We start from the raw sequence: 113,341 nt of genomic DNA on the forward strand, positions 1-113,341 counted from the left end.
GTGTCAGTCCAGTTGGCAGCACACTGAGACATGTGTGTTATCTTAAAGCAGACACCAGGTAGCGCTTAGTGTGGACCAAGTGACACCCTGGGCTGTACCTAAGAATCAAAGCGAATAAGTTTTATAGTGTAAACTTGACCAAGGCATTCAGTAGTCAGCCCTCCCGGGCACAGCTGGGGGTGTGGTGGTTTCAGGTCAAGGAGGCAAGAGATTGGGTCTCACAGGACATAAAGCGAATGATAAGACAGACACTTCCTATATCACTGAACCCACTTTTGAAGAGGACTAGCTTGTGAGGTCATCTCGACATTTTCAGCTGAACAAATTTATGTGTCATCTATTGGATTCCAGTATCTGTTGTAAGGTCGGTTCTGCCCCAAGAGTCAGGATCCACTGGGGAGCGCCGGGAGGAAAGCACTGGTTAGCACAGGCTGAAAGCAAGGTTTCACAGAAGTTACTCCTCTGTGGACTCCTTCTATCTCCCATGCCAGTCCAGGCGAGCCTGGGAGTGGGCTACAGCAGGAAGGGGTACTCACAAGCCTTTCTTCTATGTGGTATCTGATATCTTTTGGGGGTCACTCAGTTTGGCAGACAGGATTGTGTGTGTGTGTGTGTGTGTGTGTGTGTGTGTGTGTGTGTGTGTGTGTGTGTGTGTGTAGCAGTCCACAGAGGAAAGGGTAGAAATGCTGAGATTGGAGTTGGGCTCCAAAGCAATCCTCATGAGGTGAGTACGCCAAAGCAGGGCTACTGTGAGGAACAAGGCAGATGCCATCACAGGGATCCAGGACACTCACTTTTACCTTCCTGACTCTTGGCAGTGACACACTAGATCCTGTCCCAGAGGCCTGCCATTACCCCTAAGTTATTTTTCCTCCTTTCTGAGATTAACATGTTTTTATCACTATTCGCTTTTGACTTGGAGTCATACTTCTGGGCTGGGGTGAGCTATAGGGACTTATCAGGAATCAGCTTCGATGAGAGCGTCCCCTTGCATTCTGAGCTTGTGGATCTGTCGCCACTGGCCTGACCTGAGAAATCAAGGTTCTTGGAGTATCATCATCATCATCACCACCACCACTACCACCACCACCATCATCATCATCATCATCACCACCACCACCACTACCACCACCACCACCACCACCACCATCATCAACATCATCACCACCACCACTATCATCGATCACCATCACCATCATCATCAATCATCAATTATCCTCATCAATCATCCTCATCCTCCTCCCCATCCTCCCCATCCTCCTCCTCCCCCTCCTCATCATCCTCATCCTCATCCTCCTCATCATCACCATCAGCAGCTGCTGCCACTGCCACTGCCCAGCAGAGGCTTCGAAAACCTAAGCTGAAGGCCAGCTGGAATCCTTCCACAGCAGTCTTGAGGGCTCTCCAGCTGGCACTTGAGCCAATACTGGCCACCGCCTGCTCTTAGAGAAGAATCTGATTGCAGCTCAGCCATTCCCGTTCACACAGGTTTTATTTTTCATGCTGCAATAGAAGTGATAGCAACACAGTTGGGTAAAGTTTAAACCATGGTTTGACAAACTTTAAAATATTCAGTATTTAGCCCTTTTCAGAAGTTGGCTTAATCCCGATCCAGAATTAGACGAGATCATGTTTTATTGATTTCCACTGGAGCAGAACTCAGAGTCCTGGGAAGTCCAAAGTGTTTGAGGCAGGTCAGAGCCCCGGGTTTTCCTTGTGAGGATGGTGAACCCGAGGCTGATGGACGGTGATGGGGAAGCGAGCCAGAAGGCCCTGCTGGAAAGGTTGTGAAGTTGCATCTGAGCTGCTGTGGGCCCTTCCAGCGGGGAGGCAGGAAGCACCATACTGGGCAGGGAACAGTACACACCCATGCTTTTCTGTCCCAAGGATAAACAGAATCTGGGGATAATTTGGCATTGCTCCTGATGCCAGAAGTTGGCATTTGGTGAGGTTGGGGTTGTAAACATAGCCTTACTGGATGGTCTAGTCACCATTCACATGGTGGCAGCAACGGACAACAGATGGGGAACGCTGGTGTGGCTGCAGTGCCCGCTCTCCCTAAGGCTTCAGTGCGCTCACTGGAGGCTGGCCCTGTGGGGCGGCACCGCACACTTTCCTACTTTGGGGCACGGGGCACTGGCTCACAGGTACAATCAAAAGGACAGCCAAAAACGTTCCAAACATTTTAACTGTTTAGACAGTGCTACAAAATACAAAAGATGGCTCTGGTCATTTATGGAGAGAAGTATGTAGCCCTTTTAAAGTGTGTGCTTTTTAAAGTCAGAGAATCTCACACCTGTTTCCCCAGTGCACGTCATAACCTGCTCTTTGTAACTGCAGGCATCGAGTCCTCTTACACACATCGGTCCAGGGGGGACAGTCTGCAGGCTTGCTGACCACCATGAGCTGCCTGAGGAAGAGTGTGCAAAACTAGTTTTCCTGACTCAGGTTATTTTATAAGTGTGCAAGGCATTGATGACCATGCTAAGTCTTTATAAGGCTTGTTAGCCAGTTGTGTGTAGGCCCAGACTTTCAAGTGCTCAGTGGCTTCAAAGCAAGGCGTTCTGCTGTCTGCTGTGGGCTGGTGGCTGTGCTATGAACCATCCACTGGAAGCAGTACTTGTGGGTTTTCAGGTCCTGGGTCCCTGTGTGCCTGGGCACCAGGAAGGTATTCTGTGCTGCACACTGACCCTGGACCAGTCACTGTGTCCTTTCCCGGTCAACATTTTGGCCTTAGTTATTTTACTTTTGGAGTATGAAAAATCGTCAGTCATCTCTGGCTATGCTTTCTTTTTCATTTCAAATAATTATAGGAAGCATTAAATTGTATTTTTGAACATTCAAAAATAGATTTTATGATTTAAGTGTGTCGAAAATTTATTTCCATACAAATGTGTTTCTTCTTCTTCCTTTTTTTTTTCTGAACTTCTAGAAATATGGCACCTGCCAGCTAAGGATAGGTGGCATGGTCAGCATGCTAACAGTCTCCCTAGACAGAGAATTAAGTTCTCTCAGAGCTGGCGAATGGGACCGAGAGCACCCTGTGAACAAAGAGCCAGCCGGGCACAGTGGTTCCTGTGACTAAGTCTGTCTGAAAGCCAAGGCGCTCTCAGATGTAGAACTCCTCCATGTCATCAGCCTCGGGACCAACTGTTGTTGGAGGCAGTACTATGTCTTGGACACCCTGTGTGGCTTTGGGGTCATGACACGGTGGGGGTGTGGATGACTCTGTGAGCAAGGAGGCACCAGAAGCTGAGAGGCCAGGAGTAGTTATCTCTGCAGGGCTAGGAGACCCTTTGGTGAAGAGAGGGTGAGAAACACAGGCCGTATCTGGGCTCACCTCACTGGCAGCAGCCAGTGGTCCTTTCTCAGGACTCTTGTGTGCTGGCCAGCGGCTGCTACATCCCTCAGAGGAGAGGGATGCCTCTACTGTGTTGCAAAACCTACTGGGGGCGGAATATGCAGAGACCACAGACAGGTCTGAGGAGGACAGCCGCAGGCCCGTGTCCACATCTGTCTCTTGGGCCCCCTCTAAGTCATCAATGGACACGAGGCGGCTGGGCTTCCACTCTGATGCGCTGTGTCTCTGGGAACCAGTTAGTAGTGGCTGTGGTTCAGTCGTGGAGGTGCCTCCACTGGGCAAACAAAACAAAGACTTGCTTCTCTGGAAAGACCAGGCAGGACTTGAGGTGTTCAACTGTGGGCTATACTCCTGTTTGTTCCCAGGGAGTGGGGCCATCTGTTTGGATGGGCTGTCACGTAGGGCTGTCTGGCTGCTGCCCTGTCCTGTGTTTGGTGTGTCGATGGCTGCAGGAGGAGCGGAATGAGGCTTCTTCTCAGAGGAGTGATGCGCTCTTCTGCACTTGGGTCCCTTTTTGTGTGCCTTCTGAGCCTGTGGAGAGAGGGCTCCATTAGTCAGAGGCTACATTGAGGCTCACTGTTAAACGCAGCATGAAACATACTGCCAATCATTGGGAACTCCAACGCTGCCTAGGAAGCTACCTCCAAGACTGAGTACAGCTTTCTCCTCGTTCCGACAGGGTATTGTATTGTGTAGCGCCCACAGGGGAATGTACCAAGGAGCAAGACCCTGGATAAGCAGACACGGGGAGATGAGAAGCCCTAAAAGTCTCCCTGCACTGCTCAACGCTCTGCTACCTCTGTCTTTGCTCTCCAGTTTGGAGCATGCAGCAGGGCTTTAGTTGAGGGGAGAATAAATGCCACCTACACTTCCACATCTCTAGGAGAGCCTCATTCTTCGTACTAGTCTGGTGGGTACACTCCATGTTGACTTTAAGCAATATGATTTCTTGTCACAATGAGGGCCAGTTGTACTTCCCCTGTCCTCCCACCCCAGACTGAGATACACTCCAACAATTTGACATAACCTTAGCGGAAGACCCAGCGAGGGAGGTTTCCCAGGTGTCTTGCGACTCTTCCTGGAGAGACATGAACAAACATCTATTTAACCCAGATGTGGCACCGATGAGAGATTGAGGAAATGGGGTCACGCAGATCCAGTGAGTCAGTGAGTTTACTGGGGTTACATATAGAACCCTGAGTCACTCCATGGTAGCCGTATCACCAAAGAGCCCAACCCAGTATGGGTGGCAAGTCAGGAGGGCAGCATCTTGCAACCGCCACTCAAGGTGCAGGCAGCTCCATTGAAGAAACTCACCTCCTGCCATGTTCCCCCCACCCCCACCCCAGAAGCTGTTTAACGCCTTGAAAAGGGCTTTGCCAGTCTTTTAATGTTCTCCGAGCGTCCTGAGCCTTTTCACTTTGGTCAACTGGCTAAGCCTCCTTCCAGGAGGGACTATTTCTATTCAGAGAAAAGAGTTTATACCAAGACACAGTCTGAGGGGGGAACCCAGTAAGGGCAGAATGTCTTCCACAAAAGAGGGGCTGTTGGGGAGGGGGTCAGCATTCATTCACATTTGGCCTTTCGGGGATTAGGTACAAGAAGGGGACTGTTGCCTCCTGATGAGTCGTGAGGATGGGTGGTAGGGAAGACGGCGTCACCCTCGACACCCAGCTCTGCTCCTTTTGCACACAGCAGCCCTGCTGACTTCATTGACCAGGATCTTTTGCATGGGACAGGGCCTCTGCTCAGGCTCATTTCACCTCTGCTTCTCCCCAGTGATCCCAAGCTGATAATGAAAATTTACATTAAACAACAGACTAGAGGACAACAGGTCTGGATTTATTTAGGATTGGCGCCTCTGATTGACAAAACCTAAAATAAAAAGGTGTTTCCAGGGTTTTACTAGAAGGGGCATTTCCTTCTAGCAGGCTGAGATGTGTGGTGTCTTCACAACAGACACCCCCTCTTCCCCCATTAATGAGGAACTTGGTTTCCACAAGCCACCCAGGAGCTACTGCTCAGTGTAGAATGCATCCATTGAGATTTTATCACGGGCAAAGGAGGGGGAGCTACAGCCGAAAAGATTCTGGTTTGACCACATGATTAAAAAAAAAAAGTTATTGAAAGGATCTAAGGCAAAACGAAGAGAGAGTAGAGACTGTGGTGGCCTTTGAGGGTGCTGGGGGAGAAGGCATCTTCCCAGTGGGGCAGAGTGGATATGAGTGGAGGTGGGTCCTGAATCACACACAATCCAGGACATGGGCGTGCCAAAACTAGGTGTCTTTCTGGCAGGATGGTGGTGTGAAGTGGAGAGATGGCTGGATGGAGGTGTGAAGTGGAGAGATGGCTGGGTGGTGGTGTGAAGTGGGGAGATGGCTGGATGGTGGTGTGAAGTGGGGAGATGGCTGGATGGAGGTGTGAAGTGGGGGGAGATGGCTGGATGGTGGTGTGAAGTGGGGAGATGGCTGGATGGTGGTGTGAAGTGGGGAGATGGCTGGATGGAGGTGTGAAGTAGAGAGATGGCTGGATGTTGGTGTGAAGTGGAGAGATGGCTGGGTGGTGGTGTGAAGTGGGGGAGATGGCTGGGTGGTGGTGTGAAGTGGGGGAGATGGCTGGATGGAGGTGTGAAGTGAGGGAGATGGCTGGATGGTGGTGTGAAGTGGGGAGATGGCTGGATGGTGGTGTGAAGTGGGGAGATGGCTGGATGGAGGTGTGAAGTGGGGGAGATGGATGGAGGTGTGAAGTGGGGGAGATGACTGGATGGAGGTGTGAAGTGGGGGAGATGGCTGGGTGGTGGTGTGAAGTGGGGAGATGGCTGGATGGAGGTGTGAAGTGGGGAGATGGCTGGATGGAGGTGGGGAGCCCATTGAGGAGCCAGTGCAAGGATGTTCCAGTTCTTCGGTGCTGGCACACATAAACTACAGCTGCACGATGCTGTGCGTTCAGAGGCACAGACTCTCCTGAGGTTCTCTGCCTGGCCTTTCTCCTGTGTTTCTCAGTCTGCATCCTGTCTGGCTTCTGTCCCCATACCTTGCCAATCCTACTGCACTGCCTAGGCCCTGCATATCACATTGGCATCCTGAAGCTGTTTTTTCGGTAAGCACGACTTAAAGTCAGTCTCCCAGTAAGCCTTCTGGGAGGCTGCAGAGATGGTTCAATTGGTGAAGTGCTCACTGAACAATGATGATGGGGACCTGAGTTTGGATCCCTAGCAGCCCTGTAAAGAAAGACAAGCACAGGAACATGTGTCTGTCACTTCAGTGCTGGGGAGGAAGATGGCCAGATCCCTGGAGCTGACTGGCTAGTCAACCTAGCTGAACTGGTGGGCTCAAGGTTCAGAGACCCTATCTCAAAAAATAAGGTGGAGAGAGCTTCAGAAAGACACCCAATGTTGACCTCTGACCCCCACATGCATGTGCTCATGTGCGCAGGCACCCAGATGCACGTGTGAATACACACAAAGATACGTATACATGCACACGCGCGCGCGCGCACACACACACACACACACACACACACAGACCTTTTTCTTAGAGCTGAAATTAAGTGCGCGGAGCAAGGCCACAGCTGCTGGTGGTTTTGAAACAGATGCTTTTCACCATCCTTAAGAGAAGACAGAACAGGCTTGTTGTGGTTCCCAGTCAAGTGACTGCTGTTCAAACCTGTCTCTCTCACGTAGCCCAGTGGAGTTAAATTTGGCTTAAAGTCCAACATGGCAGGCTGGAGACCATGGACTTGAACAGGGCTGTTCATGCTTCCAACAAGCCCACAGGTGGTCTCTCTAGTTTCTACTGCACAATGAAGGCAGGAAGCCAGAGAAACCCCATACCGTGCTGCTCTGAAGAAGGCTGGCAGTGGCTCTGTTTGGCTGGGGAGTGCAACCTGCACAGTGGAGGTGCCTGCTGGGTGTGTGTGTCTCAAGGCTGGCACAGTACTGTGGATAGCGGCAGGCATCCTGGGATGAGAGCTTGGGAAGGAGGCTGCAGAGCTTTTCCTACCCTTCTCACATCTTCTAGACTCCAGGGCCAGGGCTGACGACCGTGGGACATCTACCTGGACCCAGGCTGGAGGCTGTTCTTTAGCTTTCCCCAGTGGGATCTCATCTGACCTAAAGGCAGCCCACCCGTGCCAAGGATGGAGCCTCTGACCTGTTTCCCTGGGGCTGGCTTTGTTTCCAGCCTCTCTGCTTGATTGGGAACAATGGGGCTAAGAGCAAACCCAGAAACTCTGCCCTAGTGGGATTTCCCAGAGTACAGCAGGAGCTGTGTCCTCACTGTTGGCTGCCAGCTCTCAGGGGCAGCCTTCCTGAGCCCCAGCAGTGAGAGCAGAGATGGTGTGAAGTCAGTACCACCTCCCTTCTCTGTGGAGCAGCGTGGGCTGGATGCCCCACTGGAATTCACAAGCTCCTCTCCTCACTATTTAAGGAACTTTCTCAAAGAGCAGAACAGCATGCATAAATTAATCTGCCACAGGAAGGCAGCCAGCCGGGGAGAGCTGCTTCTGCTTCTCATGTCACTGGCGACTGGAATCCAGCTAGGAGCTCGTCCTGAGGCTGCAGCACAGGCAGACTTGGTGAAGTGAAGGGTTCTCCTGAGCTGAAGCACCTTCGTCAGGTGTCTTAAGAGGCTCATCCGTACGTGGGTAGAGCCATTCAGTAAGTGCTAGTAGAGGTCACCAGGTCTCCCTTCCAGGGGCTCAGAGTGTCTCCCTGTTTGTTTGAGATCAGGAAACCCTGCCTCTGCCTCCTCTCTCTGAATAAGGGCATCCTCTCCTGCTCTGTCCTTGGGGTAAACATGCTCAGCATACCACTGTCTGCTGTCTAATAGATCAAAGATAGACCTTTAAAATCAGGGATTAATAACAATGAGGGGCATCTCAAGGAAAATGGAGAATCTGAGGCTCCACTGCAAAATGGTTCCACATAAGAAAGTGGGGCTTGGTTTGAGAGAGAGATGTTGCATCTTGCCTCTCTTTTCTTTAGGAGATTTTCATATGCTTTCTGAGGATGCCAGCCATGGTCAAAGCCTATGCTCCTTTGTGAATGGTCAGGAACAGGAGGAGGAGGGGGAGGAGGAGGATGAGAAGGAGGAGGAGGAGGGAGAGGAGGAGGAGGAGGAAGGGGAAGTGGGGGAGGAGGAGGAGGAGAGGGAAGAGGCAGGGGGAAAGGACAGGTAAACTTAGGTGGAGAAAGCCAGCTACAATTTGTAACCCATGGCATTTTGAGGTAGAAGGTTGGAAGGGGATTATTGGCTGTATAAATATCTGGTCCTTTAAGGGGGCTAGAGAGATGACTCCGCTGTTAAGAGCAAAGGCTGCTCTTGCAGAGGACCCACATTTGATTCTCAGCCCTCTTGGCAGCTCACGATTGTCTGTTAAGTCCCCATCCAGAGGCTCTGACTCACCAAGCGCCATGTTGGTGCACAGACACCTCATACAGGCAAAACACCCTCTCACATAAAGTAAGGTTAAAAGACAAAAAAGCCATGTTGGGGATTTAGCTCAGTGGTAGAGCGCTTGCCTAGCAAGCACAAAGCCCTGAATTCGGTACTCAGCTCTGAAAAAAAAAAAAGAAAAGAAAAGAAAAGAAAAAAGAAACAAAAAAAGCCAGTAGTTTAAGCCAATTATCAGGAGTGTCATTTCTCTGACAGAGAATCCAGCTATGAGCCCATCCTGAGATGGCAGCACAGGCAGACTTCTGGTGAAGTGAAGTGTTCTCCTGAGCTGACGCACCTTTCTCAGGTGTCTTAAGAGGCTCATCCATTCACATCTTCATGGACTCTCCTATCCATGCCTGCTTGGATGCCTGCCCAGCCTCTGAGGCAAAGGGCAAGGGGATGTTGTGAAGATTGATCTGGCCGCCTCTCTTCTCCTGGACAGCACTCATTCTCTTGGGCACATGAATAAGGAGCAGAGTTGCTAGACCCTGGGTGAGCATATTTTTAGTTTTAATAGACACTTTCAAATATTCCAGAATTGATGGTATGAATGTACAATTCTGCCACAGATTTAAACGTATTTTAATTACTTCACACTCTCACCAAGATCTGGTATTATCATTGTATTTAATTTTAGTTCTTCTGGTGGGCAATAGTATTTCATCATTGTGTTAATTTGTATTTCTTTGATGACCACCCCACCCCCGTCTCCAGGGACACCCTATGTAACCCAGGCTAGCTTCAAACTCAAGATCCTCTTGCTGCTGCCCTGAGGGCTGGAATTATAGGCCTGTACCACACCATGCATGACTGTTGGGTACCTTTCAATGCTCATTGGCCGAGACTCTGTATGTAAAGTGCCTGCCTTTTTGTACACATTCTGGAGTTAATACTTCTACAAAGATTTAAGCATCACAGGTATTACAAACCCACCTGGAACTTGTGGTTTTATTCTGATTGTGTTTTATTATTAAGCGCTTTTAATGAAGACATTTACATGTTTTTTTCCCCTCAAAACTGTTGCTGGTTGTGCTATCTTAAGGATGTGCAGGTGAGGTGACTCTGGGTAAGTGTTCGCTATGCGTGGGGCCTACTATAGTGAAGAGAGACAACCAAGTCCTGAGGGTTGTCCTCAGACCCTCAGGACTGCTCTGTGGTACCTGTACACACACACACACACACACACACACACACACACACACACACACACACACACACACTCACACACACACATGCACACAGACACACACACACACACACATGCTCTACACACATATGCACACAGACACACACATAGATACAGACACATGCATACAGATCCATATGCACACAGATACACAGATATACATACACACACACATACACATAGATAATGCATACAGATACACACAGACACATGCACCAAATATATACACAGAAATGTCACAAGTGTCCAGTATGTGTATATAGAAAGCCACCCGTCTTTTAATTGTCCCTGAGTTATTTCTTCACTCTCCTGCCAGCACCAGTATAGGGAACCCTATAAGCTGTGTTTTTGAAGCCTGTTAGGGGAGATGGCAATTGTGGCGTCACAATGGTTCCAGAAGTGGCATGTAAAACAGCACCCTGCCCTTCTAGGTGCAGGGCGGCATTCCCACCCTGTGCTGGGTTGTCTGGTCTAGTGTGGCTGGTCCACATTTCCAGAGACTGATTCTCTGCTCATCCTCTGTGTGTGTGTGTGTGTGTGTGTGTGTGTGTGTGTGTGTGTGTGTGTGTGTGTTTGAATAAAATAAAAATAGGCAGGAATTTGGTTAGTCCAACTACCTTGTATGTATACATAACAATAAAAATTTATTATTAAAGAAACGACAATATGTTGTGTGTGTATTCTAATGAAAGTTTTACTTACAAAGCTAGGGAGTGAGTCATATTTGGTCTATGACCTTTAACTTGTTGGCTTTGGCTCAATTGCTTTTTCTATAAACTTTAAAATCAATGGTCTAATTGTATTAAACCCTCACCAATGCATGAATTAGGGCTGTCTGCCTGCCTTGTCTCCCTTTTAACTTAGCCATCTTCCCTGACCAACCCCTACCCCTCTCCCGCCCCCAAGGCCACCAGCCTGGAGCATTGACTTTTTTTTTTTTTTTTTTCTTTTTTCTTTTTTTTTTTTTTCAGTGGGGACAACCCAGGGCAGTGAGGAAGGGCAGGGAGGGCATGCTTACCTGACGAAATCCCAACCTGGAGCCATGGACTCTTGACCTTGTCATCGCTCCTCATATGGAGCTGGGGAAGGGCAGGAGGGCTTCTGCGATATCCTAGCCATGGACCACCGGCTCCTCATATGGAAGGGAGGGAGGGACTGCCTGGTGGGTAGACCACCGTCTGCCAGGAAGCATGGGTGGACTGGCCTGTTATTGGGTGGTCCCAGCTTCACTCAGGGCAAATTCATGGATACTTAATTATGTTGTATTGTGGTTAGAACAGGCCATTAGAATGCAAAGGCAGGGCAGTGTTAATGGAAGACTGAACCGTCTGACTATACCAGGAAAGGAATACCAATGAAGTAGGCCTGCCAAGCAGTTCAAAAGTTCCTCTGGCCTGGGCCAGGTTTATAGCATGGCTTAGATGACAGCTGCTAAACCCTCTCCTTTCCCTATCACCTTAAACTTGGGCAACCCACACCACCGTTTGGACAAATGGCTACCTTCATTTGCCAGAAATGATCCTGGAGAAAATGTCTCAAGATGGATGTTGTCACTTAGGTATGACAGGACCAGAAATGCTAAACCCTCATGGGTCAGCTTTCCCCTATCACCTTAAAGACTTGAATCCAACTCCAGGGAGCAGAGATTGCCTCTGAATGAGGCAGGATGTGCTAACGGTTTTTATGAAGCTGCGCCTCTTTGCCTTGCTGACAATGCTACACATTCACTCTGTTTTAGAACCTTGAATGATGATGCCAATTTTTCCATGACAACACATGATCTACCTGAATTTTGTAAACCTTTGCAACTTTGCAGCTCCAAAAGTTGGCCCCTGGAAGCCAGAGACCTGTAGGGATAGGAAACCACCACTTCCCTCTCTGTCTAATGCCCTTCTCTCCATTGTCTTTGGGCTAAGGTGCACTGAACTTGTCCTTAGTTCATCTGTGGAAAGCAAAACAGCAGGGGAATTTACCCGACATAGCCTTCTTTTGACCGTAACAAACCTGTTTTTACTCTGGCCTTGAACTCTCACCAACTTTCTATAGGGTTAGAGCAGTAATCCCATCTGTTCCCAAAACAGAGAGCTACCGAGATCATTTTGTGAAGGCTACTATCAGATGCCCTCAGAACGGAGGTTAGTGGTCTTCCTCAGAACATCCAGGCTAGATCTAATTGTCCTAGTAAACCTGACTTACCTGGGAGACAGTGCTACAGGGCTTGGTCTAGTAAAACTGGCTGCACAGAAAGCACCCCATCATTTTGTATGAGATGCCCCGGAGTGTGTCAGGAACTCCTCTCCTGGGGCTGTGAAACTGTGAATACAAACCTTAAATAATACTTGGAACCTCATCTCTGAAGTGCTCAGTATTTAAGATGTGGAGGCAGAAACAGAGGACCTCGGGGTGGAAGAACTTGATGTTCAAGAAGGATGGTGGTAATTCTCACCAGAGACAAGGGAGAAGGCAAGCGGTGCTGCAGGGCCCAAGGGATGAGCACATTTTCAGTTGTGGCAACGATGCCATGCGGTAAGATGGCATTTGTCTGCAGCGACATGAGCCATTTTTGACTCCTGGGGACACGCGGGCTGAAGGACAAATCTGGGCCTGGGGTCTCTGAGTGAAACTGAGCAAATGCTGGAGCTGCAGATGACCTTCCAGGGGTAGGGCAGCTCTTACTCTTGCTCGTTCAGGAACACCGTGAACTAGAACAGAATCCCAGAACTGTTCACTGCTCCTCGACTCTCCCTTCTTAGCAATTAGGTCCCTTAGACCTTCTGCCGGGCTGGGGACCAGCCTTGGCTCTACCTGGACCAGTCCTAACTGGAATTAAATTCATCTTTCATTTTCCAGAAGATTGATTTCAGGTCATTAGTGCAAGTATTCTCGATCTGCTTTCACATACAGAAAAGCAGCAAACAAAACAAAACAAAACAAAACAAAAAAAACCCCACACACTTCCCCCACCCCAGAAAAAAAAAACATCTAAAACTCCTTTTAGTTACATTTAGGGGGTGTGTGTGTGTGTGTGTGTGTGTGTGTGTGTGTGTGTGTGTGTGTTTGTGCCCGCGCGTGCATGTGCAAGCACAAAAATGTACATGTGCCACCATTCATGTGTGGAGAATTGTGGACAACTTGTCTCCCTCTACTATGTGGGTCCCAAGCTCATCATGCTTGGGACCTAGTGCCTTTGTCTGCTGAGCCATCTTGCTAGCCCCCAAGAGAGCTACTTTTGAAGCTAAATATTCAGGGCAAGGGGACATAGCTCAGTGGTAGGACATCTGCCTGGCAGGCACCAGGCCTGTGGCCACTCTTCACACCACCGAGTAATCGTGACAATGACACTGAGCCAATTAGAACCGTCAGCTTTCATTTTGTGCTTGTACACACACGTGGAGATCAGGGCAGGGCTTTTCCTGTCTTTCTTCATCTTCCTCTGTGCTACTGCCTGGGGGCCGGGCTTCTCAAGAACCAGAAGTTTGCACTCTGTGATAGGTTGTCTGGTAAGCACTTGGTCTCTCTTTGCCAATACTGGGGCTCCAGGCATATGCCACCACACTTGACTTTTTATGTGTGTGCTGGGGATTCAAACGTGGGTCCTCATGTTTGCACAGCAAGTGCTCTGCGCCCTGGACCACCTCCATGGCCCCTAACGCTTGTCAGTTTCTCTTCAGCTGATTTCAGTTCGATTTGTAAATTTTATTACACTAGTAAAAAAATAATCTGCAAATGTTAGTAATAGCTGCTTTAAAGGAGCCTTTTGTGGCTGAATTAATTTCCTTTAATATTTTATAGCTGCATTGGGTGTATTCATATTTAGGAGTTGACTTGTTTTGCTTGGAGATGTTGGGGATGGAGCCCAGGGCCTCATACATGGTAGGCAAGCAGTCTTACTAAGAAGATCTCAGTACCAAAGGCATATCTGCAAGGTAGCTAGGCAACTAAAGGGGGGAGCATCAGAAGTCAGCAACAGTGCTTATAAGTGGCTGTTGCATCAAGAAAGCTTTGTGGTAGTGTGAATAGGAATGGTCCCTTAGCTCACGTATTTGAATGCTTACTCACCAGGGAGTGGAACTCTGATCGAATTAGAAGGATTAGGAGGTGTGGCCTTGTTAGAGGAAGTGTGTCACTGGGAGTAGGTTTTGAGTTTTCAAAAGCCCATACCTGGCCCTGTATTTCTTCCTCTCTCTTCTCTAAGTGTCTGTCTGTCTGTCTGTCTGTCTGTGTGTCATCTTGTGGCTCAGAATGTAGCTCTCAGCTACTGCTCCAGCACCGTCCCTGCTGCCACGCTCCCCACCATGATGATGATGGACTAAACCTGAGACTGAAAGAAAATCGCCAATTAAATGTTTTCTTTTAATAAGAGTTGCCTCGGTCAAAGCAACTTCTGACAGAAATAGAACAGTGACTAAGACCTCAGAGCACCTTGCAAGGTTCTTTGCAGGTAGGTTCTTCTCTGGCTTCTATGGGCCTACACAGCATCATTCATGGGCCACAGACCACCAGTTTCTACACGCTCACGTCCTGGTTCTACATATTCATGCCGCACGACTTGGTTCCTTCTACCTACGTGCCTGTGCTGAGGGTGGAATCTGGTATAGGGAGAGTGGTTAGCAGGCTAGCTGCCTGGATTCTCCCACCCCACCAGACACAGAGGAGAACGGTCACACCAGTGGGAGTCTGAGGTTGTGTCTAAAGGAAAGATTGCTAATTCTGATCTGACCCCATTCTTTCTTGTGAAAGACTAGGGTTCTTCTTTTGATAACATTGGGAGGTTATAAAATCATCTTCGATAGTGACCGAGCTCTGGAAACGTCCTCTCCACTCTTATTATCAACATTTCTTCAATTGTTTGCATCCCTCTTTGTGTGTGTGGGGGGGTTTATTTTACCTTATAGCTTATAACAAATCATGAAGGAAGTCAGGGAGGGAACATGGAGGCAGAAACCGAAAGCAGAGGTCATAGAAGAATGCTGCTTACTGGTTTTCTCTGTTTGCTTTCTTATAAAAGGACCACCATTGTTCACAGTAGGCTGAGCTCTTCCAAGTCAATCATTAATAAGAAAATGCCCCATTGTTTTGCCTGCAGGCTACTTCTATGGGGACATCTTCTCAGTCTAAAAGGAGATGCGTTCCTTTTACAGAACTCTAGCTTCTGTCAAGTTGACAAAAAGCTAACCAGTGCCTCAGGGAATCAGGACAAGCCAGAGCACAGGCTATGTTTAAATCAAAGTCCATCAGAGTCTCTTGATGGGCTCCCGAGAGCACCTATCTACTTGGCTCCTCATCGTTCTTGGCCTCCAAGGGTGACTCAATAGTGACGAACCCAGAATCTGTCTTTAGTCACTTTGATAGCTGTTAGGATCGCTAGAGCCACACTGTGGTGTCCCTCCCTGATGGCTTCTGGAGAGGAAGAGAGAAGACATTTAATCACCATATGTTTCTTAGGTTAACAACAGTGGGTTTCTCTCTCTTGGCTGCAGGTAGGTACTGCAGTGTTGAACGGAGCTCAGCTCTGATGTATTACATCTACGCAGCTTTCTTATCAAGAAGAAAAGTCATTAGTAAGACATAGGTGTGTACGTGATATTTTATAGAGAGTGGTGGATAAATTTAGGGAGTGCAATCCATGGGACTGTTAAAAACCACACTAATCATTTTAGTCTTTGGTTATATTTTTATGCTGGATGTTGAAGACTATGTTGGTGGCCATTAACTGGCTTTGTTCTGTTGGTTTTGTGAGACAAATCCTATGTCCCCTGGCTGTCCTGGAACTCTCTATGTAGATCATACTGGCCTTGAACTTAATGAGATCCACCTGCCTCTGCCCCTGAGTGTTGGAAATAAAGGTGTGCAGCACTACTCCTGGATAGCCGGTTTTTTTCTGTTAAGGCCAATTGAAGATCTGATCCTCGGGGGTCACTTGGATTTGGGAGTGACCTTTGGCTCCTCCAGACTCTCTTTGGCTAGTTGTTCATTTCATTTGAAGTTAAGGTAGCAGCCTTGCTTGACCATGGTTTTGCTTGGAAGCTGTCTTAGGGTTTTACTGTGTGAGCAGGCACCATGACCAAGGCAACTCTTATAAAGGACAACATGTAATTGGGACTGGCTTACAGGTTCTGAGGTTCAGTCCATTATCATCATCTCCAGCATCCAGGAGAGTTCTACCTCTTGTACTGAAGGCAGCTAGAAGACTGGCTTTCAGGCAGCTAGGACAAGGGTCTTAAAGCCCATGCCCACAGTGACACACTTCCTCCAAGAAGGCCACACCTACTCCAACAGGGTCACACCTCCAAATAGTGCCACTCCCTGGGCCAAGCATATTCAAACCACCACAGAAGCATTAGGGAAAATTTTCCTGGGTTGGTCTGCTTCTTGTAGACCTGACACTGGTTAGAATCACCAGGTGAGGTCTCCATGGCCTTCCTGAACAAGAGAATAGATGCCTTGCCACAGACTTAGAACATTTGAGATGTCCTACAGTCCCCTGGGACCTCACTGACTCCCTCCTGTTTTGATTCCTTTGACACATCAGCATAGCCATGGGTATGGAACACACAGAAGATTATTTATTCCAATCTGGCACTGTGATTTCTGTGCAATATTTACATAAAACTTGGGAAAAACAAGACATTGTCAAGCATACATTTTTATTTAATAAGAACCTGTCAATAACTCCACTGGTTGGACTTCAGTGTATTGGACTTTGATCTTAGAATTTTCAATATCATATACATCATATCCAATTCTCATTCTTTACAAACTTGAAATAACTTACTCAGACCTCTGTGTTTGCCTGTGTTTGCTACATAGACAAACCCATCTTTACTAAAATCATTTACTCACTGTTTTTTCCTCAATAGCATGAGGCAACACTTTAGTATCTGATGGCTTTTTTTTTTTTTTCTCTGGGGAGGAGGAAACTAGATGTCATGACATCCCAGGGATAAGCAAGAGCTTTTTTACCCTGAATGGACTTACTTCCAGAACATGGACTGCAGAAGTTCACCTTCCAAGCAGCTGCACTAGGGTCAGCATGGATGATGGTTTTCTCATGGTCACTGAGGAGTTCTCACTCCCTAGTCCATATACTCTGCTGGTCCTCCAAACCACAAGGCCATGTGATATTAGGGCAGAATTACCTACACTGGCTAGGAGGAGCTGGCTATATGAGGTGGTGGTCTAAGGAGACTGCCCAACCTGTCCTTTTATGAAGGAATAGAGACACAGCTCCAAGAAGATAGTACATAAAAACTAAACACACAGTTATTAACAGATTAATATCATCTGTGTACATGCCAGTAGACCGTGAAAGTGCCAAGGTAAACCCTGTGGTCTTCACACCTTCATATAGTATGTAGAGCCATTTAGCATAACTGTGGTTTGAGTTTTGAAGTGAGTCTAAGTAGCAGATAGAGAGGTTATTAGACACACAACATAACAAAGATTATTGAAATGATGCTTGTAACGCCCAAGAGAACTCAATCAAGGAAGCCCCGTGGCAACTGTGGTGTGGGGTTCCTGTAGAGATTTGTTTTAGGAAGAGGGTCTGCTCTCCCTCCCCAGGAGTGAGCATCCCATTAGCTGTTTTTGGCTGAAGATATCTCCATACTATGAGGTAAGCAATGATAATCCCTGCTGGAAAAACTCTCCCCTCGGGTGTGCTTATGGCAGCACACTATGATGGCAGTTTGAGGACACTCTGAGGCATGCTGGGTCTGAGATGGGAGGGCAAAAAATCTCATCTCTGTGTCAGGGCAATATATATATATATATATATATATATATATACATATATATATTTATATACACACACACATATATACACATATATGTTTATATACACATGTATACTCATATAAACACAAGTGCACACACATATATAAATATAACACACACACAAACACACACACACACACACACACACACACACACACACACACACACACACACATTGTTTCTCTCTAAAACAACCCAGTGTCTCACATGGAACAGGAGAATTGCTGAGTTCAGTGATAACTGGCTGGACTCAGAGGACCTGTACTCCTTCTGACTAATATACATTTGTCCAGTAGTTGAGTCTTTCCTTTTAGAGCGCATGCTTTCAGACTCCTGTGATAGGTAGAACACTGGGGCTGGAGAGATGGCTCAGTGGTTAAGAGCACTGACTGCTCTTCCAGAGGTCCTGAGTTCAAATCACAGCACCCACATGGTGGCTCACAACCATCTGTAATGGGGTCTGATGCCCTCTTCTGTCATGCAGGCATGCAAATAGAGCACTCACATACATAAAAATATTGTTTAAAGAGGCAGAACACTTCATAGGGCTAGAGATATAGGGCAGTAGTTTAGAGCACTGAATGCTTTTCCAGGACCCAGGTTCGAGCCCCAGCACCCACATGGCAGCTCACAGTTGGCTGTAACTCTACCCTCAGGAGAGCTGATGCCCTTCCCTGGTATCATCCTTGGGCACTCACATATGGGGTGCACAGACACACATGCAGGTAAATAAAATTTTAAATATTTTTAAAAACACACTTGATTTTGAAGGGTGAGTGGCAGTCAGCATACATGGCCACGGAGGGCCAGGCCAACAGAAGTGTTTGCGTTGCTGATGTCTAGGCTGAGAGCCTTCCTGGCTCCATTAGATGTCCAATTGGTTGGGAGCCTAAACCCATAATTATTTTTTAATGTGCCTGCAGTGAAGGCAAACACTTTGCAAAACTTTCCTCATGAAGAGACCACATCATAGGGTAATAAAATACATTGTTATCTTTTCCGTAGAGACTGCCTTTTAACCTGCAGTTAATGTCCAGGCCAAGCCCCTGCGTATTTTTAAATCCCAGTCATCCCTCCTTCCTTATAGCTAGTTCTCTCCAAAGATGGAGGTCAGTGCTGCATTTTGTGTACTCCTTTGTTGGTTATCATAAACAAAAAGCCACATGTACTGTGAAGAAGGGAGAATTCATTTACTTGAGGTTAAATTCCAGTTGTACAGAGCATTGGGGTTTGGTTGGGAAATGTCCCCATGGGTTCATGAGGGAGCCCCTGGGAGAGAGATTTCAGGTTTGATAGCTGCACCCCCACTTCCTGTTGGTTCTCTGCCTCCTGATCACAGAGGCAACATCACCTGCTGCTTTCTGCTTTTGTCACTCACCAGGATGGGCTGCAGCCCATTCAACTGTGAGAAGAAACTCTCTTTTCCCTGACAAGTTGCAGCCATGACAGAAGTAGCTAATGCACTGAGGAGATAGCTACTGCTGTGTGGCTGCAGACAAGCTCTTGGACCTGTGGGGACAGTAGGCTACATGAGGCCTTGTCCTACAGTTCTCTAGTCTCCTCTCCACAGGTGAGAGCCTGTTCTGTCCCACTCAAAGTGGGACACTTTCCCCTCCCTGGTGGAAAATACAGCTGTTGTCTCATTCCAAGTTTTGCATATGGGGGGTTTAGCCACCAGAAAGGGGAGTAGTTTTTCTTTCCAAACTCTAGTTCCTAATGTCTATGTCTGTGCCAGGGGCACAGACAACCTGAATGCACCAGTCACATCCAGGGAAGCCACACTGGGTCAGCCAAAGACAGTGCACCAGCTACAGTTAAGGAGGCTGGGCTGCGTCAGCTATAACTGTGCATGGGGTAGAGGGGCTTTCAGCCAAGGCCTTCTGGGGAGGGTATGTCTTGGCAAAATATAGACCTGAACAGCACTTGTCACAGAAGGGGAAGCTTCACCCTTATCCTCAGCCCCCACTTACATGCTTCAATGGAAGCAGTTTCTCATAGACGATTAAATGATTTTTCAGTACATGAATGCCACCCATTCGGAGAAGGGCAACACTGGAAACCATCTTATTTACATGGAATTTATAGAACAAGAAACCTGTGCAGCTAGTGCTTTAGAAAGTTGTAGTAAACAGGAGGCATCACACAGTGACTAAGGTGCAGCCTGGCCTAGCAGCCCCAGGTATTGGCTTTGCTTTTCTTTGTTATCTGCCATTGCAGCAGTTGAAGCAGCTACAGAGATCTGTAACAGTCGTAATTCTCACAATAAATACTTCAGCTAAGCAGTGCACCAGGATCAGACAAGAAGGGTCTGCATCTTGGAGTTTTCAAAACACTGTGTTTTGTATGATGTATACTATGCGAAGGCAGAAAAGTAAACTTGAAAAGTGAGTATGATCATCTCATCCCAGAGGAGTTTATCCACATTTCCAAAGTTTTTGGTGTGTGTCTTAGCACACAAGGGCCGTTCTGGCTTGGCTAGAGCCAACTGAAAACTCTCTATAATTTTTATTATACCTCGTTTTTGCTATCTGCCTCCCCTGCAGAAGTTAATCTCACTAAAGCAGTGACTTCTGCCTGGCTGCATCCAGAGGTCACAGTGCCTGGCCTGGAGAAGGCACCCTGCGGATTGGCTGAGTCTGGCTACAGTTAGGCCTGATCGACTTTCCTCATGACCTAAGGATTCCAGCAGTGTGTGATACGGGCAATGCCATGAAGGTTGGTGACAGCTGTCGGCGTTGTGGCTATGAGTACTCTGGGATTGAGTGTCTCGTCAGTGTCCAGGCTGCATGTACGTGACTGAGGCAGCTACTCTGTGTGGCACTGTGTCTCTCGGGGAAGACATTCTCAGGACTCTGCCTTGAAGCTCATTTTGACAGTAGCAACTCTTTGTGTAGGGCTGCTTTGCTTTTTACATCGTAGAAAGATGCATTTTTATTTATTCTTCTGTGTGTGCCTGTCGTGGGTCGGTGCACAAGGGTGAGGGTCCCTCAGAGATTAGGTGTTGGATTCACAGGAGCTGGACTTACAAGTGGTTGTGAGCCACCCAACGTGGAGGCTGCGAACCAAACTTGGGTCCTTCAGAAGAGCGGCAAAGGCCTGTGCCCACGTCAACATTACTCTACTTCAAATTCTTCTGTATCGAGTTGCTGTCCTCTCCTTGCTGAGTATGTGTAATGATCAGTCATCTTTTTAAAAAATGTGGTATGTACTTATGAGTATGCAAAAGAGAAGATACTATAGCCATTCTGGACCTTGTTTTAACTAATACCTTCTCTTCTTGAGCAATACAGAGCTCAGGGAGGGGCTGCGTTGTTTATAGAAAACAAACAAAAAACCAAAAAGCAAATAATCCCTCTCCTCTAGAAGAGCTACAGAGGAGGAAGAGGTTCCGATCCAGAGTCTGGACAAGGATGAGGAGGGAAGAAGCTAAATGTGATCTCAGTCTAAACAAGGCAGCTGGCGAACTATGCTGTTGAGGGTTTCTACGGTGTATAACTACATCCACTGATCAAGGTTTTCTACAGTGTATAACTACATCCACGGTTCAAAACTTTATCTTAAAAAGTATATCTGAAAAGAGTTTTAGGGAACTGTAATGGCTAGTTCTGACTGTCAACTTGATTGCACTAAGAAGTGCCTGCTCTGACCTGTGGAGGTGTCTGTGAGAATCTTAGAGGTTTGACCGAGAAGGGAAGACTCACTCTGAATGTAGTTGGCACCATTTGTCCCTGCTGGGGTCCCACGCTAAATAAAAAGAGAACCAGGAGTGTAGTCATTTCTTAGGCTCTTCCGGATCTGCTGAGATATGAGTGGGCAGCCTCAGCCTCCAGAGGGCACAGCTTCAAGCTTCCTGGGGCTAAGCCCTCCCTGACACAATGGCTGTGTGTACTCTCATTGTGAGCCCAAATAAATTCTTCCTCCCTTAACTTTCTGTCTCTCCCAGCATCTCATCAGCAGTGATGACTGTAGGAATACTTGGTTACAGGAAGAAAGAAAGAATGGAAGAAAGAAAGAAAGAGAACTGTGCGTAAAATAAAAACTTTCTTCAGTGCCCTTCCCCTTGTGACCTGAATATTATAATTTTGTTAAAGACTGAAATAAAAATTTTGTGTGTGGCTCGAGTTAGAGCCGGAGGCTGTTCTCTGTAGGTGAACAGTGACCATTCTCCAAAACTGGGAGGGGCAATTTGTTGCCCCTGCCTGTGGTATTTAACTTGCTGCTACTAAACTGGCTTAGAGAGAAACTCTACATTCCTTAGTCCCAAGAAGAGAATTTTTTTCTTTCTCTTTCAACCATTGGTCTTCAAAATCCCACACCTATGTAGACTTTATAGTCAACAAAATATGTGGATCACCTTTGATATCCTTTCAGAGTTTCCTGTGAGTCAGGGCCCAGGCCAAACCTTCTAGACTGTTCTTTCTTTTGCACTATTAGAAGGACCAAGACAATTCATGACAGTCATCACCTCTACCTGGGCCCCCCAGTACACATATGACTTCTGCACGCCCTTAACTTTTACCTGTGTGGCTGTTAAACTTTGCATACAAATTTGTCAGTGTTCAAATACAGAATTGTTTTTCTCACATTTCAAAGAAGATTAGAGAGCAAAGGCTAGTGTTTATTTAATAACAGAGCCACATTCTTCGAAAGGAAGTCTGAAAATCCTTCGAAAGGAGGTCCTATCAACAGCGGTCATCTCTAGGTGACCTGGGGTTACCTAATAGATCACCGATTGTAACAACCTCCTGTGGCAGCGCGTGTGGAAAACAGAAGGGGAGGGGGCGGTGAAGAGATTCATAATCTTGTCTATAGACTTGGCACAATTTTCAAACCTCTGGGCTTCTTTTGTAGAGAACATACTTGAGGAACCTCCCCGTGGTGTGGAAGATCAAATTAAGGGCTCTTTATCAGCAAGTTCCCCAGGTGACAAGCCTGGGTGCTTCCACCCCAACAGGGCCATGAGTGTTAGGAGTGCTCAGCCTAGGACGACACCTGGAAGAACTGCTCATGCGTCTACGGAGACCCACACCACTGCAGGGCAGAGAGATCTTTATACCTCTGCTCTAGATGGGAAGAGTGAGGGATACCCTACTACTCTAGGATGGACACGGCCATTGTGTTATTCTTTGCCCTAACTTGGCTGTGTAACTTCTACACGGCTTTCTGGCACAACGGACTCGCAGACAAACAGACAGACAGATGTCAGACGACCTCTGTACCTGCAGAAGGATCTTGTTGCCATCATGGTCCTCAGTCTGCCAGCGCCCCTCACTGATGGGGCTGCAGGGGTTGGGAAGGAGGGGTACCAGTTGCCCGATGTCCTTCACTCGGAACTCCAGCACCGAGGAGTCGGTGGGCACTGGCTTCTGGTCGCAGGGTAGTCTTTTCAGGGAGAACTGGATGTCCACATCCAGATTGGAGAAGATGGGGAAGATGCAGAAGTCTGCTTTCCGTTGGCTGGGGCTCCGCCGCAAGATCAGCTCATAGAAGCGGAGGCTGTCAGCGTAGCTGTTATGGCGACAGTAGATGGTGAAGCGCACGATTTCCTTACCGTAGTGCACTGGCCTGATTGCCCACAGCGGGGTCCCGGGAGCCAGAGTAAAGAAGTCCTGACTGCAAGGCAGGTAGGGTATGAAGCGGCCGTGCACTCGTTCTGTGTGATGGTGGCGCCAGGGCGGCCGCTGCAGCACCCTGTGCACCTGTAGGATCTGCTCCTCTCCGTACTCCTCCTGCAGGAACAGCACCACCGCCAGCGCTGGCTGTGCACCCTTGGGAGACTTCCGTCTTCGCCTGCTTGTGCGCCGCTCAGACACTCGGAACAGTGGGAGATCAGGGTGAACCCATGCCAAAACCTTGTCGATGGCCTCCTGCAGTGGCTGTGACTCCCCTGGGTCTGCGATGATGTGGATGCTCACCAGGAAAGGGTCCTGGGCCTCCTCCACAGAAAGCTCACCTGGGAGCACACAGGAATGAATGAATGGGTGGACAGATGGCTGCTTAGGTAGATGGATGGAGGGATGGATGGATGGATTGATGGATGGATGGATGGATGGATGGATGGATGGATGGATGGATGGATAGGTGGGCCAATGGTTGAGTGGATGGACGGATGAATATGTGGATAAATGAGTGCATGAGTGGACGGATGGGTGGGAAGTGGATGCATGGATGGGTGGGATGAGTGAGTGGATGGATGGGTGAGTGTATGAAGTGATAGTTATTCCACTAAGAGAAACAGTAACGATATATATTGCCATGGCAGGAAGAGAAGCCAAATTCTAACTGAATGGAATCCATGATCCTAGAGTTTGTGATTTCAAGTTTTAGAGAGGAAAAGGAGGCTATTAGTTTCTATGGTGGACAGTGTTAGGAAAACCTTGGTTGTCCATCAGCTTGCCTAGTTTCTTCTAAATAAGGAAAGTCGTATCTCTCCCTTTACACTATGCCAATTGAAGGAGGGCTTTGCTAATGTTAGGCCAAAATGTGCCTTAACTTCTCATCTCAACTCTGTTACCCAACTGGAGGACGGCTGGGGTCACTGTGACCCTTCCCACTCACTCACAATGTCTGAGCAGTTGATGTGTATAAAGTGCTAGGGGGTCTGTTTGGGAAGATTCCCGATGAACAGTGCTCTCTTAGTCATGAGGTGTACAGCCCGTGTCACCGCAGACTGCAGCTTTAAACATAACCATAGCCACAGGGGAGACTTTCATGATTTAGGTGGGGAACACAGATATAAAATTGTAAACCCAATGTAGTATGTGCCTAGAATGAAGAAACAGAATTGCATCTTGTGATGGGGGTTAACAAGAAGTTAGGGCTACCTGTAGAAGGTATAAACACTGGAACATGCTTTTAACGTTTATTTATTGGTGTGGGAGGTGAAGTCCAGAGGACTGGAGTCGGTTCCCTCCTTCCACCGTGTGGGTCCCAAGAATCAAACCTCGTGTGTCAGGCATGGCAGCTTCTACCAAATATGAGAGGGAGGGGGCGGGGTAGGCCGATTTGTGTGGACATTTAGATAATGCCTTGCACTTGTGTGGTTATCTGATGTGTGGCTTTCCATCCAGATTCGAATTATGAAAATCCATCATGATTGGCTTAGAGAACCATCACGGGGTTATTCTGGCCATTTGGGGAGCTCGCCCTTTCTGCCCGCTTGGCTTCCTTACATTTCCTTATATGTTGGCGTCACCCTAGCAACAGCACAGATGAAGCGGAAGCAGTCCCTTCCCTGTGCCACAGCTCTTCAAAAGAAGGCTCCACAGCTACCAAAATAGAGCTGCCCTCTCCCAGGATGCCTTGAACTCCTGACTTCGGAGACATACAACTTTGCTAAACACCAGTCAATTTTCAACTCAAATGCAAAAGGGCTTGGTTTTGGACAGGACAATGACGAAGCTTGGTCGAGGCATTACGGATGGCTTCTGTCAGGAAAACAGGAGTAGATGAAGCAGAAGGAATGCTGGGTAAAGAACTTGTCAGAGAAATGAGGTGGTCCCTTTAAGACCCAGACCCCTCACAGGGTGCACACATAGCCAGAGGCCAGGAGTGAGCGAACTAACAGGAGTTCTTTTGTAAAGATTTGAGTACACAAGCTCATTTAGTCCCAGTTCAGCCCTTGAAGTGGCTGAGATTGCAGCCTGCATTTTAAAAAGAAGAAAATCAAGACACCAGAGCCAGTTCCCCGCTAAGAGTGGCAGGGGCAGAGAGGCAGAGAGGCAGAGAGGCAGAGAGGCAGAGGGGCAGAGGGGCAGAGGGGCAGAGGAGGCAGAGGGGCAGAGACAGGCAGAGAGGCAGAGGCAGAGAGGCAGAGGGCAGAGAGGCAGAGATGCAGAAAAAAAGAGAGCAACAGAGAGAGTTAGATGGGTGCAGAGAGGCAGAGGAAGAGAGGCAGAGACAGAGAGACAGAGGCAGAGGCAGAGGCAGAGGGGCAGAGGGGCAGAGGGGCAGAGGGGCAGAGGGGCAGAGGGGCAGAGGGGCAGAGGGGCAGAGGCAGAGGCAGAGGCAGAGGAAGAGAGGCTCTAGCATAGGGACCTGAAGCCCTTCTCTCTGCTATGCCTACATCCTAGCCGTATGCTCAGCACATGTCTGGCCACACTGACCCCATCTTCCCCTCCTCTCCACGGCCCCTTCCTAGCCACCAGCTAGGAAGTTTCAGATACTTATTTGCATTTCTTACCTCTGGCCCCAGGTTCCTTTTGAGGACAAGCATGCCAGAAGCCACCTCCCTCTTGGCTCATGCCTAAGTCTTTATATCTCAAAATGGAGGGCACCACAGGCCAGAGGCACAGGTGGTGTACCCAGGAGATAAAAACAGGGCAGAAATTTCAAGAAAGCCCACAGGTAGACAGGAGAGCCTGGACGTGAAAAAGCCAGGAAGTGGGAGTTCCATTTCCCATCCTAGAGTTGTCGAGGCCCTGAGCCTTGTGCCATCTCCTGCAGCCACATAAAGGTTTCCCAGAGAGCAGGAACAAAGGCTGAAGCCTGTGTGGATGGTGGAGTGTTTACAGCCTGCAAAAGGCAGGCCGCCCAGCCTGGGAGAGCGAGCTGGGGCTGAGAAGCATACATTGCAGCCAAGATCAAGCAGGTGGAAGACAAGACCAGGGCCTGCATTGCCTTTATGTTGTATGAACCTGGAGCCAGGAGAGGCTGAGGTGCTGCCCCAGCCAGCCCTGGGGAGCATCTGAGTGCCTGCTGGTGCTCTCCTGAGCGACCCGAGCACAGCTCTCAAACAGTTGTTGGGCATGAGGGTTACATGCGCATCTCTGTAGCACTGAGCAGGAAATCAAGTATTTGAGGGGAAGAAGAGGAAATGTGAGTAATTAACAGACATCAACAGTTCCCGGACCTCCCTGGAGGAGAGAGGGGCTGCGCCCAGGTGTGCCCTGCCTTTATCACATCGATCTTCCGTCTTTTCCAAGGACTCCACAGAACACCTCTTCCATCACGGCACAACACAGCAAAAGCAACCCCACAATGACCGCCCCATGCCTCCAGAGAGGCTGGAAGCTGCCACGGTGACAGGACCTGCTTTCAATTAGCTCAGGTCGCTCCTCCTGTGGCTACAGGATTAGAGTTTCTCCTGATACCGTGGAGCAGCTCAGATGTTAAGGAAGGCAGAGGGGAGGCCAGGCCTTCCCCAAGAAAGGATGCGCAGCCAGCCCTGGCTTCCAATGCTCCCACAGATTTTCCCAGCCTTTAGACGTGCGGTGTTTTTTTTTGTTTGTTTTTTGTTTTTTTTTGTTTTTTTGTTTTGTTTTGTTTTGTTTTGTTTGATTTGGTTTTTTTGCATAAACTCAAGAAAAAAGAAACACAACCCAAACATTTATTAAGTCATTATTGCTTGCCAAGTACTATCCTAAAGCCTTTGTGTGATCTCATTTAATCTTTGAAACAAAATGCTCAGGGTGTATCTTACCCATTTTGTGGCTAAGCTGCTGAGTTGCTAAGGCCCTTGGGCTAGAGAAGAGCAAGGGCTATCTGAACCCCAAGTCTCCCCAGTGACTGTTATCGGGTTTCCCCGCTGACTTAGTAAGTCAATTCAGGCCAAGTTAAAAGTGTAAAAGCAGGTTTATTGTGGGCAACTCTAGGGCAGTGTCACCAGTCTCTGGGGACGAGGTCAGTAAAGTTGCTATCCAGACAGGGAGAGAGTGAGGGAGACACACACAGAGACAGAGAGAGAGAGAGAGAGAGAGAGAGAGAGAGAGAGAGAGAGAGAGAGAGAGAGAGAGAGAGAATGCAGAGAAGGGGCAGAGAGGAGGGCAGAGAGAAAGGTCAACCAAAATGTCTGGATTATATAGGAAAGAGACTGAGGGAAAAGCAGCCCAGCCCCTGGGCTAGAAAGCTGAGGTGTGCCAGCCATACCCTGTAACAGGTAGGGACTGAGGGATGCTGGGAGAACCTGGAGGCCAGGTGCAATTTGATTTGTTAAATAGACACCTTAGGGACCCTAGTCACTTAACAACCATGTTGTCGCCTCACAACTCTATCGTGGGCCCAAGCCTTAGTTTCCCTGGCGTGGCTTTAGACTTTCTCTCCAGCTGACTGGGTACAGGATCCTGCTACGATTCCGTTGACCAGATCAGATCGTGTGGTACTTTTGTGCTATGGAAGACAGGACAGGGGAACGGGACCATTCTGCTTGTTCGTAGACTTTGGGATGCTAGACAGCCACTTGGATGTCTCCATGCTACTTGCATAGGAACCCTCACACCTTTCTCTCCAAAGCAGGGCCACAAACCAGCCTTGCCCGAGCTAGCCCACACCATCTGGTTTCTGCTGCATTACCTACCTTTCAGAACTGATAAACGAAGTTTCCACAGTACCTAGCACCTGGTAATGGGGACGTCTAGCTAAACATTAAGGTCTATACTTCCAGAGTGACTGACTGAACCAGTCTTAGCATGACAAGCAGATATGCTTTCCTGAACTTTTGAACAACAGCCGATCCCATTGCTATTGCGTTTTGGGGCAATGTAGGTTGATGTCATTATGCAGGTGAAGGCAGGGGCAGGATAGAATGAGGCCTGTCGTTGGATGGGAAGGAAGGATGGGCGGGAGAAAAGTTTTAGAGAGGCAGATGAGGCTGGAGCGAGGAGGAGGGAGCCAAGAGAACATGGCGGCGGATGTTAAGATTCCTCTCTGTACATAATACAGGTTGTTATGACTATTCTTAAGGGATGGATGTGTATAGGATTTTGTGTTGTCTAGATGGGCAAATTATATCTTATCAATTGGATCAGAGGATATTGTGTGATGTGTTCTTTCATGTGACAACTTAATTGAGTTCAAGAGAGTGTATGGTGGCAGGACACAGAGGGCCCACCACAGAACTGAGATGTGTATGCCTGGCATGGTGGAAACTAGCCAGGAGAACTGTGAGTGAGGGCGGGGTGGCCTGACAGGGTGCTGTGTTGGCATGGCTTGAGGACAGCAGGTCAGGAAGTAGATGGGGGTGACGTGGAGCTGCAGAGATAAATTAGAACGAATTCCAATGACCTGCTGGAGCTAGAACTAGAGAGAGAGAGAGCGTGACCGCCAGGCTATGCTCGGGAACTGGTTCCTCCACTTTTTTATTTTTACTGCAACAGGGTAATCCATTTGAACCATTTATTTAATCGAGGGATGCTCATTGAACACCTACTATGTGCTGGTTACTACATAATGGAAAGTAGGCTAGACAGCCTTCAGAGAGTGGATACCCTTGTGGGAGGAGATGCGATGAATAGTGACATAGACAATGAAAACTACTTAGCAAACATGACTTCCATGTAACATGGGAAGGGGTGGCTAGCCCCAGCAACAGCCAGAACCAGGTTCTATCACTGAACAAACCACTCAGCACCCTTCCAGTGCCAAAATACCCACCAATGAATACCGGTACCCAGAGCACTCAGGAGGCTCGCACTGCCAGCTGAGGGCTATCATTTTAGGAGACTGAACCTCTGTGACCGCTCCAAGGCCCCACTGAGGCAATGAACTGCCCCAGGCATTGCTGTGACTGTCAATTGGATGCAAGCAACCAGCAGCAGAAAACACGCATTAGACATGAAGTAGACTCCCCGAGCACAGGCTGACACGGAACCATGAACAGGTTGGAAGGTGGGAGGGAAAGATCCCAGTAACAAGGAACACAGACTCCACAGAGGGCCATGCTCCCTACTCAGCAGCATCGGAAAGAGGTGCCGCTCCATCCTGGGAGCGCCGTTCCTCCAGAACATAATGAGTGAGCTGCCTTCTTTGCTTTTAGCATGTTTTAAGAAGACAATTGTTTGCATCTTTGACCTAAGGAGAAAATCATTAACAATTCCGGTAAGCTACCAATATTTAAGACAAATCTCAGATTTCCCCAATTACTGAAAATTTTATAATTTCAATAAAAAAATTGGCAGGGAAGCAACTGTGGGCAATTACAAGCCGCATCTGTAGTGTAAGTAGTATGGCTTCTCCTCTGTCAGGTCCTCCAACTCCCTGCACCTCAGAACCAATTCAGGCTGCATTGGTTAAGCTGACACCTCAACTTTGACTTGGCAGCGGGAGAACAATAAGGGATCTCTGAGCTCCCTGGGCCCTTCAAGCTTCTGTAAACAACAGGCCTCTGCTACAGCTTGAACCACTTAGGCTCTCTCTGTTTTCAGCATTGGTACAGAGACAATGTCAAGGGCCTGGATGTCTAATCTACACACTGAGCTCTTCTGCCCGGGCATTATTAAGAAAACAGAACTCGGCCAGTAAGGCAGACAGCACAAAGCAAGGCTGCCTGTGTGACAGTTTACCACTTGGAAGCAGGGCTTCCATTTTACCTTAAATGCGTTTCTGAGCTCTGTTCAGGCTGTGTTCTGAAACACCCGGGGGAAGGGGGAAGATCAAAGGCAGCTGCCAGACAGTGAGAAAGGAAACTTGAGCTGGGCATAGCCTGACACAGATTCTGAGAGGGCATTAATTAGTCTGAGGAGAGATGAACACAACTAGAAACAAGCTAGAGCAGTTACACTGCAGAATTTGAAAGCTTCTGAGAAGGACGCCCGACTCTGCCTACCAGGTTCTCTGACAGCTAAGACTCCGCTGTACAAAACTTCTGGTTTAAGACCCTGGTGAGGCTGTGGCATTGTACCCTCTCTTAGGGTTTCTATTGCGATGAAGAGACTCCATGACTACAGCAACTCTTTTAAAGGAATGCATTTAATTGGGGCTGGCTTACAGGTTCAGAGGTTCATGGTGGCAAACAGGTAGACATGGCGCAGGAGAGGTGGCTGAGAGTTCTATATTGACAGGCAGCAGGAACAGAGAGAGTGACAGTAGGTCTGGCTTGAGCATTTGAAATCCCAAAGCCCAACTCCAGTAACACACTTCCTTCAGCAAGGCCACACCTATTCCAACAAGGCCACATCTCCCAATAGTGCCACTCCCTATGAGCCAATGGAGCCATTTTCATTCAAGCCATCAGGTGCCCCCAAACCTTTCTTCTGCTCAGAGATTTCAATTCTTTCCAAAGTACACCAAAGACTTGTCACATTCCCCCAGGCAGCAGGCTTAGCAGGCTTGTTACATTCCCCTAGCAGGCTATTTCCCCAGCAAAGGCTTCTCCCATTCCCCAAGCCACTAGACTATACATGGACTTGTCCCTGACCCCATTCCCCTATCCCAGTAAGAGCACCACCAGGGAAGGGAAGCCCTGGGTCCCTAAGACTGAACCCCATGAACTTCTTGGGGGATAGGGGAACAAAAGGCATTCTAAGAAAGTTGTATATAAGAAATATTCAAGTTAATAAAAAAAAAAGAATATCTTACAGATTTGAGAATGTATGCCAGCAGTCATGGAGGACAACATTCAGATTAAAATCCATCTAGTTGCAGAAAATTAAATGAGTCTATTGCCACGAAACAGACAAATGAGAGATGTAGCCATCACCGAGCTCATGGACTTGCTCACTGGAGAACTCCAGGCCTCCCAGTGTTACAGGAAGCTGGGGACAGGAGTTTCACAATTCTAATGAAGATTTCTCTGAGAAGTGATTTGGTCTGGCGGGTGTTAAGATTAGGTGAAATTGCTATTCTAATTGTTCAAAGACAAGATCCCTTGTGCACGCTAGCCTAACTAACACCCTAACTGCCTGCCCAGGAAACCAGAGCTGTGACCCTGTGCTGGCCTTGCCCCTGCTTAACCTAGAAATGGGCGGAAAGGAGCTCCGAGACTTCTTTTGGCCTAAAAGTCAATGGAAGAGTCAAGCATTTGGCAGGTTTGGGATGGCACCAACATGCTCTCTGTTGTCCCTGTACACTTCAGGCTTGCTCGAAGAGAGAGCTGCTTGGACAGACATACAACCTAAAGACAACAGGGACATTTCATCTGGGTTTTTGTTAACAGACAAGTAAGCGCTATTCACAGGTAGACCAGTCTAGAAGCAGAGCGAGCATCTCCCAACCTGCACTTCTGGTCTCTAACCTTCACCTCGGTGTTCCCTGGCTCCAAAGTGCAGAAACCCGCCAAAGCCCTAAAGATTCAAAGGAAGAGACGGGTGCACACTCACCATGCCAGAGTGTGCCGGCATGACTGTCAGAGACCAGACTCATCTTGTTCATGGACCGTAAGGGTGGAGTTCCTCATGCTGAGGAAGGTGTGGTGGAGTTCTCAGAGGGGAGAGCGATATGTGGTGGTCAGAGCTTGAGAGGGGTTGCTCACATCTTGGTGAATCAGTAGACAGGGAACTCAGGCTGGAGCTGCGCTGAGGCATAGCCACTACCTCTACAGCTCCGTGCCTTAAAGGCCCACCACCTCAGACAACGTGGTCACTAGATGGGAACCAAGTGTTCAAACACAGCAAACAATAGGTCGCCCTTGCCCTGGGGACTCAGTACCGTGCAACTGAGCAAGAAAGACTGACATGCAGACATAGGAAAAAAAAACTCATGGGGGATGTTTAGTTCCAAATATGGAGCGGATGAAATGCAGGATATAGATTCCCCTTTCCCAGTTTTTCTACTATTTCAAGTTCCCACTTCTGCAAATTCCTGCCTTTATTGCTGTAGGACGAGAAAAACCCAAGAACCAATGTCCTGAAGTTTTTCGTTTGTTTGAACTTACAGCAGAGGAAATAAATGGTCTGAGGGGCAAGGGTTTCTACTCCAATAGAGGTGCTGTGGGGCTGACAACTGACAGTGGTTAGCAATTCTTCTAGACTCCGCCCAACAGTTACCTAGCAACAGCTTGCTAGCTGGAGGGTAGGAGCCTGGCTTGAAAATAAGAAGGGCTTTTTGCGCTCACTCTCTCTCGCTCTCCCTCTCCTCCTCTCCCTCTCCCTCCCTCTCCTCCCCTCTCCCTTTCTCCCTCTCCCTCTCTCTGTTCTTCTCTGTTCCCCTCCTTTCCCTGCCTCTACCCCTTTTCCAGGTCTCCTTCCCATCCCACCAATAAACCTTCATATTAGGTCTGTCATTTAGCTGATTCCTCAGGGGAACAGGCAGGGCCCTCTGCGGGGCTCCCTCCCGCCGCGCTATATACTCCAGTACATTTTATAAAACACAAGGGCGACTCTCTATGATGCCATCTCACAGAAAGACCTCCACCTTCTCCACTATGACATGTGACCCCCGTTCATGTTATCATCAAGCCTGAGGCAATGGTAGTGTGCAGAGAATGACCCATAGTTGAAAGACTCACAACCACAACCACCACCACCACCACCACCATATGAATGCTGTGCTTTCCTGTACAGGTTAAACAGTTCAGCCTCACTTCCTTCAGGAGTCAGTGGGTGATGCCAGAGGTGTTAGAGCGAGATAAAAATAAAAGAGGAAGTGAGGGAAGACCGGTCATTTCTTTCCACCCTTAGCCACCTTGTTGTACAAGACAAGTTTAACAAATGTGCAGAAAGGGGGTAAGGAGGCAGGGAGGAGACTTACAGGTCCCAGCCTCCTCAGTTCTGAGCTGGGGACTTTGTGACCATCCCCCCAAGTCATCCTGCTTGAGCCTCATGTGTTAAAGGCAGCCTGTAGGGATGTTGACCAGGAACTGCCCACAGGAGTGGGAACTGCTTCTCATGAAGCCTGTTCATTGCCCCATGGTCTTGTGGCTACTACTGCTGCCTGAGACCAAGAGGGAATTAGGTCACACTTTAAATGACAGGAGTCAAAAAGCCTTCAACTTGAGGAGCTCCGCCCCACAAGAGTCTCATTTCAGACTCCACAGAGCACTTTTGCTCATTGCCTATATACAGTGTGTCTATGTGCAGTGTCTTTGTAGGTGTGTCTCCCTTTTGTATATTAAGTCACAGTGTTCATGGGACATCTGGTTATTCTTCGGCGGTGTGGGAGAGTGAAATGGTTTACAGGGGAGAAGACGGTGTTGTGAGCTTTACAAAAGCACATCTTCACCTCAATGGTTCTACCTGTAGGAGTTGCCCCTCCGCATGGATGAATACAGACTGAGTAAGGATGACCCTGGAGGCCGTGTTGATAATGGTGAACGTGGAAACGGTCTGCTTTAGGCACTGGTGACTGTCCCAAGACACAAACGATGAAATAAATTCTGCTCAAACTGTGACAGGAAGATGCTCCTGGAAACACAGTTACAGTGAAGAAATGATAGACAATGCGATGTCCGTCACTCTATCTGCCTCTGCCATTCTAATAACAATACTACAGATGTCATTAAAATATGCAAAGGATGACACCAAACAACAAACAATGGATTTTCTGGGTGGGATTCTAGGTTTTAATTTGCATTTTCTGACTAAACAAAATAAATGACAACAAAAACCCCAATGGCTATGAACAATTTGTACCACAAAATTATTTTTAAAGTGAGAAATGTCGTAGTCACATCGAGGACAGCTGCAAATAGTGCCAGCTACTCTCCTTTGTCCCCCACGCAGGGGCCTGACAACGCTGGTAGAGACCATGTATCCCTGAGGGGCCACTTGTGTTTTCTCTGGGAAAACTTAAGCAAGAGAATCTGGTTCCATTGTCTGTTTTCTTCTTTGGTAGAAATTTCGTGTAGTTGCACTTAGTTCAAAATGAGAACTTTGAAGCCATATCTCCTATTTTTGAAGCCAGAAGGATTCTACTGTATTTTAAAAATTAGATCTGAGCAGTGCAGAGCATCGAGTGGAGGGCTGTCTGTGTGTCAGCGTCTTGACCCTTTGATTTCCTGACACACTTTGCCTTGTCAGTTGTCAAACATCCATACAATGTAGCTTTCCTCTCCCGTGCAGAGAAAACAGGAGATCTACACCATCGGCCACAGTGTGGGTACAAGTGCTTAGACTGTGCTTCAGTACCTCAGAGATTTCCTTAGCTACTTCTACCACTGTAAATGCTACTGCCACTTGTCACAAAACAGAAGGGACGTGGTCCGGGTTTTAAAGTAAACCATTCTTAGTGGGGGGGGGGTGAAATTATTTGTTTTAAAAGCTCAACAACACGATCCAAGTATTTATCAAGTGAGCACATTTCCTAAGCAGACATTCTGAAAATCGGAGAACCACAAAGCTAGAGTCCAAGTACAGGAAACACATGCACACGTCACTGTGTCACTGAGCATTGTGTCAGGGTTCCCCAAACTACCCCTAAGCAACTACCGGTGGGGACACTCTGCATCTGGGGCAGCAGTTCTCCAAGGCAGTAACTGCATATTGTCTTCCAGGCTTTGAACAGCATCTTTGGGAGGCTGATAAAATGTGGGGTCACATAGGCTATCCAACCTGCTAATTGTGGCTAAGCCTCCACTCGAACCATTGCGAGACCCAGATATATCAGGGTGCTGGCTATAAGCTATTAAATGACTCCATTTCTAAAAGGAAGGTCCAGGAACATGATAAATGTCTCCAAGGCTGAAGCCATGCTTGTTACACGAAGGCCTGATGTGCAGGATGTGGGAGGAGCTGCCCCCAGCAGGCTGTTCTTTCCCTCAGTGTGAGTGAGGCCCTTGCTTTTGGGAGGAAGGTAAAAGAATGACAGTGGGAGCTAGATATGTTCTGAGATTCACAATCCTGTGTTAGAAACAGAAGAGAAACATGATTATGATGTTTCCAAACGGATTGGAGTTCAATTTGATGCTGCCAGCTTCTCTAAAACACCGATCTTTCTTTTGAGAGAGTGAATTGATAAAAATGGCTCTAAAGGAAGATGGAGTTGTCAGGAAGTGATGGCCACTAATAAACAGGAAGAAGAGAACCTCGCTCTGCACATTCTGTGTGGAGCTCCTGCACAGCTTGAGCTGTCTCTGCCATCTACTCTTTCAAGGGCCAGTTAAGCTAGTGATTAAGCCACAGGGAGCTCACTTCTCTCCAAAAGGTTACAGGGATCACGAACATAACCAGTGCAAAATGCCAATCTCCGATGCTTCACCGAGTATCCTGCAATTGCAAGAGGAAGCAGGGCCCCTAAGATGTGAAAAGGCGATAACCCGCAGGTACAGATGTTCTCAGCACACCTTGTGGCTCCAGGCGAGCTTCAGTGCCCTGCAGCCAGCCGAGACACCCAGGCTTTCTAATGGGAAAATACCTCCAATTCTTGCTTCCACTTTCCTTGTGGTAAGAAGCAGGAGGAGAGCTAACGGGTGTCTTGAGTTTACAGCTGGGGCCACTGTAGGCTCAAACTAGGAGGGTCCTGAAGAATGACCTCAAATACAGCTAGTTAATTCTTTGTTTCCTACGCAGGATTAGAGATCTGTTTCTGGGATTAGCGATCCTAAGGAGATGTCATATGCTCCCCACCAAAAAAGTAAATTTTAAGCTCCTGGTACCTTCTGAGAGTAACTCTCCAGTGTGACTATAATCTATATCTGAATGGAAGTTCCCAATCACATGGGATCAGATCTCAGCAGCACTACGTGGTGAGCCTAATTCCCCTCCCCGTATAATGACTGTCTTCCTTTCATCCTTTATTCAAACCACTTAAGAATGCAAATCGGGCCTCATGGCTTGATGATCTCACCAGAGTTCTGGATACACCGATTCTGAGAGTGAATGGAATTCCTCTTCCTTTACCTCAGTGAAATTCTATGAGGGACACAGTGTGCCAAGCTTTGCAGAAAGCCTGAAAGGGGGCCTGGCTTTCTCCACCAACCTAGAAAGGGCAAATGAACCATTCATAGCTGGCAAAAACTCATGTCCCCAAATGAAGCCACACGGTAGAGAAGCCTCTCAGCTATGCACCCTCCATGGTTAGACGGCATTATGAGATGTGAGTGCAAGCAGGATTCCAGGATCATACAGAAGAGGCACATCGTTAGCTCCAACTTCCTTCTCTCAGACATGGACAACGAGGGGAATTTTATTTTTTTAATTTTTTATTAATTTTTATTTGTTTACATTTCATATTTGATCCTCCTTCCCAGTCTCCCCTCCACAAACTCCCCTCCCCATCCCCTTCCCCTTTGCCTCTAAGAGGGTGCTCCCACACCACCCACTCACTCCCGCCTCACCTCTCTAGCATTTCCCTTCTCTGGAGCATCAAGCCTCCACAGGACCAAGTACCTCCAATGAGGGGAAATTGTTAAAAAGCAGCCTTTGCCCCTGGTCCTGATCTCTTGCAATCCTTGATTTGCAGGCAGCCAACAGTAAGGAGAACCTGAGGTTTGTCTAGTTCCTACAACTTCCGTTTCCCAAAGTCCAGCATTTAGACAAAGGCCAGCATTCGCTTAGGGACTTGAGAAAATGTCCTACCTGCTAAAAGGAACCATTCTCCTCCTCTCTTGTAGAAGGGACCTATGGCTCTTCTGTTGACATATACCTGTGGTGTCCATTAGCCCATTAAGTACTATGCTAGCTTCTAGGCTTCTTCAACTCTAGGCTACCCACAAGTACCTGTTAGACACTTCAAAGCCCTCCACCCCAGCTCACAGGTTCACCTCCGGGGCACCTGTTTCCTTAACCCTGGAAATATTTTCACCCAATAGGCTCCAGAGAGATAGTCTTGGAGGTTTGGAATAAACTTTTCTTTTTTTTTTACCCACGAAGGGTCTAGTTTGGTTTCTTTACTGCGCTCATTTTGTGTATCCGGTGCAGAAACCCGGGATTAGTAACTTGGTCTCGGAACCAAGGCTCCTGCCTGTTAGCATTTTGTCTGGGCTCCGCCCCACAGTTACCTGGCAACAGCCAGGTGTGTCTGACTCACTATAAAAGGGGCTGCTCGCCCACTCTGTTCTCTCTTGCCCTTGCCTTCTAGTTCTGGCTCTGTCCTCTCACTCCCCCCCTTTCCCATTTCCTCCCCGCCCCCCGCCTCTCTCCATGTGCTCATGGCCGGCCTCTACTTCTCTACTCTGCTCTCTCTCTGCCTTTCTGTCTCTACTACCCTCTTAACTCCCCACTCCATGCCCTGAATAAACTCTATTCTATATTATACGGTCCTGTGATTGGTCCTTCATGGGGAAGGGATGCCTCATGCCTCAGCATGAGCCCACGGAGGTACCCCCTTACCCCACACCTTACCGCACATCCACCGAAACACACTTCTCCCCCTGTATCTTTTTATAAACACACACTGCCAGCCATCAAATTTGGTCCCAAATTCTAGACTCCATCACACCTCTCTCTAACCCTGTAGTTCCAGAATCCTGCTCTGCCCGTGTGCCCCACCCCACCCCCAGGATAAGCACCACCCTGGAGCTGCCTGCTTCGTCTACCCCCACCCCCTCTACTAGATAAACTTCACCATGGAGCTGCTGGCTTTGTCTACCATTAGAACAAACGCTCCTCTTGTCTCCACTGGGCCCCGTGAAATCACAGGGACAAAAATCTGTGATTTGGAACATTTTCCTCTCTGACAAGTTTCCCGTTCCTCTTGGGGACATCCTCCCCGCCATGAATATTCTTGTTACAAGTACACTTTATCCACCTCAGCCACTGTCGGGGACCGGACTGCGGGACTAGGCAGATTCCTGAGAAGGGCTTGACCTTTTCGAAGAAAGAACCTGTCCCCGGAAGACTGTTGCCTCCTTGTCTAAGGAGAATGTCTTGCGGTTTAGAGATTCACCTTATGACCTTGGGGACTTCCCAGTACTCCCCCCGCCCTAAGCTTCAGTTCCTGCTTCAATTCCTGCTTCAGAGCCTTAAATGCTGTACATTCCTCTCAATAAACAGACCTTGACAAGGACACTGCTTGGTCTCGCTCCTCTTTCTCGCCCGTTCTCCCGCAGGTATGGGTCCCCCTTGACCCCCACAAATAACTGGGTCCCCGCTGGCGGGGGCAAGCCACTCTCTACTGCCTCCCCCCGGAGCTTCCTGTGATTTTTTTCCGTGACATTTTCCTTGTCTAGGGGAACTTAGAGTTCCATGGCCTAAAGTTCCACGGCTGGTGGCTTCCATGGTACTTTGCAGCCCTAGCCTCTTTCAGCTCCCTCCTAAAGTGTCCTCTTCCCTGTTGGAGCCCAGACAGGCCACCAGATGTGAGCTAGCTCACTCTCGATCCCGCACCCCCCACAACACCTCCCCACCCCACCCCATCTTGGAGCTTGTAAAAATTCCCCCAGCAGAATTCTGTTTTGCAACCCACTTTCTCCTCTTGGACTATAAACACCTTGGCTTCAATACAGATCAATGACCAAAACTTGGCACCCTTGATTTCCAAGTTCTCACAAATCATAACACTGTTTGCCATTGTCTGAGCAAATGATCCCCAGACATCACATCTAAACATGCCCTGTTCTGAACTTCCGAAAGATTCTTATCCCTCAGGTTCTACTTCTCACTCTTAAAACTCTTTTCTCTCTATGATTTCTCTGGGTTCTGCTTTCAAAAAAAAAAAAAAACTCTTCAGACTCTGCTGTAAACTCTCAGGATTTGTATGTTCATTGGATAAGGTTAAAAACTGTAAATTCTGTTACAAAACTTGTTTTAAAACATATAACAAAAGGCCTATAGCTAAAAATCGATACATAGGTAATCTTAATTTGCTACAATTTACTAATATTCGATTCAATCCTGGTTTAAAATATTTGTAACTTAGCTCCAACTCTTGTTTTAAAAAAAAGAGATGTGCAAAACAACCCCCCCCAAATAAAAAAAACAACCCAAACACATTTAATACCAGCCGCATGGCTGGCAGCCGTTGTTACTAAGGTTAGAGAAGTGCATGTCACGTGACTCGCCATCATAAGATTATCACATGGTATAAACCAGCAAGGCAACACGCATAGGCTTCTCAGTCCTACTGAGCCTTCGGTCGACCCCCTACCTCCTGTTAGACTAAGGAAGCAAAGCAGTTCTCCCAGATATTTTGGATTGGTATGGTTTTTGGTATGATGATAAATTCCTAGGGTTATAAAGATATACTTGGGTTACCAAAAGCGAACATAGGGACGTATGTCTAGCTGCTTATGTCTCTGCCCATTGTTTTCACCACCGCATAACTAAAAATTTTAAATAAGGAACAACATATGTCTGACTAGGCATATTTGGTAAATAAGATTTATAAATTCCTGGGGTCTGGGCAGGGTCACCGTGATGTATGTCTAACCCTTCATCTCTGCTCACTGTGTTAAGCTTTAGCTATCTGGGTAAACTGAGTCACACAAGAAACTGTGATATTCTATAATGGTGCACTACAAAAGGGGCAAGGAAGGAGGGCTCCCAGCTTCTCTGTGGTCTGTATTTACGTATTATGCATTTATGCACTTATGGTCTAAAATTTTATTTTGATGTCAAAAGATCATCAGCTAAATCTTCAACTCAAAATTGTAAGATTCAAACTTAACAGGGAGAAAACTGTAAATTCCTAATCTTATTAAAAAAAACTGTTCATGCATAAGCTGTCAGATAATTCATTTAGTGACAAGCTTTATTTAGCCTCCTGTGTTTAAAACGATTAAAGTTTGTTTAACTCAGGTATGCTTAATAGATTATACTTCTCAAACTCTTCAGAGATCTGCTGACTATGTCATTTAAAATGGTTAATGAAAAAGCTTCCCCAATAGACAAAAGGGCTGGCTCCTAGCAGGAACCCTATGGTTTTGAAAGAAGAAGGGTAGAACATGACCCCACCTGGACTGTGGTAACACTAACCACTGGGCAAAAATCTTCTCCATGTCTCAGCTGCTGCCAGGGCTGGGCCCAAACTGTGGACCGTGTTGGGATGACAACTATACTCAGCCTGGTACTCAGCCTGGCCAAAGTTCGAACGCTCCAAGTTCTTCCTGCACATAAAAATCTCTCAGGTCTTCTGGGTCTGGCATCCATAGGCCGGTGATGCTGCTCTGTCAGCTGAAGACTGAGTGGTGAACTGCGTGACAGCTGAGGACTGACTACTGCCCCCGACAAAGTCATCCAGGCCATGGGAGCCTAGGTCAGCTGTCTAGGTGGTGGGTAAGTCTCTGTCATTTTAATTGATATGTAAGCCATTTAGATTATACCTCCTGCTGTAACTTATCCTTCTCAGATCTCTGGTGATGCTGCCTGACTAACTGTAGCTTTAACAGCATCAGTGCCCCAGTGTCGGCAGGAAGTAGCCATACAAAAGATTACATGATTCATCATTCATTACCAACAAAAAGGCTGGGATGTTAGGTCTCAAACTCGACGCAGAGCAGGGCTGCCTATTTAACACATCAAAGCAGACTCCGGATACCAGGTTCTCCCAGCATCCCTCAGTCCCTGTTATAGGATCCTCCTTGCTGGCATGCCCTCCTGTCTAGGGGGCTGGCTGCCCTTCCACAAGCTTCTCTTCCCTGTATAATCCAGTCACTTGGGCTATGCTGGTCCTTTCTACCCCTCTGGCCTCTTGGTCTCCTCGCTCTCCCCTCTTCCTTTCCCCCTCTCTTCACATGGCCTGGCTGGAGGTCATGTTCACTCTGGACTCTTTCAGATGTGTCTGCTTCTGCCGCTGATTGCATTCTCCCTTTTATACCAATAAACATTCTCATCCACCTTACCTAGAAGCAGCTATGTCCTTCCTCCTTTTTATTTATTTATTTTTACATTCAGGGTTGATTCCTTCAGCCCTGACACTGGCGTGAACACTACAGGACGCACATGTTTATTTCCTCAGATTTTCATTCTGGGAATTCTGGGTCAAAGAGAACAAAAAGGTGCAGGCTCTTCTTGCCTCTCCCTACACAGGTATAAGGCAGGGATTGAACCTGCTGATCATACAGGGGGACCGGACCCGGTGCTCATGATGGAGAGAGACCCCCACAACAGAATCTTCAGGACAATGACACAGTTGTCATTGTTCCTGTTCTGCCTCTCGGTCACGGGAGATGTGATTTTAACAATCTCCTTGGAAGAGCATATTGCACCGTGGTGATACTTGTGTTTTCCACGATAGACTTTAGACTTAATTTTTAACAATGTTTTCAGAAAGTGCACTCTTTCAGTGACTGCCCAAGGGGCCTTCTGGATGTGGGTGGGGCAAGATTTATGTGGCTGGTTAGGAGGAGCGCCAGGCGAGGTGCTGAGCTGAAGCAGGCCAGCTGGGATCCACCAGTATTCTTTACTACCAGGAAAGGGCTGCTGAGCCCTGGGAACTAGAAATAAACATTTGTCAAAGATCTGGCTCAGGCATAAGAAAATTACTAGGTAAATGTCTTTGGGAAAACTTTCCAAGCAAAGACTGGGCCTGGAGATGTAGCTCAATGGTTTCCTGGTTATGGGAACTATTGATAGTGCTCAAGAGATCAGAATTCCCCTGACTTTTGCTGCAGGGAGAGAAGGGCTGAAGCCTGGGGCTAGAGGAGGAAACTGGCTCCTCAGGAAGAAAGACTGAACAGTTCCTCCTATAACCATGACAAGGGACACTGGAGTCAAAACAGTGATGGGCAAAGTCACACGCTGACCCAGACTGCCTCGTCGTGTTTACTTCTGGCCTCTGTTTTAACCGTGGACTTGGGCTTCCTCATCCAAGTGGAAAACAAGCCCTTCTCTCTGCTTTTTACTGTTAGCCATGTCCTTGAACTGGTGCATTGAGGATGGCTGGCTTTTTTGGGCTGCTGAGCTTTGACCCTAAAATCTCTGGTAACACTTTGGCCTTCCTCTTCTCCTTTTCTTGAGAATAAGGATGGGAGGACGGTTGTGGTGGCAGTAGCCATATTCTAAGTCTCAGGTGACCTTCAGGGTAGAGCCAAGGGCAAGCCAAGGGCCGAGCCTGGTGCCACAGAGTGACTGAAAGTGCTCCTCAGATCTGTGCCGCATTCGTTTTAAGGATGAAGGAGAATAAATCACTACTTGCTTAAAGGCCATTTTTCTCCTGTTTCCTGATAGAAACACGCACTGAGTATGAGCTTTCCCGAGTGAGGCGCAAACACCACGGGTTCAGATGGGGGAAGGACAGAAACTCAGTCCTCAATACCGGACGGCAAAATGGAGGAGAGGGAAACATCCAAACCAAATGGCCGCACTCGCTGCCTGGAGAGGAGCTTCGCAGCAACAGAGGATGGCCACGAGAGAGCAAATCCAGCAGTGTCAGTGGGCCGGGAGTTTAGAGAAACCCTTCTTGAGGAAGTATAGTAGTATCTGGGTCAGAAAGCGGCAGTCTGGAGAGCAGTTTGGAGGCTTAGTTGTGCACCAGCCAGCGGGGACCTGCTCTCATGATTACAATGGCTTTAATAACGGGGGCGGTGGTGGAAACAGACATGGGGTGAGCCACTGTCCACCTCTTTTAACTATCTATTGAGTGGCTTAATGCGATAATCAGCCCAGCAGAGGTGTCTACACCAGGGAAACTGGCAAACAGCACAAGCTGAGGCCTGCTTTATTACTTTGGATGGCCTAGACTTAAGAAAATGATGGATAAAATTTAGTAATGCAGATTAAATTTTAAACTACACCATGTCTATGTTTATTACATTGAAACCAATAAATATCTTGGGGCAATGTTCTTGTATTTGAAAATTGTTATTGTTGAGGAAAAATTGTATCTAAGTACCATTGTGCTAATTGTGAGCCCTGGACTGGGGGGGGGTGTTCAGAAAAAAGAAAAAGAAAAAAAAATAACGGGGGCGGGGCGGGGTGGGGTTGGGGGGGTGATGCTGTATCCCCAGTTGGCTACGATGATCAGAAACTGCTCACTGCAGCCATCGCTAATAAGTGAGTAAAGTTTGACACTAAATTACAATTCTAGATACTCAGCTTTTTTCATAGTCCCTGCTGCAGAGCAAAACCAAGCCAGAACATCCGTAAACATAATGAGTCAATTAAGCGTCTCTCCATCTGGGAATGACTTAGAGTTGAAAGCTTAACAGGATCAGGAGAGAGGGCAGAGCAATTCAGTATTTATTGAATCAAAGCGTCAAGGCGTTTATTGTGAGACGATTGTTTTGGGTAATTTTAAAGCAAATGTTGGTGTAATGTTTTTAATCACTGAAAATCCTGTCTAGACACAAGACTTCATTCTTCACGTGCACATTTACTGATATTTTCATATTGAGTATAAGCACCTTTCAATGTTCAGAGTTCACTCTGAGTATAAAACACATTCTATTCATGGTTATTACATTCAATGATCGTTTCTAAGCCAGGAGTTACTGAACTAGGAAGATGGATTAATAAAAATGTTTACATCTGGAACTGGAGGTCCGTCTCACGGAGGAGGGTGCTTGCTTGGCAGGGCCCAGACTCAGGACGATCTCGAGAATATCTCTACTCCTTTTAGCAAAATTTGAAGTGGAGAAATAATAGCTAACTTTTCTAATTATAGCCTCTGTTGGTGTTGGTATTGCTGTAACACACTTCACAGGAGTTTCCATAGCAGGGTGTCCTCTCTAAGTTGGGAGGGGACAGAAGTGAGAGAAGCCCTGAGAGGAGTGAGCCGAGCTCCATGGAGGCAGCGCAGGCTCTGAGTTTTTTCTTTCCCTTCACGCAGCAGGGATTGGGCACTCAGGGTCAGGGGATGAGTTAATTTGCTTTCTGAGGAGGCTGCTCCTAAAAGGTCTACAGGCTGCTGACAAAGCCTGGGGCACATCTGTCCCCAGATCTAACCCTAACCCTAACCCAGGCTGGGTCTCTAGGGAGAGGAGTCACATACCCAAGGGACAGGAAGAGCCCCCCGCTCAGAGTTAGAGTCTCCCCTACTACATTCTGTGGAAAGGGCTTCCTTGGCCATTTCTACTCATTATCAAAGCATGTGCCACACAGATGCTCTCTGTGGTACTTGAGCTCTGGAGGACGGCTAAGACAGCCTTGATTCCTCAATGGAAACTTCCAAATCTGGAAGAACCTAGAGTAATACGCTCCAAGTTCTACAGACCATGACTGTCAATCTAGACTACTGCAATCAGAAAGCTAATTGTCATAGTTAAAGGGGAAAGAAAAACTTCCCATGGTACAAATAGGCTAAAATAATTCCTACCCACCGAGTAGTACTAGAGAAAATACTGGAAGCAATGTTTTGGATTGAAGAAAGGACTAGGCACAGCCAAGAGACTCTACCAGGAGGATGAATGATGTTATAATCATAACACACAAAGGACAACTGTGACCACAAGCAGCCAAAACAAAAACAAACAAAAAAAAACAAACCCAAACCCAATAAAATGACTGGAACCATAGAATTTTCAATAATAGTTAAATATTAACAGCGTCAACTCTCTAATCAAAAGACACGGGCCAAATAAATTGATTAACAATTTAAACAAAACTCACTTTTCTGTTGCCTAAAAGAAACTCATCTTACCTCTCGAGACAAGCAACACCTTAAACTGAAAGACAGGAAAAGCATTGCAAGCAAACAGGAGCAGGAAGCAAGCCATCCTAAAACCGGACACAGTGGACTTCAAACCAGCACTAATCGGAAGAGATAAACAGGGGCACGTCATTCTACCCAAGAGGACACTTAACCAAGAAAACATTGCAGGTACCAAACTCTGGTGTACCTAATCTCATTAAAAAGTGTACTGTTGGAATTAATGACACAGATGTATATCAACATATCAATAGGTGATTTCAACATCTTACTTTCTCTAAAAGTCATCTGAATAAAAAATGAAGTGATAAACATCCAAATTAAATGCCACCATACATCAAATGGTCCATACACACACACACACACACATATATATATACATATATATATATATATATATACACACACACACACAGAATATTTCACCGAAACAACAAAGAAAATACATTCTACTCAGCAGTTCATCAAAGCCTCTCTAAAACATATCACATATCTGGACAAAGTTAGAATATTGAAATAACTTAATGCCATCTGCTAATTTGTAACAAAACTTAAAAATAGGTAGCAAACAGCTGCCCCCCAAACCCTACGGTTACGTTCACAAGCCCATGGAGATCAAACAGTTCATTGCTGAATAATGAATGGGTCAAAGAAACGATCAAGAAAGGAAAATAATCTTGGAACCAAACGAACACACGGCACAACCAAACTGGGACGCCTAAGAGCCAGGCTAACTGAATTGATTAATAATGACTTCCTGTGAGGGGAATTTAGAGCTCTAAGCCCTGACAGTGAAAAATCAGAAAAAGCACAAATAAATGACTTAATGACGCAATTCAAGGATCTGGAAAAACAGCAACAAACCAAGCCCAAATCCACTGGATGGAAGAAATAAGAAGAACAGAAATCAATGGCACAGAAACAAACAGTACAAAGAAGAAGTAAACCTAGGGTTGGCTTCTTTGGGACAATAAACAAGATTCATGGACCCTTGGTCCAATGAATAGACCAAGAGGACCTAAGTTAACAGAATCAGAAATGACACGGAAGCATTACAACAGACGCCACTGAGATTCAGAGTCCTATAAGGGAAGGCTTTCAAAATCTGTGCTTCATTAAGCTGGACAACCTAAAGGACATGGGAGCATTTCTAGATCTATCTAAACGACCAAGGTCAGAGTCAGATTAAGATGAGGTCAACTGCTGAAGCAGACCAACAACAAGTAAAGAGATTGAAGCGCCCAAGGAAAACACAGGCTTAGCTGTGCTCATAGCAGAAAGGAAAGGGAGCAGAGGGAATGCCTGAGAACTCCCTCTACAAACCCAGCAGCCTTCTAACGTCAGGATCAGTAAAGACACGACAAGAGAAAACCAGGCCAGTCATATAGATGAAACATGATCAGCAAAGTATTTGAAAACTGAATATGGCTATAAATTCAAAAGATCACTCTCCATGGTCCAGTTGGCTTTATCCTAAAGATGCAGGGATTGTTCAACATACTTAAGTCCATAAAACATAATAAACCATGTAAGAGGGCTTAAAGACAAACATTGAATGATCATCTCAATAGATACAGAAAAAGACACTTGACAAAAATCCAGCATGCCTTGCCAAGGAAGGCAAGGATTGAAGGGAACATTTCTAACATAATACAGCTATATATGGAAAACTATAGCCGGCACATACTACATGGAGAAAACTCAAAGTAATCTGATTAAAATCTGGAATAAGACGGTGCTGTCTCCTACTCAATACAGTGCCTGAAGTTTGAGCTGGAGCGAGAAGAGCAGAAGAACAAGTCAAACTACCCCTATTTGCAGACTCATCTCAAGGATTCCATCAAAAACGCCTGGAAACAATCAGCAATTCAGCCAAATGGCAAAGTATGAAATCAACTTACAATAATCCATAGTAGCTGACTTGGGAAGAGATCACGGACAGACTCTCATTCACGGTATCTTCAAAAAGGAACAATATAACCAAGAATAAACCTTCCAGGGGAGTAAAGAACTGGGCTACGAAAACTTGACTCACCGCTGAAGCCAGAGATTGAGAAAGACACCAGGAAACGGAATTGATGTGGAGACAATGACAACTCTAACAAAAGTAACTTACGGATTCAATCCAATCCTAATCAAACACCCACGAGGACCTTTGAGTGAACACAGAAGAGCATCCTAAATTAACATGGAACAAAAACAGCAACAACAAAATACTCCCAAACAATCCCAAGCACCATGAACAATGCCGGAGGGACTACTACTCCAGGTTTCAAGCTATGTTATAGAGTCATAGTAATAAATATGACCATAAACAGTAAAAAAAAAAGATGTATAGACCAAGGGAGGAAATCAGAAGACACAGATATAAATACATACCACTACAGCAGTCTGGTGGCTGGCAAACACGCCAAAAATATACACTGGAGAAGAGGCACGTTCAATAAATGTTGCTGGGAAAACTGGATGTACATATGTAAAAGAAACGAATAGATAAGACCTGTGTCTATCACCTTGCACAAGAATTAACTCCAGATGTAGCAAAACAAAAACAAAGACAAACAAAAAAAAAACCCACACAAACAAACAAACAAAAAACTTTTAACATGAAATTGGAAACACTGAGACTGCTAGAAGGAAACAGTCTGCACCTGCACGGTGTGGACGTAGACAGACTTTCTAAGTCTCATTTGCTCAGGCATCTGCCCTTGCCAAGTGGAACTTCATGAAACCAAAAGGCTTGTGCACAGCTAAGCAAGACATCAGTTGAGTGGAGAAGAAGCCACAGAAAGGGAGAGACTCACTCCTTCCAGCCGCAGTTCTGACAGAAGATTAGTATGCAGAATATATAAAGAACTCAAAACAGAGACTCAAGAGAACAAATGATCCAGTTTAAAAATGGGCTTTGTATCCACACAGGACTCTCGAAAGATGAAATAGAAAAACAAGAAACATTTCAAAGGAGTATTTATTCACTGTTCTTAGCAATTAGGGAAATGCAAATTAAACCACCGTGATTTCATTTCACCCCAGTCTGAACGCCAACATTCAACAGAATCACTGTCAGCAAATGCTGGTGAGGATCTGGGGGAAGGGGACCCACATCCATGGAGGCAACCACTGTGGAAATCAGCATGGGGAACTCTCAAAAAGCTAAGACTAAGTCTACCCTAAAACCCAGCTCCATTGCTCCTTGGCACACGCCCAAAGGACCCGACATCCTACTGGACAGACGCATACAAATACATGTAACCACACTGCTGCTTTTATCCACGATAGCTAAGACATGGAAATAACCTACATGTCCTCCGACGATGGACAGAGAGTGAAAACATGGTAACACGATGAAGTGCTCCTCAGATGTCAGAAGCAATGAGACCACAAAACTGGCAGGTGCATAGACTCTAGAAAATACTATACTTTGCGAGGTAACGCAGTCCCACAGAGACAGATGCCGGGCATTCTCTCTTACCTGCGGTTCCTAGCTCCAAACATTCAGATGTGAGTACACAATCTGGAGGACTGCAGAAGTCAGGAGACTGAAGGGACCATGGTGTGTGTTGGGGAAGGCGCTCTAGAGAAGGGTAGCAGGCTACAGGGGATTTGGAGGGGAAATGGGAAAACGAGGAAGGGATTGTCTATAACTGAAGGGGGATGTCAGTACAGGAAGACAGGGAGGGAGAGGGGGTAAATAAAACTAATGATGTTTGAAAGGGGCATAGGGAATTATTATTTTACATTTACCTAAAATTGCATATGAAATATACAAGTATATGTGCACACATAAATATAAGTACATACATACATATATACACATAACACACATACACACACACACACATATACACAGAGACAGAGAGAGACAGAGAAATGGAAGGACGGAGGGAAGGAGGGACAGAGGTTGATTTAATGAAGTTTTAATGAAGTTACACTACTTTGGGCTGGCCTTAATACTCCATCCAAGAACCATAGACTATCTAACAAAAACCCCAGTAGCAGGCAGGAGAAACCTCCCTTTGAGTTATTGGGCAGGGGAGTTCAAGACTCTCCTAAAACAATCTATGCTATTGCCGTTGCCCTTGGCTGCCTCCCAGAGGCTGAAGGTGAGTCCTTATTGCCAAAGACACCACACATATTGGACATGGAGCCTGAAGGATTTGAGATGGAGTTAACCTGACCATCTCCGCCCCGTGAACTAGCTTTCATAGTGCTAGAAGGTGCTATGAAAGCTGCTGAGGGGCACAAGCGGTCAATTGCTCTACCCAGCTGTGACACCTATGAACCACAGCAATTCCAGCGTGACAAGATATCCCTAAAGGGGCAACGGTGGGACTTAATCTTAGCAATAACCAACAGCCATCTTATTGGACTCGCAGCTCACCGAACAGGAGGGAAATCATGTCTGGTACTGTACACTGTAAGTTGGCCAACTATATGTGACAAGTCAGGTCATGGATCTTAGAGGAGAACCTACGACTGCCACTTTCCAAAACCAGCACAGTTCCTAAGTATATTCTAAATACTTACTCTCTATACTCAGAGTTAAGTTAAGAAGGTTCTTTTTGCAGCAGGAGGCCATTACAGAAAGCGCAATTAGCCCCAGCCCCTACTGATGCATCTGCTAATCAACTCCTGCATCTAAGGAGGCAACATCATGGAAGAGGGGTAGAAAGAGTGTAAAAGTCAGACCAGGCACTTTTCTGTGAGACCGAGCCTTCTAGTTATGACAGGGAAACTACAACCATGAGATCTCATCATCATGACAGGGTCTCAAGATCTGAACCATTCCAACAGCAGTTGACACCCCAACACAGACAGAGGAAATCTAATGGGATCCCCACCCCTCCCTGAGGAGCTACACGCAATTGACAACTTCTGAGAGACGGAGAATTAGTGTTCTCCAGGGGTGAGCTCCTGAGTGGTTATCCAATACTAAGTGGTCAGAAACAAATGCATGCAGTAACACAGACTGGTATTTGTTGTTTGAATGTTTATGTAACAACAATGATTAAAGAAGAGGAGGTCGTGAATTTGGAAGGGAGTTGGGGGTACATGGGAGGGCTGGGAGGGAGGGGAGCAAGCAGGAAAGCGATGTGATTATATTTCAATTAAAAAGACAACCTTGAAGGACATTCAAAGGATACTTACTGCTGGTGGAGGACAGATGGCTGTAGTCGGACCTGAAACATAAGAAGTAGGATCAGACACCATTCTCCTCTGTCCAAATGAACCTCTTGTACTAAAAGCTTCGTTAATGGTGATATGGTAGGAGCATTTGCCTGCTAAAGCTGTCACGGGTGAAAAAGTGTTGAGGCTTCTTTTGTGCAAATCAGCACTATGTTTGAATTTTGGAAGCAAAACTGGGCCTTCATATGGGCTCTGCGAGTCACTCTGTGTGATTCTCAGGCCCTCTAAATTTGCTGTAGAATTTTTGAATATTTGTTTTTTTTTCTGGTGAGAAAGCTTCTAAGTTTTCAACAGATTCACAACTCCTCAAAAGGCTACACTCCCATCAAGGGGAACTTTCCCAACGTTCTCGCAGCACCACTGGGGTGCTTCCTTGCTGACACGATGGGAGGGACCCTGAGGAAGGAGGATAGAACTTGACCAGGGAATAGGAGAGCATCCACAGGACAACAGGGACCCTCAGCACCGGGCACCTCAGTTGATTCCCTTCCTAAGCCTGCTGGGTAGGAGAGCCACAGGGTACAGGCTGTGATGGGGAAGGAGAGTGGAAGAGAAGTGATCCATCCATGCGAGTTTTATGTGAAGAACTAGATGGCTGGCAGTCAGTCACTATGTGAATGGAATCCTGCCAAGGACCTGCCCTGCCTCCTTGTCTGCCACATTCCTGTCATCGGGTAGGGCTCTTAAGACTTTCCTCTTTGGCAAGGAATTTGGTTTAGAAGCTGTCAAAGTCATTCTCAGTAGGAATCTCTTAGGGATGCAGGGATTCACAGTGCCTGGGAGTTAAGGGGTGTAGTTTTGTAAATGAACTGCTACATGGAGTTTAATTTTATAGTTATATATTCTCCCCTTTGCACCTCAGTCCCCAGTTGCCTTTCTTGAACTATCCAGTTTCACCCCATTACCACATTTAAAAGTTGCACATAAAATTTTTGAAAGATTATCTTTTATATGTTAAAGTGACCACAGTGCCCAGACTAGACAATGCCCTGGTTTATTGCTAAGAAATAAAATGGAGGGAAAAGGGCACTGGCTTTCTCTTCCAGATGAAATATTTCAGTAGTCAAAATCATTTGGTCTTTCAAGCTGGAAAGAATAAAAACTGCTAAAGAGATTTACGGGTCTCCTTATAAATTGTACTCACGTGTGCCAAATTCTATTTTCTTGTCTGTCATATCAGTTTGGGTGACAAAATACCTGATACAAATGACTTAAGGAGCAAGGGTCTTGGGGGGTGGGAGGAGAACGAGATTGTGCACAGACAGGAAGTGGAAAGAGAAGAAACTTGGCATGCAGCCCTTCCTCCCCCCCCCCTTTCGGCCTGTGGGAGGATGCCATCAGATTCAAGCTAGGTCTTCCCTGTTCAGCTGAACCTCTGGTAGCAGCTTCACTGACACGTCTGGAGCTCTGTCTCCTAGGTGATTCTAAATCCAGTCGGTTGGTTACTTTCCATCTGGGAGGTGAAAGTGGTACTGTCTGTTAAGGAGACCCAGAAATGAGGAAGGACAAGGGTTTGGACCCACTGGGCAGAGTGGACGGGAAATGAGCAAGTTAGAAAGTCGGATGGGTTGGGCTAGGGCATAGTGCCATGTTGGCTGAGGGAAACGAAGCAAAGGCTGGTGACATCCTGAAACCCAGGATTTCCACACCTGGCATTGGCACCTTAAACTCTTTCTGATGCCAGACAGAGCAGAAACAACACATTAGGCTGGCACCGAGGAAACTAACTATATAAAGTGCAGTGGATGCCCAGAAAGCATTTGATAGCAAGGCTCTTCATCACCGTTCTTCCACATCTTCCACAACTATGATCATCGTGGGATGGCCAGACTTTCCAGAAACTGCACAGCTATCCAAATACGACACAGGGAGTGTATTACTATGCCTCCTGTAGCAAAATGGTGCCAGTCTTCTCAGCTAGGGCTTGGCAAAGATGAGATTCACACAGGCAGGCGGGTAAAGATCTGCATGCAGATGAATATGAATGCAGAATGAATATTACATCGAAACCACAGTTAAGAATCTTGAAGCGCCTGGGTAGTGTTTTAGGATAAGCACGAGAGTAAAGGACATCCCTCCCCCAGGCTCCCCTAAATCTCTCATGGCAATGCTGGAGTCAGGCTTGCTGAGCGTCCAGTCTCTGACAGATTCGTGAACTCCAGTTCTTTCATGCAGCAGCCAATCTGCACAGCTCCAGGATCCTGTCTGACTTTCAGTGGTGTCCATGCTCATTAGCTAAAACACAAACCCCTTTCTCCACGAAGGGTGACCCCTGCCCAGCTCTGCAGAGCTTTTCCCATTCAAACCAATTCGACAGAAGAGGCATCTGAAATTTCACCTTGCTCTCCAGGCCCTGGCTCTGAGTTCATGTGATTTGCACAGTTGCCATGACGATAGAGGCACCAGCTCTGAAGTGCTGCTCTTTTCATTGTAAACCATCTGATCGAGTCCTTGGCAGCCTGTGGTTCCCGCTTTCGATGAAGCGATGCCCTGCAGTCCACTCAACCCTTCTCTTTGGAAATCGCTGCATGGTTGTTCTTGGTTTTCCACGTTTGCAGAATACAGGGCCACGAGGTATTTATGAGTAAAGTTTTGTGCTTCCTTTCATGTCCTTAGAAAAACTACCATGACTGGGCGTGCACACTGAGTCAAGGTATTCCCCATCTGCAGCTCACACTCTAAATGAGTTTATTTAATGGCATTGCCAGGGAAAGACGATCTATAAAGCTTAAGACAGCTATATGAAGAAATAGATTGAGGCGATTTCAGAAAACAATCAGGTACTCGACCAGACTGCTTGAAGAACTTTGTGCTCCCCAAACTTACTTAGTGGGTGGGGACAGCTTGAGATTTTTTTTTCTTGGTCTCGATCACAAAGTGGTCCCCTGCTAGCTCTGTGTATGACATGCAAACCTTCCAGAATGAAACTGAGAGGTGAACTTAGGAATCCTGAGATGTAAAATTCTTGAATCTATACTGTAGATGACATATATTAATGTAGGGATTATTCTCCCATACCTGACATATATATTCCAAATATTGTTTCATTTAATAACTGTGCTAATAATAAAAAGTTCATTATGATCCGGACTGTATGTTAAAATGCACACATTTGGGATTCTAGGGTAGGGCATTCTGTAATTAAGATGGGTCACCTCTGCCGGAGGTCCACTAGATAATTTGCACATACATTCTTTTTATTTAAAAAATGAGTATCTTTCTAATTCTCTTTTCCAGGAAGCTATGGCCTAACAACTGATCTTGGCCTTTCTGTAAAACTGGCCTTCCTGTTGATGCAAATGCATGGCTCCCTGTGACATGAACATCCACCAATTATTCTCAGTGCACTAAATTGAATGATGGTAACAGAGCTAAGTGGCCTTGGACACAAAGGACGTACTCCTGTATGCAGTATGTCAACGGACTACAAGGACATTCTGCATCCCCTATAAGGTTTCCTTTTTAAAAAGGCTGACCCGTTTAAAATCTCACTGTATCCATTTTCCCATACGCCTGTTTCTCTTCTCAGTCCTTGCCTCTTTTCTTAGGCTGCAGGGGACGGTTGGTTGTCGTTCCCTGAAATGTATGCCACTGCCATGAGCCAAAAGATCAGTGACACCTGACACAGAGGTAGAAGCCCCCAATGCCAGGCCAAACAACTGCCACGGCAGGGTAGAGGCTATGTCTTGAAGGCTCACTAAATCTAGTCCTTGCTGGCACTGGCTTTTATTTGTATTTTCAAGGAACTGCCTGTCCCTCTGTTAAGAGATTCTGTGTCATAGGCTACCCTGCCAATGTTGCCAATGGCTTGCTAGTTTCTCCTAATGGCAGACAGAAGCACAGGCTCATCTTCCAGTGCAGCTTCCAAATGACATCTATTGTCACAGAACACTCGTCTGCAGTTAGCCTTGGCCCACGTTAGGAAGGTCTGAAAAGGGAGCATTTCCTCCAAATGGAAGCAAGAACTGATTATAGATGAAATGGTCCCTTGAGAGGTGAGGCCACTAGGTAAGGAGGATGCTGAGGACTTGGGTAGCAGAACAATAGGTCATAAACCCCTTGGGTTGCGGCACCCCATCTGAAATATTGTAACAATCTCCAGTGTGGCTGGATGCTCTGAACGATGAAGACCAGCTTCCTTCAAATGTCTAAAAACATCCAAGTGTCTACTGTGTTGGATACAAAGAATGCACAGAGCTCGCTGTAGGGGCACATGCCTGTAAGGCCAGCACTTGGAGACTGAGGCAGGGGCATTCACAACTGGCGGCCACCTCAGCTACATAGTAAGACTGTCTCAAAAACAAAACAAAAGGAGAACTTGTGGTTCCGATGTCCCCATTGCTATCCTATAGAACTCTAAGTCTGCCATTTAGAGAGTCCTTTTCATAACAGTATGAAGAGAAATGAGGCTCAGGGGCTCCCTTGGCTGGTGCCACTCACCAATGACTGAGCACATTCATTTAATCCTGACACAAAGAGATACTATTGTCTCCACTGGATACAGTGGGGAACCAAAGGCAGAGAGAGGAGGGGATTGGCTCATGGTTTCACACTTCCTAAGTGGAGCCAAGACTTGAATATAAGCAGGTTGACTCTAACTTCCAGAATGACCAGCCCAGCCTGTTTGGTGCCAGCCAGACCCACAGTGTTTCTTAGAACCATTTCTCTGATCACACAGAAAAAAAAAAACCCAACCTAAGTGATGACCCAGAGTCCTTTGCTTTGTGCTCTTCTCTGCACACACACCCTTCTCCCAATCTGTGGGGACCACAAGTAGCCAGGGACTCTGTGAGACCCGAGGCACCGAGGCTACAGGGGAAGAAGCAGCAAGCCAGCTCTTGCCTCCTGGTGAGCGCCCACTCAATGCTGCCCACCCGTCCGTGTCAGAGCTCCAGTCTGTATTGACACAGAGAGGAGGTGCCATCTGCTCTTTCCTCTGTCCCCCTCCTACCCAAGGCTGGTCCATCCGCATGTGGTCTGAAGTCCTCCTCTTCAGAATGCGGATTGATGCAAGTCAGGTTTTCTCCTGTATCTTGATTGTTCCTTTGCAGTAGAATTCTTTCTGTGGACACGGACTGATCCATCACAGCCCTGACTGGGACTTGTTTGCCCCTCTGGCTCTGGCCTTTTTAGTCCTCATTTCTCTGGATAGTTTTCCAGACAAATGCCCCAGCATTCACCTTTTCCTTACAGTCTGATCATCTCTCCCACCCTCCACCCACCTCTCGCCACTACTCTCATCTGACTTCTCACCACCACTCCACTTCTCAAAGCCTCACTTCAGTTATCTCCATTAATAAAATGACACTTCATAGTCTTTATCTTAATGAGATTCTCAGTTAGTCATTATTGACCTTTATTCCTCCCAAACTTAACCCTTTCTCAGATCCAGGACAGCCTGTTTCTTCTTCTTGGGCTCTGTCATTAGTTTCCTTCCCTTTGCTTGACATTTCAATGTCATGGCTTCTCAAAGCTGACCAAGGACACGGAGAGCCCACAGAGCATGCGGAGGCTTAGAAAGACAGCTCACAGTGGGGGCTACGTAAATGTTCCCTGTGACCTTCAACTGAGTACATCCCCCCCAGGACTTCAAGGGCGGTTCCGAAGAGATTGTCATGTTAGACCTCCACACTGAACTCCAGATACCTAGTGGCTGACTGCCCATCTTCAGACTGTGTTTGCTGACACCAAAAACATCTCACATTTCCCCCCTTTCGAAAGGATCATGAGCTAGTTTGAGAATCCAATTAATTTTTTTCTTCTCATAAAACTTTACCAAGTTCATTGTGCTGTATATGCCTTGAAGCCGTTTGTGGACCCCAAATTAAGGACACACATCCTAGTGGATATGTCACTTGAGCTGGGTTTTGAGAGAGGGAGTAGAATTTCACCTGATAGATAGGCATGCCAGGCAGAAAGCGCAGATCTGGCAGAAAGGGCAGTTTGGCGAAAAGCAAGGCATCAGAAAAACCTGCCAGGGTGGCCAGGTCAGAGAGCAAAGAAATACCTGAGGAGAAGTGGGACCAGTATAGAGGAACTAACAATCCAAGGCTATGTTCAGTTCTTGCCATTGATAGACAAAAGAGCTGTAAACACTTGGAAGGGAGAGGGACATTACTGAGGAAATCCTGCATGGGATACAAGCCTGTAAACCCAGTATTTAGGAAGGGAAGCAGGAAGATCAGGGTTTAAGGTTGGCATCGCTACTTAGTAATTTCAAGTTCAACCTGGACTACATTGTTTCTAACGACAGCAGCAGCAGCAACAAGAAATGGGGATATTCAGTGAGGGAGCTTTCTGTGCTTAATATTCGGGTTGGAGAAGAGAAAGGGAAAACATCAGAAAGATGAGCCAACTATGAACATCCCTTTCGATAGTTAAACCAAAATTCAAAATACACAGAGGTCAAGAGCAAATATAAGGTTAATGATCACAAACTGAAACTTCTGTATAAAATAATATCACCTTACATTTTAAGTTTTCTAGTGGCGCAATGAGAGTTCTTTAAACAATCCTGTCCTGTTACAGCCACACTCTTTAAAGACAAGCAGAAAATAGAAGTGTGGGTGTCTCCATATTAACTAGCTCTTCCCAAGTGTCCTGGTAGCTCTCATATTAGCCTGACTCTTGGGGTGAAGACACCCCTCAAAGACAGCACTACTTCTTCTCCAAGGCAAGGCCCTTGGGCAAACATCTGCTCTAGGTGAGCCCTTCAAGTTGAAAATTAGTGCAATAGTGACTGCTTCATGCTAGCTATAATAGAGCTGGCAAAATTGGCTTTTTTTCTTTTTTCATGGTTCAGCTAACCATGAGGGAGGGGAGGGGAGGGGAGGGAAATGGAACCAAAGGTGGTCAACTAATGTTGATAAATAGTGGCGGTGTGAGTTAGTGAAAGAATCCTTGTCTATTGTTCGTGAGGCCTTAGGTTGGAACCCCAGAACCCCCAAGCCCCCCCCCAAAAAAAATCAAGAAATAAACTAAGTTGACAACGGTCACATCAACAGAATTGAAGCAAAAGCAATGGTGGACAGGGGTGGGGGTGGGGGCTTCAAATCAAGTTACTCCTCTCTCACCGTCACCATGGATGGGTGACAAGAGAAAGCCCCGCTGTAGGGAAGATTGAAGGTCTAGATTTAGGGTAGGGCTGGTGGAGAAGGCTGCAAGGAAGGGTGGGGTTGGGAGACAGGAAGAGCTTGGGAGACTCTTGGGTTAGGTCAGAGCATAGGTCCATTCTGGAACTGGCCCCTCCCTGTCCTCAGTAGATTGCCAAATCTCAAAACTAGCTTGAAACCTCTCCACCTTCCAGGAATTCCGAGGTCTTCTGTAGTCTGGGTAGCCCCTGACCTCTAGCAGGACTTCTCTAGATAGGAAAAGACACACTTTCCTACTGGGGTAGCACTTGCATCCTGGATGTGGTGCTGACTGTGCACAGGGAAATCCTCTAGATACGGGCTGGGTGGAAACCATTATGGGACATTCGTTTCTGAAAATGCATTCCGTCTTTTGTCCTACTCAGGAAAACTGCTGTTGGGAGAGGACTAATTAGCCTCCAAAGGTTTGAGCTAATTACTGAGTCCTTTGAAGCACACCGACCCCATCCTAGCATCCAGTAGGTACTCCAGGCTGGCGGGGTGGAGAGGCTCAGCCGCACAGTGTAAGTGAGATATGCAGTTCTTCTAGCCGGCTTCCGAGTCTTTTTCCTGTGCCCGGAGTCCCACCCTCTCCACCTGCTTTCCTCTTCACCAGCCTGGGGCTCCATAGCTATCACAGATGCCCTGCTGGTGGGAACAAGTGCAGGGGCATTTCTAGCTGAAGGGAGATACTGGCTGAACCTGGCACGGTGGGGTCCATAGGGCTGCGAGGAATGTCGCTGAGCCTCAGGTCTCAACCTATCAGTCCCGGGTGGGGTTCTTCCCGCCCCTCCCCACCCTGCCCCAGGCAACCACACATCAAACCGCCTGCACGCAGACACTGAACCCCAACCCCAGGACAACCCCGGCTCGGGCTCTGGACCGCAAGAACTGAGCTCCCGCCCCGCCCGGCTGGGCTTGGCTCACCCTCCGGTCTCGGCTCCAGAGTCCACGCAGTCCTCTTCCTCACCCGCCGCCTTCGGGTTCATGGCGCGCGTGGCCTCCGCGCTCCCTCGCCCCGGGACCCTCCGACAGACTTGTACCCGGCCTTGGCAACCACCCGGCCCCGAACGCTAGCCGCTCGCCGCGCCCTCTCGCGGCCGCGCCCTCCCCGCCCTCCGCTCTGCTGCGCGGGCCCGCCGGGCGCCACTAGGCGAGGATCCGAGCGTGTGCACGGGATGCGCGCGTGTGCACGAGCGCGGGCGTGAGTGCGGGAGGTGTCGGGGGATGGACTCTGTCGGTGAGCATGGAGTGCAGTGGGCGTTCAGTGTTTACCTTGCAACCCGCCTGGCTAATGCCCCGCTGCTGTGCGTCCTACAGTGACTGGTGCGGACTAAATGTGCGTGTAGTGGCAAAGCTGCCCTCCCCTGGGCCCACAGTAAGGAGTCCGGAGTCCCCGGGCTTTCCCAGAGATTTTCCAGCTCCAGTCTAGCAGCACTGGAGAAACACCCACCAGCACAACCAGGGCACGGTGCGATATCTCCATTTGGGGACCACTTAAAACACGTGGGTGTTTTCTTCTAGGTTCCTTAGAACTGCAGACATTGAAGTCATTATCACCTTGCTCAGTGCACAGACAGGCTTCTCACTGACCCAACTTGCCAGGGAAAGGATTCTTTTGTTATCTGTCTTAAAATAACACGAAGAGCCCTCCCTGCATGTGTCTCCATTCAAGGGGTCTGGCAGCAAGAGGGTGATGGATGTTGTTAAACCCAGCCATTCCTTAGGGTGGGTTAATGACTGAGGTAGCAGGAAGTCATTTTCACTCTAGCGGGCTGAGGTGAGGCAACTTGGTGATGGGAGGAGGCGGAGGGGGAGTAAGAACAACTTAGACTTAATTCTGGAGGTGTTGTCATTAGAAGTCATGGAAAGCACTTTCTCGTAAGCCCTATTCACTTTTGTAGGGTAGTGCCGAAGACGCAACCAGTGGCCTTGTGCATGCTCTGCCAACCGGCTATAACCCAGCCACCTTTTCTTTTCGGACAAGTTATTTAACCTCTTGGAGCCTTAATTTCTTTGCATACTGGGCTACTGCTATTTTCCCTGTATCTCCATTGTGAGTTAGAAGGGATCATATCTATTTAAGCTACTGCGGTCTTCCCTGTACCTCCATTTGAGTTACTGTAAAACAGTTTGCGTGCATTCTGCTATGTCCCAAGTACTGGTTACCCGGAGCTGCCAGGGTCACAGGCGAAGGCTAACTAGCTGCCTTCTCTCAACTGACACAGCAGCGTCACTCCTGTGTGACAAGTGTCAAAGAGGAATCAATCAATCTTTCTTTCTTCCTTTCCTTCTTTCTTTCTTTCTTTTTTTCCTGTTCTCCGCACTTTACATAATCATCATTGTTTTCTAAATCTTATTTTAAACATGTTACACAAAAGAGAAGGGCAGAGTAGAAACACAGTATTGACCAGGAAAAAATATAGGTAAGTATGCCCATGCCAAACATGAATAGCCTTCCCTAAACCTAAAATTCTTTCCCCAGAACAAGCAAAAATAGATATGTTATACTCAACTTGGTGCTCATTAACTCAAACAAAGAGCAGTTCTTTAAGGGAGACACAGCCAATTTACTGTATTGTGATTTGAAATCTAAAAATGTCCTTTGAAGTCTCATGCGTTAAGAGCTTGGTGACCAGCTGGTAGGCTTTTTGAGAAGTGATTGGATCAGTAAGGTGCTAACCTCATCAATGGATGAATTCATAGTTAATTGGACAGCGTGTGTATGGGGGTGGGGTCTAGTCGGAGGAAGTAGATCACCGGGAAGTTATCCTGTTTCCTCTCAGTAGAGACTCTGCCACACACTCTGTGACACCAGGCCAAGAACCATGGAGCTGGGCAACCTCAAATTGACACTTCTCAATCTGTGAGCCAAATTAAGCTTCTTCAGCAGCCCCCTCAGGAGAGACTCAAATGCATCGGCTAAGTCATTAGATAAGACCTCAGAGGCACCAAACACATTGACCTCGCACTAAGGAATGTTGGTTTAATTTGGTCAAGGGAAAGCCCAAATTCGAATTCTCCATTTCTAGCTCGTGTCTTCCATGTGCTTATACTTTGTGGTTTCCAGCCTGCCTGTAATCCAGCTCTTGTGTGTCTGTGCCTGACGCTTGTGATTTGTCTGCCCTAACAAAGGATTTTGCTCTGTACTTACTGAACAGCACATAGAGCTTGACATTGGGAAAGGGATGAAGGATTCTCTACAGAAACCTTTAACAGCATTTTACCAGGAAAGAAGTCATCTTACTGACCCAGAAAGGCAAACAGCAAGAAGCAAGCCTGTTATCAGATGATATCCACGGGTTACTTCCAACATCTGTGTGGGATGTTTATCACATAAGGTTGGTTTCAGATTGTATTAGTCAGGTTTCTCTTAAGGAACAGAGCAGATAGAATCATGTGTGCATTTAAAAGGGGAATTTATTAAGGGTGTTGGCTGTGTCCTCACAGAAAGGCCAAGAATTCAGTAGGTATCAAGTCCATGAGACTATGTCTTGGAGTCCCAGCCTGGTGCTGGAGTCCCAGGGATTCCTAGAGAGCGTCCGTCTTTAGTCTACATTGGAATCCCCAAGAAGTAGGTTCTAACACCAGGGGAGGAATGTCTTAGCAACCATAGATGACGTGGATGACAAGGATGAGAGCAAGCAGGCAGAAAGCAAAAGCTTCCTTCTTCCATGTCCTTTTATGCTGGCTACCACCAAAAGATGCGGCCCAGATTTAGGTTGGGTCTTCCCACATTCAAAGATCTAACCAAGGTAATCCCTCAGTCATGCCTGCATCTTCAGCACACACACACACACACACACACACACACACACACACAGACAGACACACACCCCTCTCTGAGGCAGGGGCATTAACTTAAGAGGTAAAAGCTGATTAAATGGGAAATCCAAGACAAGTGAGGTTGGTTACATTGTTCCCTTAAGGGCAACTTAATTTAAGTAGGCCGAGTACATAATAGGGTAGCAGGTTGAGTACACAGTCTTAAATGACCTCAGCGGGCTAGTTTTAACTTTGCTCTGAGGTCTGCCAAAAGTTCAGTCTCTTTGGGGTCAAAGAATATTTTAAAAAATGTATCACTGCATCAAAGTAACTCTATTTTATTTTTATTTTTACATTAATTAATTTATTTATTTGTGTGTGTGTGTGTGTGTGTGTGTGTGTGTTTGTACATGAACAGATACACATATGTGGAGGTCAGAGGACATCTTTCAGAAGTTGCTCTCCATCTTTTACCATAAGGGGTTTTGACTCGAACTCAAGTCGTCAGGCTTGGTGGCGAGCACTGTCACCTCCGATCCATCTCACGAGTCCTTCTCCTTTGAATTGTTTTCCTTTGATATTTGTCACAGCAACATGAAGTGATCAACACAGAAAATCAATGCCCAGATGTGGGGTTACTGCTGTGACGGGAGCTGCCCGTGGGGTCAAGAACATTTCAGATCGGCTTAGAGGGGAGAGCCTGGGAACATTTAGAGACGCAGGTAGGAAGGGCTTGGTCAGTGGGCTTGAGGAGGGAAAATAATCTCTGTCAAGGTGGACCAGGAAGCTGTGGTTGCAGAAATTGGTGCCAGCAGGCAGGAGGCAGTTACTCCTCAGAAAGCTGCCTCAGGGATGTGGCCTTACAAGTAGCAAACTCAGAGGTATAACGGTGAAAACTCACTTGAAAGGAGAGGTCTAGGGTACCCTGCTTGCCCCCTCTCTTAAGGAACAGTTCCTTCCCCCTGATTTTAGCCATCCAGATCCTCAGAGGAGCTGCAGGGGTGGCCTGAGGAGACCCAGGTACTGTCAGGTGGATTGTCTGCAAGCTGCTGGGTTTGCAGGCAAGCTGCAGAAAGCAAGAATTATAGCAACATGGCAGCCTCTGAGTCCATTTCAAAAGAAGGCCTGGGAGGGTAGAGCATGTGTAACGGGGCTGGCATTCTCACATGGAGCTCCCAGGAAGGCAATCTGTCAAGTAGAGAGAAACCAAAGCTGCGATCTATGCCGTAGAGGGTTAGCAGTGCTGAGGCCCCAGAACTGCCAGCGAAAGCAGCAGGCAGCAAACAGCCAGCCGTGGGCTGAGCCAGCAAGGCCATAGAGGCAGGGCTGTGTAAACCCTTGGAACCCATGTTCCTCCGAGTGGCCCAAATGCTAGATATAGGCATAAGAGACTTAATGTTTGCCCTGCTGTGGTTTGGGGGTGCTCTTTCCCATTCCCCTTCATCATTTCTCTGGCCCTCCTTTTTGTAATGGGAATGTTTGGGTCATTTATATTAGAACTATGGGATGTTTTTTTGAATTCTGTGAGGCTTACAGCTAAAACTTCGCCCCTGGTCTCAGAGGAGACTTTGGTTTAAGTATAATCTTGGAACTATTGAGATCCGGGGGTTCTTGGAGATGGACTTGGTGCCTTCTGCTTGTTGAGACAGACATGAGCCTTTGAGGTTAAGGGGCAGACTGTTCCAATTTAGATAAGAAGTATCCATGCCATGACTCACATCGAAGACTCAGTCTAGAGAGTGTTGGGCCATCAGGGTCATGCTTTATCAGCACACTAATCCTTTGTGGAATGGCTAGGTGAATGGGCAACCGGGTGCTGGGACCTGCCTCCAGGCTGCTTGCAGACCCATGCAGCATACAAGTGTAGCTTGTCCTCAGATGTTCCTTTGCTGTCCCCTGATCACCATAAGGTGAGATGTCTGCTGCATACCATGACACTTAGCCTTAGCACCGCGTGGAAGCAGTGGAGCCTGCCAACCACAGATAGGAAGACCCCAAACTGTGACTTTGCTGTTATTGTTTATCTTGAGTACATTTTTCAAAGTTACAGAAAGACAAAGAACACAGATTCCTGAAGAAAGTTCTCAAACACAGTGAGGAGCTCTGGGAAAGACCTGCAGTGTAATTGAGTAATGATTTAGTAATCATTCTCACGTAACTGATCACCAAACAAGAGGGTGGATTTGCATATGCAAATGCAAGAAACTTACCAACAGATTAAATCCCTACCATCCTGGGGATCGTAATCGAGAAAGAGTGACTAATTAGACAAATAGACTGTGGGGAGGGGAGGAGGAGGGGAGGAAGAGGGGGGAGGGGAGGGGGAGGGGAGGGAGGGGGAGAGAGGTACTCTATCATCTCAACACGAAGGAAAGAAATCATGTATTGAAAAGAAAGGTCACAATTAAAATTAGTGCCAGGGAAAGCCCCTCTCAGAAAGAGACTGGGAGCCCTGCTCTGCCTTGGGGCTTTTGCACTCCTGTCCCTTTTCTCATGTTCCCTGCCAGAACACCTCTGAACATTTCAAGAGTCGGGAAACTTCCCTTGTGACCAAGCCTCTGTGACAGTCTCCTGTTTTGCTATTCTAAGCCAGATACAGCTGTTGGATGACAGGGTCACTGCCCTTCCTTCTCCACCCCTAGCTTGGCTCCCTGCTGTGTCCCCAATAACTGAAGCCATCTTCATATGAGACCAAGAGCCATCTATTGAGTGAGCAGGTAGAAGCGGCCCCCGTGGGCATGGAGAGGGAGGCCAAGGCTTCTAGTAGTGATGGGCACAGAGGTGCACACCAAGCAGTTCAGTTAGGGAAAAGTGCCTGGCACTGCACAAAAAGACAAAGGCAGCAGCGAGACCCTGATGTCTGTGAATCCACCAGTAGATGGCTGCCATTTGGAAGGCAGAAGAGCAAGTGAAATATTCATGAGTCCAGGTTAAACAAGCCCCCTGCCATCTTGTCGGTCTCTCAGCCACAAGGAATATGCTCTTCTAGGTGTAGGTACATTTCAAGTCTATCTCTCATTTAACCCCAATGAAACGCAATGTGGTAAGCATTGAGCTAGTATGGTGTCCACTGAAGCTGACTGAAAAGGTAGTAATGAGGAAGTTGCAATCTCAGTGGCAGGCAACAAGACCTGGAGCACGGGACGGTGCTTAAATGGCTTCAGCCTTTTCCCGTGTCAGCATAAGGCCAGGCAGGACCCAAGACTTCGTTCCCTCCCCCCTTTTAATACTCCTGTTTGGCTCTGTAGATTTTGTGTTTTGATTATTATGTGGCAGGAGGATTTTCTTTTTTGGTCCACTCTAATTGGTGTTCTATAAGATTCTTTTTTATACTACATTATTTTATTTATTTACTGTTCTTCCTCCTGAATAGTCTTCTCTATCCCATGGTGACTTCTCTCTCCTTCCTCTTCCCTGTGGTCTCTAGCCTGGGAAACCTAAATACTGCCTATGTCTCTTCTTCCCAGCTATTGGGTGCCAGCATCTTTATTTACCAATCATACCTACCCAGAGGCGGGACCCTTCAGGCTGAGAGCAGAGACTCCAAATCTTGGAGGTCACCACTTACATTGCAATGAACAGTAAAAGACAAAACCTCAACCTTTCCCCCTTTTATCCCAATAAAAGGCCCTTTGAACACAATTGTGACAACTACATAAAGTATGGCATACATTTATAATTTCCACTCCATCATATTTGACAATTTAGATGAAGTATTCTATCATCTACCCACATCACATAGGGATGCTCTGGACTCAGGGTCCCTTGCAGAGGACAAAAGTGTCCCTTTGGCTGGCAACTTGAAGAGGCAATTCTGTTTGGGGACAGAAGCTGGAACAGCATCACAGTCTCCAGTCATTCCCAGGCTGCTTCAGTCCCCCCGGGTCAAAGCCTCACTGATTGTGATTTCGGGGTAGGAGCTGTGGATGAGTGATTGTCAAAAGCCCTGTGTGTTGGTCAGCACAGGGAGTTTAGCCTCATGGGGCTTCCACACCCCATTTCTGAACTATTTAATGTTTATTGCTCTAATCATGGCATAGAAAGTCTCCATCCCAAGGAAGAGGTTAGGAGAGCATTACAGCTCTGGTTGCATTCCCTGCTGTCGTAAAGATATTCTTCTGCCCAAGCCTGAGGATCTGAGGTGTGGTTGGAAGTAGAGCAAGCCGGCACACACGACTGTGGCTCTGGTCCTGAGCCACTGTGTTTAAATGTTGGACACTGTGCTAGGGACTTTTTTTGTAGAATCTCATTAATTTCTATAAATACGTGTGGCTTCCAGTACTCTTAAAGTGGAGTTGTTGATCTGAAAATCGAAGAAGCTCCAGGTCTCTTTAAACCACAGAACTCATGAACATGAGATGTCACTCAGTTTCCGATTGCCCTTTCTCAGAATGATTTGACTTGGTCACGTTATCTGTCTTGTACAATGCTCTTGCTCCACTCCACCTCTACGGATAATGTCCCATGGCTAAGAAGCAAAGCCATTCACACACCCGTGTAGTCTACACTCAGTGTGCCAGGCAGTGACTGGTGCCATGGGCCCATTGGGAAGCAGACCTAGTTTCTGGCTTTGTAAAGCTGTTGGAGTTAGCAGAGGGCATTCATCAGGTTTCATAGCCTGAAGGCAAGGCTGGAGTTCTCTCCAGGTCTGTCCTCCTGGATCTTCCCCCCACAGGACAGTGCACCATGTGGCTGGCCAGTAGAGTAGGTCTAAGGGCTAAAGCCCTTTCCTAGAGGAAGCAGCAGCAAGCAATCTCTCAGTAAGTAGAGTGCATCCGCTTTTGATAAAAGAGACAGGTTAGGGTATCCGGAGGGCAGAAAGCAATTGGGAAGGGTGCAAAAACTTTAAATCCAGAGACTGCAAACAGCTTTCCCTAGCACTTGGGAGGCCGGAGGATTGCCTCAAGTGTGAGTCCTGCCTAGGCTATATCTCAGGGGGTGGGGGAGAAAGAAGGGCCAGCGAGATAGTTTAGAAGGAAAAAGCACTCTCACCCAAAGCTGACAGCCGAGTGGCAGAAGGAAAGAACTGACTCCTAAAATTTGTCTTCTGACTCTATATGTGTGATATGACATGTATACACTCCCCCATACATACACACAGATACCCACAGATACACACTTCCACATATACACACATCTACACAGACATATCCACATACACACATGCGGACACACAAACAGATACACATACACACAGATGCACATTCACACAGTCACACACATACACATATATACACATACACATATACATACATACACATCTATACACGTAACAAACACACATTAATAAATTAAAATAAAAAGAAAGGGGGGAGAAAGAAAGAGAGAAGAGGAGAGGAGAGGAGAGGAGAGAGAGAGACAGAGAGAGAGACAGAGAGAGAGAGAGAGAGAGAGATTCAAAGGAGATGGTCACTTTCATTGCATGCCCCTGTACCACCTGCATGAAAGCTAATCTGATCTAATGTAGAAGTTTAAATATAGTATGTTCTAGATTACCCAGCATCAAAAAGAACTGTATTGGTTTAGGAAGTTTTGGTCATTTATTTTAATTAATTGATTTACAAAACCATGTCTATCGGAATTTCAGTTTAAAGAGAGACATGGGGAAAAACCCATTTTCTTCCAAGTTTTGAGAAGTTTGTCTAATGTAAAAGTAAATATTTTGATCATGACAAGAGAAATTAAAAGCTATTGACAAATGTACTTAGACAAAGAAGCCACTAGCCCTCCATGGAAGCAGAAGGGGACCAGATGGCAGAGGCAGGAGGAAGGGCGGGTAACTGTGAGCTGTAAAACAATCCCATCAAGATACAAATGGCTGCTGTGACAGGGACAGCAGAGATGGTGGCCTCAGAGTCTTCCAAGGACTCCCTGCCTGCAGCTTACACGTTCCCACCTGCCCACTGTGCCCCCAGTGCCTGGCAGCCTTAGGAGCACCTCATGAGAGAGGACCATAAAGACTCGTGGGAACGCGCCATGCAGTGGAAGAACTCCCATTCATGGTGCTGGCCTCCGGCTCCTGCGAGGACAGAGAGGCCCTCTGGGAATTATGGTGGAGTCATCTGTTCATGTTGCTACCGAGAACCTAAACCTGCATGTGCTGGCCTGGTCCCTCTCAGTCTCAGTCTTCCTTGGTGACCCAGTTCATTATAGCTCAGCTCCTGTGACTCACTCTGATAAACTACAATAAGACAGCACAGCCCGGGGCACCACGAAACCGTCTCTCATTTCAGTCAAAGCCAAGGTGGGTAGGGTTGGCTTCTGCTGAGGCCTCTGCACTTGTCTGGAGATGTCTGTCTTCTCCTCTCATCACGTGGTATTTCCTCTGTCTCTCTGCGTGCCTAAATTTCATATTCCAGACTCTGTTCACAATGAATTCGAAACATTCTAGTTATCCGATTCTAATACAATCATTTCTTAAGACTGCATCTACAAACGCATTTGCCTTCTGAGATGCCATGATCTTTGGTATGGAATTGATCGCAGAACACTGCCTTTGAGGTCATTTCACATAGGAGACCTTGCCATAGGTAGGACTGTCCAAAATCATACCCTCTCTCTATCATCTACGAAGCTCGTTTCCTGAAGCAGCTGACTTAGCCCATCTGGCGCTGTTCCTCTGTTCCCATTACAACCATACAGAGCTCTTAGGACTGCTTAGTCCCCACATATAGAAGGCTGAGATCATGCTTGGCGCATGGGAAATACTTGGCCTTGTCAGTGGGCTCTGCAGTTGATTTCCAAGACTCATTCTTTCTATGTGACCTTTGGTGGGTTCTGAGTCCCAGAGTTCCTCTCTCCACAATGCATGCATTCCTCCACAATGTACTAAGGTAAATGCTACTGGACTGGATCTGATCTAGAGACCTTGCCCTTGAGTCCTGACTGTGGTAGACGGTCAAGACAAAGCACTACCCTCTCAAGCCCAAGTATACTATGCTCTGTTTGCTTTGGCTCAGAGATATCTCTGAAAGACCACGTACCAAGGCGTGGTCACCAGCTGACAGAGTTCAAAATTGGATCTACTTGAAGAAACCAGGTACTTAGGGACATGTCCTTAAAGAATGTATCTTGTCCTTAGTCCCTTCCTCCTTTGGTTTGCTTCCTGGATGCTCAAGGTATCTGTGCTCTGCCATGCCCTCTGCCCTGACATTCTGTCTTAGCTGACCAATAAACCTGTTTGGTTACTGTCACACAGTGCTACATGACACTCAATTCAGAAACTTGTCAGAGCCAGAAACATCTAAAGAGTGTGGTGAGGGAAGGGGAGAGGCAGAAGGGAGTGATGGAAGAAACTTGTGCCCACTAAATAATGTGGGTTAGGTTTTGATGAGTCACTAGAGGTCAGCAAAGAGACAAAGAGGGCAAAGGGAGACCCTGTCTTCTTAGGTCCCCCAACCCTGATCCTCACTGCTGCTGGTGAACTGTTTCAGCCATTGTTCACCATGCCTGGGAGGACCTTGGCATTTGGTTCAAGACAATGCTGCACAGCTCTGTTCTCGTCACCTTGTGCTAACTGTGTAGCCTAAGCTACATGACACAGAAGCATGGCCGTCACCTGCAATCCCACCCGTATTCATTTCTGTCTCCCCACATGTTCCTAATGTGATGGTTAGTGATAGATTTTTTTTCTTCTCTTGGCTTTTCATTCAGCATGGAGCTACCCATTCCACACTCTTCCATAGTCTTGGTGGCCTACCTCTCAGTGGACCAGGAACATGGAGCTCAGAGGCTATGGTAGAGCCCTCTGAAACCATGAGAAGAAATAAATCATTCCCCCCTTGTGGTGGTTTGAATACACTTGGCCCAGGGAAAGCACTAATAGGAGGTGTGGCCTAGTTGGAGTAGGGCCTTGTTAGAGGATGTGTGTTACTATGGGGATGGGTTTTGAGACCCTTCTCCTAGCTGCCTGGAAGCCACGCTTCTCCTGGCTGCCTTCAGATCAAGATGTAGAACACTCAGTTCCTTCTATAGCACCATGTCTGCCTGGACCCTGCCATGCTTCCTGCCATGATGATAATGGGCCAAACCTCTGAAGCCGTAAGTCAGCTCTAGTTAAATATTGTCCTTTATAAAAGTTACCTTGATCATGGAATCTCTTCACAGCCATGAAAGCCTAAGTAAGATACCCCTTAACTGTTTCTGTCAGGTATTTTAGTCACGGCAATGCATTGACCAATGTATTTAATCTTATAAAGAAAGGTATCTAAGCTTCTCTGTATGGATTCACTCTAAAAGGACATGGGACATACTGATTATAAGAGCCATCATCTCACATGCCGATAGATTAGGAGTCAGGGTCTACTTCAGGGAGCAGAGGGTACACAAGGACAGATGATCTGGAAAGGCCTTAAAGCAAGCTTAGCAAAGCAGTGCTAATCCTTCTCAAGCTCTACATCAATGTAAGGAGTTTTCATTACCTTGTAATCCTCAAGACTCTTTGCTAACTTCTATCATGACACCTACTGATTTACTCAACCTTTGCTGGCTTTCCCCCAGTACTGCCTGTGGCCCATATTCTGAGTGGTGGGTTTGCAAGTGTTGTGAATCAAAACCCCACAGTGGCCTCTCTGCAGAGCTGCTGAAGTTCCCCAGTAGACAGTACCCTAACTAGAATGGAGAGGCATGGAGAGAATAATGGGGTGTTTCTCTGGGGTTCCCTGGTGCTGACAATGATGGTCTTTGCTTTAGCATATGTGTGGCTGTTGTAGATAATCAAATGCTTGATCTTTTTCCATCATTTCCAGTGATGATTTTCAAAATAAACTCTGTTCACGTAAGCTGCCTGTGCCTTCCCTCTCCACTAAATGCATTGCCTGTCTTTCCATGGGTCTCTAGTCTTCCATGCTTGTTCTGAAAATATTTTCAGCCACTCTGCACAATGCAAATTTTCTGTAAACAGCACGCACACGTGCACGCACACACACACACACACACACACACACACACTCAACACAAACACTCACATAGAGATGGAGACAGAGACAGAGAGAGGAACAGAGACAGAGAGGAAAATAGAAAGAGAGAGAGAGAGAGACAGAGAGAGACAGAGATAGACTTATTTAGCCTAGGCTGACTTAGTGTATAGCAGAAGATGGTCTTGAACCCCTGACCCTCCTCCTTCCTCCCAAGTGCTGAGAGTACGGCCACCATGCCGATCAAGTGAATGTTTTATATTTATAATCTCTACATCCTCCTACTAGAGTAGATCGCAGTTTTCACAGTCCCTGTTGACATCCTTATCTTTTGGAGTGGTCTTTCCTGGTTTCCAGGGTAACAGGTCTTCCTTTCACTCCTTGGATGGTTATCTTCTTTGTCCCCCATGCTGACATATCTATGGCTGAGTCCTCACTGTGTTCTTAGCTTCTCTGTCTTGGCTGCCACCCCAGGCCTTCATTTCAGACATGTTCTTGTGACTCCCAGCCACAGTCTCTCCTTGACCCTGTTGATATGACCGAACTCTTGATCTCTTTCTTTCCACAATTACAGGCAATTATGACTGAAGTCACTAAAGCCCTTTGTGGTCATGGCTTTTCCCCTCCCCTATTATCCTCTGCCGTCTCTACTTGTCTTAGTAAGTAGCATGGTCACCTAGCCTAATGCACAAGCCAGAGCTCTAGACAGTTTTGTCTTACTCACCCTTTGTCTTTAGTCATAAATGACTTTACTGTCAACTCTAGGGTCCCCTGATTGCTGGATGAGCCCTGAAATTTCTCTAATCTCAAATTACTCTGTCCTCAAATTAGCTCCAATTCCCTCTCCTCCGGGACAACTCACTACATTCATCTTCCAAATGACTCTCACTCCATTTACACCCCTACCGTACTACCAGATACCATATGGTAGATAGCCAGAGGGAAGACCAAACATGTCGTCTCCTCCAGAGCACACAGGAGCACAATGGCTTCCAATTGTTCTGATCCCAGCCTTCATCCCTGTGTCACCAGAGTATCCTTCCTCTTCTGCCATCCAAATGAGCTTCTTTAGTTCTTCCAAAGTCTTCCTCCACACACAGGGCACACTGAAACTACCTGGTGCACTCCTACGTGGTCATTATTTCCTTCTCAGCTAGATCAGTTCCCCTATTTCACTAAATACTGGGAGAATTTAGAACATTCAGAGAACCTTTACAAAGTCCTGCTTTATTATTTGTCTGTGAGATTCTTTGATTATTCTCCTCTTCACTCTGAAATCATATGCTTCATGGAGATGAGACTATACACTGGCTGCTGAACTTTCACTGTCAACTTAGTGACTGTTTACACATCGGGTGGTATTAAAGGTCTTAATGTAGGTCTTCTTGCCTAGTATTTATCATTCGACGTAGCATACAATAGGTCTCTCATGGATGTTGATGAAAGTTGGCTGAGTAGATGGGTTTTGAATATTATTATTCCTCTTATAACCCCTTTAGGAAACTATGAAAAACTAAAAAGCTACTCTTTTTTTTTTTTTTTGGTTCTTTTTTTTCAGAGCTGGGGACCGAACCCAGGGCCTTGCGCTTCCTAGGCAAGAGCTCTACCACTGAGCTAAATCCCCAACCCAAAGCTACTCTTTTTTAAAAGTCGATTTTATTCAGGTGCTCATTATGTTAAGGAAGACTGTAGAGCAAAGCAGACACAGTTCAAATCACTGTTTTCTCCCTCTGGGAGCTTAGCTGAAAGAGGCATGCAAAAACAGTACAACAAGTGACAAATCTAACTCCCACAACTCCCCAAAACTGACCCCAATGGACATTGGATGACCTCTGGACTCTCTTAGGCATGAGTAATCTAACTTTGAAAACATTCTTTTATGAACTGCTTGTGCTTTTCTGTTTTCAATTTTCCTCAATATTTTCCAGAATTCCAAGTATTCTGTCTGAGTCATCCCTAGGTATGTTAGGGCCATTTCTTCCACGTCTATTTGCCAAAGCTGATCTCCAAATGCACTGGGTGCTGATGCTGGGCAACCAGGGGTCCTTCAGGGGGGATGTCACTCAATACTGGGACTTGTGTGTTAGAAGTTGTGGGATCTTCTCTGCTGGAAGGAAGGGGTGTCTTTTAAATATGGAGAGTACTCTGTTACTTGGGGTAAGGTTGAGAATTTTGTGAAAGGGGAGTGTATTGATTCCATGAGTTCCCCAGGTCTCCTTCTACATTATGATACCATGACCCTGTTAATAATGGTTGACAGAACATCGGGTGTGCAACTCTGTGTAATTCTTGAGATTGCTTCTGGGGCTGGAATTAAACAGAAAATGGAAGAGATCATAGGGACGGAAGTCTGGCTGTGTCTTTGGAATAGGAATCAGTCCCAGGGTTTTGTCACCTTGGCAACAGGCAGAGCCCAATATGGGGAACTTGGAGCGCTTATGCTACTAACGAAAAATTAATCTGGATTCAGTGGTAGGAGGGAATGCATGTGGCATTTTATCTGCAAGTCTCAGAACACTGTCAGATGCTAAGCAACTTAGAAAACCACCAATGCATAAAATGAGGAGATCCAGGGGAAACCACTGCATTCAGTGAAGAAGATGGCAATGTGGGGCCAGCAAGGATGGAAAGTTCTAGAGTGTTTTGCACATGAACTTAGTGCCAGGATGATTTGTGGAAGAAATAGACTACTAAACATCTGTCCATTTGGTTTTTTATGATGCCAAACACTGAGATATTTGAAAACATTCAAGTGTTTGGCATTGGAAGGACATTTCTGTATGAATAATTATGTGCTTAAAAAATCCCTATTTTGGTGCTGAATAAGTAATTTTTGCAAATTTTCTTTATTAAATTTAACTAGCGTCTACCTTGTATATCCAGAGATCCTTTAAAAAAATAGACATTCTGATTCTGTAGTAGACTTTCCCGAGAGTGGGCTAGAGGAAATTCAACTTGACCCTTAGCAGCAGCTTTTAGAGGTACATTTGGCCCTTTACCTCCATGCTGTCCTCTCTGTAGGCTTCTTTCTGGTTTTCTTGGTTCTGTTCTCAGTTTCCTTTGCTAGATTCTGTAATTTCCAATAAGAGACTATTTCTTTTCCAGACCAGGTCCCTGCCATTCTCTTTCTTTCTTTCTCTCTCTCTTCTTTCTTTCTTTCTTTCTTTCTTTCTTTCTTTCTTTCTTTCTTTCTTTCTTTCTGATCCTATGAATTTTTACAAATACAAGTACCCTCACTTCTTTCCCCAAACTGAGCTACAGTACTAAGTCCCTCTCTTGGTTACCGTTCTGTTGTTGTGAAAAAACACAGTACAAAAGACAGTATTTAACTGGGGACTTGATTACAGTTTCAGAGGGTTAGACCGGGAATCATCACAGTGGGGAGCATGGTGGCATTCAGGCAAGCAGACATGGAGCTAAGCAGTAGCTGAAAGCTTACATACAACAGGCAGAAGGCAAAACGACAGACTAGACCTGGCATGAGCAATGAAAACTTCAAAGTCCACCCCCAGTGACATACTTCCTCCAACAAGGCTACACCTCCTGATTCTTTTCAAAGAGTTTCAACAACAGGGAACCCAGCACTCAAATGTAAGGGCCATTCTCACTCAAACTCCGTAATTCCACTCCCTGGCCCCCATAGGCTTTTATTCACATTGTTATGCAGAAGCACTCAGTCTAACTTAAAGAGTCACCATAGTCTTTCACAGTCTTAGCTTTGCTTAAAGGACTAGAGGCTCTTCTGAGACTCAAAACAATCCCTTAACTTTAACCTCTTGTAAAATAAAACAAACAACAACAACAACAAGGAAAACAGATCATCTCCTTCTAAGACGTATATGCATTTCCATTCCTAAGGAAGGAAATGGGGCATAGGTGAGGAAGTGCTGGACCAAAGAGAGACAGAAACTCAGCAGGGAACACTCTACATTTTCCCTCCATGCCTGATGTCAAGGGCTTCCTAGATGGCTCATCACACCTCTTACTCCATGCAAATTCGTTGACTGCAGCATAGTTCTCTCTTTTGTGCTGGTTGCACATCCCGTCTGCAGCCCCATATCTCAGGTACACCATGACTCAGAGAAACAGTTTCATACTTTCCAGGAGCCATGGGGAAGAATTTTCTTTCTTTCTTTCTTTTTTTTTTAGATCCAATTGATAAGATATAATTGCCCACTTAAACATACAAAGGCCAGTACCATCCATCCCTTAAGAACATTGATGACAACCTGTAAATACACAGAGCGAGATCTTAACATCAGCCTCCACCGTCCTGCCTGCTTCTCTCCCTCTTCCCTGTCTCTCTTTTCATTCCAGTCTCCTCCTCTTCCTTCAAACTTTTCTCCCACCCATCCTTCCTTCTCATCCAATGACAGGCCTCCTTCTATCTTGTACCTGCCTCACCTGTGACATTATCCCACATTTCACCCTTTTTGTCTAATTAAAAAAAATTTTCTCTCAAATATAAGCTGAGCACAACTATTATCATTTTGTAATTAAAAGCATAAAATATATCTAACACCCAGTCCAACACGGTATCAGTTAAACAGAACATTTAGTTATCCATTCCAGCTTAAGAAAGGCTTAAAATCCTTATTATATCTTGGCTAGCTTGTATACTGTCTGATAAAATATGTATTTCCAGAGTTAAACAGCCTGATAGGCTATGAGACTATAATCAGTCTTCAACCCCGTCAGAAATCTGAGAATGACCAAATATCTAAACACATAGGAAGCCTAACACAGCTTCTAGAACTGAGAGGTTGTAGAGACAAATCTTCACTAGCACAGTCCGCTGTTAGCAACATGTGAGCGCAAGTCTTCAGCCTTTTGGCCCAAAATCAACTGACAGACTCTTGAAATGCAGATTTTGAAGGGCTGATCACCCTGTCTTGGCAGAGTTTATTAGTCAACTATTCTGCATAATTTGTCCTTTTCTGGACAGCATAGTCTGCAGATGAAACAGGCAGTTTTGTCCAGAGGTTGCCTAGCCACAAAGTATTGCCTCACCTGGAGGTAGAGATGTTCAAATTCTTCATTAATTCTACCAAAGGGGAACTGTTAGGAACAGATATGTCTCAACAAAAGATAAATAACTTTAAATCTCAAATTTTGTGGATTTCTGACGTTTTTGAAAACTATCTACCTATATAAGACAATCCATACTGTTGTCTTTATATCTTAATAATATCTTGAAAGTTCTCTCACAAAGTCAGTAATATGTTTGCTATTTGGCCCTTAACTCACATGTGTAATCAACTGAAAAGTTTGAAATGACATCAATAGAAGGACTGGCTCTAAACCTTGTACTTTTAAACTTTTAACAAATAAATTCTATATCAAAGCAAAGATTTTAGCTTAGTTAACAAATGAGATTACGACTGTATAACTCAATCTAGCTAATTCCTCCCTGTTAAATTACAACCATTTCTAAATTCCTCATAAAAACAACTTTAGAATAACCACTTTCAGCCCCCCAAAGTCCAGGGAATTGGGGCGATGACTCCTCCATAACTTCTTCAAGCTGTACATGGGCGTTGAGATATCCTTGGGGGTAGGGGGTAGGAAGAATGAAGCAAATGCTGTAGCCAATGTGTCCTGACTGGACCCAGCTGAAAGTCCTTGAGACCAGGAATCCAAGTAGGCACACTCTGTAAAATACAACTCTCAAGACAAAAGTTTAGAATCAAGATATCTTTTTGTTTGATTCTCCTGAATAAATTTTTCAGGCGGTCTACCTCTATCAAATCTGATCAGTATGACTCTGTAAGGTTTCCAGAGCCTAATCACACTTTCTAAAAACACAAAGACAAAATCTTTCTCCCAAAATACTGTGTTCCTTAGTCTGTAACCAGAAAAGCTTGTATCTTGCACTCTCTCCCAGAGTAATAATATAACCATAAAACTCAAAGTCACACCCATTATGAAGATTAAACAATTTTTTAAAAAGGAAGTAAGCTAAACAATGAGCCTGATAGGCTTTTGTACTCTGTGATATCAGGAAATGAACCCAAAATTCCCGTGGAGCCCACGTTAAGAGAATTCGAGCTTCCTGTTGTGGTAAATATCAAAAGTAACCACAAACCCTCGCTAGCCAGCATCAGTGAGCCATATGGCCTTTAGCGGGGTAATTCATAAAACAAACTAAACACCTTTTATCAATTTTAATACCAATAAGCAACATATCAAACCAGGACTTTAGCCTAAAATATCTCAATCTGTGAAGCTCTCTACCTGGAGCCACAGATTTTTCTTTAACCTTAATAACCTAAATATATATCCATTTGTTAAGCTCTCTACCTGGAGCCACAAATTTTTATATAACCTTAATACCTTGTAAATATCACAATTCTCTACTTGGAGTCAGTGACTAATTTTTCCCTAAGTTCCAAACCATCGATGAAAATCTCCACGTGATTTGTGTAATCTCTGTACTCTCCTTAAAACAAACTTAAACACCTTCTATCAATTCTAATACCAATAAACAACTTAAAACTCAGGACTTTAACCCAAAATATATCCACCTGTTAAGCTCTCTACCCGGAGCCACAGATTTTTCTTTAACCTTAATAACTTCTGTAATATATGTCTGCATTCACTCTTCCTGGTGTTATAGACATTCATCACAACTCTCTACTTGGAGGTAGTGACTAATTTTTCCCTAAGTTCTGAACCATGGATGAAAATCCCCACCTGATTCAGGTAATCTCTTACTCTCTTCTTTCTAAAAACAAACTTAATCACCTTTTAATAATACCAGTACTTAAGAAATAGCTTGTCTAACTAGGATTTCAACCCAAAATGGGGAAGAATTTTCTGATTTACTAACTCTTTTGTGCTAGGGGAAATAAGACAGTGAATAAATAGTGAATAAATAGTCACTTGAGTCTTTTCTTTTGCTGAGATATTAGGCTAAAAAAAATCACAAGAGATGAGCACCTTACCTCTGGGATAATTGCTCTTACTGGGAGGAAGCAGTGTATGGAAATGAGCCAATATCGGGGGCTGCACAATGAGTACCCTAAATGCAGCAGTTGAAATAGGAGGTGCATCTCATGACCCCTCTCTCTATTAGGATGACACAGAGAACTTAATTCAGAGCCAAATTTTACCGCTCTTTAATAATCCCAAATCCCAGAGAAGGGAGTCCAGATAATGGGCTACAAAGGGTATGATCAGGAAAGCACTGAAGATGGAATTTCAGCTGAGATTGTTGATTCCTGAGTTTTGTCTCCAGAAGCATCATTTCTAACGTCGTTCCCTGAAAAATGTTCCCAGTAAAACCTACAGGGGAATCTGGTAGCAGTGTTTGCAGTAAGCTGCAGTTGCTAGTGGAGTGCCCAGCCACAAGGAGGCTATGAAGCCGACTTTAGGCTGCTTCTATCAGATACGCTGTAGGAGGGCATGAGCTTTTCAGTCAGCCTACACAAACGTTCCTCCGGTCCACTGAATACTTGGAAGACGTTGCATGTGGCTCTTTCTCTAGTGCCTCATCTGCCATCCAAATATTTCTCCAGAAGTAACATACAATTGTTCAGGCTCCAATTTTCTTATTTAGAAATAAAAACCCCACTTCAGTTGTGCCTCAGTGGGAAGAAGCAGCTTCCCAGAGCTAACTATGCAATCTCGAACTGCATCTGCCTTGTATGCCCACGATCTCTCTGTTCCTTTTTATATACGGCTGACATTACCCACTACATGGTTTTCTGTTTAACACTTAGCAGGTGACATTATTTATAAGTGCAGTGGTGATGGCCAGGAAGTAGGGAGGAAATAGCCCTCACTGGAAGTTAACAGTGGGAGAATGGGGAAAGCATCTTTTGGAGCTGAGGACTGAACTCAGGGCCTTGAGCTTGCTAGGCAAGCGCTTGACCACTGAGCTAAATCCCCAACCCCTGGGGAAAGCATCTTAACAGGCAGTAACAGATGGTGAAAGAAAAGAATAGAGACAGACTCCGGGTGCTATCGCTCTACAGGTGCTGGGACCTTGGAGAGTGGAGCTGATTAAGGTGGACTGAAGTCCCGCACAATAGCCAACTTTATTCCGAGCCTCAGACAATCTATACTCTGGGAATAAGAGGAGTCACATGAGTAAAGTGTTTGATAGCAAGGGCAAACCACATGTGGCATGGACGCCACACATCGTAAAACATAATTTTACATAGAAAGCAGCTGCATGGTAACAGCTGAACAAACTCACTCCTATCCACTATACCTGGGAGGAACATCCTTGCCAAGAACAAGTCCCTGTTTTGAAGAAATTGAGGTCACAAGACTCTTGTCCTGTTTTCTTGGAGTTTTCTCACAAGCACTCAGAAACCCCGCATGATTCCATTTTGTACCATGTTCCAATACCTGGGAACATGGCATTTAAAGGAGGCACATGGGGAAGAGGACACCAGGAAAGGACGCTCAAGATCAGTGGGAAACCATGTCGTGATGGTTCAGGGGAGTGACAGTTTGGGAAAGTGGTGGGTCAGCTCGTGTCAGATGTAAGGTAGAGGTCAAGTGCCATGTGACCTCAGAAGAAGCTTCCAGTACAAGGGAGGCAAAGGAGTCATCACTGTGGCTGCCAGTGTGGGCTCATAGCTGGAGATGGAGAGAACCAGCTGACAGACAGGCTGCCGCAGTCCAAGGATCTGCAGATTCTGATCCGACCTGGTGAGGGATGAATACACTTAGAAGAGAAAGATTTGTTTCAACTGACAGTCAATCCATAGTGTGCGGAAGCCAAGGCAGGATGTGACAAGCCACAGCTAGTCACCTCAGATTCACAGTCAAAAGCAGAGAGCAATGGAGGTTGTTTTCCTGTTTGTTTGTGCTTAGCTTGATCTCTCCACTCAGACATTTCAGAACTTCCTGCCTAGGGATAACGCCTCTCATTAGCCTAGGCCTTCACGGATCCATTAGCTTAATTAAGACAAGCCCTCACAGGCATCCCATAGGCCAAGCAGGCACAGGCAATCCCTCACCGAGACTCTTCTCAGATGAGCCTAGCATGTGTCCAGTGGACAATTAAAGCTAATCATCCCAGTTACCTTTCTTGGGATAGTGTCTACAAAGGGAGGGTCAAGTCTTGTTGTTCAGGGTCATAGGCAAAATGGCCCTGAGCTAATAAGCAACATTTGTCCTCAGATGAATTGACTACCCCAATGCTGTAAAGCTACCAGCTTAAGTCTTCTCTGGTTCCTTTAGTCTAGCAATTCTCATTTGCTTGAGAGAATAAAAGGGTCATTTGGGTTAATATCTTTTAATCTTACGAATGAAAAACAAAACAGGAAGTAGATAAAAAAATCTACTGTACTGACATATGTGTCAAGCCCACAGTTGATCTGTGTTCACCTGGAGTGAAAGTTTGAAAGGAATCATATTAATTATATTGTTTGGTTAAGCACACACTACCCCAGGGCCTTCACACTTACTGCTCATCTGCCCGGACATCACTTCCACCCGATGGCCTCATGCTGGTGTACTAAATCCTTTCAGTTTTCCCTCAAATGTCGATTCAACAAGCCTTGCCCTTATAAGGTCTTAATAATTGTACCTCACTCTAGCCTCTCTCTGTGGCATTTTCTTTATAGGTCTGCCACTATCTGACACACTTGTTCATTTACCCACTGTGCACACGGGACTGTTCAGGCATAAACAACACACAATCCTAACCTTTTTGGAAAATACCTCTGTGAGCAGCATGCAGGGTGGGGTGGGGGAAGGAGTGAGTAGCCAAAGTTTTGATCAGGTGTTACCAGGGATCTTGTCAAGTACAAGAGAAATAAAGAAAAATAAATGGTCTAGAGGGATTCAAGCATCTCGACACATCTCTATAGTTCTCTCATGGTGTTACATTGAATCGTTAGTGAGTTAGCATTGTGACTTGTTAAGCTTAAACTATAGATACAGGGTGAAGAAGACCTGGTGTCTTTGTAATTTTATTCCATATTGACAAAATGTAAGTATATATCTACAGAATACAATGTGAGACATTGTGTGTGTGATTAATTAAATAAAAATGGATTTATTTATCATGTCAAATGCTTGTTTTGTGGTGGTAATTTTTAAAAGCCGCTCTGTCCCTTTTTATAAAAAGCTTTCTTTCAAGGATTTCACCGTATTTCTCCAGTAATTGGATGAGGTGCCCAAGTCATCCCTGACGAACATTCTCACAAAGTCTTTGTTAACTGGGCTGTGTGGAACACATCTGCAGCGTGAACAATTAGGAGCAGAGAGGCTGTTTCGAGGCTCAAACACTTCTCCCTCAAGCGCCAGCTGAGTGAGTAGAGAGTGGCTTCACTTCTGGCATTCCCGCTGCGCTAGACCAACCCTTTCTTCCCAATTTCCTATCCTCATAATAAGGATATTTAATAGCTATGCAAATAACACACTGGAGATGTAATTTATTAGAGTAGGTATCAGAAAGTACCACTTACACACCAGGAGACTGACTTGATAACTCAATTCCACCTGCTTTTATGAGAGGCTTAATCTGCAGGCTTGACTCATCCTCCCCTGTACATGGTAGTCCCATGTGTGGCTTTCAGCCACCACAGAGAGGAACATAAGGTGCCTGCTGTGTCTCCCCTTGAACCTGGAACAGGGCTCAGGCTGCAACCAGCTGTGGGCATCAGGAGCTTTCCACAAACACACATTGTGTTGTGAAAAGGAAACCTCTTTTTCCTAGGGAATCTTTGCACTTAGCTTCCCCAGAACATCCTGGTACACTTGCCCTGATAAACATTGCCAGGGACACAATGGGGATGGATCGGCTCTTGGAGAGGTTCTTACAGAGAATTCTAGAGCAGGAGGGTCAAATTATAGTTCTTAGGCTTATGCACAACTTTGCCATGTCCATCAAGGCAGCCTAGGATAAAAAATGCTAATAAGGACATCTCTGCTTCCTGATTTCTCTTTTCAAAAGTATAATTGAGATGTGAAAATACATGTTTCCATGGTTAGGATTCCATAGAGGACAAATTGATAGAATGAATATACAAATTAGTACACATATACACATATGGGGGATATTTTTAAGAGTGGGTTGGTTCATGGGTGGTAGTTGTGTCAGACACATTACATAAAGTGAAGGCAAATTTATAACCAGAGCAAGTATCTACTCCAGGAAGGCTAGAGTGTTGTCCTTTCCACAAAGGAAGGAGTCCAATGTAATCAACCAACCACCAGGTCACTGGTTAGTCATCTTAGGGAATGGTGCCATGTTGAGTGTTGGTCTCTGCTGTTGGTAGATCTGGTACTCAGCACCAGTTATAGCCAAGTAAACCTTGGTGAATGGAAAATCCATATTGTCAAGGCCAAATACAATCTACCACTGTGACTACTTTGTTCATGAGCCCATTGGGCAGTGACCAGGATGGCTGGGGAAAGAGGCTGACTCTTTGATTATTGAACTCCTCTACCAAAGTCTTTTGAGTGAACGTTTTATGAGCATTTTCATGGGACACAAATGCCTTCACATCCTTCATCCATTTGGAGAGATCTATCTGTATACTTTTCCCCCAGATGTCTTTTTCTCCAGTTTTCCAACCATAGTCTTTCCAAGTTCTTTACCATCCACCCCAATCCATTGGCTATAGCCCATAAACAATCACACATTTGGACATTTCTCCTTCCAAACAAGATGAATGGCCATGTGCACTGTCTGAAGTACTGTCCACTGTAAAGATTTCCCTTTGACAGTTTCTTTCAGAGTTGTCCCAGAACGAGGTTGTAAGACTGTGGCTGTCCACTTCTGGGTGGTACCAGCATAATGTGCAGAATGATCAGTAAGCCAGGCCCTAGTCTTCTCTTCCTCAGTCAGTAGATCACAGGATATACCCCACGAATCTATAGGGGGATTCTTGGGTGTAGACAGCATTGTGATGAGAGCAGAGACCATAAGCATTTGGGCAACTTCTTCATGTAACTTCAGGACCTGCTCAGCCCCATCACATATATTCCATTTCCATTTGATAATGGATTGTTTCTATGCATGTCCTGCTTTATAACTTTGCAGGTCAGAAAATATCCAGCTCATGATGAGAAGCTCAGGACATGTGGCCTATGTCAAATGTCCAGTTTTCACTCTTTGATTAAAGTTTTGATAGTCGACTATCATTCTCCATGATCCATCTGTCTTTTGCACTGACCAGGAGCAAGAAAGAGAGATGTGGTGAGAACCACTGCTCCTGCGTCTTTTGAGTCCTTGACTAATTTCTGCAGTTCCTCTTTGGATGTAACATTGGTTTTGGTTCACTATTTTCCCAGGGAGAGGCAACCCCAATGGTTTCCTCTGGTCTTTCCAACCATAAAAGTCCTCACTCTACAGGTCAGGGAGTTCTGCCCACTTCTTAGTATATCTATCCCAATTACATATTCTGGAACTAGGGAAATGACCACAGGATAAGATTGGGGACCTATTGAACCTTCTGTGGGTCAGACTCAGACAAAACACCTGACTTCTTCAGGCTCTACTTTAACTGGAAGGCCACATTGCTTCTTAATCTTCTGGAATCAGCATCAATTCTGACCCAGTATTCAATAGACTCCAGAAAGTCTGGTTGTTTTCTCTCTCCCGGTGTTAAGTTTCCTTTGTAAAAGGCTGTAGGTCCCTTTGGGGAAGGACTGGAGAACTCTGATATTTGAGCAAAGTCTTTCCTCCAGAAGACCTGTCCTTTTCTTCATTCTTGGGGTTCTAAGTCTACAAACTGGCTCAAATCTGGAAATTGGATTGCAGGCCAATATTTCATTCTGCCATGATGCAAGGAAGTCTTTCTCTTATTTGTCTGAGAATTTTTATGTCAAAGAAAAAGGCAGTAGGCTTCGCATCTGTTTCAGGCTTGGGAACACTATGCCTGATTAGTAGTCCTAAAGATCCACAGGAGTCATACCACCATCGAGTGCAGTTCACCTCTGCTGCCCCTTATTAGTCAGACGATTACGGACATTGTGTTGTCCATGCTGCCCACTATGACAATTACCATTACCTTGCCCTTGGCAATTCAGTGCTGTCACCTGTGCCTCCAGGGCACAGTTGTATTTGGTTCATCTAATGGAGCAACACCATCTCCATCCCTAAGATCTGTCACAAGGAAAATGGTAACAAGAAAGCTCTGCAAAGATGTTGGTGCCCCTCTCACCATTCCGTGTCCTATAGGGTGAGTGAGGGGCGTGTCTACTGGGCCTGGCCATTGTGGAGATTGGGTTTTACACAGCAGACCACTCTAGTATCACACTTTCCCTGAGCCGTAAATTCCCATCAACAATAAGCCAAGGGTTACCCGGCATCTCCAAGTTCTTTTTAGTAGGTCATCTTTGGACAAATGCTTTAGCCAACCAACCAAACTTTAGACATCTTCTTTTCTTAAACCATGAGAGCTTTCATATCAAACTTAGAATTTTATATTAAACTTCCATTCATACCATATCATATCAATAAACTCAGCCTGATCCAGTTTTATGCTCCTTCCCCCATAATCTCCCCCTTACATTCCATTCCCACGTGTGTTCCCCAGACTTCTGCTCGAACAAATTAGCAAACTCGTTAAGCTCTTTAGTGGTATAGCTCACTTCCTCATGGACTTCACTCTGTTTCCCCCTCAGGAGACTTCTTACATCTACATAGGTCTACAGGCAACTATTAATGGAACCTGAGACATCAGTATTGTCTTGTCTGATATCCACTTCAAAAAAGTCCCTGGCCTTTATCAGACAACTAAGGATTTATTTTGTCAGGCAAAGGTAGAAAGACAACATTTTAGGATTTGGGGTGAGTGCATATCTTTTGTTGAAGCCGGGATATTATTTCCTTAGGTGAGATAAACCCTTGAGAATCTGAAGGTTCAGCATTCTCAGCCTCAGTGGGCTTCTCCCACACATCCCAAGTTGTAGGATCCTATTCTTTACCAAGTAGTGCCCTTACTTTAACTACTGACTCCCTCTGTGACTGGAACTTACATTTTTTGCTGAAATTCAGCTAATATAATGAGGGCTTTGGTTTGATTTTTCCAAAACTTGCCAAAGAGAAGATTCTCTTCCTGAACATACTTAGAATCCTTTAGACCATCTTCCTTCCTAATGCTGCAACCCTTTGATACAATTCCTCATGTGTGGTTGGTGACCCCAACCATAAAATTATATTAGTTGCTATTTTATAACTGTAATTTTGCTACTGTTATGAATCAAAATGTAAATATCCAATATGCAGAATATCTGATATGCATTCCCAGTGAAAGGGTTGTTCGAACTTCCAAAGGGGTTGTGACCCATAGGTTGAGAACTGCTGCTTTGGACAGTTTAAGCACATTCAGGGCATTCAGTTTTACCACTGAGTTCACTGTTGTCCTTCCTCATCTTATCCTGGGATGCAGGAAGTTGCACAGAGATCATTCTTTCCCTCTGTCAGTTTATTCAGAGACACTAGGAACCAACCAGCAGCGTCAGTTTCCTTATTTTTCCACAAATTGTCAAAAGTTTTATGTAGTCACTAAGTTCCTTGCTTTTCACAATATGTGAATTAAGGTAATCAAATGCATTTGTCTTGGTAAATTTATAAATTATTATACACCATGGCTTTCAGTGCTCCTTAATCTTCTAAGAGAGGCTTTAGTAACTGAAGGTGTTGACAAATTGGAAAGCCTATTTCATATACTTAAAAAATTCATCCTTATACTTATTTTGGTCTAAAACTACTCCTGGTAACAAGAATTGTATTAGTTAGGGCTCTTTAGAGAAATGGAACAGACAAAATTATATCTATCTATCTATCTATCTATCTATCTATCTATCTATCTATCTATCGCTATCTCTATCTCTATCTCATCTATAGTTCATTAGCGTGTCTTACACTCAGTGGTCCAACTACTCCAATGGCTGTCTCATGATGGGAAGTCCAAGAACCCAACAGTTTTTCTGTCCACGAGGCTGAATATCTCAGATGATCTTTGGTAAACACTGGAATCCTGAAGAGTTAGGATCTAATGCCCTGGAGGGGATAAACTTGTGAGAAAGAGTGAGGGCAGGAAAGAGCAAAGGCTTTTTTCTTCCATATCTTCTGTATAGGCTGCCACCAGAAGGTGTGACCCAGATTTAAGGTAGATATCACCACTTCAAAAGATCCAGTCAAGAAAAATCCCTCACAGGTGTACCTAGTGTCTTAGTTATTATTCTGTTGCTGTGAACAGACTCCATGACCATAGCAACTCTTATAAAAGAAAACATTTAGTTGAAGGTTGCTTACAGTATCAGAGGGTTAGTTCCTTGTCATCGTGGTGGGAAGCAGACAGGTGCGCTGCTAAAGCAGTAACTGAGAGTTTTACATCCTGATCTGTGGAAAACAGGCAGAAGACAAGACACTGGACCTGGTGTTGGCCTTTGAAACCTTAAAGCCGACTCCCAGTGACACACTTCATCTGGCAAGGCCACACCTACTCCAAGAGTATTCCTATTCCAACACACCCTAATATTTTCAAACATTTCAACAACTGGAGACCAAGTGTTCAAACGTATGAGCCTATGGCCATTTTCATTTAAACTACCACCCTCAGCAGCTTTGGTCAATTCCAGATAGAGTGAATTATGCTGGTAAGTCAGTTCTTCATGGGAAGAGCCTACTAAGACTTGAATTGTTGGTCACCTTCCCTGATGTAAGTTTTCCCAAAATGGTCAGTAGAGAGATGGCTACAGTTTGTTCTCATGAGTCATGGATCACACTGGAGCACCTGTGAGTGCACACTACCAATCACACCCTCACTCACACGTTTTTAAACCTCTGTCACTACTGTCACTTATCCAGATGGTAGAGATGTGAGAGATCTGTTCAGCAGAGAAGGTAGGCAGTTCTACTGTTCTTAATAAAAGTTCAAAGGTTATGGATTCTGAAAGTGATTTTACTGTGCTCACAGATTTTATAGGTCAGGAGTTTGGACAGAAGAGATCTGAGGATAGTTTATCTCTGATTCAAGATAAGGGCAGCTCAGGGTCCATAGGTGCTGGGGGACTGGATTCATCTAGAAAGCATTCTTCCTTAGTGCCTGATGTTGCTCTTGGCTTTTATGTAGACCCCAGAGGAGAGCATCTAAACACGGTTTTATGTGCAGTTGCTCTTTCACGGATGGTAATTGGGTTCTAAGATGAACAATCCAAGAGGCTTTAACGTTTACAATATAGACTTGTTTCTTGTTTGCTTGCATTTTGCTGTTGGAGGGGACCTTGTAAGAATTAAGTTGTAGATGTATATACAGTCCTACTTATCTGGAGGAGTCTTAAACTCACTTTGTAAGAAGAGAATGTAAAATAGAAGGAATTTTTTTGTGGCCATTTTTGGAAAACTTTGTGTGCCAAAGTCAATGTGCAGAGAACTCTGTTTCTAAATATTTTTTTTTTATTTTTTTTTATGTGTATGGGTGTTTTTGCCTGCATGAATGTCTGTGCACCATGTCTGGTATGCCCATGGATGCTAGAAGAGGGCATTGGAACTTCTAGAACTGAAGTTACAGATGGTTGTTAGCCACTGTGTGGGTGCTGGAATCAAACTCTGGTCCTCTGTAAGAGCAGTCAACTCTTAAGCACTAAGCCATTTCGCTATCCCTGTGTGTGGAGAATTATTTTTTAAAAAATGGGCTCAGAATTATTTTCTGTTTGATTCTTTACAAAACATCCCTTGAACTACTGAGACCTCTTACCCCTATCCCCACTACCAGAGAGATAGCTAAGACTTCTCTTTAGGTATTTAGTATTTTATGCTCAGGTAACAAAAACTGAAAGGATTATACAAGTTTAAGGAAACAGAAAGGGAATGTTTCATCCATCCATCCATCCATCCATCCATCCATCCATCCATCCATCTAATCTATCCATCCACCCAACAGAAGTTTATCGGACACCTACTGTATTCCTGGAACTATCCTAAGTTTTGTATACTAGATAGCTGTGATTCTGCATTATTTTTGATGCTTTGAAGACAACTAACCAATGAGGTAACAAATAAATAAGAATATTCTTGAAAGTTTATGACAATGATAGACTGTATATTTTTATCAGAATTTCTACTGCTATGATAGATATCTAACGTAACTATTTAAAAGAAGGAAATATTAGCTAGCTCGTGTTTTCAGGTCACCCAGAACAATTGTATCTAGGCTGTGAAGAAGCAGAACAACATTGTGAGAAGCAAACAGTTTCCCTCACAGCAGCCAAGAAGCAGAGAGTTACAGGAAAGGGCTGGAGCCCCTATATAACTTCTCATTGAACACGTCCACTGGCCAGATTTCCTCAGCTTGCGTCTTGCCTTCTATAGTATAGTTGCTGCTTTCAAACAACCTATTTGAATTTTGAATCAACAGTTGGAATAATCTATTGATGAAGTAAGAGATATTATGATCCAATCACTTGGCAAAACACCCACCTCTGAGCACTGCATTGAGAACCAGTCCTTCAATGTCTTTTGGGGACACTCTATATCCAATATATAATAGTATGTGATTGAATGTCAGGGAGAGTGTACATGTTGGTTGGAGGGTTAGGGGCAATTTTTCTAAAGCATAAAGGAGCAGGTGAACATGGAAAGAGTGTCTCAGGACAGTCTTTGGATCTGCCTAATCCCTATTTCGCAATGTATATATGGCTAAAAACAGTGACCCATAGCCATGCCATAAACTGGGTGTTATTATATTTGAATTTTCCTCCTCCAAATAAATTGCACTGGTTCTATGCCACTTTGACATAAGCTAGAGTCATCAGAGAGGAGGAGCCTCAATTGAGAAAATGCCTCCATTAAATCCATCTGTAAGGCATCCATCTCCTTAATTAGCAATTGATGAAGAAAAGCCCAACTCATGGTGGGTGGTGCCATCCCTAGGCTGTGGTCCTGGGTTCTATATGAAAGCAAGCTGAGAAGCCACAGGGGAGTAAGCCAGGAAGCAGCACCCCTTTGTGGCCTCTGCATCAGCTCCTGCCCAGGTTTCAGCCCTGTTTGGGTTCCTATCCTTACTTCCTTCAATGACAACTATGACGGGGAAATGTAAGCCAAGTTAACCCTTTCCTCCCTACCTTGTTTTGGTCATGGTGTTTCATTGCAGCAATAGAAATGCTCACCACTACATAAACAAGCACATTACTGTTAAATTCAGCTTTATTTACATTTCTAGAACATGGGCAGACACGTCCAGAATCTTTGCCAGAATGTAACATGAATAAACCTCTAATCCTGTTCCTGATAGAGTCCGTATTCTTGGAAACCTCATGAATGCGAGCTGCACAGCCTGTCTGTCTATTTGTATTCAGTCTTGCAAACCTCCAGCAGACATGTAAGCAGAGTTCTGCCTATAGGATTCTATGCTATTTTTCCAAGCCTGTGGCCTTCAACTCATCCACATTCTTCTCACAAACCAGTTTTAAAGGCCTAAGAACCACATGATCAGGTTTATCAGAGGAACAACCTCACTCTTGATGACAATTTTCTATATTAGCAAATTTCTCCCCACTACAACAAAGACCCCAACAGAAATAACAAGTTACCTTTGTTCATAGTTCCGGTTGGTCCATCATGGTGGGAGGATGGTAATGTGACTCTATGTCTGAGGGAGAGCTCCATGGTGGGAAAAAGAAGCAGAGAAAGAATGGCAACAGGTCTTGGCAGTAGCCCTCAATGCCTGTTGCCTATGACTTATCTCCACTAGTCAGTTCTTACCTTGTAAGATTTGCATAACCTCCTAAACCAGTGGCACCAGCCTGAAGAACAAGTGTATAAACAGCCTATGAGGACATTTCATATTTAAACCATAAATGATCACTTTCTTCTTTTAAATCAGATTGTCATTTTCTTGCTGTGGTAGGATTCTTATCACTGAAAAATGTATCTGAGATAGCGTAAGGCTCAAAGCAAGTCTTAACTACCGGGAGACCTCCCCAAGTGAGACACGAGAACGGAGTTCGATGCAAACACAAGAGGTTTATTTTTCCAGCCTGTCGGGGTCGACCCTTAGTCAGTCCCTCATGGTGAGTGACTAGAAGACGACCCCTAATGGCTATAATAAGCAGTTTTTATACTTTTTAAGGGTACAGGTTACATCAGCAAGGTTACAGTTTAAACTTATTGGCTAAGCATATTGACCTTTGAATCTATTGGCTAGCAAGCATATGACATACATTTGAACTCTATCTGGGACCAGAGGGTCAGGTAACTGTCAGTATATTCTGTGGTTTTTCAACAATGTCCCTGCTCCTCCCAAGAACTATGAGTAGAGCATGAACTTGGTCTAGCCTTGACCCGAGGTGGGAAGCTGGTACTTGGCCTAATCTTGACCTGAGGCGGTGGGTGTAAGGCTGGCGAAAGCCCCAGGGTCCTTCACAGGAACCCCATAACCTACCTACTTTCTACCAGGCCAAGCTTCTTTATAGCTCTTACAGTCCAATAAGAGCTAGGGTCCTTCAATAGCATAAGGGAGAAGTTACTCTGGCTTGCAGGGATTTGAATTCATAATGGTGAAGAGTGAACTAAGGTATGAAGAGTTCATATCGTGGCGGCCAGGAAGCTGAGCGGAATATCTAGGTGAGAAGTCTCTCTTATTGCCCCCCGCCCATCTCCCAAGGTTCCCTGCCTATGGGCAAGTGCTGTCCACATCTGGGATGGGTTCATCCCCCTTGAGTAAACATTGTCTGGACACACTCTCACCCAGACCTGTTCTTCATCAACCTCCTAGACACTTCTCAGTCTCATGATGGTGAAGGTCAACCACCATCCTTTCCACTGAGCTGCCTGAGTTCCTGACACATTTTGACTATCATTCCCCCATCAGACATATAACCTGAAAGTGTTTTCTCTCCAAGTTTTTTATAACCTAGAAAAAATGCCAACTCTTCATGAAAATATAGAAATAAGAAGACATTATTTTTTTAGCAATGGTTTCCTGCTGAGCTTGCCGTGGCCCTGGTGGGACAGAGTGACATGGTTCCTGCCCCTGGGACAGGGCCCTGGTGTGAGCCTCCACTAGTGTCATTGACTGCTGTAAATAGAAGGCTTGATTGGGTAATAACATACGTATTTTCACATTCCTCCGAGGAAGGTCCTCTCTGTTGATGTTAATCAGAGACGGCATGAGTCCAGGAGTCGAAGGTGTGGCTAATAGCTCCACAAAATGGTAAACACAAGACAGCCCTTGAGGCTGTGGAAAAGAGCTCTAAATACATGAGTTTAAAATATATATAATTTCTCAACTACACAAAATATAAGGATGCAATCTGAACTATGGGGGCGTCACGAATCTAAAGGAACAAAAGCAGCTGTGCTATGAGCCAGCTTGCCAGAAAGATACAAAGACAGGCAGATTCCTGAGTTCCAGGTGAGACTGGGACACAGCAAGATTAGGCCCAGGTGTGGTAGAAATGGTCCTTGCAGGCCAAGTTCCATCCAACCAGCTTATCACTGTGCTCTCTGAATTCTGTGATCTCTGAATTCTTTTGCAATGTTAAGAAAAAAATGTATGCTTGCTCTCTCTTAATCAAAAGACTGAGGTCGTGGGATGCTGATTTATAATCAGAAGGAAAACCTGGAGTAATGACTGGATTGATGTGTAAAGTAAAAGACTGGGCTTCTGCTAGGTAGGACTATCCAGAGAATCTTGCAGAATAAAAAGAGAGAACTACTTGGAGAACAGACAGACTGATGCAGAGACAGACAGAGAGACAGACAGACACACACACACACACAAGCAAGCAGAATATAGATATAAATCTCCAAAGAGAAAACAGAACATAGAAAGAAGCAGACTGGAAAAGCTGTATCAAGCAGAACACAGGTCATCAGCTTGGATCCAGGATTTGACTTTGCCATTCTTTTCGCCATTCCCAGACACCGCTTCTCTCAGAACCCTCTCCATGCCAAGACTGGGCTTTGGAAATTTTCTATTTATTACAAATTACATTTGATATTTGACAGTTTGGAAACAATAGGACGGATATATCTATATTCCTGTGGATCTCTGTGTTACTCTGTCAGTTCTGTGAGCACATCCACTTATAGAGCCCAAGCCTAAATTTTCTGCATTTGTCCCAGAGAAAATGGAGTTGGATACTCAAGAAGAGAGCCCAATTTATGGTACCAGCTCTTTGAAAATAAAATCTGTCATTGTCATTCAGAGGTTGAATGTGTCCCTGAGGAAGGCAGGAAGGTAAGTAAAGAGCTTTTCATTTTTCTCAGCATTATTGTTTCTGTTTCAAAGTTTATTTTTGTAATAGCTTAACAAAGCAGAGGAATTATCTGTCCTTCCATCAAGTGTTATGTTCTTTGTAAAGTCTACTGAGCTCTACCTCTCCTGTAACCTCTATCTTGCTCCAGCTCAATTCTAGACACACACACACACACACACACACACACACACACACACACACACTCACATTTGTCAATATCAAATAGTGTTTTTAATGAGAGCCTTCTGGAAGAAGATTTATGACCAGTACAGAGCCTCACTGTAGTTAAAACACACTGAACACTTTCTTTGGACAGGTTCTGGGTTAAGCAACAGACATAAAATATTCCATATGTCTTAACTTCACTTGCCATATTTGCACAGAGTTAAGTAACTTGCTCAAAAATAGCAAAGAAACAAACTTTAGAGCCCTTGAACCTGTATTGTAAGGCTTGATGGATGGACATCTGCCCATAGCAAGGCTACAGTCTTCTCCTGGTTATATTTATGATTTTGATTCTGATTATGACCTCTAATGGAGGGTCAGTAATACTGAAATTAAGGTCAATGTGGGTCAGCAAGACTGATTTGCAGGTTGGTTTCACGTAGGCTCCTTCTCTTTGAGCTCTTCCATTGTTTGACTCTATCCCTTACTAATATATTTTCTTCTCTTCTATTCTTGAAATCTTGGAGTAAAGTAGACATTATTTGGTTGGGAATACTATTGCTGTGATGAAGGGGGAAAGGGTTATATGACTTACCTGTCACAGTCCACTGAGGGAAGCCAAGGCAGGAACTCAAGCAGGGCAGGAACCTAGAGGCAGGAGCTGATGCAGAGGCCTCAGAGGGGCTCTGCTTACTGGCTTCCTCCACATGGTTTGCTTAGCGCTTGCTTTCTATAGAAGCCAGGGCTACCATCACAGGGTTTGTACCACCCACAATGGGCTGGGCCCTCCTCATCAATCCCTAATTAAGAAAAATACCCTATAGATTTTTCTCAAAGTTCCCTTCTCTTCTATTACTTTAGCTTGTGTGAAGTAGAATAAAACCAGCCATCACAGACTTATGAGACTCAAGGCCATCAAGACCCGAAAAGAAGAACAAAGAAAATTGGCTGGAGAGTATCTTAGGAGACTTAATAAGCACATTTACTGTGGAGAGTGGGAATAGTTTGGAGTGATGCGTGCCCTTTGATCCAAAATTAAACACACTCTCCAGTGAGGCACCATTATTCTGAGCTGGTATTTTGTCAGGCGGTCGACTGTGTTGGTGGTTGCTGAGCTTGCTGGAGGCAGAGCCATTGATGAAAGCATCATCCCCAGATAAAAACAACAACGGTGGCTTTTGTCAGGTGTAGTAGTGTGTGGGGTCTTCTCTCAGCTACACTATCTACATCATGTACAAGAGCCAAGATGAGAGTGCTTATGGATGTGAAATGAAAAAGAAATAGAGGGTGGACTTGGTGTTGAGGAAAGGGTCAATAGAACATGTGTGATGGGAAAGCAGAAAGGAGGGTACGGGGGGTGGGAAGGAGCAGCAGTTGGGAAGGTTGTTCTGAGGGAGGGGAGACGTGAGTCAGCAGAGATGTTCTAATGACACTCAACAACAGTGAGTGTTACTGTTGTCTTTATACTCTGTTACTACGCAGCATAAGATGAATCCTCAGAGGCTCTGGGCGCAAGATACGTATTGATTTTATGTCACCCAATATTTGCTCTTCATTCATCCCCAAGAACTCAATTCCACTTGGTTGTTCAGTGACAAGTGCTAGGTGTCGTGATGAATGCCTGTCATTTTGGCCTCAGGAGATGGAGAAAGGGGGACCTTGAGTTTCAGGCCAGACAGAGATGCGGAGACCCTGTGGGGAAGGGCGGGGCATGATGAGCAGCCTCTGCTGTGAGGATCAGATTCATCCCTGGAATTGAGATGGAGGGCACTGAAGTCACCGACGACAGTGACGATGGCGACTTACAGAAGTGTGTGTCCTTGGAGCGCCTGCTTTCACTCTATTTAACGGTCGAACAGTTTGATGCACATTTTAGGGCTGAAGAACTATTTATGCATCTTTGGAAACCTAAACAGAAAAAAGGATAAGAAAGACAAAACTGTACATAAACACACAATCCAGTGTGCAATCAAGTGCAGTTTGTCTTTTAATGAAGAGCTTCAAAGTGTTTGACGTATAATTATTCCTAGTACAAAGTGCTCTCTTTGATAAGTCTGTACGTTCCAGCTTCATCACAGATAAAGATCGTTAAAAGTAATCACTTGGTCCAAGGACATTGACATTTTACACATTTAAAATGTGTTACCAAATGGCTTTCTACGGATAATTACACAAATTTAATTCTCTCTCTTCTTCCTTCCTTCCTTCCTTCCTTCCTTCCTTCCTTCCTTCCTTTATCTCTTTCTTTTCTTTCTTTATTTTTTTTTAGATTAAGGCCTAAAATTCATAATGATTCCCTTTCCCTGGTTCCCCTATGTTGGAATTAAAGAAGTGTAACACCACACACAGCTACAATTTTTTTAATTATTTTTATTTTTCATTTTTTGATTATTATGTGACTAAATCATTTCTTCCTTACTTTTCTCCTGTCTAGTGCTTCTTACATACTCTTTCTTGATTTCTTTTAAATTCATGGCTATTCTTTTCTTTTTGCCTGTTTTTTTCTTTTAATAAAAATAGAATTTTTTCATATAAATTATAACCATATAGCTGTTGTGGTTTTCCTTTTCTCCCTCTATTGTTTTCAGTGCCTCCCTACCTCTCCTCTCATCTGGATGACCTCCTCTCTGTCTCTCAATAGAAAATAAACAGGCTTCTAAGGTATAATAATAAGATAAAATATAATAGAATAAGATAAAACCAAAATAAGCATGACAGAATAGGACAAAACAAGTAGAAGGAAAAGAGCTTAAGGTACAGGAAACAGAAATAGATGTAGAGACCTACTGTTTATACTGTTCCATCCTTTACACTTGGATGGTGTACTGGCTGGTTTTGTGTGTAAACTTGACACAAACTGGAGTTATCACAGAGAAAGGAGCTCCCCTTAGGAAATGCCTCCATGAGACCCAGCTGTAAGGCATTTTCTCAATTAGTGATCAAGGGGGGAGGACCCAGCCCATGGTGGGTGGTGCCATCCCTGGACTGGTGGTCCAAGGTTCTATAAGAAAGCAATCAGAGCAAGCCAGGGGAAGCAAGCCAGTAAGAAACATCCCTCCATGGCCTCTGCATCAGCTCCTATTTCCTGGCCTGCTTGAGTTCCAGTCCTGACTTCCTTTGGTGATGAACAGCAATGTGGAAGTGTAAGCTGAATAAACCCTTTCCTCCCCAACTTGCTTCTTGGTCATGATGTTTGTGCAGGAATACAAACCCTGACTAAGACAGATGGTATCTATCCTTCATGTTAATCCGTGTTTCTTGGATGTACTGGAAGGATTGATCTTGTTTTCATATCTGCTTCATTAGCCTGTGTTTTTCTACTGGGGGAATTGAGACCATTAATGTTGAGAGATCTCAATAAGCAGTGATTGTTGATTCCTGTTACTTTGTTGTTGTTGTTGTTGTTATTGTTGTTGCTGCTGTTGTTGTTGCCGGTGGTGGTGGTGGTGGTGGTGGTGGTGTGTGTGTGTGTGTGTGTGTGTGTGTGTGTGTGTGTGTGTCCCTTTTGATTTCTCATTCTGGGATTATTTATTCCTGTGTTTGCTTGGGTGTGGTTAACCTTTTCAGGTTGAAGTTTTTCTTCTAGCCCTTCTTGCAGGGCTGTATTTCTAACTAGATATTGCTCACGTTCAGTTATATCATGTATATCTGTTCTTCTAACAGAGCCTGCTCAGTCTGTACAGTGTTACTTGGATGTATGTTTTCAGGGGCTGCTCATCTGGTATTAGGTGAACCAGTTGGAGGGCTTTTCCCAAGACCATCTCTCGGTCTCAGAAGTCCTCAGTTGCCTGTAGTTCTTTGGGCTTCTGTTCCATCTTTGGAGACTTTCCTTGTCCTTCTGATGTCCATTGCCCTTGCTCAGCTCATGTTTGGCAGTCATGTTGGTGACACTCTACAGGTTTACGTTTTGATATTACTAGGAGACACAATTTCACACAAAACCCCTGATCCTCTGGCTTTTGACAATCTTTCTACCCCCTCTTCTGCAATGTTACCTGGGCCTTAGGTGTAGGAATGTTTAGTAGATGTAGCCATTGGAACTGGACTCCACAGCTCTGCAATTTGATTGATTATCATTTTTTTACAGTGGTCTCTGTCTATTATAAAGAACAGTTTCCTGGCTGAGGCATGAAGACTACACTTATCTGTAGGTATAAGGGCAATGTTTAGATTGTTGTCAGGAGTTGTGCTTTTTAATAAATTAGTGTCTGTAGATTCTCCTCCAATAATCAAGACCTTAGTAGCATTGAGTAGCTAGCCAGGTTTTCAGTACCAGACTTAGTTTCTCTTCTATTGATCCGGTCTTGAATCCAATTAGATCAAGGCCTACTACTGCACACCACTACCGCACATTCAGGGTTATCATGCCACAGTCTTTCTGCTTATTCCCATTCCTCTCTTCAACCCACAATATTCATTCCTGCATTTTTCCTGTATTTTCTTTAGATTTGGTTTGTTGGTTGTATGAATTTTCAGGCTGTTTATGTCATAGAAAGTTTTCCTTTCTCCTTCAGTCATGGCTAGGTATATTAGTCTAGCTCAGCTGTCAGAGTCTTTTAGTACTTAGAGCCATTGTTCTAGGCTCTTCTGGCTTTTGAATTTCCACTGAGAAATCAGCTTTTATTCTGATGAGTTTTCCTTTTTTTTCAAAATTTTATTTAATCTTTTTTTTTCACACTCCAGATTTTATCCCCCTTCTGGTCCACCCTCTGACTGTTCCACATCCCATCCTTCTCCCCCTCCCCCACTGCCCATCCCCATCTCTGTGAGGGTTTTCAAGTGATTTTTTTTTCCTCTTACAGTTTTCAATAAACTTTCTTTGATCAACTTAGTGTTTTAACTATGATACGCTATGGGAATTTTCTTTCCTGGTCTTATCTATTTGGTGTTCTTGTGCTTCTTGTATTTGTGCAGATGTGTCTTTCCTGAGTTTGGGGAAGTTTTCTTCTATGATGTTGTTGGTGATCTGGTCTATAACATTGACTTGGGATTCGTTTCTCCTTTCTATGTCTATAATTCAAAGATCTGGCTTTTCACAGTGCCTCACAATTCCTGTGTCTTCCTTTCCTGTGTTTTAATTTTTTCACATCCCTTGCTTATTTAGTCCTGGTCCTCTAATGTATCTTCAACTCCTTATACTCTCTCTTCTGCTTGCTTCATTACACTTGTAAGTCTTTCTTTTTGGGTTGTCCAGTTGACCTATTGGGTTTTTCAACCCCATTTTTATTCAGCTTGAATCCTCTTTGATGTTTCTATCACCTAATTGAACTCTGTTCTCAAATCTTCAATATCAATATGGAAGACGATTGTCTTTATTATTCCCGAGAGCCTTATGTTTGTGTTTGCCAGGGCATCACTCAGGCATTTGTTCTCCCTAAGTTCATTGAGGGGTGTGTGTGTGTGTGTGTGTGTGTGTGTGTGTGTGTGTGTGTGTGTATCTGTCTGTCTGTCTGTACGGGTTGGTAGTCGAAGTCTGGACAATGGCACGTATACATTGTGGCAGGTGTGAGTATGGAAAGTTTATTGGCTTATAAGACTGTCAGTCATTTTTCCTTCCAAACACACTTCTTCAGTCACGAAGTCACAGCTGGCATTTTATTAGACATCATCTTCATTTGACCAAAGTCTGCGGGATGGGATTAGTTTTTATCCAACTATACATCTGATACAGGAGTAGACTGTAGAATATAAAAGGAACTGAAAAAAACTGAACACCAAGAGAAAATAACAATTTAAAATGGAATATAGAACTAAACAGAGGGTTCTCCAAAGATGAACTGCAAATGGCTGAGACACACTTAAGGCATCCTCAGCTATGCTGGAAATGCAAATGACAACTACTTTGGGGTTTCATCTGGCACCAGTCAGAATGGCCAAGGTCACAAAGCCCAATGCCACCTCATGCTGGCAAGGCCCTATGCTGGCAAGGATTTGGAAAGAGAAAAACTTATTCATTGCGTTCATGTAGAGCACTGTGGAAATCGGTATTGCAGCCCCTCAGGAGGGCTGGAATAGATCTAAGTCCAGATCTAACTCTTGGACATGTACCCAAAGGACTCTACATCTACAACAGAGAGCTTGTTCAACCATGTTCATGTCTGCTATATTCATAACAGACAGAAATTGGAAACCGCCTGGATGTCCATCAGCTTGTGAATGGATAATGGGTATATTTACATAATAAATAATATTCATCTGTCGAGACAAATAAAATGTATATGTAAATGGATGGATCTAGAGACAATCATTTTTCATCATATAACCTAGACTCCTTACAGATTAATGTTAGCTTTAAGCTTCAGATGTGTGTGTCTCCAACACAATAACCAACCACAGAGGTGAGGTGGCCAGTTAGGAACCATCATGGATCTGGGAATCTTCCAAGGAAGGGTAAGTAGAAGCCAGTGTTATAAAGAGATAAAGTGGGAATTGGAATAGGGGGATCAAGTGGGAAGGGAGATGGTAGAGCAATGTAAAGAAGGAAATAGAGGTGGGGCAACTAATATTAAAGACCTTTAGAAAAACCACATGAAAACCTACTATAGCAGAAGCTTCCTAAGACTATAAAAGGAATTAAGTGGAGTCATTATATAATGGGGAGACAGTGTTTCAACTAGACCTCTTATGTTACCAAGTAAAGCCTCCCTTCTCAGTAACAGGTTCCATTTTGTTGAGTCATTGGACAAAGGCGTCTATAGACACCTCCTCCAAATATACAAGCTATTGGTTACCCTCCACAACCTGATCCCTCAGCCCTCATCAGAGAAGTTAACCCAGAGACCCACAACCATACATGTGCAGAGAGAGAGAAAGAGAGAGAGAGAAAGAGAGAGAGAGAGAGAGAGAGAGAGAGAGAGAGAGAGAGAGAGATCAGAGCACTCAATCCTAAATAGGGTGTCTTTATCAGGCCCCCTTCCTCGAGGCTCAAGGATCTATACAGGAGAAGAACCAGAGGTGGTGGATGGGTACAGGGAAACAGTGTCTTCCATACTCAGGGATCAGCAAGACAGATGCATCTGTGAACTCACAGAGACTATGGCAGTGTGCATGAGACCTGCATAGGTTCAAAGCCAGATGGGAGAGAGTAGACACAAAGTCCCACCACTGACCAAGAAGTTATGTGCAATTGATACCCACTGGAAAAGGATAATCAGTTTTCTCCAATAGAGTATCACTGGGCGTATCAACCACAGCCCAGGTCTAGGCACCATGCCAAGATGTAGTTGTCCAACACAAAACAGACTCCATGGTTTGTTTTTCTTTTTATTTCTGTGCCTTTTGTTTCATTCTGTTTTGGTTTGGTTTGGTATTTTCTGTTCTATTGAGTTTTGCTTGTTTTATTTTATTCTTTTTCTTTTGTGGGGAGGGAGAAAACACAGTTGAGTGTGCAGGAGGTGGAGATAATCTGAAAGGAGCTGAGGGAGGAGAGAGAAAATGCTCAGAATATATCGTTTGAAAAAATTAAGTTAAAAAATAAAGTAAGCAGAAAGTCATTTCATAGTTTTTCTAAGTTTGCTTCTTTGCCTGTTATCTAGGCTTATGCTAACTGGTGTGTATGATTGTTCATTAAAAATAAGTAAACATGGCTTTGCAGACACCTCTGTCTCCTGTCACCATTTGCTGTAGCTATGTTCTTCAATATCATGACCCATGGCAAGCCCTCCTCTCCTTCGAGCTGTTTGCGGACAAAGTTCTAAAGGCAGAAAACTTTTGTGGTCTAAGCACTGGAGACAGTGGATTTAGATACAAAGTTTCCTTTTTTCACAGGATTCATGTGTCAGGGTGGTGACCTCACACGCTGTAAGGCACTGGCAGGTCCATCTGCAGAGAGAAATTTGAGGATGAGAACTTTATTTTGATGAATGCAGGTCCTGGCATCTTGTCCATGGCAAATGCTGGACCAGACACAAATGGTTTCCAATTTTTTTTTGTTTTTGTTTGTTTGTTTGTTTGTTTGTTTGTTTTTATCTGCACTGCCAAGACTGAGTAGCTGGACAGGAAGCATGTAGTCTCTGGGATGCTGAAAGAAGCTGGGAGTATTGTGGAAGCCATGGAGAGTTTTGGGTCCAGGAATAACAAGACCAACAAGAAGAGCATTTCCGACTGCAGACAACTCTAATTCTTTTGACTTTCAGGCCTCTTACCCACCAGACCATTCCTTCTGTAATTCAGGAAAGCACCCTGCCCCATCTGTTCATAATACCCTGTAATCTCTTTTCTTATTGAAATTCTTTGGCTTCTGTATTTTCCTCATTCCCCTCCAAATATAGCTGGATTGTAGAGTTAAGTTTATGATTATAAATAAAAACTAAATAAGAAAAACATTAAGTAAATATGTAGTGGTTCTGTCCAGATCTGCTTTCTGTTGTAATAAAATATTAGAGACCAGGTATGACAGTCACTGTTAACTGTCACCAGAGTTTGGAATCACCTAAGGCCACCCTCCAGGCTTACCTGTGAGGGATTATTTAGTCCCTGGGAATTCCTGTGGGAAGAACCATCTTAAAGACAGGTAGCACTCTCTGAGCTTGGGTTCTGGACTATACAAAAGGGAGAAGCCCTCTCTTCTCCTCAGAGGCTGTTGACCACCTGCCCACGAGGAGAAAGGGATCAAAGGAGTGACTAAGGTTCAGTCATCCATGTGTATGGATGGAATGACCTCCTAAGACTGTTGCAATAAGACAGGTCTTCTTTATTGTTTCAGGGATAGGGTATGTAAGGGCTTTTTTAGGGGTACAGAGGGAAAGGGTTAATTGGTCATAGTATCGAGCAAGCAGAAAGGGCTGATTGGTTATAATACAGCATCTAATTATCATGGGGGCAGGAAGCCAGAGCGGAACTTGTGTGCTGAGTTATGCAGCCTTGCTGGGAGCTCTGTACAAGGTCATTTCAGACAAGGTCAACCACCTGTGTTCAGGGACACTCTCCAGACAAAGTCAGGCTCAGACAGGGAAACCCTGCTGAGCAAGGTAGTCCTCCATTTTGCACGGAGCTCAGAAAGCCATTCAGTCATGGGGTACTTCTCCCTAATAGCAGCAGGCTTCTCCAACAGCTGAGCACCAGGGTTCATTGTTTGGTGTCCTCTTCCTCCTGGTTGTGGGTGAGATGTGAGCAGCTGCACCCCGCTCCAGCTGCCTTGACTTCCCTCCAGGATGGACCGTCCCCTGAACTGAGAATATCATCCAACACTTTATTCCTTGAGTTGCCTTTGCACGGTATTTTATCACAGATATGGGAAACGAAGCTAACACACCAGATACTTGATACCCTGGGTGTGAGTTTCTTTAGTCACCAGGTCTGAAGTGCGGAGAGTCCAAGAGCTGCGGGTCTTCTCACTGTGTAACAAACTGTCAAGACAGAGAAAATTAGGACGTCTCTTCCTCTTCCTAAGCCATTATTACCATCTTAAGGGCCCTACTCCAATGACCTCACCTGATCCTAATTCCCCAAAGCCTCATGCCCAAGTATCACTAACATGTCAACCTGTTATTGAGAAAGGAAGGCAGGCTGAAATTATTGGGTCAAATCCGCATTCATGGGGACTTGAAGGTCACATTCCAATTACAGTACCAGGAACTGGAGTGTCTCAGAGACAGTCAGTCTTGCTATTATAGGCCCTGGGATGTTGCTAAGGTTTCTTAGTTTTTCAGAATCTTTGAACTTTGTGCATTCTTTTGCATACTGAATGTGTAGCTTTGGAAAGTTCGGGAATTAACAAAGGCCTTGCTATTCTTGTATTCGCCTAAGTCTCTTTGAGAAAGCAACACCTGTTTCTCAGAAGGGGAGGCAAAGAAAAAAATTGTAACTCGAAAAAACAAAACGAAAGATATTTTAGTTAGACTGTAGGTTTAACCACAGTGGCAGAGATTAATAATAATAACAATAACAACAACAACAACAACAGGAATGTTGCAGGGACTAGGAATATATGGCTGGGATTGGGCACAACTGTAACCCTGGCACTCAGTGGCTGAGGCTGGAGGATTGTGTGAAGTTTGAGGCCAGGTTGGGTTAGATACTGAGATTCTGTCTCCATGAAAGAAAGAATGAAACAGAAAAGGGATGTGGGAGAGAGATGGGTGAGAGAAGGTAAGGGAGAGAGGTGAAAGAGAGAGGGAGGAGGGAAAAGAGATGAGGGAGAGAGGGAGGAGGGAAAAGGGGTGGGGGCAAGAAAGGCACTGTTCCTGTCCGTTCTTGGTGGGTAGGATAGCAGTGGTCACATTCTGGTCTATGCACCCTCTCTGCTGGAAACTGTCCTATCCATGAACTCCAGAAAGGCTCACCGTTGTTTTGCTTTCTATGCCAGTGGGAAGGAAAGGGGGAAACCATGTTTGTTTACTAAGCTGCAAGAAGCTTGTAGCATGTTTCTGTGCATCAGCACTTAGTCACTGTTGTGAGGAACGTCAAGAAACAGCTTTGGTTTGGGGAGCCCATTCCTGCAGCTAACACTGAGTGAGGAGGGAGAGTGTGTGCTGGGAAGTGGGGGAGTCAGCCAGCAGGGATCGCTCCTTTGCACTCAACCATTGAAACTGATTCCTGCCTTTATCGCCAAGCTTCCCTTGGGCATATTTTGTCCTCTATGAAACAGAGCTGGTAAATGGGGATGGATGCTTTCAGGAAAGGGGAGGAATGAATGCTCTGTCAGGCTGTGTTGGGCAGCTCATGGAGGGTCTAGAGCCAGGCTTGCTCATGGGAATTTAGCATCTGTGTGGACATGTGTGCTGGGCAGTGGCTGCTGCAGAGCTTCTCGCTGGGCTCAATGGGGTTAACAGACTAAAAGGCACTGGGAGCTTGGGAGATGCCGTCCAGCTCAAACCTGATCATCAGGTTAAAAGTGAGCATTTTCTTCCAGCACAACCGGATGCATCAGAAATGCCTGGGTACCCAAGGTTCAGGGGCTTTGTGGCTATGTGAATGGGATGTCTGCACAGGTGACCACAGTAAGTAGAGGACACACAGTGACTTTCGAACCATGAAAACAGAATTTAAGGGTCATTCGTCACTTCCCTGCCATTTGCCACAGGCTTCATGTCCTCCCTCTTGTGCAGACAACTGGTCCCTGTATCGTCCGTCCGGGAAGTAGTCCTGGGTCTTTATGGTCCTTTTGGCTTAGAGAGGAATTTGGAGACTTCTGTTCTCAAGAGCTATGTTACTTACTTTTGTTTTTGTTTTTTTTCCCCCCAAAATACCTGACAGAAACAACTGTTGGCACAGGACTGTGTAGTGGGGACTCCCCATGTGGTGGCTGACAGGTAGCAGGGCTGGAGAAAGCGATGGAAGAGTGAATTAAAGTGAATTACATCGAACAGCCCAGTGCTTTCTGGTAAAGCTGCACACCCTAGGAAATGCAGTGATGCAAATGAGGAGAGGGAGGTGAAAACAGGAGGCGCTTTTCACATTCAAACCATCTTAGGGGCTTTAGATGGATGCTTCTGGATAGACAGCCACAAAGGCTGTTATCACACTGAGCTAGTACACTGGGTATTGTTGTCTAGAAGTCCATTCCCTCCTGTTGTGCTCATGGGCACACAATGTTCAGGTCTCTCCTCAACCCTCCCCAGAAAGGTATATAATATATAAAAGTGTGTGTGTGTGGTGTGTGTACATGCATGTGTGTATATGTATGTGTGTTGTGTATGTGCATATGTGTATTGTGTGGTTTGTGTGTGCACATGTGTGTGTGCATGTGTACACGTATAGTGTATGTATATGAGTGTGTATGTGTGGTGTGTGTGTGCATGTGTATGTGTGTAGTTTGTGTACATATGTATGTGTGTGCATGTGTGTGTGTATATATATACATATGTGTGCTTGCTTCCTCTGCATTCAAATGTAGCCAGTGGGTTTTCTGGACAGAATACTTAATATTTGAGTTCTCTGCTTTAGTCTTTGGCAGATATTTGCATATAAAATTGGGGCTGGTTGAGACAAGTTACTTTTTCTACTGAAAGCTTAAAGTGATGTCTGACTTTTAGAAAGCAAACTTTTAAGTGCTAAGTCCATGCAGAAGAGCGATTTATCTGAGTTCTAGCCCCTCTGCTTTCTAGTTTTCTGAATTTGGAAAAACGATGTCTTCTCCCATTGCTGTTCCGTGTTTGAGCGCTACTCCCAGAATGTATGTTCTTTGAAGCAGACATACTTCTCTTTGCCACCATACCCCTATAAATAGAATGTCACTTTGCTCATGACATTCAATAAATAGCAGTTGAATAACTCCGTCAAGTGGAAATAGTAATCCTGTCTCATGGGACAGCTACAGAGCCTGAGTAAGAAAGCACAGCCAAGTCCCTGGGCTGGGACCTCTGAGGGTTTTACATGTGACTCAACATTTCATAATTCTCTACATCTTTAGTGTTAAATGACTGAAAAATATGGCTTAAATAAGTTTTATGTCCAATATTTTATGATTTGGGGCTCAAGCCCAGGCTTTGTGCATGGTACACATAGGTTCTGCTACAGTTGCAGCCCCAGGGCCTCCATAGTCAGTTTCCCAGAAGCCACGGCTATGTACACCACCAGGAAACCCACCAGGTCTCCTCTTACTTTATTCTTGTGGCCTCTGTACATGGACGGTTCCATCATTCACTAATGTCCACCGAAACTGTGTTCATCAAGTTCATCCATGACTATGACACTGCTGAACTCTGACCCTTCCCAGTCAGCCCGTGTCCTGACATTTCTTTGCCTTGCTCAGTGTCCAGGATGCTCACACATCCTCAGCTTCCTGCTTCCTCCATGGAGCCTCCTTCTTAGCCCCCTCTGTTCTTGTCAGCCTCTTAGGCTGAGGACCACAGGTCCCTAGCCTTGAGGCTGTGTCTGCTTTCTCTCTGTGTTAGTTTGTTTCCTAACTGAGACATCTGAGGAGACTTTGATAATGTAATTTTTATAAACATTATTTAGAGTGTTGACAGTAGATAACAAACACTGCACTTACCATGACGTTATGTCCCAATAAACCCATTGGGAAATATTGTAGGAGGACCATGAACTACATATGTCTGCCATGCAGACGTGATAGATCGACAGCATAGCACTCAGACTGCAGACTTGTTTTCCCTTCTGCTCTCAGAGATTCCTGTCACTGCCCATTGTGCCAAAAGGATGCTACCATGCCATTCCTGTACCAGGAAAGATCAAAAGTCAAGAAATATCAAAAAAAGTCAAGATTCAAAGTGTTTTGTACTAATTGTGCACCACTTTCACAACAATATAAAATAAAATAAAATAAATAAAAAACAACCTATTACATTGTTGAATCATCTTTAAGTTAAGGACCATCTGGGTTCTGGTGTTGGAAACTGGGGGATCCTGGCACCCAGAGAGGGTAGCAGAATGTGTGAGCTGCTGGCTAGGAACTGTAGACAACACACTGCTCCACAGGACTGCAGAGACCCATGGCTGAAGAATCCTTACTTGATGATGTGCCCATATACAGAGTCCAAAGACAAGTCAGACATCTCATCAATGAAGTCCAGTGAGCCAGGCTCCCGGAGTGAGGGTGCAGATCGCCTCTGTTTCCAGTCCTTGCAGAGTTTCTTCTCTATCGGGCTGGCCTGACAGTGTGGTGGTGACCAACTAACTTGCATAGTTCTCATTTCAGAAAGGATTGTCACAGAGAACAGTACTCACAATGGGAGTTAGTAGATACTTAGAAAAATCAAGTTAAGGCTTTCGTGTCTGTTATGAGTTTACTAAGAGATCGAAATCACGGGTCAATGTTGCCACTGTTGTTCTACCTACTGCTTTGAGCGCAATTCTCACATCCTTAAGAAATTACCTAGGGTTGAGTATCTTGTAGACAAAGCCACAATTCCTCATCCATTATCAATGGGTAGAGGCTGATTCTTGACTTAAGTTTTGTGCACCATGAAGTATGCCAAAAGTATGTCAATGGAGAGGAGGGAACAAATCTCTCTCTCTCTCTCTCTCTCTCTCTCTCTCTCTCACACACACACACACACACACACACACACACACACACACACACACACACACACACACACACACACACACACACACACACATTTTTTCAAGACATGTTTTCTCTATATAGCCCTGGCTGTCCTGAAACTTGCCCTGTAGACCAGACTGGTCTTGAACTCATAAGAGATCTGCCTGCCTCTGTCTCCTGAGTGCTAGGATTATAGGCGTGTGCTACCACGTCAGGTGTTTTTTGTTCTATAATCTTGTGAGCATTGCTGTTTTGCCTACATGCTCGTCTATGTGTGGGTGTCGGATCCCTGGAAATGGAGCTACAGACCGTTGTAAACTGCTATGTCCGTGCTGGGAATTGAGCCCAGTCTATTCTGAAGGAGCAGACAGTGCTCTTAACCATTGAGCCAATTCTCTAGCCCCACTAATAATATTTTTTTAAAAATCAAATCAGCATTACGCTGACCCAGCTTTAATGTCACTGAGCAGGAACACAAAACCTCACACCATGTACAAGGCATTAAACAGGAAATAGACCCCAGGTCCTCAGGATCCTCCCCTTTTATTGCGTGTGAGCATTTCAGCTGTAAGCTCACATCAGTAGCCTTGGGGCTCAGTGGTGGGATGGCGGTGGCAGCAGCAAAGATTCAGAGCGGTTGATGATTTTGGAAAGTTACTAAAAATCCAGTTATAATCCATTCTCTGAGGACAGGTCAGCAAGCCAGTGTCTCCTGGAGGAAACACCAGGACACAGTGTCTCAAAGAGAGGCTTCGGAGCCATTTTCCCTTCTTGCCCTCGAGTCCTCCCTTCCCTGGCCCTGCCAAGACTTGTGTGTGGTCATCACTGTGAGTGAAGGCAGGTGTGGCCCTCTCCAGAAGCCACAGAAGTAATGTGATCCGATGCATGTCTGTAAGTTACCTTGAGTTGGTGCTCTGTTGGCTTGCCTGTTGCATTTTCATGTAGCACTAATGAGGAGCTCTGGTGCATACGATGGCAGGTGGTGGTGTGACCATGTAGAACACACCAGTTTCAATGATTCAGAACTATGCATGTCTCTGTGGGGAGGAAGAGAGACTGGGTGAGCTCATTTTGGCATCCAACAAGCTCCCCAGAAACGGTCAGAAAATTGAAAGGGAATCAGACCACTGGCTTATTGACATGTAGTAAAATGCGTCTAAATGCTTTTCAATGACCTGTGTACAAGTGGAGAAAGGACAAGGTTGTCATTGGAAAAAAATACCTGCTATAATCCCTCTCTAATGAGCAGCTGCACTCATGTCTGGGGGCACACCGTCATTTTGTCTCTATCACACTGAAAGCAGTGGCTGGGGCAATCGATTCCACAGAGCATCTGTCAATTCAGTTAAGCAACCAGTGGGCAGGGGAAACCCAGCAATCAATAACCGTGGCCTCCCTGAACGGATGGGTCTATTGGTTGACTTGTGTGTGCAGTTGCTGCCAAGCCTGTGAGGTGTTTTGAGGACCTATAGGCCACAGACTGGCCCTGGGGAAAGCTTACTGTGTGAAAACTGACACAGCAGGCTTACCAAGGATGGTGGCAGGGCTTACTGTGTGGCACAGGCATTGTCCTCGTGACCCGCAATGGCCTCTGGAGAGCCCTGGGTGCCTGCTGTTACCAACTTCCCAGAGCTGAGCATCAAGCAGGATAAACACGTTATATCATTGTCACTTACTTCTGGCAAGTTGGACATTTTTTTCCCTCCCTCCTCTCACTACTTGAAGAACAAAGAGAAAGTCCATTAACCAGTAATGAGAGGCAGGGTCAGGGACCCTCTGATCATTGCAGTGATGCTGATCTCAGTTGTCTGCCTCTAGATACTCCTGTAAGGGAGTCTCTTGATCTGGTTATTTGGTGTGGAAAGACTCACTCTGGTGGCAGGAGACAGAGGTGAGAAGGGAAGTTGTAAATTTTGTCTGCTTGCCTTCCCATCACACTGTTGAGTTCGTCTACTCTTCTGTCATCACAACATGCCGTCACTGACACCAGGCCTCCAATGGGAAAGTGACCAATGGCTTTCCGGAAATCCTCTGTGCCTTTGATGCCAGGTCGGGACTGTTAAGACACACGGCCTTGTGGACTAAGCTCTTCTATTTTCTCAGCCTCTCTGGTCTGAAGATAGACACTGCTGGACTACCCATACTGTATCCTGTGGCCAAACTAACACACACACACACACACACACACACACACACACACACACACACACACACACACACACACACTCATTCCATCCTTGGTTCTGGTCATCTAGAGAGCCTGAATACAACTGCCAAGACCCAAATCCTCTCGAGGATATCCTCCATCCACCTGCAACGACTCAAAGGAATGGTCTGAATATTGGCACATCCTCTGGAGTCAGTTTTCCCCTCTGCAGAATGGCTTTAATTAGTGTACAAAGTCCACTATATCAGGCCTGAGACAGTGTAAATGCAGAAAAGCCAGATTTGTCTAAAATTTAGATTTTTATTTATTTTTATGTGTATTGGTGCCTTGCCAGCCTGTTTGCCTGTGTGCTACTTGTATGCAGTGCCTACGGAGGCCAGAAGAGGGAGCCCTTGGAACTCACGTTATAGATGGTTTTGAACTGCCGTGTGGGTGCTGGGTATCAGACATAGGTCCTCTGAAAGGGCAGCCAGTGCTCCTAATCATAAAAACACTACTACTGGGGATGCTCAGTTGAAGTCATACCCATGGTGGGTCAACTGTCCTCATCCACCTGTGGACCTGGTATTGATGGCCTTGACTTCTCCCCTACAATTGAGTTTAAATGAGCATTGGCCCAGGAAGCAGCTCCATTGTGAAAAATGGGGACTTCCTCCATTTCCAGAGAAGCATCAGGTGACCTCCACAATCAGTTCTCTCTCTCTAATTGTGGTAAAAGCCACCGTCTAATCCTTGCAGTGATCTTAGAATGTCGGAATCTTTTCCTTCGTTTTACCATTGATTGTGTAAATTAAAGTGATCTTACAAGCACATGGTGAATAAGAGTGCCCCGTTTGCTTCAGATTGCCCATGTAATCCACTGTACAAACGAAGCTAACACATCGCTGTAATCTGCGGTCGTGCATTCTTCCATGCCCCTCGCTCTCAAACAAGAGGTGTGCCTTTGGACCCTCGGGTGGAGGACACAGGCTCTGGAGTTACAGTTCCAGTGTTCGAGCCCCAGCTTCTCATTTCTTTGCTGTGTAAACTCAGCAGAATTTCTTGACTCTCTGAGCCTAAATTCTTCCCCTTCAGAAATGGGGGTAATGGTAACCATCTCACAGAGGTGTCTGGGGCTAATCTCTGTAGAGTACTGACCACATACTGGCCTGAGTAAGGTTATAGCTCACGTCAATTATGCTGCTGAGTGACACTGTAGGCTCTCAGGTGTCATCCTTTGAGATGTAAAGTAACACTGCGTAGCCCAGCCAAACCCCCTTTGTCTTGGCCTTTAGATAAGAGAGACCAAATTCCCACTGTCTGGAAGATCTCATGGGTCTGGTTTGCTTCTTCTGTGAAGCTTTATTCTGGGCTCCAGGCCAAGAGGAGGGGTTGAGACCCATTGTCCTGTCAGACCTCAGATCTCACCACTGTTGTCCTCAAGTGAGTGAAGAACGCATTAATGATAAACTTATCACCATCACCAATGTGGCGCTGTCACTTTAAGAAAAGAAAATTATGAAGCACTTTCCCTTGCTGCCATTTGACCAAGAGTGAGCCCAGATTTGAATTCTCTTATTTTTTTTCTCCCTGTGTCTTCTGTCCTCCCTGTCTGTCTGTTGTAGTCTGATCTGTGCCTATCTGTATTCTGTCTTTTAAATTGTGCCTATGTCTGTATCAGTGTGTGTCCCTGACAAAGTGCTTCGCTTAATCTTTTAGTGAAACCCATACATTGCATGGGGAAGTAATGAAAGATAATTCATAGAAATCCCTAACAGAGTTTACAAGGAATTAAGTTACTGCCTCCAAATGGCCCAGATAACAAACAAACACTATCAAGCAACATATATATTCTGCTCTCAGCATTCATGGTAGATATTCATTTTATAAAGCCACTTTGAGCTCGTTGGATATTTTCAGCATTTATTACCGTAACACACACACACACATACACACGCACACAACATGCACACACACACACACTGTCAGGAGCATGGAAAGAGCACATAATTTATGATTGTAACTATGCATTAGCTTAGGTTGTAACAGAAAATCAAAAGCAAGTAAGATTGTTACACTGTTTTCTTAAAGCAGTAAAATAAATAGGCTGAGTACACAGTAGGCTTGCAGTCTTAAGAGACCTCACAATGTATTTTTAACTCCGGCTGTGAGGTCCAGCAAAATTTCCAGTCTCTTAAAATGTAAGAGCTATTTTTATCATAAATGTTTTTTTCATAAATTGCCACAAAAAGGAGAAGCTTTTCTGGTTTTGGTGACAGTTTCTGTATCTTGTGAGCCATACGGGCATCTGGATCTTTATGGAGGCTCGGCTCTGACAACTGCCCCTTCTTGATCCCCAAGGAAAAGGTGGTCCTTACAGAAGCAGAGTTCCCCTTCTGAAGTCACTCATACTGGGCCTCAGCAGAATCACTTTGCAGACATCTGGTCTGGGAAGTCAGAAATGTTCATGTTAATCTAGCTGGAGCTTGAGAGGGAGAAATGTAGTCAGAGCGTGGGCAGACATTTTCTGCCATGTGCACTGGGAGTGTTCTGAAGGAAAAGAGAGCAGCATGCATTCACTACCCTTCTCTCTGCTGTGACTAAAGCAACTTGGGAGGAAGGGTTTGCTTAGGGTCATAGTCTGAGAAGGGTACGGTCCATTATAGAGGGGAAGGTATGGTGCTAGGAGTGAGATGGGATTGCTCACATCCAATCTACCATCAGGAATCGGAGGGTAGACACGAAGTGGGACAGGCTATAAATATTAAGTCCCCCACCCAGTGACCCACTTCCTCTGGAGAGACTGTACTTCCTAAAGGTTTACAACCTCCCCAAACAGTGCTACCTGTTGGGGACCCAGTGTTCAAACACACGAGGCTATTGGGAGATTTCACAGAGAAATCACATCATAAATGCTCAGATAATAGCAGAGAAGAGAAACATAGACTGGAAAAGAGCTGTTGCTATGGGGCCAGGGTGACCATATGGAAATGGTCCCTCAGGCTTGAGTTAGAGGAGGTGGGTCTCCACCACTATCACCTCAGGAGTGCTCAAGGATATACTTGAGCAACTAAAAGTGCACTGGACCGCCCCCTGCCCCAGGGAGGAGCTCTTTTTACCTGATGTTCACTGTGCCCTAAGCATTTGCTGTATCTTAGCCTGACCCCTCGTCTCCCTAGATTTTAAGTTCCTCGTATTTACAATATTGCCTGACTTATTTGTATTTTAGCGTTTCCCTAGTAGTTGATATTTATGTTTCTGTGGACCCCCTTTTAAATTGAGTGTCATCAAGGAAATACTCAGGAATCATTCAGGTCTGGCAAAGAAATACACATATTTCTAAATGCATATTGGAGTGAATATGCTACAATTGGTGCTCGTTAGTTTGTTGTCAACTTGACACAAACTAGAGTTATCTCAGACGAAAGAACCTTAACAAGGCATTGCCTCCCATTATGTTGGCCTGTAGACAAGTCTGTGTGGCATTTTCATTGATGTGAGAGGGGCCAGCTCACTGTGGGACGTGTCACTACTGGGCAGGCGGTCCTGGGCTGTGTAAGAAAGCAGACTGAGCAGCCAGGGGGTTGCAAGCCAGTCCACAGCATTCCTGCAGGGGTGCTGCTTCTGTTCTTGCCTGTAGAGTCCTGCCTTGAGTCCTGCCCTTTAGTGGCCGACTATAACCTGTAAGAGACACAAATTCTTTCCTCCCCATATTGGTTTTCAGGAGTGTTTTATCACAGCAACTGAGAAAACTAAGTCATTTTCTCTGACACTGTTAAAGGTAAAGAATATCTCTGTAGTGCCTGAAATCGCAAAGTGGTTTCTACTCTAACCTATGAGCTCCCTGCAGGCAGAGACTGTGACTCAGGCCAGCTCTTTATCCACAGCTCGGAGCCCAGCCCAACAATTGTCCTTTATAGTATCTGTCATGTTCAACTGACATTGGTGTCATTGGCTGCAGGTAAGGCCCTTGGCTACAGTGCTATTGCTCTCTCCTTGGTGCCTTAAACAGAGCTGTTGCTTAGCATGTGTTCAGTTCATCTTTATGAATGCATGCATGCCTTGGTAAGAGGAGACAATTCCAGAAGGAGCTATAGGTGGAAGTCCTTTAAGTCCTTTGTTTTCTAGGGCTGGTGTCAAGTGAGACTGACCTGATGACTTGTACATACCCTGGCTGTGGAGTTGGAACTGGCTACAGAACTCACACAAGCCAGTTGAAAGTGTCAACGTTTGCTCAGAAACTAGGAGTTCCTCTAACCTAGCTACTCCATTTCTGAGTATGTTCCCAAAGGACTTGAAGTCAGTGTCTCAGACAGATACAGCACACATGCTCACAGCAGCTGTTGGTGTGACAAAAAGGGTAAACAGTATGTGACATTCATACACCATCAAAAAGAAGGAAACTCTGACCCATGCCATCGCATGGATGAGCCTCCAGGCTATCAGGTTAAGTGTAGCAAACAATCCATAGATATACCAATCCTGTATGAGTTCACATATCTGAGGTGCCTAGAAGACTGAGATTCATAGAGGCAGAAAGTAGAGCTGGGGCTACCAGGAGTGAGCAGAGGAGAGATGGGAATTTACTGTTTCACAGGTACAGACACTTTGGTCATGGGGCATAGAGACATCAAGCTGAAGCTTCATCTACACTACCTCAACGCTGTTCCAGAAAGCGATATGCAGGTTAAAAGTCATGAGCAGTCTTACCTACTTATGAACCTGCAAGCTACAGTAATAACCTGCCAGGCAACCCATGCTCTCTAGTGCAATCGTGCACAGCTGATAGGATGTAATCAAATGCTCTCTGACTGGATTTGAGAGCCATTCCATGAGGGAACTCATGCCTGGTTCTGTAAGCCTGGTCAACAGTCTTTGGGTTGGGTAGCATAGACTCTAATGGGAAACAGACCTTTACTGTTCTCTTAAACAGTCAAGTCATCAAACTGCCTTCTAAATCATGTTTACACCCACAGAGAGCATTAGGCCCAGCTTTCCAGAGGCACCTACTGCAGTAAGAAGCTGAGATAAATGTTGGTGGAGCTTGGCTCCAGCTGTAATCCCTCTCCAAGGCTCAGGGTATAGCAAGGAAGAGAGGCAGAAGGAATGTCAGAGCAGAGATGGGAAGATGCATGGCCTAAAGATGTCTTCTGGGCATGGCCTAACCCTTGCACTCTTGAATGCACTGCAGATGTGGCTATCTGCACAAGACTTGCACAAGATTGGACCCCTTGACATTTCATCAAGGATGAGGGAGGGGCTCGCGAAGTCCCACCCCTCCCAGAGGGACCATGGGCAATTAGGTATTGTTGTTGAAGAGGTGTGACTTTGTTCAGTGGTGTATAAGTTGCCTGTGTTCCACTGAGTAGCGTCTCATTTATATTTGGGCAACTATAATTAAACTTGGTGAACAATGTAGGCTTGAATTTTTCAAAACCTACTTTTATAAAGGTTCTTAAATGCCCACCAACCAGAGGTAGGGGAGAAGAAAGGTTAATAAGAAATGGGAGGTGGACCTGTTTAGAAGGACATGTTCGGGACAATTCCAGTCTTTGTTGTCAGGATATCAGCAGTTTAGTCCAAAACACCAAACACGAATCAGTAGCAGAGGTTTGATCCAGAAAAAACTTTGGGGCTCTGCTGAATCAGCACAAGTCCGAGGAAGTAGCAAGAAGCAGGCAGAAGACCACGAGAAGTTCTTGGGCGCGTTTCTCTCTGTGAAGATAAGAGAAGATCAGCAAAGACAAGCAAAGCATTGTGAGGTGAGCCCAACCACTGTCTGTTGGGTTCTACTCACACTCTGTCCAAACATCACATGTCCTCTCAAGTGTCTGCTCCAGCAAAAACATCCTCTCGTAAGACAGCTTCCAGAAAAAACATCATATGACACAACCGAGCTTCCAACGAAACCAGAAATTTCCACTTCAGGACAACATATAAAAGAAGACATGAAGATAGAGAGTGACTGCTTGAGAAAAAAAAGTGCCAGCAAGGGAGGAAGGGTCATGAGGGGGAGGGAGGAAGATATGA

At 45.4% G+C, this 113,341-nt stretch overlaps 1 protein-coding gene across 1 annotated transcript; it reads right to left on the reverse strand.

Annotated features, from left to right (window-relative positions):
- Positions 1–1,473: 1,473 nt before the first annotated feature.
- On the reverse strand, positions 1,474–58,287 carry Fam124a (family with sequence similarity 124 member A). Its single transcript, XM_032917661.1, has 4 exons — positions 58,120–58,287; positions 50,024–50,055; positions 22,981–23,714; positions 1,474–3,892 (listed from the first exon to the last, which is right to left on the reverse strand). Exons 1-4 carry the CDS (start codon positions 58,179–58,181, stop codon positions 3,110–3,112), a joined length of 1,611 nt encoding a protein of 536 aa, XP_032773552.1. The 5' UTR covers positions 58,182–58,287; the 3' UTR covers positions 1,474–3,109.
- Positions 58,288–113,341: the final 55,054 nt, after the last annotated feature.

Source organism: Rattus rattus, chromosome 12 (genome assembly GCF_011064425.1).
Source record: "Rattus rattus isolate New Zealand chromosome 12, Rrattus_CSIRO_v1, whole genome shotgun sequence".
Taxonomy (NCBI): Eukaryota; Metazoa; Chordata; class Mammalia; order Rodentia; family Muridae; genus Rattus; species Rattus rattus.

What these genes read in the sequence shown, in the direction of transcription:
- Fam124a (XM_032917661.1), bottom strand. Translation starts at nt 58,181, where the DNA reads ATGAACCCGAAGGCGGCGGGTGAGGAAGAGGACTGCGTGGACTCTGGA. An exon ending in TCTGGAGCCGAGACCGGAGG is followed by an intron (nt 50,056 to 58,119) that starts GTGAGCCAAGCC and finishes CTTATGTTTCAG; the next exon opens with GTCCGACTACAGCCATCTGT. An exon ending in GCAACAAGATCCTTCTGCAG is followed by an intron (nt 3,893 to 22,980) that starts GTACAGAGGTCG and finishes CTCTCTCCACAG; the next exon opens with GCTCAGAAGGCACACAAAAA.